The following is a 140746-nucleotide window of genomic DNA, read 5'->3' on the forward strand; positions in this document are numbered from 1 at the left end:
TGCGTACAGGGTCATGGATGAGATTCCCTCCACTCACCAGAATGCAGGTGCTATGCGGGCAGGGTCTGTTTTTGTTCACGTATATGCCCAGAACCTAGAACAGTGCCTGGCACATAGTAGGTACTCATTTGGTATTCATTGAATGAAGGAATGAACGAATGAATGAGCCTTAGTCCACAGGTTCTAAAGACCCCAGACAGGTGCTGGACATGTGCCCTGTGGCAGCAAGGCAACTTGGGTTTCTGTCGAGCTGCAGGGGCCGGGAGGGCCGCGGCCGCCCTGGGTAGATGGCCTGGTGACTGGGTGCCACAGGGACATTAGCACACACACCCCACTGCTCTTCGGCCTGGAACCCCGGGGTGGGGGCTAGAGGAGGAGGGGGCTCTGCAGGAGCCAGCAGCCAGGGTGCTCGGCCAGAGCAGGCCGGGGATAGCCAGGCTGAAGGGCATTTGGGCTTTCCTGCCCGCTACCGGCCACCCGAATGTTTCCATATTGGTTGGTGGAAATGCCCCCAGCCCTGCTCCGAGGAGCCTCTGCTCGCCCCCCACAGCAAAGGCTGATGACTGCAGAGGGACACTATTCCCAGCCAAGCCTGGTTTCTCTTCTCTTCGGTCAGTACCTGTGCCAGTCAATCCCCCAAAAGCCCACCTTTCTGGACACTTCCCGGGCACTTGCCAAGGGTAGCCAGAGGGCGAGCTCGTGTCCGCCTCTGCTTCCTGCATGGTCCCAGCAAGCTGTGAGTGGGTGCTCCCGAGGGGCACCCTTGCCACCTCCTGGCCCCTGGCTCAGCAGCCAGCCCGCCACGGGGCCCAAGGAACAGCATGTCCCTTGGCCTGGACCTTGGCCTGGAGAGACAGCAGCCCGGGCGGCCCCCTACCAAGCAGCTCAGGGAGGAAGGCAGGAAGGGATGGAGGCCCCAGGCGGGCTCACGGGATGGGTGGCTGGTACAGGGCTCATTCCAGGAATTGGAGAAATCAGTCTCTGTTCCTTCCCATGTGGAATTTCACAGGCCTTAGGGGTGCAGCTGGGAGCTGGGTCCTCCCCAGAAGGTAGGAAAGAGTGTCCCAGTTGGCTGTTTACTGCAACAATATTTCACAAAAATTAGGGCTGTAGTCTGAAAATCCAGCATCACCCTGGGGTTGCCCCAGAAAATCTGGGGTGATGGGAGGCAGCGGAGTCCAGAGGCCGGCCCTTGAGCCAGGGACATGAGACTCGACTCCTGCTCCAGCACTCCCCAGCTGTGAGGCCGGGGCAGGCTGGGCATGCAGAGGCAGCCGGCTGGGATTTAGCCTACATCCTTAACAACTTCTGGAATTTTCTTAAGTGTCTCTAAAGTGTTTTGCAAACACAGCTTTGAGCCCACCCCCATCCTGTCTGGCCTGGGGTCCCACGGGAAGGAGTTGGAGCTGGGTTCAAGCCCTGGTGCCCTGGCTCCCGAGGACAAGGCATTTATTAGGAGACATCCGAGCAGCTGGCACCCTCCCTAAGGGTGGATGCTGGGGGGGTGCCCACCAGGAATGCCCAGGCCATGAGGATGGGCCAGGTGGGACCCCTGAGCCCCAGCCCCACTGAGAGAGAGAGGCCAAGGCCCCAGAGGGGACCCTCAGGGGCCCCACTGCTGACACCCCTGCAGCTGGCCCTTGAGGCTCCCACTTAGGCTGGAGCTCTGCAGGCAGAGGGGGCAGGGGTCACCTCAGGTCTCTCGGCTTCCCACTCCCTCAAAACTCCCAGCCCAGGCCCCAGGGTCAGCCCTGGGCACCTGGGCCTAACTGACACAGACCCTAATCCACCAGCTGGCATTTGCTGTTCTTCAGGGGAGCTCTCGGCTCCCTGGCACACATCCCTTCTTCCAGGGATGTGCCTGGGCTAAGGGCTCCCCGGGTTCTCTGCGCTCATCCAGTGTCTGGCAGAGGTCTCCACTCATGCCTGCCCCCCCACTGTGCTCCTCAGCCCCCACCTCCCACAGACACCTTTACCGTGTGCGCCCCCCCCTCCACTCCCACGTCAGCCACCGTAAAGACATCTGCTCAGCGGGCAGCACCTGGGAGGCGAGGCTGGGGGTTCCTGGGGGTGCAGGCCGCCTCAAGGCAGCAAGAGAATGCACCGGGGCTGAGCTGTTATTCGGGGCTAGGCACCCTGCTGAGGCCTTGACGTTGGGTCACACAGAGCCTCGCACGACCCCATCGACGCCCCCAGTGTTCAGGTGTGAGGAAGGTGGGGCTCCACCGAGCAAAGAGGGGTGCTGTGGTCTCCTGGCTATGAAGTCCTAGCGCTCCGGCTCCAGCTCGGGGCTGCCGGACTCAGGAGCCTGAGCCCTTCCCGGGGCAAGGGCACCGACAGCAATGGCCCTTTCTGAGCCTAAGGTCCCCAAGTTGCTGGGGGGTCCCCAGTCTTCTAAGTGGAATCAGACCCAGTCCTGGCCCCAGATAGCAGAGTCCGGCTGGAGCCCCGATTCTCCTTATCTGACCAGGACCCCTGGCGCCCCACCAGACCCCAAGCCTTGTCTCGACGTAGCTGGAGCCTCCTCCTCCCACCCCCAGCTGCCTTCCCCTCAGCAAGGCCCTCCCCGGGGCGGGCACAGCACGTGGGACTCCTGGGGTGCACGGCAGGGTGACGTGGCCACCTGCCCCGCAGAATTCCTGCAGCCGGCGGCCCGGGGTCAGCAGCGACCGCGCCCCGGGACCCCGGCACAGACTCCTGCTCCTCTCGGCCAAAGCAGAGCCTGAGAAACGTGTCTCGGTGGTGCTCCAGTGCCCTCGTCTGACACGGCTGCTCAGAGGGGCCCCTCCCAGCCTGTGGGCGACTGAGGAAGCCTGGCAGGGGACGAGGGCTGCCCGAGCACCGACTGCACCCGGCACCCTGCCACCTCCCGGGCACCCGCGGGGGCTTCCCAGCGTCTCCTGGGCAGACGGCACAGCTTCTGTCCCCACGGCCAGGCCCCGGGACGCACGGCGCTGACCCTCCCAGGTCGTGAAGGGCTGTCAAGGTTGGTTGGCTTGGGGAGGTCCGTATTTCTAGAATTCACCCAGCCACCTTCTCTGTAGAAGCTGAGGAGCAGGAAGTGTCACTTTTCCCAGCAACCTCGGCAAACGAGGGCTAAGTCAGTGATGAAGGGGTTCTCTTTTATTTTTTTTCGTTTTGACCTGCAGGAAGCTCAGAGGCAAAATCATATGTGGTTCACCTAACAACTATCACTCAAGGATGGCAACTGCTTTCATTCTGCATTCCAGTTAGATTGACCGTGTTGAGCTGAGCGTTCTGAGGCTGCAGCTAGTGACGTCAGGGTGCGTCCGTGTGAAGAAAATGAGAACTGCGATCAATTAGTGATGTCTGCTGTGAGCACCGCCACGGAGAGCACCCTGCAAGCCGGCGTGCTTTTGCCACTGCCAGGCAAATAACCTCACAGGAAACCAACTGTGTTCATTTCGCCCAGGTCAATCCTTCCTCGTAAAGTTGCACTTTCCCTGTTATATTTTATTTCTATTTTATTATATGTACTGCCTTTGTGGAATGAGGTGGGTTATAAATAAGATCATCTGGAACGGTGTCCTTGGGAGCCACCGCCCTCAGAGCAGGCCCAGCCGCTGCAGGGAGAGCCCCTGAGGGCAGAGAGGACAAGGCCAGCCCTGCAGGAGCACAGGGTTTAGTCAGCCCCTAGGGCTGGGCCCACAGACCTGGCTGGGGTACCCCACAGTTCAGCCAGAGGAAATCTCTTGCAAGAAACTCATCAGGTTCAGAACAGGAGTGAGATGGCCCCTCACATGGGCCACCTCCTAGCTACGGACAAGGCTCTCCACCCTCACGTGGGCCACCTCCTAGCTAAGGACGAGGCTCTCCACCCTCACGTGGGCCACCTCCTTGCTAAGGTCCAGGCTCTCCACCCTCACGTGGGCCACCTCCTAGCTAAGGTCGAGGCTCTCCACCCTCACGTGGGCCACCTCCTTGCTAAGGTCCAGGCTCTCCACCCTCACGTGGGCCACCTCCTAGCTAAGGTTGAGGCTCTCCACCCTCACGTGGGCCACCTCCTTGCTAAGGTCCAGGCTCTCCACCCTCACGTGGGCCACCTCCTTGCTAAGGTCCAGGCTCTCCACCCTCACGTGGGCCACCTCCTTGCTAAGGTCCACGCTCTCCACCCTCACGTGGGCCACCTCCTAGCTAAGGTCGAGGCTCTCCACCCTCACGTGGGCCACCTCCTAGCTAAGGTCGAGGCTCTCCACCCTCACGTGGGCCACCTCCTTGCTAAGGTCCAGGCTCTCCACCCTCACGTGGGCCACCTCCTTGCTAAGGTCCAGGCTCTCCACCCTCACGTGGGCCACCTCCTTGCTAAGGTCCACGCTCTCCACCCTCACGTGGGCCACCTCCTAGCTAAGGTCGAGGCTCTCCACCCTCACGTGGGCCACCTCCTAGCTAAGGTCGAGGCTCTCCAACCTCACGTGGGCCACCTCCTAGCTAAGGTCGAGGCTCTCCACCCTCACGTGGGCCACCTCCTTGCTAAGGTCCAGGCTCTCCACCCTCACGTGGGCCACCTCCTAGCTAAGGTCGAGGCTCTCCACCCTCACGTGGGCCACCTCCTTGCTAAGGTCCAGGCTCTCCACCCTCACGTGGGCCACCTCCTTGCTAAGGTCCAGGCTCTCCACCCTCACGTGGGCCACCTCCTTGCTAAGGTCCACGCTCTCCACCCTCACGTGGGCCACCTCCTAGCTAAGGTCGAGGCTCTCCACCCTCACGTGGGCCACCTCCTAGCTAAGGTCGAGGCTCTCCAACCTCACGTGGGCCACCTCCTAGCTAAGGTCGAGGCTCTCCACCCTCACGTGGGCCACCTCCTTGCTAAGGTCCAGGCTCTCCACCCTCACGTGGGCCACCTCCTAGCTAAGGTCGAGGCTCTCCACCCTCACGTGGGCCACCTCCTACCTAAGGACGAGGCTCTCCACCCTCAGGTGGGCCACCTCCTTGCTAAGGTCCAGGCTCTCCACCCTCACGTGGGCCACCTCCTAGCTAAGGTCGAGGCTCTCCACCCACAGGTGGGCCACCTCCTTGCTAAGGACGAGGCTCTCCGGCCCTCACGTGGGCCACCTCCTTGCTAAGGTCCAGGCTCTCCACCCTCACGTGGGCCACCTCCTAGCTAAGGTCGAGGCTCTCCACCCTCAGGTGGGCCACCTCCTTGCTAAGGACGAGGCTCTCCGGCCCTCAGGTGGGCCACCTCCTAGCTAAGGTCGAGGCTCTCCACCCTCACGTGGGCCACCTCCTAGCTAAGGACGAGGCTCTCCACCCTCAGGTGGACCACCTCCTTGCTAAGGTCCAGGCTCTCCACCCTCACGTGGGCCACCTCCTAGCTAAGGTCGAGGCTCTCCACCCTCAGGTGGGCCACCTCCTAGCTAAGGTCGAGGCTCTCCGGCCCTCACGTGGGCCACCTCCTAGCTAAGGTCGAGGCTCTCCACCCTCACGTGGGCCACCTCCTAGCTAAGGTCGAGGCTCTCCACCCTAGGTGGGCCACCTCCTTGCTAAGGACGAGGCTCTCTGGCCCTCAGGTGGGCCACCTCCTTGCTAAGGTCCAGGCTCTCCACCCTCACGTGGGCCACCTCCTAGCTAAGGACGAGGCTCTCTGGCCCTCACGTGGGCCACCTCCTTGCTAAGGACGAGGCTCTCCACCCTCAGGTGGGCCACCTCCTTGCTAAGGTCCAGGCTCTCCGGCCCTCAGGTGGGCCACCTCCTTGCTAAGGTCCAGGCTCTCCACCCTCAGGTGGGCCACCTCCTTGCTAAGGTCCAGGCTCTCCACCCTCACGTGGGCCACCTCCTAGCTAAGGTCGAGGCTCTCCACCCTCAGGTGGGCCACCTCCTAGCTAAGGTCCAGGCTCTCCACCCTCACGTGGGCCACCTCCTAGCTAAGGTCGAGGCTCTCCACCCTCAGGTGGGCCACCTCCTAGCTAAGGTCGAGGATCTCCACCCTCAGGTGGGCCACCTCCATGCTAAGGACGAGGCTCTCTGGCCCTCAGGTGGGCCACCTCCTTGCTAAGGTCCAGGCTCTCCACCCTCACGTGGGCCACCTCCTAGCTAAGGACGAGGCTCTCTGGCCCTCACGTGGGCCACCTCCTTGCTAAGGACGAGGCTCTCCACCCTCACGTGGGCCACCTCCTAGCTAAGGACGAGGCTCTCCGGCCCTCAGGTGGGCCACCTCCTAGCTAAGGTCGAGGCTCTCCACCCTCAGGTGGGCCACCTCCTTGCTAAGGTCCAGGCTCTCCACCCTCACGTGGGCCACCTCCTAGCTAAGGTCGAGGCTCTCCACCCTCAGGTGGGCCACCTCCTAGCTAAGGTCGAGGCTCTCCACCCTCACGTGGGCCACCTCCTAGCTAAGGTCGAGGCTCTCCACCCTCAGGTGGGCTACCTCCTTCCTAAGGACGAGGCTCTCCACCCTCAGGTGGGCCACCTCCTTGCTAAGGTCCAGGCTCTCCACCCTCACGTGGGCCACCTCCTAGCTAAGGTCGAGGCTCTCCACCCTCAGGTGGGCCACCTCCTAGCTAAGGTCGAGGCTCTCCACCCTCACGTGGGCCACCTCCTAGCTAAGGTCGAGGCTCTCCACCCTCAGGTGGGCCACCTCCTTGCTAAGGACGAGGCTCTCCGGCCCTCAGGTGGGCCACCTCCTAGTTAAGGTCGAGGCTCTCCACCCTCACGTGGGCCACCTCCTAGCTAAGGTCGAGGCTCTCCACCCTCAGGTGGGCCACCTCCTAGCTAAGGTCGAGGCTCTCCACCCTCAGGTGGGCCACCTCCTTGCTAAGGTCCAGGCTCTCCACCCTCACGTGGGCCACCTCCTAGCTAAGGTCGAGGCTCTCCACCCTCAGGTGGGCCACCTCCTAGCTAAGGTCGAGGCTCTCCACCCTCAGGTGGGCTACCTCCTTGCTAAGGACGAGGCTCTCCGGCCCTCAGGTGGGCCACCTCCTTGCTAAGGTCCAGGCTCTCCACCCTCACGTGGGCCACCTCCTAGCTAAGGTCGAGGCTCTCCACCCTCAGGTGGGCCACCTCCTAGCTAAGGTCGAGGCTCTCCACCCTCACGTGGGCCACCTCCTAGCTAAGGTCGAGGCTCTCCACCCTCACGTGGGCCACCTCCTAGCTAAGGTCGAGGCTCTCCACCCTCAGGCGGGCCACCTCCTTGCTAAGGACGAGGCTCTCCGGCCCTCAGGTGGGCCACCTCCTTGCTAAGGTCCAGGCTCTCCACCCTCACGTGGGCCACCTCCTAGCTAAGGACGAGGCTCTCCGGCCCTCACGTGGGCCACCTCCTTGCTAAGGACGAGGCTCTCCACCCTCACGTGGGCCACCTCCTAGCTAAGGACGAGGCTCTCCGGCCCTCAGGTGGGCCACCTCCTTGCTAAGGTCCAGGCTCTCCACCCTCACGTGGGTCACCTCCTTGCTAAGGACGAGGCTCTCCGGCCCTCACGTGGGCCACCTCCTTGCTAAGGTCCAGGCTCTCCACCCTCACGTGGGCCACCTCCTAGCTAAGGTCGAGGCTCTCCACCCTCAGGTGGGCCACCTCCTTGCTAAGGACGAGGCTCTCCGGCCCTCAGGTGGGCCACCTCCTAGCTAAGGTCGAGGCTTTCCACCCTCACGTGGGCCACCTCCTAGCTAAGGACGAGGCTCTCCGGCCCTCAGGTGGGCCACCTCCTTGCTAAGGTCCAGGCTCTCCACCCTCACGTGGGCCACCTCCTTGCTAAGGACGAGGCTCTCCACCCTCACGTGGGCCACCTCCTTGCTAAGGTCCAGGCTCTCCACCCTCAGGTGGGCCACCTCCTAGCTAAAGTCGAGGCTCTCCGGCCCTCACGTGAGCCACCTCCTAGCTAAGGTCGAGGCTCTCCACCCTCACGTGGGCCACCTCCTAGCTAAGGTCGAGGGTCTCCACCCTCAGGTGGGCCACCTCCTTGCTAAGGACGAGGCTCTCCGGCCCTCAGGTGGGCCACCTCCTTTCTAAGGTCCAGGCTCTCCACCCTCACGTGGGCCACCTCCTAGCTAAGGACGAGGCTCTCTGGCCCTCACGTGGGCCACCTCCTTGCTAAGGACGAGGCTCTCCACCCTCACGTGGGCCACCTCCTAGCTAAGGACGAGGCTCTCCGGCCCTCAGGTGGGCCACCTCCTAGCTAAGGTCGAGGCTCTCCACCCTCAGGTGGGCCACCTCCTTGCTAAGGTCCAGGCTCTCCACCCTCACGTGGGCCACCTCCTAGCTAAGGTCGAGGCTCTCCACCCTCAGGTGGGCCACCTCCTAGCTAAGGTCGAGGCTCTCCACCCTCACGTGGGCCACCTCCTAGCTAAGGTCGAGGCTCTCCACCCTCAGGTGGGCCACCTCCTTGCTAAGGACGAGGCTCTCCACCCTCACGTGGGCCACCTCCTTGCTAAGGTCCAGGCTCTCCACCCTCAGGTGGGCCACCTCCTAGCTAAAGTCGAGGCTCTCCGGCCCTCACGTGGGCCACCTCCTAGCTAAGGTCGAGGCTCTCCACCCTCACGTGGGCCACCTCCTAGCTAAGGTCGAGGGTCTCCACCCTCAGGTGGGCCACCTCCTTGCTAAGGACGAGGCTCTCCACCCTCAGGTGGGCCACCTCCTTGCTAAGGTCCAGGCTCTCCACCCTTACGTGGGCCACCTCCTAGCTAAGGTCGAGGCTCTCCGGCCCTCAGGTGGGCCACCTCCTAGCTAAGGTCGAGGCTCTCCACCCTCACGTGGGCCACCTCCTAGCTAAGGTCGAGGCTCTCCACCCTCACGTGGGCCACCTCCTTGCTAAGGACGAGGCTCTCCGGCCCTCAGGTGGGCCACCTCCTAGTTAAGGTCGAGGCTCTCCACCCTCACGTGGGCCACCTCCTAGCTAAGGTCGAGGCTCTCCACCCTCAGGTGGGCCACCTCCTAGCTAAGGTCGAGGCTCTCCACCCTCAGGTGGGCTACCTCCTTGCTAAGGTCCAGGCTCTCCACCCTCACGTGGGCCATTTCCTAGCTAAGGTCGAGGCTCTCCACCCTCAGGTGGGCCACCTCCTAGCTAAGGTCGAGGCTCTCCACCCTCAGGTGGGCTACCTCCTTGCTAAGGACGAGGCTCTCCGGCCCTCAGGTGGGCCACCTCCTAGCTAAGGTCGAGGCTCTCCACCCTCACGTGGGCCACCTCCTAGCTAAGGTCGAGGCTCTCCACCCTCAGGTGGGCCACCTCCTTGCTAAGGACGAGGCTCTCCGGCCCTCAGGTGGGCCACCTCCTAGTTAAGGTCGAGGCTCTCCACCCTCACGTGGGCCACCTCCTGCTAAGGTCGAGGCTCTCCACCCTCAGGTGGGCCACCTCCTAGCTAAGGTCGAGGCTCTCCACCCTCAGGTGGGCCACCTCCTTGCTAAGGTCCAGGCTCTCCACCCTCACGTGGGCCACCTCCTAGCTAAGGTCGAGGCTCTCCACCCTCAGGTGGGCCACCTCCTAGCTAAGGTCGAGGCTCTCCACCCTCAGGTGGGCTACCTCCTTGCTAAGGACGAGGCTCTCCGGCCCTCAGGTGGGCCACCTCCTTGCTAAGGTCCAGGCTCTCCACCCTCACGTGGGCCACCTCCTAGCTAAGGTCGAGGCTCTCCACCCTCACGTGGGCCACCTCCTAGCTAAGGTCGAGGCTCTCCACCCTCACGTGGGCCACCTCCTAGCTAAGGTCGAGGCTCTCCACCCTCACGTGGGCCACCTCCTAGCTAAGGTCGAGGCTCTCCACCCTCAGGTGGGCCACCTCCTTGCTAAGGACGAGGCTCTCCGGCCCTCAGGTGGGCCACCTCCTTGCTAAGGTCCAGGCTCTCCACCCTCACGTGGGCCACCTCCTAGCTAAGGACGAGGCTCTCCGGCCCTCAGGTGGGCCACCTCCTTGCTAAGGACGAGGCTCTCCACCCTCACGTGGGCCACCTCCTAGCTAAGGACGAGGCTCTCCGGCCCTCAGGTGGGCCACCTCCTTGCTAAGGTCCAGGCTCTCCACCCTCACGTGGGTCACCTCCTTGCTAAGGACGAGGCTCTCCGGCCCTCACGTGGGCCACCTCCTTGCTAAGGTCCAGGCTCTCCACCCTCACGTGGGCCACCTCCTAGCTAAGGTCGAGGCTCTCCACCCTCAGGTGGGCTACCTCCTTGCTAAGGACGAGGCTCTCCGGCCCTCAGGTGGGCCACCTCCTAGCTAAGGTCGAGGCTCTCCACCCTCACGTGGGCCACCTCCTAGCTAAGGACGAGGCTCTCCACCCTCAGGTGGGCCACCTCCTTGCTAAGGTCCAGGCTCTCCACCCTCACGTGGGCCACCTCCTTGCTAAGGACGAGGCTCTCCACCCTCACGTGGGCCACCTCCTTGCTAAGGTCCAGGCTCTCCACCCTCAGGTGGACCACCTCCTAGCTAAAGTCGAGGCTCTCCGGCCCTCACGTGGGCCACCTCCTAGCTAAGGTCGAGGCTCTCCACCCTCACGTGGGCCACCTCCTAGCTAAGGTCGAGGGTCTCCACCCTCAGGTGGGCCACCTCCTTGCTAAGGACGAGGCTCTCCGGCCCTCAGGTGGGTCACCTCCTAGCTAAGGTCGAGGCTCTCCACCCTCAGGTGGGCCACCTCCTTGCTAAGGACGAGGCTCTCCACCCTCAGGTGGGCCACCTCCTTGCTAAGGACGAGGCTCTCCACCCTCACGTGGGCCACCTCCTTGCTAAGGACGAGGCTCTCCACCCTCACGTGGGCCACCTCCTAGCTAAGGACGAGGCTCTCCACCCTCAGGTGGGCCACCTCCTTGCTGAGGTCCAGGCTCTCCACCCTCACGTGGGCCACCTCCTAGCTAAGGTCGAGGCTCTCCACCCTCAGGTGGGCCACCTCCTTGCTAAGGACGAGGCTCTCCACCCTCAGGTGGGCCACCTCCTTGCTAAGGTCCAGGCTCTCCACCCTCACGTGGGCCACCTCCTAGCTAAGGTCGAGGCTCTCCACCCTCAGGTGGGCCACCTCCTAGCTAAGTTCGAGGCTCTCCACCCTCACGTGGGCCACCTCCTAGCTAAGGTCGAGGCTCTCCACCCTCAGGTGGGCCACCTCCTTGCTGAGGTCCAGGCTCTCCACCCTCACGTGGGCCACCTCCTAGCTAAGGTCGAGGCTCTCCACCCTCAGGTGGGCCACCTCCTTGCTAAGGTCCAGGCTCTCCACCCTCACGTGGGCCACCTCCTAGCTAAGGTCGAGGCTCTCCGGCCCTCACGTGGGCCACCTCCTTGCTAAGGTCCAGGCTCTCCACCCTCACGTGGGCCACCTCCTAGCTAAGGTCGAGGCTCTCCACCCTCAGGTGGCCACCTCCTTGCTAAGGACGAGGCTCTCCGGCCCTCAGGTGGGCCACCTCCTTGCTATGGTCCAGGCTCTCCACCCTCAGGTGGGCCACCTCCTAGCTAAGGACGAGGCTCTCCACCCTCAGGTGGGCCACCTCCTTGCTAAGGTCCAGGCTCTCCACCCTCAGGTGGGCCACCTCCTTGCTAAGGACGAGGCTCTCCGGCCCTCAGGTGGGCCACCTCCTTGCTAAGGTCCAGGCTCTCCACCCTCAGGTGGGCCACCTCCTAGCTAAAGTCGAGGCTCTCCGGCCCTCACGTGGGCCACTCCTAGCTAAGGTCGAGGCTCTCCACCCTCACGTGGGCCACCTCCTAGCTAAGGTCGAGGGTCTCCACCCTCAGGTGGGCCACCTCCTTGCTAAGGACGAGGCTCTCCGGCCCTCAGGTGGGCCACCTCCTTGCTGAGGTCCAGGCTCTCCACCCTCACGTGGGCCACCTCCTAGCTAAGGACGAGGCTCTCCGGCCCTCACGTGGGCCACCTCCTAGCTAAGGTCGAGGCTCTCCACCCTCACGTGGGCCACCTCCTAGCTAAGGTCGAGGGTCTCCACCCTCAGGTGGGCCACCTCCTTGCTAAGGACGAGGCTCTCCGGCCCTCAGGTGGGCCACCTCCTTGCTAAGGTCCAGGCTCTCCACCCTCACGTGGGCCACCTCCTAGCTAAGGACGAGGCTCTCGGCCCTCACGTGGGCCACCTCCTTGCTAAGGACGAGGCTCTCCGCCCTCACGTGGGCCACCTCCTAGCTAAGGACGAGGCTCTCCGGCCCTCAGGTGGGCCACCTCCTAGCTAAGGTCGAGGCTCTCCACCCTCAGGTGGGCCACCTCCTTGCTAAGGTCCAGGCTCTCCACCCTCACGTGGGCCACCTCCTAGCTAAGGTCGAGGCTCTCCACCCTCAGGTGGGCCACCTCCTAGCTAAGGTCGAGGCTCTCCACCCTCACGTGGGCCACCTCCTAGCTAAGGTCGAGGCTCTCCACCCTCAGGTGGGCCACCTCCTTGCTAAGGACGAGGCTCTCCACCCTCAGGTGGGCCACCTCCTTGCTAAGGTCCAGGCTCTCCACCCTCACGTGGGCCACCTCCTTGCTAAGGACGAGGCTCTCCACCCTCACGTGGGCCACCTCCTAGCTAAGGACGAGGCTCTCCACCCTCAGGTGGGCCACCTCCTTGCTAAGGTCCAGGCTCTCCACCCTCACGTGGGCCACCTCCTACCTAAGGTCGAGGCTCTCCACCCTCAGGTGGGCCACCTCCTTGCTAAGGACGAGGCTCTCCACCCTCAGGTGGGCCACCTCCTTGCTAAGGTCCAGGCTCTCCACCCTCATGTGGGCCACCTCCTAGCTAAGGTCGAGGCTCTCCACCCTCAGGTGGGCCACCTCCTAGCTAAGTTCGAGGCTCTCCACCCTCACGTGGTCCACCTCCTAGCTAAGGTCGAGGCTCTCCACCCTCACGTGGGCCACCTCCTAGCTAAGGTCGAGGCTCTCCACCCTCACGTGGGCCACCTCCTTGCTAAGGACGAGGCTCTCCGGCCCTCAGGTGGGCCACCTCCTTGCTAAGGTCCAGGCTCTCCACCCTCACGTGGGCCACCTCCTTGCTAAGGACGAGGCTCTCCACCCTCACGTGGGCCACCTCCTAGCTAAGGACGAGGCTCTCCGGCCCTCAGGTGGGCCACCTCCTTGCTAAGGTCCAGGCTCTCCACCCTCACGTGGGCCACCTCCTTGCTAAGGACGAGGCTCTCCACCCTCACGTGGGCCACCTCCTAGCTAAGGACGAGGCTCTCCACCCTCAGGTGGGCCACCTCCTAGCTAAGGTCGAGGCTCTCCACCCTCACGTGGGCCACCTCCTAGCTAAGGTCGAGGCTCTCCACCCTCACGTGGGCCACCTCCTAGCTAAGGTCGAGGCTCTCCACCCTCAGGTGGGCCACCTCCTTGCTAAGGACGAGGCTCTTCGGCCCTCAGGTGGGCCACCTCCTTGCTAAGGTCCAGGCTCTCCACCCTCACGTGGGCCACCTCCTAGCTAAGGACGAGGCTCTCCGGCCCTCAGGTGGGCCACCTCCTTGCTAAGGACGAGGCTCTCCACCCTCACGTGGGCCACCTCCTAGCTAAGGACGAGGCTCTCCGGCCCTCAGGTGGGCCACCTCCTTGCTAAGGTCCAGGCTCTCCACCCTCACGTGGGTCACCTCCTTGCTAAGGACGAGGCTCTCCGGCCCTCACGTGGGCCACCTCCTTGCTAAGGTCCAGGCTCTCCACCCTCACGTGGGCCACCTCCTAGCTAAGGTCGAGGCTCTCCACCCTCAGGTGGGCTACCTCCTTGCTAAGGACGAGGCTCTCCGGCCCTCAGGTGGGCCACCTCCTAGCTAAGGTCGAGGCTCTCCACCCTCACGTGGGCCACCTCCTAGCTAAGGACGAGGCTCTCCACCGTCAGGTGGGCCACCTCCTTGCTAAGGTCCAGGCTCTCCACCCTCACGTGGGCCACCTCCTTGCTAAGGACGAGGCTCTCCACCCTCACGTGGGCCACCTCCTTGCTAAGGTCCAGGCTCTCCACCCTCAGGTGGGCCACCTCCTAGCTAAAGTCGAGGCTCTCCGGCCCTCACGTGGGCCACCTCCTAGCTAAGGTCGAGGCTCTCCACCCTCACGTGGGCCACCTCCTAGCTAAGGTCGAGGGTCTCCACCCTCAGGTGGGCCACCTTGCTAAGGACGAGGCTCTCCGGCCCTCAGGTGGGTCACCTCCTAGCTAAGGTCGAGGCTCTCCACCCTCAGGTGGGCCACCTCCTTGCTAAGGACGAGGCTCTCCACCCTCAGGTGGGCCACCTCCTTGCTAAGGACGAGGCTCTCCACCCTCACGTGGGCCACCTCCTTGCTAAGGACGAGGCTCTCCACCCTCACGTGGGCCACCTCCTAGCTAAGGACGAGGCTCTCCACCCTCAGGTGGGCCACCTCCTTGCTGAGGTCCAGGCTCTCCACCCTCACGTGGGCCACCTCCTAGCTAAGGTCGAGGCTCTCCACCCTCAGGTGGGCCACCTCCTTGCTAAGGACGAGGCTCTCCACCCTCAGGTGGGCCACCTCCTTGCTAAGGTCCAGGCTCTCCACCCTCACGTGGGCCACCTCCTAGCTAAGGTCGAGGCTCTCCACCCTCAGGTGGGCCACCTCCTAGCTAAGTTCGAGGCTCTCCACCCTCACGTGGGCCACCTCCTAGCTAAGGTCGAGGCTCTCCACCCTCAGGTGGGCCACCTCCTTGCTGAGGTCCAGGCTCTCCACCCTCACGTGGGCCACCTCCTAGCTAAGGTCGAGGCTCTCCACCCTCAGGTGGGCCACCTCCTTGCTAAGGTCCAGGCTCTCCACCCTCACGTGGGCCACCTCCTAGCTAAGGTCGAGGCTCTCCGGCCCTCACGTGGGCCACCTCCTTGCTAAGGTCCAGGCTCTCCACCCTCAGGTGGGCCACCTCCTAGCTAAGGTCGAGGCTCTCCACCCTCAGGTGGCCACCTCCTTGCTAAGGACGAGGCTCTCCGGCCCTCAGGTGGGCCACCTCCTTGCTAAGGTCCAGGCTCTCCACCCTCAGGTGGGCCACCTCCTAGCTAAGGACGAGGCTCTCCACCCTCAGGTGGGCCACCTCCTTGCTAAGGTCCAGGCTCTCCACCCTCAGGTGGGCCACCTCCTTGCTAAGGACGAGGCTCTCCGGCCCTCAGGTGGGCCACCTCCTTGCTAAGGTCCAGGCTCTCCACCCTCAGGTGGGCCACCTCCTAGCTAAAGTCGAGGCTCTCCGGCCCTCACGTGGGCCACTCCTAGCTAAGGTCGAGGCTCTCCACCCTCACGTGGGCCACCTCCTAGCTAAGGTCGAGGGTCTCCACCCTCAGGTGGGCCACCTCCTTGCTAAGGACGAGGCTCTCCGGCCCTCAGGGGGGCCACCTCCTTGCTGAGGTCCAGGCTCTCCACCCTCACGTGGGCCACCTCCTAGCTAAGGACGAGGCTCTCCGGCCCTCACGTGGGCCACCTCCTAGCTAAGGTCGAGGCTCTCCGCCCTCACGTGGGCCACCTCCTAGCTAAGGTCGAGGGTCTCCACCCTCAGGTGGGCCACCTCCTTGCTAAGGACGAGGCTCTCCGGCCCTCAGGTGGGCCACCTCCTTGCTAAGGTCCAGGCTCTCCACCCTCACGTGGGCCACCTCCTAGCTAAGGACGAGGCTCTCGGCCCTCACGTGGGCCACCTCCTTGCTAAGGACGAGGCTCTCCGCCCTCACGTGGGCCACCTCCTAGCTAAGGACGAGGCTCTCCGGCCCTCAGGTGGGCCACCTCCTAGCTAAGGTCGAGGCTCTCCACCCTCAGGTGGGCCACCTCCTTGCTAAGGTCCAGGCTCTCCACCCTCACGTGGGCCACCTCCTAGCTAAGGTCGAGGCTCTCCACCCTCAGGTGGGCCACCTCCTAGCTAAGGTCGAGGCTCTCCACCCTCACGTGGGCCACCTCCTAGCTAAGGTCGAGGCTCTCCACCCTCAGGTGGGCCACCTCCTTGCTAAGGACGAGGCTCTCCACCCTCAGGTGGGCCACCTCCTTGCTAAGGTCCAGGCTCTCCACCCTCACGTGGGCCACCTCCTTGCTAAGGACGAGGCTCTCCACCCTCACGTGGGCCACCTCCTAGCTAAGGACGAGGCTCTCCGGCCCTCAGGTGGGCCACCTCCTAGCTAAGGTCGAGGCTCTCCACCCTCAGGTGGGCCACCTCCTTGCTAAGGTCCAGGCTCTCCACCCTCACGTGGGCCACCTCCTAGCTAAGGTCGAGGCTCTCCACCCTCAGGTGGGCCACCTCCTAGCTAAGGTCGAGGCTCTCCACCCTCACGTGGGCCACCTCCTAGCTAAGGTCGAGGCTCTCCACCCTCAGGTGGGCCACCTCCTTGCTAAGGACGAGGCTCTCCACCCTCAGGTGGGCCACCTCCTTGCTAAGGTCCAGGCTCTCCACCCTCACGTGGGCCACCTCCTTGCTAAGGACGAGGCTCTCCACCCTCACGTGGGCCACCTCCTAGCTAAGGACGAGGCTCTCCACCCTCAGGTGGGCCACCTCCTTGCTAAGGTCCAGGCTCTCCACCCTCACGTGGGCCACCTCCTAGCTAAGGTCGAGGCTCTCCACCCTCAGGTGGGCCACCTCCTTGTTAAGGACGAGGCTCTCCACCCTCAGGTGGGCCACCTCCTTGCTAAGGTCCAGGCTCTCCACCCTCATGTGGGCCACCTCCTAGCTAAGGTCGAGGCTCTCCACCCTCAGGTGGGCCACCTCCTAGCTAAGTTCGAGGCTCTCCACCCTCACGTGGTCCACCTCCTAGCTAAGGTCGAGGCTCTTCACCCTCACGTGGGCCACCTCCTAGCTAAGGTCGAGGCTCTCCACCCTCAGGTGGGCCACCTCCTTGCTAAGGACGAGGCTCTCCGGCCCTCAGGTGGGCCACCTCCTTGCTAAGGTCCAGGCTCTCCACCCTCACGTGGGCCACCTCCTAGCTAAGGACGAGGCTCTCCGGCCCTCACGTGGGCCACCTCCTTGCTAAGGACGAGGCTCTCCACCCTCACGTGGGCCACCTCCTAGCTAAGGACGAGGCTCTCCGGCCCTCAGGTGGGCCACCTCCTTGCTAAGGTCCAGGCTCTCCACCCTCACGTGGGCCACCTCCTAGCTAAGGACGAGGCTCTCCACCCTCACGTGGGCCACCTCCTAGCTAAGGACGAGGCTCTCCACCCTCAGGTGGGCCACCTCCTTGCTAAGGTCCAGGCTCTCCACCCTCACGTGGGCCACCTCCTAGCTAAGGTCGAGGCTCTCCACCCTCAGGTGGGCTACCTCCTTGCTAAGGACGAGGCTCTCCACCCTCAGGTGGGCCACCTCCTTGCTAAGGTCCAGGCTCTCCACCCTCACGTGGGCCACCTCCTAGCTAAGGTCGAGGCTCTCCACCCTCAGGTGGGCCACCTCCTAGCTAAGGTCGAGGCTCTCCGGCCCTCACGTGGGCCACCTCCTAGCTAAGGTCGAGGCTCTCCACCCTCACGTGGGCCACCTCCTAGCTAAGGTCGAGGCTCTCCACCCTCAGGTGGGCCACCTCCTTGCTAAGGACGAGGCTCTCCGGCCCTCAGGTGGGCCACCTCCTTGCTAAGGTCCAGGCTTTCCACCCTCACGTGGGCCACCTCCTAGCGAAGGACGAGGCTCTCCACCCTCAGGTGGGCCACCTCCTTGCTAAGGTCCAGGCTCTCCACCCTCACGTGGGCCACCTCCTTGCTAAGGACGAGGCTCTCTACCCTCACGTGGGCCACCTCCTTGCTAAGGTCCAGGCTCTCCACCCTCAGGTGGGCCACCTCCTAGCTAAAGTCGAGGCTCTCCGGCCCTCACGTGGGCCACCTCCTAGCTAAGGTCGAGGCTCTCCACCCTCACGTGGGCCACCTCCTAGCTAAGGTCGAGGGTCTCCACCCTCAGGTGGGCCACCTCCTTGCTAAGGACGAGGCTCTCCGGCCCTCAGGTGGGCCACCTCCTAGCTAAGGTCGAGGCTCTCCACCCTCACGTGGGCCACCTCCTAGCTAAGGACGAGGCTCTCCACCCTCAGTTGGGCCACCTCCTAGCTAAGGTCGAGGCTCTCCACCCTCACGTGGGCCACCTCCTAGCTAAGGTCCAGGCGCTCCGGCCCTCACGTGGGCCACCTCCTTGCTAAGGACGAGGCTCTCCACCCTCAGGTGGGCCACCTCCTTGCTAAGGTCCAGGCTCTCCACCCTCACGTGGGCCACCTCCTAGCTAAGGTCGAGGCTCTCCACCCTCAGGTGGGCCACCTCCTAGCTAAGGTCGAGGCTCTCCACCCTCAGGTGGGCCACCTCCTTGCTAAGGTCCAGGCTCTCCACCCTCAGGTGGGCCACCTCCTTGCTAAGGACGAGGCTTTCCCGCCCCAGAGCCACACCAGCCTCTTTCATGGAGGAGCCGGTCTGTAGTTGCACCCCACCAGGGTCCAAGAATCTAAAGCAAAATGAATCAGCAGTCATCTCAGAGGTCTGCTGAAAAAGGCAGATTCCTTGTCCTCACACCTGGTCTGCTGCGCCACAATTCCTGAGGCCTGGAACCTGCATTTTCACGGGTGCTCCTGCCAGAGTGAGAGGCCCATGGGGCCGGGGCTGGGGCCGGGGCTGCGGAGGAGCCTGGAGGAGCCAGGGGACCAGTCGAGGCTGCCCCGGGCTCCCAGGCTGGGGCAGCAGCGCCACCTAGTGGGCGTGCTGTAGCACCGCCCTCCACCTGCCAGGCCCCACTGCAGGGAGGCAAGGCGGGTGTGGGCCTCCCCACCCACCGCCTCCTCCAGGGACAGGGAAAAGTGGAAATGGGTGGGGGGGACAAGCTCCCTCCTAGGTCTCCTTGTCCCCAACCTTCCTCACCCCCGTACCCTGAAGGGGGGACTTGCCTTGCCTTTGGCATTAAGCAGCCGCAGAGCTTGAGCCTCAACTCCTCTGGGCTCCCGGTGGGGGGCAGGTGCACTGGGCTCAGCCGCAGCAGCCGTGCTCGGGCAGGAGCTTCCTTCAGAGTCCCATATTTCAGCTTTAAAAGTCCCCTGAGTTCTGCACATCTTAGTCCATCATATTTCTTTAATAGGAAAATGTTTCCTTCCACAAATCTTCACCAAAAACCAGACGCTCTAAAAAGATGGGCCAAGTTTGCGCCGGGCTTCACAGAGCCCCTCGCCAGCCCACTTTTGTGCATCTTCTGGAGGGAGGAGCCGAGGCCTGCATCCGTCTCAGCACACAGATCAAACTCCAGCCCGCCTGGCTGCCAGGCAAGGAGCTCAGAGCCCGGCCAATCACCACCCACAGGCGCCCGGCTGAGTGGGGGCCGGCGATGCCACCAAAGGGCCCACTCCTGGGGGACAGCAGCGAGGCACCGCCCCTCTTCCAGCAGACCCGGCCGCTGCCTCCTGACGCCTCTCCCTGGCACCTCTGGCCTCCCCAACACCCAGGGAAGCAGCATCCCCACTGGGGCAGGCGAGGTTGTTACAAATCCTCTTTAATAGTCAGTCTTTCTCTCTCGAGTATGTGTAATACATCTGTGCACGCAGAGCCCACCCCCTGTTTCCCCTACAAGGCACAGCCTCACCCACCCTCACTCCCCAGGGCACACAGGACTCCTGCTGCACAACGGCCGGCCCTGCTTCTCCCAGAAGAAAGCGTGTCATTCCCCCCCGCCCCGTCCCCGGACAGCTCGGGGTCCTGGGGAGGCAGGGCCGGCTCAGCGCCAGGCCCTAGGGGCTCACCTTCTGGTTCCATGAGGGGCCAGGCTGAGTCCTGACCCCCTCGCCCCGGTGAGCCCCGAGGCCCTGCCCCGATGGCCTGGGCCGGCCTGATGGGAGCTGCCTGGACGGGGCGGGTCAGGCCCGGGAGCAGCTGCTGCCCCTGTGGTCAGGCAAAGCCCACCCTCCCCCAATTCCTTTAAGAAAAATGTGGAAACCAAAACCACAAGCATCTTAGTGGGAAAACAGTTCACCCACGCAGTGGGCAGACCCTGACAGTCCAGCACGCCTTGCTCAACCCCACCCACCCACCCACTTTTTTCACCTCCATGGCCATACAGTATACCTGGCCTTGAACAGGTAGAAACACAGCCCGCCAGATGGGGCAGGGACACTGCAGGCAGCATTTTCTCTGAGTTACTACGAGTGCCCTGGTGGGCAGAGGGTGGAGGGGCTGCAGAACACCCAGGGCTCAGGGCTGGCAGGAGCAAGGCGGGCAGAGGGGTCCGGGCCCTAGAAAGCCCCACTTGCAGCCAGCACGGGAAGAGTAGGGTGAGGTGGGGGGCAGGCCTGGAGGAGGGAGCCAGGGGGGCTCCTAGGAGCCCTGAAGCTGGGGCTGGGCAGGAGGAAGGGACGGTGGCTGCCTTAGTACTTGGGGACTTTGCTGTAGTCCTCGGAATGGATGTGCCGGCACAAGCAGATGGACAGGAGCATCCCCAGAAGCTGTGGAGGGAGAGGAGGAGAGTCAGGCGGGGGCAGGACCGCCCGGCAGCAGAGCAGCAGCCTGCCGGCCGGGGCGGCACGCAGGTCGTGAGCCGGATTGCACGGCCACCCCGCGATGAGGCAGCAGGCGGAGGCCAGCGAGGGCCAGCGCCTCGCCCGAGGCCACGGGGCTGCACGGCGCTCAGGGCCTCTAAAGTCCCACGGGCTTCCCCGTTGACCTCAGCAGAGCGGGACGATCAGGGAGGATGGGGCACAGGGGGGCAGCGGGGAGGGGCCAGACCTCGACAACAGCGATGCCCACGCACACGCCGAGGATGATGCCCACGTTCTCCTGCAGCCACGCCTGCACCTTCTCCATGCAGCCCTGCGGGGGGAGAATGCAGTCACGTCACGCCACGCGTCACCCAGAGCGGCCCCCACCCACCCATGGGGTCTGCGGGTTCCGTGAATGAAGAGACGGACAAATAAGTAGACAGAGGTAAAAATGACAGAGTCGGTCAAGGTGGGGGACTCCCAAATGAAGAAGGCAGGACTGAGCAGTGGCCCTGAGGAGCCTGGGCATGGGAGTATCTGAGCCTGTGGGCATCCCGAGCCCCCCAGCCCGGCCCCGGCCCCCCAAACACCTCCTGGTACACAGGCCAGTCCTCGGGGCTCTCGCCGCTCTGAGTCGCGTTGCCGGGGGCAGTGCAGAAGCCCTTGTTGGGGGAGTCGCTGCCTTCCTCCTTTCCCGGGTCCTTGCAGGAGCAGGGGTAGGCAGTGTGGTTGCGGTTCATGAGCTCGGTGTTGTTCGCCCAGCTGTGGAAGCTGACCCAGCCGCAGCACTTCACCTGGGCAAAGAGAGGACCGGGCTGCTCGGACCCGCTGCCCACCGCAGGCCACCAGCCCCCTGGCAGAGGTGGGGTCTCCCCAGGACAGAGGCTCGGACTGGCCACCTCCAGGCCCCCTGTGACCCCAGTCAAACCTCCAAGCTCAGAGTTTAGGTTTCACTTCGGCTTCTGTGAGCCCCAAGGGACACAAAGAAGCTTCCAGGAAACATGCCCCAGACTATTAATACAACAGAGAGTAAAAGTGTAAAGCAGAGCAGGAGGGAAGCTCAAGTTGAAAGACGGAACCTCGCTGTGCAGGGCGCAAGAAGGGCAGGCAGCCGTGGTTGAGGTGTGGGATCGCCAGTCGGGGTGCTGGGTTCTAATGCCCGGCGCTGCCACCTGCCCACTGAGTGGCCTCGGCCAAGGCATCGACCTCAGTTTCTCATCTTCATAATGGGGATAACGAAGGTTCCTAACTCGTGGGGGTGTCAGGAGGCCTAAATGGGATGAGGCAGGCAAAGCATCCAGCACAGGTCCAGAAAGCAGAGTACAAGCTCAGTAAACGCCAGGTTCCACTTTCAGTCCCTGAGCACATGCTGGAATTGAAAATTTGGCCCTGAGCTTCCTGGTTGCCAAAGTGAAACAGGAGACATGGGCAATTCTGCCTTTTCAGAGGGGAAAATCCTTTCGTTTTGGGGTGGGGGGCCTTCCTGGGCTCCGTGTGCTACCAGGAGTTTCCTGGGGCAGGGCTCAGGGCTCAGGGGCTGAGCTGGTGCTGGAAATGCCCCGGAAGGCGCGTGGTCCCAGCTGTTTCAAATCCTGGCCCTGCCTTGTGCAGGCAAGCTGCAGCACTTCTTTGAGCCTCAATTTCCTCATCTGGAGAGTGGGATAATAGCAACTATTATTTATGCTCCAGTCCCTGGGAGGATTTGATGGGACCGCTGTGACCAGGACTCCCACCCAGCCCGAGGTCAGTTTTCCCCCGGCTGCCTCCCCTTGGGCCGGCGAGTCTAGAGGAGCAGCCCAGTGGCCAGCAGGAGGCGTCCCGAGCACACACAGGCGGGCTCGGGCTCCAGGCAAAGTTTCTAACCCAGGTTTCATTTTTCACCCTGGCTGCCCTCGATCTGGCAGAAAAGGCTGGCACCTCTGAGGACACGCAGGTCTGCGGGGCCAGGTGAAGTGGGGCAGCGGGCAGAGCCCTCCCCTCCAGGGCCGCTGCCCCGCCCCTGCTGACGCCCGTGCCGAGGTCGGCCCTCCGCAGCACATGCCGGGGTCCACCCGGGTTCTCTGAGATTGCGCACGTGGTTTAAAGCAGCACCACCAGCGGGCCACGTACGAGGGCGCCCCCTGCACCCCGGGCTCTACGCGCGCGAGCTCACACGAGCCAGGATCAGCAGCTCCATTTCACAAAGGAGAGCTTAGCTAGGAAGGGGCGTCAGCCCTCCAGCCCCAGGGAGCCTGGCTCAGTCTCGTTCTTCACCACCAGTCCTGGCAGACGTCGGAATCATCTGGAGGCCCTGTCTGTGGCAGGAACCGCCCCGCTGCCCCCAAGCAGTCCCTCCCAGGGGACCGCGCTCTCCCCCAGACTCCTCCGAGCGTGATGCTTGTTCATCTTAGCAAAGGGTCTCGGTAATTAAGGACCAAACTACAGGTGTGACAAAAACCTCTCCAGTGGGTACCATATCAATGCTAAAGGTAAAAACAAAAAATAAAAATACTGGATATAATGAGATGTGACTACGGCCAAGTTTTCATTTTTTCCATTTTCTTCATTATCAAGGAGACCTTGGTCATGTCATTTAATTAATCTGTGATCACGTATTCATCTTATGGAACACTAGAGAAACAACGGCGTTTGTTTTTAATATTAAATGAGATAGGTGTGCCTGGACAGGATTTTTTGAAGGGATGCTTCTATAATTTGCTGAGCTACCTTTTGTCTGTTGTTTTGTTTTTTGAAATTAAGTTAAAAAAAAACAAAAAACAAAAAGCGCCTCTGCAGCAGGCACGAGCCCTCCCGTGGATGCGGCCCCGTCTGCACCCCAGCCCTGAGCCTCACCCAACAGCGGGTGGGGCTCCCAGGAGGAACGCGCCCGCCTCTGCTCACTGCTCAGGAGTGGGTGGCCGGGCGCCTGGCCCAGGGCCCTCTCCAAGCTCCAGACTACCCGGACCCCGGGGTCAGGCTTTCCCCCCTGCCCACCGCCCACCTCCCCGCCACAGGTTGGCGCCAGCATGTGTGACGTGGCCGCCGTGCCCAGGGCCCTCGCGGGGGCCAGGAGGAGGCTGCAGGGTGGAGGGCGGGCCCTGCCGAGGGACCCCGACACGGGGGGCCCGGACACGTTTCGTCAGGGATGATTTGTGCGTGAGGAGACTGGTCCACCAAGACAGGCCGGGAACCCAGTCCGTCAGTCAGCCTGCCCGTCTGTCAGCCTGCCCATCAGTCCGTCTGTCTGTATGCATCCACTAAAAAGTGCAGCTTGACGGATTCTTACAAACCTATACGTGGGCGTAGCCACCATCCAGAGCAAGACTGGCTAGAATGTTCCTGGCACCCAGAAGGCTGCCGCAGGCGCCTCCCCGCCGGTGCCCGCCCCCGGGTGGCCTGCACCCAGGCTTCCAGCAGCGGACCCACCTTGGCACATGGTTTCTTCCCAGCCGGGGCGGGGCTCCCCACACGCCCTGGGGTGAGCGGTCAAGAGCTGCCCTGTCGCTCCGGCCCCAGACGGGATCACGGCAAGCCAGGAGCTGCCTCCAAGGCCCTGCACCCCGGAGCAAGGAACGGGGGTTGGGGGATGCAGGGAGGGGGGCTGCTCAGGGACACACCTACCGACATGTTCACAGACAGTCTCTGTCAGGCATGGACAGGCCCTGTGGCCCCTCGGACCCACCCAGCCACAGAGCCCGGCGTGGCCCTGGCCCTCCCGCCCCTTACCTGGGCCTGCACGTAATCCCAGGCTTCCTGCAGGCTGTCCACAGAGCTGGCGTTGTAGTTCCTAATAAGATCGGTCACAATGCCTCCCATCTCCTTCTTCAACTGCAGAGCGGAAGGTAAGGATCAGGGTCGGAATCCCCGAAACTCAGGCCACAGCTAATTAACCGCCCCCCGCCCCCCCAGCCCCAACAACCCTGGGGAGCTGGTTGGAGAGAGACTCACTTTATCCACTCTCCAGCTCCCTCCTGGGTGCCAGCCCCATGCAGCCAGAGACAGCCACTCCCATTCCGCACTGGGCGGCTGTGTGGCCCTTGAAGCATGAACCATCCCATGTCACTGCCCCAGCCGCCTCCCACTGCTCTCAGGGAAAACACCCAAGTCCTCTCAGCCGCTGGAGCGCCCTACCTGCTCTGGCTCCTGCTCTTCCCAGACGCAGTCTCCCTATTCTTGTTTACTTCGCTTCAGTTTCACTGCTGTTGTCTCCATGCTAGGCACGTGCTGGCCTCAGGGCCTTTGCACTTGCTCTCCCCTCTGCCTGGGTGCTCTCTCCCCAGCTATTACCGCGGCTCACTCCTGTGCTTCCTTCAGGGCCCGGCTCAGATACCACCTCCTGGGAAAGACATTCCCAGACCACACCAGGAAACACCAGCCTGCTCCAATCCTAGGCACCCACCCATCCAGGCCTTCCCTGCCCTTCTAGGGCACCCCTGCTGTGTTTTTGTAATAGCTCTTTTGTTTCCAGGGTAGTTTTTGTCTGGTTTGGTTTGGTTTGGGTCTCTCTCCTTCACTAGAATGGCTGCTCTTTGGGGGCCGGGGGCCCACCTGGTGTCCTCACTGCAGAGTCCTCAGGTGCTGGAGCAGGTGCCCGTCCCTATCTGCTGAGCACGTGTGTAGCCAGGCTCCGGGCGCAGTGCTCGCGCTGCTCAGTTAACCCCACCAGGTCAGGGGCTGCCACTGCCCTGCCTCATGGCGGGGGAGACCAGGCAGGGGAGGGCGGGGGGCGAGCAGGGCTCAGCTGCTTCCTCCGCGCAGCAGGGCGCGGCCCCTCGGAACACCCTGGGGGACCCCGGAGCCCCCCTGTCCCACAGCCCTCCGCCCCTCCCCTCCCCTTCCCCGCGGGCCTCCACGACCTCCCTCAGGAGCAGCGAGTGTGGGGAGGCGGCGGGTTTAGAACCTCTCCAGGACCTGGCCCCTGACCGGGCGCTCTCAAGCCCACACCCCACCACGCTGGCCGCCCACCCGGGGGCGCTCAGCACCGTGGAGCCCTGGCGGGCGCAGGAAAAAACCCACTTTTAACTCACTCCACGGAGAAAACGCTGATTTACAACAAGGCAGACGGGTTTATGGGTCAGAAGGATTCAGCCCCAGGGGCCTCCCGTTGGTGCTGAAAAGAAGGCCCCACTCGGAGCAGCTTTTCAGGAACAAGTCTGCTCTGCAAACGCACAATTAGCCTTGCACGCTAAGGCCAGCTGGGCCGAGGGCAGGTGGGCGTGGGTGCCGCCCGGCCTCTCCCTGGCCGGCCTCTCCCATGGACTTTGCCCAGAGGCCCTCCCAGGGCACAGGAGCGTGCAGAGGCTGGACATGGCCACCTGCTGCCGCCGCGGGAACCACAGACACGCCAACGCGCGCTAGCCCAGCCCCGAGCGGACGGCTGGACCCCTGCCCCTCGGTTGCCGAGAAAGGGGAATCGGGAATGGGACAGGTGCTTCCAGGCAGGGGGCTGCGAGCCCGGCTCAGGAAATCCTGCGAGCGGGGCTTCCTCCAGCTACCTGCCGGCAGCCCGAGCTCCCCCGCCTCTCCCAGAACCCACATCCTCCAGATAGACCCGCAGCCCCCGTTCCTGGCCCCACGCACACGGCGCTCGACCTCACGACAGTAAGACCAGCATCAGCTTTTCTCAAGGCTTTCTATGGTCGTTTTTGTTTTGTTTCGTTTTGTTTTTAGGTACTGGGGATTAGACCCGAGACCTCACACAGGGAAGCAGGTGCTCAGTCACTGTGCCATACCCACTCCCACTGTGCACTTTCACTGTAACCCTCACAGCAAACCTAGCCCAGGTGTTGGCTTGGTCCCCTCGTTTTAGAGCAGGGGTTCTTAACCTTTTTTGTTCCACGAACCCCTTTGCCAGTCAGGTGAAAACCACGGACCCCTTACTAGGGCTACACTATACCATGTATGGCTTAAATAGACCACACCTGTACCAACATGACCCCACAAGAATGTTCTTTTGAGTTTTCAATTCAAGCTCACAGACACCCTGAAATCTTTCCATGGACTCCTTGAGAATCCAGAGATCCCTGGTTAAGAACCTCTATTTTAAAGGTACAGAAAACAAGGCCGAGAGGTCTATTAACTTGTTCGAGGTCACACAGCCAACCAAGAAATACTGAAACGTGGAGCCAGGCATGTCTGATTCCAGAACCCACGTTTTTTCCCCTTTAAGCGCTATCAGTGTTTAAATTGCACAGCCCAACTTTGAAGAAGGCTGGCGTGGTTTTAACGGGGGCTCAGAGAAGGTCAGTGGTTTGCTCGTCACACGGCTGCGGCTGTCCACCTGCAGTTCTCCAATCCACCTCTGCCCCCAGGGAACGGAGGATCCCTGGGGCATAGAGAGGAGGGCGGTCCCCAGGGCCTCTGCGTGGAGGGCCGCCTCCCCAACATCCTCCCCACCCACCAGCCCCCTTCCTCCCGCTGCCCTCAGGCTCTATTTATACCCACAAGTCTCCACAGCAGCCCTGACTTCCCTATACACCCCCCCCCGGCCCCCGCCTGGGTCACTGAAATGAGAAGGTAACAGAGCCAGGTGGTTTCCACTGAGGCGGGTGTTTCCACGGAAACACGGCAGCATCCTGCATCCCGGGGTGTGGCTGAGGGCCACGGCAGGGCACAGGGACCGTGGCCACCCCAGGCTGGCTCTGCCTGAAGCCTAAGCCTTGGGATCTCAGCTCTCGGGAGGCTTCGCTGGGAGCGGAGGGTGGTCGCCTGGGCAACGGGGCAATTACTGAGACAAGGAGGAGGGAGGGAGAGCAAGGAGACGTCCGTGCACTCGCGTCACCCCTGCAGAGGCCTCTGCTGATTCTGCCTGCCCTGGACCCATTCTCCCCTCCTGAAACGGCAATTCCTTTCCGTGGGGGAACCACCCCGTCATCAGCCCACCGGGCTCGGGAAGCCCTGCCCCTTGCGTGAGCCCCAGGCTGGCCCAGGGAATGGGCAGGGCAGGAGGAGAGCCTGAGCTGCAGGGGCCACCACCATCTGCACCGGGGACAGCCAGCCTGAGCAGGAGAGCAGGGCCCAGGCAAGAGAGACGGGGCCTGGTGGTGCTTCTGGAAGCCTGGATCCAGCTGGGCCTCCAGCAAGCTCGGGCCAGTTTCTGTTGGGTTACTGTCACCCGCAGTGAAGGGTCCTGCCTAGGACAGGCTGCATAACCTAAGGGACCCCATGCAAAATGGACATGTAGGGGCTCCTTGTTTAAAAATTATCAAGAATTTCAGAACAGCAACAGCAGAGCAAACCGGTCACAGGACCCTTCAGGGCGGGACCCCGTGCAAGTGCACAGGTTGCGCACCTACGAAGCCAGCCCAGCTTCCGCCCAAGAGCATCTTCCCCACTGCCCAGAAAGGAAAGCAGAGGCTCAGAGAGTTGAAACGACTTGTCCCAGAACACACAGCTGGCAAGCAGCACAGCCACGACGCTAACCCTGATCTGTGCAGTTCCTGAGCCCTGCAGCCTCAACCGTGGCAAGCCACCCCCCTTCTCCCCTGGACCCAGGAGCCCACTGTCCTCTGGGCAATGCTACCTCTTCCCCACCCCAGCGCTGTGCTTCAATCTCTCCTTGCACTGTGACTTTTCAGAGTCAGAAGTAGAAGAGACCTTTAAGTCCAGCACCTCCTCCAAATATAACAGTCCTTCCCATGTTTTCCCAGGCACTGCTTACACGCTCCCAGCGACGGGGAACTCAGGCCTTACACAATAGCACATTCCAGGGTTCAGAGCCTCTCATCATGAAGCAATTCATTTTAAGTTGGGTTTACGTGACTTCTACCCATTTGTATTCATTTGCATCCTCCTTGCTAACCTCCAAACCACATCCCAGCTGGAACCACACAGCATAAATCAAATCCGTCTCTCCCAGGACAAGTACCCTTCATATGTTTGAGACCAGGTCAGGTCTCCACTTGCCACTCTCCTCTCCAGGGTAATTTCCCCAGCTCCTCTGACCACGGCTCGGAATGCAGCCCACACCTCTCTCCAAGCTCCTCTAGGGGTCATACTGTCCCTTCTCATGAGACACCCCGAATGCAGCGTGATGAGCCCCTCTTCCCGTCCTCTCGCCAGGGCCCCTGCAGAAGGTGATGCCGAGAGCTTTGCTGGAACGCAGATAGTGGGTCTGAGGCTTCCTCCTGGTGCCCTCGCCCATGAGCACCCTCTGCTTTCCTCAAAACCCCGCTGCCACCCATGTCATCAGCCCCCCGGGGCCACCAGGAGGCCTGAGTCACGGCCCTGCCCGGAAGCTTCCTGCGGGCAGGCCTGGGTCTGGAACTGCCCTCCACCCATGCGCAGCCCTGCAGAGCCGAGTGCCCAGAGCGTCCAGGGGCTGACTCGCTTTTCCCTCCATGGGGCGACCCCGCCCCAGAGGCAGCCTGGGTGCCCTCCCCCATCTCCCAAGAGGAAGAGAAGGTCACCTTTCCCCGTCCAGGGCAGTGCACCAGAGTGTCCACCGCAGCACCCAGGCGGCACACAGAGGGCCGCACTGTCCCCTGGAAACCCGTTTCGCCACCCCAGGGCGCGTGCACCAGGCGGGTGCCAGTGTCTTGGTGGAGGGGGCGGCACCCTGGTTCTGACCAGCCTCCCGCGGGCAGGCCCGGGCCGCCCCCAGCCCGCCCCAGCCCCCCACTCCAGCCAGCCAAGCGGGCCTCTTCCCCTCCCAGCTCTGTGCCCCTGGGCCTCCACTCCAGCCCCTCCACGGGCGTCCTGGGCACCCGGGCTCGCCTCCTGGGGCCTCGGCGCCCCCTCCCGCCCAGGCGGCCCGGCCCGTGTGACCGACCTCGGCCAGCGCCAAGCACGCCACAGGGAACCTTACGCTAAACCCACCGCCTTCTCTCTGCCCCCCAAAATCCCAGACCGTCAGAGACGGGCCTGGCCCAAGAGGTCTCCCGAGGCTCCAGGAGCCGGGCACCCTGTCCAAGGTCACTCGGCACCGGTGGCGGAGCCCACCCTAGGACCCAGGGCCCCGGGCCCCAGACCTGGGCTCTGCCCACCAAACAGAGGCTGGCTTGCACCCAGAGAAGGGACATGCCAGCAGGACCTTCTCTTACTCCCCGGTCCTGGCTCCCGGGCGCCCGCTAACACTGACACGGCTGATGGCAGGAGCAGCTGCCATGGACTGGGCCCTCAGCAGGCACCTGGACGAAGCCACCAAGGGTGGCAAAAGTAATAAACACGGCGCTGCCAGCTGACGTCTGCTCCAGCCGCCGCCCCTCGCACCTCCACCTGGGCCCGGTGGGGCCGCCACGGTGCTGGGAGGCAGCCCTGGGGCGGTGGGTGCCCCGGCAGCCCCTGCAACCATTCCCATGCCGATTTCCCAAGGGACTCGCTCAGTGGGGTAAACAGACTGCAGAGAGCTGCGCTTCCAAGCAGGTCCGATTTTGTCACCAAATGAGTTGCAAATGATATTTTTGGCTTTCAAAGGGCTATTATTATTGTTATTGCAGAATTGCAGCTAATGTACAGTGAGCTCTTATTGGCCTTTGCCTAATGAGGAAACTGAGGCACAGAGAGGCTCAGGAACTTGGCCAGGGCCTCAGAGCAGGGGTTCCAAAGGAGGCGGTCCGTTCTGGAGTCCAGGCCCTCGGCCACCACACTCTGCTTTACCAAAGGACCACAGCTTATGCTCCCTCCAACGCTGGGTGCGGCGGGGGCCCGGGGAGGCCTATGCCCAGTGTACGGAGGAGGCTCCAGAGGCTGTGTCCTGCCTGGAGGCAGTGGCTTCTGGGGCTGTGGGGCGGGCAGCACAGGGGGTGGCCCTGGAGGAGCCCAGGGGTGCTCCCAGCCTGTGCCCAGGTGGCCTAGAGAGCGGGGAGGGGACAGGCCCATTTCCTCTCAATAGGCCTTTATCCTTTGGGCACAAACAAGTCCCACAGCCCCCGGCTGGGCCTCCTCTGCAGGAATAAACACCACTACGGCTTGTTTATCCTTCTCCTGAGATTTACAACGTGTTGAGAAAAGAAAAACTAAATCGTTCATTCCGACATGGGCGATACAGTGGCGCCAGAACTTCCCTAGTAAAGCCAGGAAATTTGCCCCTGCCTTCCAGAAAAGGGTGGGCCAAGGGGAGGTGGGCAGGGAGCAGGGAGGGGGAGGCGTGGCACGGGGGGGCAGTGGCGGCACGGGGGGCAGAGGTGGCAGCGGGCAGGACTGGAGGGAGAGCCCCATCTCCAGACAAGCTCTGCTCCGGCCGTGGGACTCCTCGCGGCTCCTCGTCAAGCAGGGATTTCACAGCTCCTGAGAAGGCGGACGGAGGGCGTGGGCCTCGGGCCAGGAGAACTAGGGGAGAAATCTCGGCCAACTGACCACGGCCAAAAAAGCCACTTCACTTTTTTTGGGCCTCAGTTTCTTAAACTTCAGAGTGGTTGCAAAACTGAAATGTGTTTAAAATTCAGCTCCTGGCACATGGTCAGCACCCAAAGGATGGGTGCCTTTATTACCAACAGATGGTAAAACACCCAAAGGTGAGAGGCTGCACTGCCTGAGACCCATACAGAGACGGCCAGCTTCTGAGTCAGAGGAGCTAGTTCACCGGGGCCTGGTACTAACCCCCCTGATTATAATGTACCACTGACTGGGCCCCCAGAGAAGCCCCGGGTGCTGCCGGGCAGAAAGGAACACCTGACCCCACAAAGCCCTTTTGCTGAGAAAGGAACTTCCTCCCTTAACCACTTCCATCTGTGTAATCTACCATTTCCCCTTTTACTGTGGCTACCAGGAAGCTCAGGACTCAAGTTAGCCTTGAGGATCTATATCATCCCCTGGATTCAGGAACATTGGTCTTTTCTTTCAATATGAGTTCTGATCTTTCTTATTTTGGTAGCTGGCTCCAATTCTCCCAGGCAACAGAATGGACATGGAGTAGAAACAGGTAAAGCAGATTCAGGTAGGAACCACCACAATGAAGAGTTCACCCACAGGAACTCAGGTGCTAGGGTGCATGGGTTCAAATCCTGGCTCTGCCACGTCAGAGTGGTGTGACCTTGGGCAAGTTGCTCAGCCTGTGCCTCAGCTGCCACCATGGAAAGCAGGGGTAGTACTAGCTGGGCGGTCGCGAGGACCAAGCAAAGGCAGTGTGGGAGAAGCACGTGGCGCTGGGCACGGTCTAAGTGCCAGTCAGCCTGACTTGCTGATGTTGTGGGAATGTTTTCTCAGCCTTCTTCCGAGGGGGATCTGGGACAACTTGGTCTCCAAGTGGCGAGACACAGCAAGTTTCAGGATAGAAGCCTTTATGTCCCTACCTGCCCAGAGCCCACCTGGCCGCCGCCACCCTCCTCTGCAGACGAGCGCGCGGAGCACTGGAGGGAGGCGGGGCCCCCGCTCTGCTGGGCCGCAGGCCAGGGTCTGGGGTGGGAGGGCGGGCGCGGGCCGTGGAGTCAGGGGCCTGGGATTTCACCCTGGCCCGGCCACTGGCCAGCTCTGCCCTCACCCACCCCATCTTCCACTCCCCTGCCAGGGCTCGGTGAGGACCAGGGAAAGAAGCGACGCGAAGTGGCCAACGCGGCCGTGGAACCCCTGCGGCGGGTGTGGGGGCGACGGCCACTGCTGTTGCCGCCGCTGCGTTACTCATCTCTCTGAGCAGCTGCTACCCGTTATCACTCGAACACTCACCCCGCGGAGCCCTTGTGAGGATGAGATAATGTGGGTACGCCTTCTAGAAAACACCATGTGCACACAGAAGGTGCTCCATAAATGGTAACTTGACGGTCCCAGTTGACTGGCTCACCCAGCATCGCTGCTGGCTCCCTCTGCTGTCTGCAGAGTCCCTTGAAGTCAAGGTTACCAGTTTGGGGAAGTCTGTTGAAGGGCTTGCTTTTCTGACCGAAGGCATGGCCATGCCCAGCCTGGTAGTGTCCCGCTCCCCTTCTGACCACAATAGCACAGAGGCTGTGCTTGGTGCTATGGCAGCCATCTTGTGCCCATGAGGTGGGTGGCATGATACAGAAAAGCTGTCACAGCAAGGCTGCTGAACAGTCAGTCAGAACCTGGGTCTCTAAGCTTCCAAATCAGACTTCTCGCTAAGTCAACAAAAAAACCCTTAGTGCTTAAGCCACAGAAACCCTGACTCTCTACCCTCTTATTCTAGACTAACGTTTATCCGTTTCCTCATCTGTGGATGAGCAGCAGCATGGATTTAATGCTTGTGAAAGTCTCTGAGCAACACGAACAACTAACATCTATCCAGCTCTTACTATGCAACATAATCTGCTACGTGTTTTACCAAGATAATCTCAATGAATCCTTTCAACAATCCCAAGAGTTAAGTTCCATTATTGCCCCCATTTTACAGGTGGTGACACTGAGGCACGGAGAGGCAAGCAGCATGTCCAAGGCCTCACAGCTAGAAAGTGGTGGGACAGAGCTGAGAGTCAGGCCCCAGCAGCGACTCCACCCATACGCTCTGCCTTCTCCAACATTCCACCATTTGGTCACAAGCATCAGGAGGTCTGGCCAGCTGTGTTTGTCTGTGACAACCGAGGCGCCTTGTGTCCGTCCCCCAGCCCCAGGGCCCGTCCCCCGCACGGCCCTCCCAGCCCGAGGCTCGGCGCGTGTGCGCACACGTGTGCTTACCTCGTCCATCTGGAAGTAGAGGAGGGCGCCGGCAGCCACCTGGGCAATGAGAATCAGCAGGAGGAAGGCGAAGTACTGGGGAGGCAGAGCAGGCCGTCAGCTGCGGAGACCCCGGCAGGGAGCCCACCCGTCGGGCAGGGCGGGGCGGGGCTCAGCCGGGCGGGCGGGGCGGGGCGGGGCGGGCGGGGCGGGGCTCAGCCGGGCGGGGCGGGGCTCAGCCGCAGCGGGCGGGGCGGGGCGGGGCCGGGCGGGGCTCAGCCGCAGCGGGCGGGGCGGGGCTCAGCCGGGCGGGGCTCAGCCGGGTGGGGCGGGGCGGGGCGGGGCTCAGCCGGGCGGGCGGGGCGGGCGGGGCGGGGCGGGGCGGGGCGGGGCTCAGCCGGGCGGGCGGGGCGGGGCGGGGCTCAGCCGGGCGGGCGGGGCGGGGCGGGGCGGGGCGGGGCGGGGCTCAGCCGGGCGGGCGGGGCGGGGCGGGGCTCAGCCGGGCGGGCGGGGCGGGGCGGGGCGGGGCTCAGCCGGGCGGGCGGGGCGGGGCGGGGCGGGGCGGGGCGGGGCTCAGCCGGGCGGGCGGGGCGGGGCGGGGCTCAGCCGGGCGGGCGGGGCGGGGCTCAGCCGGGCGGGGCGGGGCTCAGCTGGGCGGGGCGGGGCGGGGCTCAGCTGGGCGGGGCGGGGCGGGGCGGGGCGGGGCTCAGCCGCAGCGGGCGCCGCCGCGGGGCCGCACTCACCAGCCCCAGCAGGCAGCGGACCTCGTTGACGGCGCCGAGGCAGCCCAGGAAGCCCATGAGCATGGTGACCGTCCCCACGCCCGTGAAGACGAAGGCCGCCACCGTGAGCGAGCTGGACGAGGTCTCTGCGGGGCAGCAGGGCGCAGGGGTGTGGGCTCCAGCCCGGCCCGCCCCCCTCACGGAACAGACCCCGGGGAGGGCCCCGTGCCCCAGGGCTGCCTCCCGCCCCTCCGCGCAGTCGGGGGTGGGGGCTCAGCCACCTGGCCCCGCTGGCCGCCCCCCCAACAAGGAAGCTGCCCCTCACCCCCTTGGGAATGCAGATGCCGGGGTCCGTCAGGGCTGGACGGGCTCTCCCGGGAGAACGCCTGGACTCTGCGTTCTCCCCAACAAGCAGGGCTCGGCCGGCGGGGATAGCACAGGCCGCTGGCCACGCCTCGGGGGCCCTGCGGCAGGCTCGGGTCCCCGTTCCGGCCACTACTTAGGGGCGTCCTTAATGATGATAACTACAAACACAGAGGAGGGCAGGTGACCCAGCTCTACTTCCTGGTCACAGAAAGAACGTTCTGGAGCTCAGGAGAGCCCTGGCCTACACACCCCACTCTCAGGATGCTGGGAGAGGGCGGACCCTGCCCAGCTCTCAGGGACCACCAGGGACAGAGTCCCGCTGGGGCGAGGGCAGAGCCTCCCGGCACCAGCGGCGCCTTTTCATTCCCAGGCGCCCCAGCCCACCACGCTCTCAGCCGCGACAAGGGCAGGGAGAGGCGGTCATCCTGAGCTCCCTGGGTTTCTGTCCCAACAGCTCCTCCCAGAAAAAGGAACGGGCATTGCATAGAAATGCCGGAGTGCCAGCCCCACACGGGCCTTCTGTCCACATTATCCTGGTTACTTTTCACAAGAGCCCTAGGAGGACGCAGTCCACATCCTGGTTTGTCCGTGAGGATCGTGAGGTTCTGAGAGGCCCAGAGACCACCAAGGAGCCCTGCAGGCAAGATCGGGGCTGAGCCCCGACTCCGCCGACCCCGGGAGGCAGCCAGCGGCCGCCTCGGCTGCCAGGGGCATTTCGTTGATGCCGGCCCGTCCCCACCCAGGGCCTCAGGCCTCCCCAAATCCAGGCAATCTGACCTAGGAGGGGGCAAGTGTCCATCCTGGCGAGGCCCATTGACTGCAAATTGCAGAAAAACCCCTTTGCTCTCGCTGCACCTCGCAAGGCCCAGCTGGTGGAGAGGAAGTGGCCAGAATGCAAAGGACTGGAGCCAAGAGAAGGGGGCTCTGATCCCAGCTCCGCCGCCGACACGGTCGCACCCCGGCGGGCCATTTTCCAGGCCTCTCTTCCTCTGTAAAATGTGACTAGGAAGTTCCACTTCTTAAAGCTATTAAAAGGATTACATTGTACACCACTTACTATTGGATACCATATGGGGTTTTCTGTTCACTAAGAGCTAGTCTAAACTCCTTTCAGACTCGGTTTCTCACCACCCCCTCGGTGAGGTGTGTTCTACTATCATCCCTGTTACACGGAGGAGAAAGCTATGGTAGAGAGGTGCAAGTCACTTGCCCAAGGTCACACAGCTCACCCAAGGTCACACAGCCCCTAGGGAGCAGCGAGGATTCAGACCCCTGGCCCCAGAGTCTGTCTCTTCGCCACTGGTACCTCTGCTCATCCGGGCAAGGCAGACAAGCAGCAGAGCCCAGGGGCTCAGGGCGTGAGCTCGGGCCCCCACTGCCTGGGTCCACTCCCAGCCCCCCCACCTTTCCACTGGGTGCCCTTGAGCAGGTTCCTTCACCTCCCCGGGCCAGGACTTGCCTCTCTGTAAACGGGGGATGCTAGTGCAAGGCCTGTGGACACCTGGACATTCAGTTAGGTCACACGGGCCCAGCACACCGTAGGTCAGGAGCCCTGGGTTCCTGGTTCTGACCCTCACTTGCTGTGTGACTCTAAGCAAGTCCCTCTGCTCTCTCTAAGCCTCAGTTTACCCGACTAGGAGATGAGAGTTTCTGAACGCTGGCTGCTTGGAGAATCTCTGGGGAATTAAAAAAATACATACGGATGCCCACCAGAGGAGTCGGCGGGGGAGCAGGGCCCCGGTATTTGTAAAAGCACCCACACACAGGTGCACCTGGGCGGCGCTGCAAGCTGGCCAGGCCCGCACAGGGGGGGCGCTGGAGAACCGGCCAGAAGTTGCCCTCCCGCTGCCCTGGGTGGGCACAGGGGGCAGAAAGGCGGTGGGCTGGGCCGCCGGCCTCTGCCCTGTGGCCCGGGGAGGCTGGGCTTAGCCAGGCCCAGAGGGCGCCTCCCGTGTTGGAGGCTGAGCACCAGGCAGAGGCAGGAAGCCAGGTCGCTAAGGGGCTTCAGTCCACAGCCCCGCCCCCCGACCCTCGCAGTGGGAGGCAGGACAAACAGTCCCTGGATGCACTGGCTGTAGCTGCAGAATGGATCATCTCGGCTTCCAGCCACATCCAGGCGAGGCTCGGCCCCCGGGCCATGGTGACAGGTGTGGCCCCTCCACGGCATGCCCAGCGTGGTTCCGTTTTACGCAAATCAAGCAGCTGTCGGGGGCCTGAGTCCAAACCTGCTGCCCTGGGCAGCTGCTGGAAGGGGGAAGGGACCCAAGAGGGTGGGGCCACTGTGCTCCTTGGGGCCCTCTGCTGTGCCTCCCCCACCTCAGGGAGACTGTGAGTGGTCAGTGCAACAAGCCTGGCAGGCTTCCTGGGGGAGACTTTGTAGACCCAGATGGGCTCCTATCATCCTGACAGGACTGCCTGGGGCTTCTTGCCAAGCGGTTCTACCCTGTGGCTCACCCTGTGCAGAATTTGGGACCCACCCAAGCCTGTGGGGTTCAAGTCCCTCATCTATCACTCGGTTGCTGTGTGGACTTGAGCACGTGACTTAACCACTCTGAACCTCTGTTTCTTCATCTGCAAGGCAGGAATATAACAGTACCTACCATGCAGGGCCATCGTGAGGTTAGGACAACTTATATATGCAGAATACTTGGCACTATGCTTGGCACATGGCACAGGAGATAAACGGAAGCTGCTCTTGGCACTTTCCTCATCTGTGCCCAAGACCGGCCCACCACACTGGTACCTGCCTGTAGTGGGGACTCAACACCTGATAAACCGTCTTTCCTGATTCCTTCCTCCACCTCTCTGAAACGGGAGAGAAGGGGAGCTTTGCCCACACTTTGCTGAACCGGCAAACAGAGACAGAATGTGAAAGGCTTCCTCAAGGTCAGAGCCAAGGGAGGGGGCCAGGCTGGGAAAACCAGCCTCCCTCATGCCCCAGGGTCTCTAGAGGACAGCAGCTCTGTCTGGGGAGGGAGAGCATCCCTCCTGGAAACCCCTGGTGTGGTGGTCAGCAGCGGGACCGGCAAGGCCCCGGGTCAGCTGGGAAGCCGATGGGCCCCGAGGCTGAAGTGCTCGTGGGGCGCCTTGCCTGCCGCCCGGGCCCCCCCCCAAGAGCAGGCCGGGGGCAGGGGAGGCGGGGGTCCTTACGCAGCACAGAGATGAAGCTGCTCTTGTCCGCCAGGATCCACACGCCGAAGCCCAGGATCACGGCGCCCAGGATCTGGAAGGAGACGGGCCGTTAACGGGGAGGGCCCCTCCTGGTGGGCTGGGCCTGGGCAGGGGAGCCTGGCGGCCTCCAGCTCCAGCTTCCCCAGCCCAAGCCGGCCGGTCCAGATGGCCTCGGGCCCCAAACCCCAGGTCCCTGGCAGACCCCAACAGCCCCGGCAGCAGGGCCGAGCGCGAGCGCCCCAGCTGCGCTCTGCTCCCCCGCGGTCTGACTCACCAGCCCCGAGGGCCCGGCCTCCTGCCCAGGGTGCCCTCCCACCTCCTGGTCCCCCAGCCCAGGTCGGGGCCTGGGAGCTTCGCAAACCTGCCAGCTCCGGTGCAGACCCCCTGCGGACTTGAACATCCAAGCTCCCCTCGGCCTTAGGATTGCAGCCCCAGCTACCTCCCCCCCCCCCCCCCCCCGCCGAGGAGCTGGCCCTGACTCCCCAGGAGGACTGAGGGGCCCCTGTTCCACAGCACCCACTGTCCAGCCCTTCTTATTAGCCACTCCCAGGGGTCCTACTCTCTGCGAGGTGCTTATTTCCCTGGCTGGACCGTGAGCCCCGAGGCCAGGGCTGGATGCAGCTCCGTATCCGTGGCCCTACAGAGCTGGGTGTGGGGTGAGCGAGCCCGTGAATGAGCTCACCACCCAAGCTGTGTCAGTGTGGCATCAGGAAGGTCGACGGAGGAGGACGGCTGGCGAGGGGCCCAGGCCAGGGTCTCTCCGCCTCCTCTTCCCCCGGGGTGGCGCCCACAATCTGAGTTCATCTCCCCGGTGGGATCCCGGCCCTGAGCCACCATCCCATGAAGCCGTCCGAGGCTGGGTCGAGCCCGAGGCTGGCCTCTACCTGGGGCCTGGCCTGGGCCCACCTGGGAGATCAGCCACCTGGAGGGCCCCAGCCCTCCCAGGACGCCAGCGCCCACCTCCACCACCAACTGTGGGCTCCTCCTCGGCCATCCTCCCATGGTCAGGTGCAGGCCAGCACCCGCCAATAAGCCCTCGACCTGGGGCGCGCGCCCAGCCCCACCGTCTCCATCCACCTCGCTCTACTGTTATTAAAGAACTGGACCAGGACTAGGGTCAGGCAGGTGAGGCACTTCACTCGAGTGCAAACTGTAAGGGGGTGCCAAAAAACTCAATAATCAAAATAATCATTTCAAGCAAAAAAATTTTTTTTAAAGTATCGAAATGAGTGGTGGGGAGGGTGGGGGGCCCTTAGCCTGCAGAGTTTGCTGGGAGGAGCTGGGAGTTTGGTTCCCAAAGAACCCCTCCCCACTGCAGCGCCCCCTCTCATAGCACAGCTGGGCAGGGAACAGTCCTCAGGCCCAGGGGCCGGCCCTGTGTGCCCCAGACCCGCGTGGGCAGAGCCCACCACCCCGCCCACTCCCACCCTCGGGGAGGCACAGAACGACAGTCCCTCCAAAATCCCCCTGGGGCAACTTTCCAGGGAGATCCAAATCCCAGACTGCCCAGCTAAGCTCTGCGGCTTGCCAAGAGGAACCAGAGAGGGAAATTCCAGCACTGCCTGCTCAGTTCCTCTGCAGGGGGTACTGGCCAGCACAGATGGCCTGACGGGGTGTGACTGGACCGTGGGATAGCCAGGAAGGAGGCTGGGCCAGGTAGCTCTGCAGAGGGGGCGAGGCTCACGGCAGCTCCTTTCCTGAGAGCCAGCACTGGGGCGTGTGCCACGCCCCCCATTAACCAGCCTCAGTCCTGCCGGAGTCGCCCCAGGAGCTCAGCGAGGAGCCGGTGCAGTGAGCACCCCTCCCCTGTTGAACACCCTTCCCTGGGGAGCACCTTCCCTGGGGAGCACCCTTCCCTGGGGAGCACTCTTCCCCTGGACACATGGCCCCAGAAGTCTCTGGATGTCTTTGGTTCTGACGAAAGCTGATGGGGCAATTTTCTCGGGAGTGTGGGCCCAGGAGGGCGTGCAGGCAAGCACGTGAGTGCACATGCGCATACATACATGTGCACGTACCTGACAGCCAGGGCGAGTTTTCCAAATCGCTAATCTCATCAGGTAATCTGTTTCAATGTGCATGAAACAAAACCCAAATTCCTTCCTGGGCACAGCCCGTGCCTGGAGAGGCCCCTCCGCCCCACGCCCCCCACAGGCCTGCTGCCCCTGCTGCCCACGGCCCCCTCCCCGTCCGCGCACGCTAACTCCAGGAAGCCTCTGCCGCCTTCCTGATGAGGCCCAGTGCCTTCGCATCTGCTCCCCCGGCGGCCTCCTCCATCCCTGGCTCTCGCCACTCGAATGTCTGACACAAGCCCGTGGGCCCCAGCATGTCAGCCCTGCAAGGGCAGGAGCCACGGTTCTGCCGCCTGGAACCGTCCACCCAGCGCCCAGGAAGGGGTCTGCATTCCAGGAACGGCAAGCGCCAACTGCGGAATGCGTGCGGAGCGAGGTGGAGTAAAGGCGTCTAATGCGGTCGCCTGGGCCCTGCTCCTTCCCTGGCTCGCCCTCCCAACCCCACACCGCACACATCCCGACCGCACATGCACACATCCCGACCGTTCCTCCTGGGCCCCAGCACACAGGGAGTTAACACCTGACTCCCGCCAGGCCCCAGCCGGCAGGAGGCCAAGCCCAGGCCGGGCCCCAGACCAGCTCCCCAAGTGCTGGCCTGAGAGGTGCTTTTCCAGTCTCTGGCTCCATAAGGCAGCCCAGGAGAGGGACAGAAAGGGTCACCCCGGCCAAAACCACTGACCTCCCTCCACTATGACCCCTCTCTACCGCCCAGGGGAAGGGGAGTATCTGAGACTCTGAGCCCCAAGCCCATGCCTCTGCTTCCTAGGCCATAGCCAGGACTCCTCTCTTTGACCCTAGAGCCCCCAGGGATAGGGCCATGGGGCGCCCTCCCCACCCCCGCCCCCTGCGTCCTGGCCAGCTGGCCCTTTAAGTCGGTCCTTCCAGGGAAGGCTTGGCTCCCGCTGCAGGGGCAGCTGCTTCCCAGCAACCCGGGCTGGCCTGGAGGGGCCTGACCGCCCAGTGGGGGAAGCCCGGGTGCCCTGGCCTGCCCGGGGTGGGTTCCAGGCCTGGCTCTGAGCCACAGACGGCCAGAGTTACAGTGAGCCTCACTGTGGCCAGCAAGGAGGGAGCTGGGGGCTGGAACCAGGGCTGTGTCTGTCTGTGTGTGCGTGCACGTGTGTGTCAATGTGTGTGTGCACATGTGCGTGTCGGTGTGTGCGCACATATCTCGGTGTGTGCATACAAGTGTGTTGGTGTGTGCGCACACACGTGTGTTGGTGTGTGCGCACACGTGGGTGTCGGTATGTGTGTGCACATGTGCGTGTTGGTATGTGTGTACACGTGCGTGTCTGTGTGTATGTGCCTCTGCCCAGGAACACTTGTAAGTATGTGTGTGTCAGGTTAAAGTGACAAAGGGGAGATTTAGGATAATACTTTTATTTTCCAAACTTTCTATAATCTTCTTATATAACTGGTATTGTAAAATGTTTCCCCCCAAGTAATTCATGTCTATCATAGAAAATGCGGAAAACATAGGGAAGCAAAAAATAAAACAAAAATTCCCAGGAATCCCAATAGTAATCTAAGGTCTTTCCTTCTCTCAAAAATATGTGTGTGTATGGTTTTTAAAAATAAAATTGGCCTGTGATAAACATACTACTGTACAGCCTCGTTTTTCTAACAGTACAGGATGAGCAACACATCGATGCTCGGGGCGTGGGGTAGGTGAGGGGGTCATCACCGCCAGGCCCTTCCCACCCAGGCCCTCAGCCCCCGAACACACTCACTCACACATACTCACACTCACTCACACTCTCACACACACACACACACACACACACACACCGCCATCCTGGCAGCTCCAAGGCAGGAGGAGTCAGCGCCAGGCCAGGCAGGAAAGTCCAAGCCCCAGAAAAATCAGCTCCAGATGTGCCACGGAGCTCACATTGGGCGGCCTTGGGAGTCCTGCCAGGGTGGGCCTGGGGAAGGGAGAACGGGTCTCCCTAAGAGCTTCTGAACCGGCTGGCCCACCCGTCACTGTCCAGGGGGACCGTCCCAGTGGGTGGAGGTGGTGTGGGGGCAGCGGGGACCCAGAGCTTGGGCAGGTAAGTTCTTCAGAGGTGCGGAGGAGGGCGGGGCACCGGGCGGGATCAGAGGGATTCCAGGGGATCTCCAGGAGGTCCCTCCCCCAAACTGCCCAATGACGAGTTAGGGGGACACCCCAGGGGCTCCCTAGGCCCCCTCCAGCCCTGCCCAGCCCAGGCCTCGGTGCTCCAGGAAGGAGAGGCTGGGAGAGGAATCCAGCCGTTGCCAAGGAGCCACCTGGGACCATGGGGAACCTGCCACCCTCGCCGACTCCACTCAGAACGGCCTGTCCTCGGCCCCCACCCACAGCCCACGCCCCGTGCCCACGGCCCGGACGTCCCAGAGCGCCAGGCGGCGCTGCCCCTGGGAGGGGAGTCTGTACTTACGAAGAAGAGCAAGTTGAAGAGGAAGAGGAAGTACTTGGTGACTTTGACACAGGCGGACCCCATCCTGCCGGGCCTGGAGCTCCCTGGGAGGAGAGAGGAGGCGGGCGGGTGGGCCTGGGGGGCCTGGGCCACGCCCGTGGGAGGAGAGGGAACCAGGCCGACAGCCCTGCGGGGCGGGCTTTAGGTTTTGCGGGACCCTGAGGCCCAGAGACGTGAGACGACTGTACCGAAGTCCCCCAGCCAGAAAGTGGGGTCCACCAAGTGGGCGTCCAGCCAGTGGGCAGTCCCAGCACTTGCTGCCCGGCTGGGCGGGAGGGAAGAACTCAGGGAGACCCTCCCCTCTGCAGCCCCCACGGCTCCACAACTCCCCCGGTGGACTGCGGTCAAAGTCAGGAGGCAAGGAAGTTAGTGAGCGGCGGCCAGCCCCGAAGGCAGAGCCGGGGGCTCGTTCCACGGTCCTGCAGGGTCCCTCCGGGCTGGAGGGCTGGGGGTTGGGGGGCTGGGGGAGTTCCCTTCTCTGCAGAAAACGGAATCAGTGCCCCACCACCTTATTTCAAAAGAAATAAATGTGCACTGTCTAGCACCCAACAAATATAGGAAAACACAAACAAAACAAAAATTGCCCATCATTTCTCCTCCGAGACACACTTCTTATATGTATGTGTGTAACAAAATTGGCTCATAATGTCTAGACTGTTTGGTGGCCTGCTTTTTTCATTCTGTAATATATTGGGGAAGACTTTGTATGTTGATAAAAGGCTCCACAACATAATTTTACATATCGCAGAGGATTCCACCTTACTGATGAATGCTTATTAACATTTTGGGGACCACAATTCCCCGAAGAAAATTTAGAGACAGTATTTTGCAAATACTTTCCGGAGTTCACGGACCCCATGGAGGAACCCCAAGGAGCACACTTAAATTCCCAGCCACAGTTCTGCCATAAAGTCTTTAACCAATACTCTAAGAGGACACACAGGTTATTTCTACTTGTTCCGTCACCTTGGGTGATGTAACTTCTGCTGAAATGACACAAACCATGCTTAGCACTCAGGGCCCATCAAACAAAGGATCCCAGGAGAGGGGGACTCAGGAAGTGGAAGGCTGGAAGCTGGCTGCCCTTCGCCCCTTCATGAAACCAGACAACCAAGGAATGACACCTGCCAGCCCGCAGGCCCTGCCGGGCAAGGGGCGCCAGGGTCAGGCAGCTGGGGTCCGACAGCTGGCGGGACAGCTGCACGGGCAGTGCTGGGCTCAGTGCCCTCCCCACTGCCCTGTGGCGTGGGGAGAGGGGCAGCCACAGAGGGCGGATGGCTCCAACGAGGAGCCTCAGCCCTCCCTCCTCGGCCAGGGGTGAAAGGCAGCCTGAAGCCTGGTAAAGCTCTCCTGCACGGGGGGACCCCCACCCTTCTCTGGACCAACAAGAAAGCAGGGCTGGACGAGACCTCGAAGATCACCTCCTGCCAGCCCTCGCCAAGTGGGAGCCATTTTACACACCTCCCATGATGGAGGGCTCACTACCTCGTAAGAGGCCCACAGTTGACTGACAGTTTCCTTTAGCAGCCGTTTTGTGGGTCACGCGTGTCACCTCGCCTTTCTTGTTGGGTACTTCGGAAGAGGGATCCGGTGCTCCTGTCTCAGGCTCTGGCCCCTCAATCCTTAACAATCAGGGCCACAAGTGGCCTGGGCTGGAGCCAGGGTGCAGGCTCCTTTTTTTCCCCCCAAAGATTTATTTTATTTATCCCCCTCCCTCTTTGTTTTTGTGCTTGCTGTCTGCATGCAGTCTCCTTTTTATGTTTGGAGGCAGAGAAAAGAGGACTTTTTAATTTATTTCAGATGACTGTTTTATGGAAAATTTGTTGTAATATGAATAAAAGGGTAATCTCTAAAATAAAATTTTAATTTGGGTTTGGGTTTAGGATGAAGCAAATTTGTCCACAGAAGGAAATGGCTACATGGGTGATGGCGAGCTCCCCTTACAAGGAGAATAAATACTTCTGCTGGGCTCAAGGGCCATATGGGGGGATGTAACTTAACGTCCCTTTCAGTCTACCAGGGCCCAAGACCCGGGTCTGAGAACGGCAGGGACGGCCGGCACTCAGGAGCCAGGGAAGCCCAGCTCCAGCAACTCCTCCTAGGAACTCCCCCAGACCTGGGGAAGGGAGAACAAGGAATCTCCCGTGTCAGGGGAATCAGTGACCAAGATCCTTAACCCCGGGCCTGGCCTGTGGTTTGTGCCACAGAAATGAGAGCTGTGCCCCGCCCCCGCCGCACTGTGCCTGACACTGCACAGGCACTTGATAAACATGCTCGGAACAAAAGTAGGAAGCAAAGATTCTCTCCAGAGCGAGGTGTGTTTATCCTCCTCCCGGGGTCCTGCTTTGTGTCAGCCTGGCTGCGTGTCCTCCCAGGAAGGGGCGTCCCAGCCTCCACCCCAAGCAGCCTGCAGATAAATCACTGCCTCGCCAGGAGCCCTTCGCAGGGAGGCGGTTGTGACCAGCCAAGGAGCCTTCTGCGTTCTCTGCGAAATTGGAGAAGTGTGGCAACAGGCCTGTGGCAATTCTGCGTCACCCCACTCCATTGCACCGTCCTGGAGAGTTCGGGAAGGGGATTTCTACACCTTCCAGCTCATACGTCCTCAGATCAGGCTGCTCTCAGGCCAGCCTGGCAGTGGGGAGCGACGTTCAGAGCAGGGCGGCTTTGAGGAAAAGGAAACACCAGGTTGCTGAGGGAGGCGTGGCCAAGGGAGAAGGGCACCTACTATATACATGATCTCCTCGGACCCTCGCAACTAGCCCAGGAGGCCGTACTCCTAGCTGTAACCACAGAGAGGTTAAGCCACTAGCCCAGGGTTACGCAGCTGGTAAGTGGTGGGTTCCAGAGCCCCAGAGGAGCCCAAGTTCTGGGGTAGCAGCCAAGGCTTCACAAAGGGGTTGCTGGGGATGACTGGGATTCCTTTGTCTGATTAAGTGGGGAGTCTCCAGGTGACCGCTCAAAGGTGTTCTGGTTTGGCGGGCAGTAGGGAGGTGGGAAACCCCATTGCCAAGGCTCCAGCCTCGACAGCACCAAACCCATGCCCGAGGCAGAGCTGATGGGCTAGGGGACCCTCCGGACCCTGGGCAGCCTGGCTGGTCTTCTGGTCACCCGTGCAAATCGAACCAGGCACAGGGCCCAGCCCTGTCACGATCCTGAGCCAACTGAGGCACAGGGGGTGGCGGGTGGGGAGTAAGGTAGCCAGTAAGTGGAGCCCTAGCCCTTAGACCAGCCTCTGTCCTGTCCTCTCCATCCCACCCAAGAGGCAGGTAGGTGGGTTCGGATGCTGCAACAGGAGCCAGCACCCCGTGACTGGCAGGCAGCTCAGCCAATCGGCCAGTCGGCTCCTGGGCACCCCTGGCCCCGGCCCAGGATGTGGGCGACTTCCTTGTCCGCCAGGGTGGACATTTCTGCCTTCCTCCCATAGACGGGGAGTAGAGGTAGGTCCACGAGGGCAGGAGGGCCACACCCTGGTGGCCCCAAAGCAGGGTGCAGCGCCAACTGCCAGGAGCCCACCACCACCCCCAGGCTCTGAGGAGACCCCCGAGTTGGATTTGGAGTCTGTTAGAGTCCAGCTCTGCCCTTGCCACATTGAGGGGCCAGAGCCTCAGCCTGCTTGACCTTGGGATGGGAACAAGGATTCGTGTAGGGCAGGGCTTGGCAAACCACGGCCTGCGGGCCAAACCCGGCCACCGCCTGTTTTGTTGTACAGCCTGTGAACTAAGAACCAGTGTTGGTTTTAAATCGTTGACTAAAAAATAAAAGGAAGCATATTTTGTAACACAGGAAAATTACATGAAATTCCAATTTCGGCGTCCATCAATCAAGCGGTCTTGGAGGCAGTCAGGACCACAGGTTTAAGTGCTGTCCGCGGCTGCCGCGGTGCTCCGCGGGCAGGGGTGACTCGGCACAAGAGCCCGCACGGCCCACAAAGCCTAAGGCTATCTGGTCAAAAAACGCTGGGGGGGCGGGGGGGGGGCACAGCTGGGGGAGATTGTGGCAGTCTGAGGCTTTTAAGGGCCCCAGAAAAGACCATGTCCTTAGAGCGACTCCATTCCCGTGGGTGTGAACCTGCTGTAGGTGGGACCTTTCTTTTGATTAGATTTCAGTAGGGCGTGACCCAGGGTGGGTTTTAACCCTCGTCCTGGAGTCCTTCATAAACAGGATGAATATGGAGAGAGGGGGTGACAGAGAGATACACCCAGAAGCTGAGAGGGAAAGTCCTGGAAGCCAAAAGCAGGGAAAAAGCCATGAAGCAGGAAGCTGTGGGCAACAGTGCCCGGAGAAGGCAGGGACGGGCAGATGCCACCACGTATCTTGCCATGTGACAGGAGTCCAGGATCACCAGTGGGCAGTCTTCGGGGAGAAGAGCATTGCCTGATGAATTGATTTGGACCCTTTCATGGCCTCAGAACTGTAAGCTTATAAGTTAATAAACCCCCATTGTAAAAGTCAACCCGCTTCTGGTATATTGCCCTGGCAGCCGTAAAAAACTACAATAGGGATCTAATGGGGGTACACCCAAGTATCTGTAGGAGACCTTAAGCTGGGAGCCTGGGGGAGAACAGAACTAGTGAGCTGGGTGGCAGGAACTGAAGCCATTTACTCAGGAGAGAGAAGACAGGCTCCTGCACACAAGCTCAAACCTTGGCTCTGCCACCCCATGGTCATGGGCAGAGACTTACTGCCTCATTAGACTCCTAATTGCACCCGCTCATTGGTCTGTTATGAAGAGGAAGTGAGGTCACAATGGCTCAGCAGCTGGCGCAGTCAGGGGGTCAGGGTTCAGTGATCGGGAGCTGGTGTTAGTGCCTTTATCATCATCATCATCAATTGCCCCTCTATATTTGCGGGAGGAATGTACGGTGAATTTGTGATTTGCAGAAGAAATTAAGCAAAACGAATGCCTGTCTGTGGTGGTTTGAAGCTGTATGTACCCCAGAAAAACATGTCCTTAAATCTAATCCATTCCTGTGCGTGTAAACCCATTGTAAGCAGGACCTTTTGATGAGGTTATTTCAGGTAGAGTGTGATTCATTTCAGTCAGGATGGGCCTGAAACCTGGAGTCCTTTATAAGAGAATGAAATTCAGACAAAGAGAGAAAGCAAGAAGCTGAAATCAACGAAACGCAGAAGGGAAGGGAGAGAGCAGCAGTCTTCAAGAAAGTGTTGCTTGCATGATGGCTTAATCTGGACATTTTCTTAGTCTCTAACCATGAACGAATAAATCTCCATTGTTTAAGCTGAAGCATTTCATAGTATTTTCTTGGAGTAGCCTAGGAAACTAAAACCCTGTCCACATTAAACTCTCTCATATTCATTTTCTGCAAACTTGGAGGGTCTGCCTGTGCTTTCCTGCTGAGTGTCCTGATGGACAACAAAACGAGGGAACCAACTGCAAGCATATTTTATTGGAAAATTTGAACAGTCACCGACAGCTGTGAGCAGTGTCACCGACAGCTGTGTGAGCAGTGGAAACAGAGGTGCTGATTTCATATTATTCTTTATAGCAGGTAAGTTGGCCATTTCTAAGCAACTACAGCTTAAATTGACCAAATATATAATTTTATGTCAAATCAGTTTGTACAATGAAATTATTACACTAATATTTTACTTCTAGTCATCTTCCAATACTCAGCTCAGATAAAACCTCCTCCAGGAAACCTCCTCCCCCAGTGAGCCTTGCCCTGCTGCCACCGCCACTCCCTACATATGCCAGTTAGCAGCCCTTTCTTTCTGTTTCCTTCTAATAGCACCAAATATAGTAGCTCCCAGGCTCTGGCATCACAAGGCCTGGGTTTGAGTCCAGCTCCAACACCTCCTACCTGTGTGACCTTGAACAAGCAACTTAACCTCTCTGAGACTCACTTTCCTCATCTGTGAAATGAGGGAAATAAAACCCATTTGTACATTTGTCCAGGGATTAAATACTATGTGTAAAATGCCTGGTACATAGTAGGCTTTCAATAAACGATGGCTGCTCTTACCACGTTGTTGAGTAATTTTCACTTACTCGTCCGTCTCCCCTGTGCACTGTGATGCCTTGAGGAGAGAGAGCCCATGTTTATGAGAACAGAGTAGGCTCCAACAAAATGCTGCCAAATGAAAGAATGGATAGAAGGGTGGAGGGGGGGAAGGACAGAGGGACAAGGGGTCAATGGGCTTCCACGAAGAACACCGGGACCCTGGAGAGCTCGCCTGCTTGAAGAGCGTCTGGGCCCAGGGCCGAGCCGGCGGAGGCCTGTTCTCAGGCCCTAGTGTCCCCGGTCAAGGGCTGTGAGGCAGACGTGCGGGGCGAGCGCCCCGGGCCAGCTCTGAACGCCGGCACCCACCGCCAAGCCTCCCCTGGCTGCCCCACAAGCCCCTGGGAGCGGGACGTGGGTCTGGAGACGGTGCCTCTTGATAGAATCCCTCCTCTGGGCCGGGCCCTGTGGGCTCCGCCTCTGGAGGAGGAGACTTCGCCGTCCTTCACCTGGGGGTGGGCGTGGAGCCCCCGCCTGACGGCAGGACCCCCTGGGGAAACCCCGTGGCCTGCGGCCCAGGCCCTGCTCGCCCAGGACGCGGGGCCCAGGGGCCTGCCCTCCCGGGGCTGCCTCCTCACCTGTCACACGTCGGGTCTGGACCAGAGCAGCGTTCTCCCCAGCGGCTCCTCAGCCCTGGAAGGCGCACTGCGAAGAACAGAAGGCTCGGTCAGCAGCTCCGCGGCGCCCCAGCGGCCCGCCCCTGGGAGGTCACCGGATGTCACACTGTTGATGTCTCTGAGATTCCAAACTGATTTGACGCCATTTTCCCCTCAATAGCTCTTACCGCCACGTGAAAACCATCTTCGTGGCTCCTGAAGATCCCCCGTGGCCGGCACTCCAGGATTCCCAGTGCCGTGGATTCAGAGCAGGGAGTAGACGGCCCCTCCACCCAGGCCGGCACTCCAGGATTCCCAGTGCCGTGGATTCAGAGCAGGGAGTAGACGGCCCCTCCACCCACCACTGGCTCAAGCCACACACCTAAGTGCCGAGCTCCTGTCTCCTCTTCCTCACCCCCACAGCCAGAATGTGTCTCCAGGGCGCCCCCAGCCTGAGGCTATCAACTCCCGCCAGGAGAGCAGCTTCCCAGCCAAGTCGGGCTCTCCCACTGGTTGTCCACAGAGCAGGGAGGACTTGCTCAAAAAATGTAAATGGATCTTGTCAGTCGCCTACCTGCAGGCCTTCCGGGGGGCAGGGGGCTCTGCTTCCATGTCTCCCCACTGGAATTACCTGGGGGTTCTAAAGAATTCTGATGCCTGGGTCCCACCCTGATTTAAGTGGTCTGGGGTGCAGCCCGGGCATGAGGCTTTTTAAAGCTCCCCAGGGGGTTTGCGTGTGTAGCTGGGTTGAGACCCTGCCTTGGGCCCCATCCACAGCGCTGCCCAGGCCCTCTGCTCCCACGTAGGGTACACCCAAGTCTGGGCTTCCTGGTGCAGCAGGGCCTGGCCTGGGAGGATGTGCCTGGCACTCCAGTGTCTGGACAACAGTGACACATGACACCCCCACTCCTGTCTCTTCCTGGAAGCTCCTTTCTCCTGGGTCACTTATCCCAGAGTGTTATCTCTCTGCAGGAGAACTCTGGTGTCACGGCATTTTCAAAGGGACCCAAGAGCAAGAGATTTGCCGTAGGTGGCACGGCAAACTCCGGGCGCCGCACGCGGGCAGGGCTTGCCGATTCCTAGTCCCGGGCGGTTCTCTCCCCACCCACTGCCCCAGCCCTGCTCTCCAGGACCTCTGTGTGTGGAGCACTGGACTTAGAGTCACTAGTTGCCCTGAGTGCCCATCCCTGGCTCTGCCACGTGTCAGCCACGTGCATTTGGGAGACTCTGCAGAGCTGCTTCTCTATTGGTGGAGCGGGAGAGTAGCTCTTCCAGTCCACACAGGTGTAAAGTGAATCAGGCCGGGACATAGCACGGCTCAATCCATACTGCCCCCCTGGCTGGCCCATTCCTCCCGCTCTCCCGCCTGAAGATGTCAAATTTGCTACATCTTCCCTGCTCTGTGGCTCTGGGCCATCACTCCACAACCAGCCTCAGCATTCCCACCTGTAAAATGGACTTAATAATGGGTTGTAGTGAGATAGTATCTGTAAAGTATCTGGGACACAGCAAGCATCAAATAAATGTTGTCATTTATGATGATGATGATGGTCGCCTGGAAGGTGTTGATTGCTTGGCCAACAGTCTGAAGACCTTTGGGGGTTCGATCCAGCCTCCAGGTGTGTGCCTGGCCCGGAGGCCACATCAGCGGGCGACCACTGCTCTTCCCGGGCAAGGGAAGCAGGTGTGACGCAGGGTCAGGCCTGCCTGGGCAGCCAAGGAGGGCCCCTGCCTTCTGCCTGGGCAGCCTCTGCCCCTGGGCCTCTGGGCTGAGCCACTGTCCAGCCAGTTTAGCGACCCTGTGGGAGATCGGTCTGCCCCTCTGGCTGGCTGTGGGGGGAGAAAGCCCGGCCGGCTGTCTGGCTCTGGACGCAGCCCGTCCGCATGCTGATGCGTGGCCACCCTGCTCTCCAGGTCTCTGGACTTTGTCCTGCTGGCCCGGGAAAAAAGGCTGGGCGCATGTGGCTGTGTTTGCTTCCACGTCTGATAGGTGGTGTACTTCTGAAACCCTGACGGACACCAGCGGCTGGCTTTTGACCTCCCTACTTTCTTGTTTTTCAATCACTAGCCTTACTTTTTTTTGTTTTGTTTTTTGTAGTTGTTATTAAAAAAAAAAAAAAAGCTGTTACTTTGGGCAACAAGAAAATTGTGAGGCCATAAAGCACAATTAAGATCTCAAGTTTCCTTTAAGCCCTGGGTCCCAGCTCGGCTTCTTCCTAGCTGAGCAGGTGAGTTTCTGAACCACTCTGAGCCCCACAGTGTCTTCACCTCTAAGATGAGATACTAGCAGGACCCACCTGTTGTAGGACTGTTGGAGAACTGAGCTGACACATGTAAAGAGCTTTAGGGGCAAAGTCAACTGCCCAAAACATGAGTGAGCAGCTCCCGCCACCATCACGGACTGGCAGAAACACATCTCACACCCTCCAGGAAGCAGAGGACTTTAGAGCCCATAGGGTCTCCTGTTTACCAGGGGTGGACCCCAAGTCCCGTGAGGATCAGCCCCTGTCACGTGACCCTGTGAGCCCGAGTGGCAGGCTCCCACTCTCCCGGGGACCTAAACGCCTTGGAGCCAGGCGGGAATGGGGGGTGCTGACTGCTGGCATTTGGGAGGGGTAAAGAGGCATGCAGGCCAGCAGCCTCCCCCTGCCAGAACGTGGCAGAGGAGTGACTGCACTTCACAGTTCCTATCATGCATTCCCCACTGTACCTCACTGAATCTCTACAGTAACCCCCAGAGATATTATTATCCCCATTTAACAGACAAAGAAACTGAGTCTCGGAGGTTCAGTGACTTGCCCATGGTCATATGGGCAGCTAGGCCAGGATTAAAATTCACTTCTGACTTGAGACCAGAGCCTCCTCACCTGCCACCTGCGTGAGGTATAGACTGTGGTGCTCCCCCACCCCGCCCTTCCACACCTCTCCCTGACTGCCCACCTTCCCTCCTCCTCCAGCTCCCCGAAGGCCTGACTCTCAGCTTCCTGTTAGGAAGGAAAAGCTCAGTTCCACCAATCTTGGCCAGGATATTCCTTTGCTTGGCTGGTGAGGTCTAGAAATGTGGTCCTTCCCAGCAAGTCCTGCTGTGAAACCGAAGTGATGAGGATTGGAGGGCCTTCAGAACCAAAAAGGGGCCCCTCTGACGGGAGGATGCAGAGTGGGGAAGGGCAGACACCTGGAGCCTCCAGCCTCCCCACCTGGCCCACATGCAGCCAAAGATACCTGCTGAGGCTGAACCATAGTCTTTAACCTCTGCCTCTCCATGTTTCCTTTTCTTGACTGCTTTTGGCCATCTTAGCAGGCTGCTTGGGCCCCATGCAGCCTCTGCTCCCTCCTGATGCTGCATTCCAGCACTCACATGCTCAGAATCACAGAGCCAGAAAGGCCTTGGACATTATCTAGTTCAGTCCCCATTTCTCACACGAAGAGACTGAGGGCCAGAGAATCCCCACCCTTTCAGGGAATGTGTGTGTTCGGTAAGCATGTTGGAGAGTCGGCAGGGGGGAGGGGAATTGGTTCAAGCCAGTGCTTCCCAACTGGTTCTACCTCATGACACAGAGAGGATGGGTATTTTGTCCAGCACACTGGGGTGGACAGAATGTGCCTGGCCCGAGGTGATTGACCCAGGACTCTGTCCCTGAGCGCTGAGATGACCATCTCAGCACACCTCTAACCTGCCTGAGCACATACACTGATTGGGAAACTCCAAGTTAGCCCTCACAGGACCAGGGCTTCGCTAATCTTCTCTCCTTGACCCCGCCACCACCCTGCAAGGTAGGGAGCATGGCTTTATCACCCCATTGTGCAGATGGGGTCACCAGGGCTCAGAAAGGTGGCGGCACATGCCCTGGTCACACAGCAGGGCAGCGGCCCAGCTGAGCTTTACATCCGGGTCCCTCTGACTGGAGTCCCGTGTCCTCCCTACCTGGTGACCCTGCTTCCCAGCACCCCAGTGCTCTCACGGTGGGATCACTGAGCACAGGTGTCAAGGGCACTTCTTGACATCAGGGGCAGGGCCGGGCACCTGCGGGTTTACCAACACACAAGTGTCTCAGGACTATTGCCCTAACTAGCCAGCTGTGACACAGGAGGGCGCAGAGGGCCCAGGTGGCAGGGCCAGGATGTGGACCCGGGCCTCTCAGGGGCACCCTCGAAGGGGACATCACCTAGTTCAGTCCCCATTTCTCAGATGAAAAGACTGAGGGCCTGAGAATCCCCACCCTCTCAGGGATATGTGGGTTCAATGAGCACGTTGGATAGGTGGGGGAGACTGGTTTGAGCCAGAGGGGGCCCCAAGTAGCCACACTCTGCTCAGAGTTTCCACCCACTGCAGTTTACCACAGCCCCACCCCGGCCCTGAGATACGACCCAGACACGGCAGTGAGCAACGATTAGGTCGCACACGCCTCATGGTGAGGCAGCATGGTTTCCAGCGCTCCCTGAGGGTCAAGGGGGACTCTTCAGAGCGTGGTTTCCAGCATTTAATAATAAGAGCTAACGTTTTCATAGTTACTGTTTGCAGGGAATATGCTAAGCCCTCACATGCCTCAGCTTATCCTTTCAACCACTCTGAGGTGGACACTGTTTTTCAACCCCATTTTGCAGTTGGAGAAACTGAGGCAAGGGGCAGTAAAGGGACCCGCCAAAGGTCACGTGGGTAGTAGAGCTGGGAGTTGTATGCCAACGGCCTGGCCCTGTGCTCGACTTTACTGTCGCGTTCCACTGCTGGCAGAAATGGAAGCAATAAATGAGAGGGGGTTAAAATGGTCCGGCTAAGGTCCAGCTTGGGTTGGTTGGGTTTGCTGGCCCAGACTCTCAATTCAAGCAATTGAAGACACTCGGGCTGCACGGGGCACTAAGGACCCGCTCACATGCCCACCCAAGAGCCCGGCTAGCTGGGGGCAGGTGGCTAACAAAGGGTTAAGCTCTGGGCCAGGGTCAAGGTTCCTAAGAGACCAAGGCTAGGCCTGGGCCCTCAGCAGTGGACTGCGGGGGGTCGGGGGGGGACTCTGCACAGGGACACCACAAGGCAGCAGGCAACAGCCGACCCTCCCCAGGCGGGGCTCAGGAGGGAGGACAAGGGGCAGCTGAAACGCTCCTGCGCAGATCCTCGTGAACCATTACCTGGTGGCCCCGATTTTCTCATCTTGAGTATTTAGGATTGAACATCGAATAGACATGGATCCAAACCGTGGCTGTGCTTACCCCTTCCCATCACTTAACCTTTCTGAGCCTTGGTTTTCTCATCTGTAAAATGGGCAAATACTTCCTGCTTCCCTAGACCTGGGAGCTGTTCTGACTTAAGGACATCTGATGGAGAGACAGACAGACAGAAAGAATAGGGAGACGGAGACGCAGTGAAAGCACAGTGCGGCACGCACAGGAACAGGGGCTCCCTCACCACGGATCCTTGGGTAAAAACACGGAGAAGATGGAGGTGGGGGCAGGTCTCTAGCCCAGGAAGCCCCGGGCTGAGGCCCAGCTAGCGGCAGCTCCACCCGGGTGGGACCAGAGGGTAACTCCCGGGGCCTCAGCCCCTCCCGTCCTCCCTCGCCTGCCCCTTCCCTGTGTGTCCACACCTCCGCCTGTGGCTGCCTGGGCCTTCTCTGCCCGCTCCTTCCCATCTCTAGTGGCACCCAGTTTCTGAACGCCTTCTCCCTTTCACATCCTGAGAGCCTCTGGGCAGTACCTGGGCAAGCTCTCCCAGTACCCGGATCCTGGACTTCAGCGGGGAGCGGCCCAGAGAAGTCCACCTCTGCAGCCACGAGCAGCACGTCGGGCCCTCCAGGGCTGTGCTGACCCGTCGCACAGAGCTCCAGCCATGGCTTCCGGGCGAGGCGGTGGCCATTTAACCAGCCTGGCAGTCCTGGCAGGAAACGGGCACGGTGCCCCCTTGGCCTCCCTCCCCAGGGCTCCCTGGGTCTCAGGCGCCCCTGGGGTTGCTAAGGATCCCTGGCCAGGCAACCCCCCACCCTCAGGCTGCGCTCAGCCAGGGGGGCCCCAGCCCCCAGCCCCCCCCTCCCCAGGGCATCCAGAGATGCTCAGGGTTCAGGAGAGCTCAGAGAGTGGTAGGGGGGTGGGGGGAAGAGGAAGAAGTGAGAGGGAAAGAGGGAGATGGGGGGGGGGCAGGGGAGAGGCAGAGGGTGACCCACCGTGACACAGAACGACACTGAGGTGAGGCCAGGGCTGGGCCTGGAGCCCTGGCTCTTCCCCTCCCCCTGGCTCTCCTTGCCCCGGGCAGAGGGTGCCCTCTGAGGGGCTGGGAGCCTCTCCCACATCCAGGGCTCCGGCCTGCAGCCCTGAGATTCCTTCTGGTCTCCACAGGGAAGCCCGGGAGGGCCCCACGCGATATCCACCACCCCCAGAGCCTGCCCTGCCTGCTCCCGCCACACCTGCTCCGTAAACAGGAGCCCTTGAGGGACCTGCCTGGCCTCCCCGCACTGGCCGTCAACGTGGCCCGTCCCCTCCACGGCCCATTCTTCCCAGCCTGGGCCTCCTCCAGATTCGCCCTGGACACCCTGCCTCCCCCGGGGTTCCTGAGCCCACTGCCGGCTGGGTCTTTATCACCTGAAGGGCGCCAGGGTGCTCCGTGCCAAGCCGCTCCCAGGAAGACAGCACAGCGAGGGGACGCGAGCGCGGCTAGGAGTGGTTACGTCAGAGTGAACGAGTGAACGGTGGCGCCCACGGGGCTCCTGCGAGGAGGGCAGGGAAGGAGCCCGCCAGCTCCTGCCTGTGGCCCCTCCGTCCTCAGGCTCCACTTCCCCACCTGTGCGGTGGGAATGGGTCCCTCTGTCTGCCCCTAAGGCAGAATGGAAACCGAGGACCGTCCACCCAGACCCATCCTTAGGGGCTCGCATCTGGGAGCGCCACAATACTTCTCCCCTCAGGCGCCAACGCACTTCCACGAGTCTAGGAACTAGGAACGGCCTCCAGAAGGCAGAATTGAACCAAGAATTGCATACCTGGAAGGGTGGGAGCAAGGGTGAGCAGGTGGGGTGGTGCAGCCCAGCTGTGCGCCTTCACCTCTCTTACTCCCGTCTTACAGGCACCCGGTGTGAGGATCAGGAACACAAACAAACACAAAGCTCTTTACACAATAAAGGGAAGTTGCTGATTATTATCTCCGAGGGAAGGTTTCAGTCCTAGGGGGAGGGGGTAGCTGGGGGGTGGGGGGAGAGAAGAGAGGCTGGACCTACAGGAAAGGTGCCTGGGGCTGTGGTGAGGGCTCTGTGCACACACTGGGCCCCAGGGGCCAGGCTTGGGATTCCAAGACAGAAGTGTGTGCTTGCCCGTGACCACCACCGCATCTCAGGCCCAGCCCCTCTCCACCCCGGGCTCCATTCCCACCCCCAGGAAGAAAGGAGCTCAGAGACACAGGCTTCCCCTGGGGCCAGCCAGCACGGCAGGCCCAGAGCCCAGGGCACACCTGCTCCCACAGTCTGGTAAGACCCAGGGTCCAGAAAATGAGCAGCGAGGGGCCTGGCTCCAGGCTCCCGGCAAGAAGAGCCCTGGGCTCCCTCACCTGCGCTTGCACCCCCTCCTCAGCCTCCCAGGAAGCCTCCTGTTTGCTGACGGCTGTGAGTCCCAGGACACGGTGATAGGGGTATCTCCCTTCCGCAGACAAGCTGAGGTCTGGGAGGTCAGCGCAGCACCCATGGATTAGCGACCTCTGCATTTGGGGCTGGCTCCTTCTCTCCGCCCCATCCTTCCCTCATATCAGCCAAGTACACCCCTTGCGCAGAGCAGATATGTTATATACACCCTTAGCCCAAGCTCAACCAGTGGCCTCACACAGGGGGACTGGGGTGGGTGGAGGCAGAGGTGGTTCCCCGGAGGGGTGGGGGCTAAAGGGGTGGGGGTCGTCCTGAACGCCTGGGCGCACCAGACGGCAAGGCGAGGCTACGCACACATGCTTTCTTAACGCCTCACAAGTCAGGTCAGTGGGGAGAGTAACTTCTTACATTTAAGGAAGCCAGGATTTGGAAAAGGTGACCTGCCCAAGGTCCCAAAGCAGAAGAGTCCCAGGTGGGTCTGTGTCCCCAGCACACACTGAGCTGCCGCCTGAGCCCTGAGCGTGGCAAACCCTGAGGGGCTTGGACCCACGGCGGCCGCGGTCCCTGCCCTCATGGCCCAGCTGGGGCGTCAAATAACCGGGTTAGGCAGTTCACCGCTGGACAGAAGCCGAGGCGGCTGAGCAAGCTGTCTTGGCCAGAGGACCAGGAGGGAAGGCCTCCCTGAGGGAAGGAGGCGGCTGGAGCCAGGCCGGCAGAGCGAGGAACGCTTGCGTCAGGAAACAGGGGAGTTGGCGAGGGTATTCCAAGTGCAGCCGCAGTGTCCAGGCACTGAGGTGTGAGTCTGGAAAATTCTGCATGGTATGTTCGGAGGACAGGCACAATCCTGAGGGGAAGCCAGGGGCTGAACTGGGAGGGGGTTCTGGGTCATGTTCCTCCCCGTTCCCTGGCAAGGGTCTCAAAGGCCAGGACCTGGGCAGGGGCTAGAAGCAGGGACAGGCTGAGTCACCGCATGGCAGGGCCTTTCCTTCCACAGCTGCCTGGCTCAGACCAAGGACCCAGGCCAGCCTTTCTGGAGTTCTGGGTCCCTTGCACTCAGAACCCAGCAGCCCAACTAAGAGGTCGCATCTTTAATCCTAAGGCTGAGGATGGGGGGTCCCGAGCTCCCCCTCCTTATTTGGGAGGCAGCTTGGGATGATACACAACACTGGTTCAAGCCCCAGCCCTGGCACCTCCTTAGCTGCAGCACCCTGAGCAATTCGCTCCCTGCCTTGGTCATCACCTGTGAAAATGGACTCAGTAATAACACCCCCTCTGCCTCGTTCCCAAAGTGCTGGGAGGCTCAGGGTGTAAGTGCATGAGAAAATGTCCACTGCCGAAAGCTGCTCAGCCAAAGGTATCATTATGGCGGATGAGGACTTGCACGCCCAAGAAGGGGAGTGATTTCCCTAAGGTCACACAGCCAGACACCAACAGAGCCGGGTTTGAACTGTGTCTCTTGAAGGCAAGGCCAGGGACCTCCCCACTGCAAGACCCTGAATCCTGAGAGAGCTCTGCCCCTCTCTGCATGGATGGTGGGTGGAGCACAGGCCACCTCCCAGCTCCCCTTCCAGCTCCCCTCTATCCAGGATGCACTGCCGCCCCAGGCCAGGGGCCTCAGCCTTGGAGTTTGGGGTAGAAACCTCTGTGGCCTTGGGCCAGTTGTTTTAGGTCCTGGAACCTCAGTTTCCTCATCTGTAAAACGGGGGGCTGATGATACCTGGGGGTGCTGGTGGGAGGAGGACCTGACATCTTGGCTGCAGAGTGCCCGGTGCAGGGCTGGTTCTAAACCGATGGGAGTTCTCTCACCTCCCTCTGCTGTGTCTGCTGGGCAGTGCCCAGGAGAAACTGGAAAGCTCAGCAGGAGAAAGTTTCCAGCCTCCCGGAAAATCCGCCCAGAACAATAACTGGGAACATAAACTGGCTGGAGAACACTAAACCTTGGAAGGAGATCACATTACTGAATAGTTAGTGGAGGGATAATACGTGGAATGTCTGAGGCCTTGGCTCAGAGACAATGTGGGGGGGTGGGGAACGACCTGCCTCCCCAGCCTCACTTGGGGTCCCCTGGGGTCAGCTCGGGGAAGGTACCTGTGTCCCTGCACCAGACTTGCATGGAAGGAATCCAGAATGGGGGCTGGCAGGGCAGGGTCCTGGCCCGAGAGTTCCTGCTGGCTCTCAGGGCTTCCTTAGCCCTATCAGGGCACCTGCCGGAGCTTCAGGTTTCCCTTCTGCAAAATGGAGATGGTGATAATTTTCTGGTCCTTTTGCCCATAAAGCTCCCAATCTATCATTAACACGTGGGAGAAGGGGTGGGGGAGAGGGAGTGGAGAGGGGGGAAGTGGAGGCCCTGGCCTTTGTTAACTAGGGCAAGGTTCCCACTGCCAGCAGCACCAGGAGCTGAAATTCACCACCCAGCCTCCCGGGCCTATTCTACTGGTTTCAGGCAGCAACAGCTCACAAGAATGAGGAACACGTCAAAAATGCACGTTCACAGACCTCACCCCAGGTGAATGACATCAGAAACTCCAGGGGTGGGGCCCAGTGAGCTATGCTTTAACAAACCCTCCGGGTACCTGCTGCTGGTCGAGTTTGGGAACCACTGCACCACTTCATGACCCACCTCCTGCTCTGGAGAAGCTTCCTCCCACCAATTCATCTTCCCATTCCCTGGGTTCCCGAAGGCTGGTGGGGAGGGAGGAGCCAACATGGAAAAGGTCATTAAATAGTAAAGAGACTCCCTATTAGCTAATGATACAGCAAGTCCGGAGAGGAGAGAGGAAGAGGGTCAAAAGTCAGACTACAATTGAAGAGAAAGCACTTCCCACACCACTCTGCCCGTCCCTCCCTCTTTCTGACTTCTCTTTCTTTCTAGGACCTGCCTCCTTCCTTCTGTGGGTTTTCTAACTAGCAAAGATGGGCAGTGTCCTCCCCTCAGTGGGACTGGAGCTAAATTTGGGGGTACAGCCTGGCGGGTACTGGGCAAAGGGCTTTCGCCTGAGAATGTGGTTCTCAGACCTTGAGTTTAAAAACCACATGACTGAAAATCCACTTGTAGGAATTCACTCTGGTAGGAATCATTAGCTTGGCGCACAGAATATAGGTATGGACAAGGCGTTCACTGCAGCAACGTGGACACTAATGAAAAATTCAAAACGGTCTCACAGTGCCACAGCCCGGGAAGGCTGAATCAGGTCAAGGCAGGTCCAAGCAGGGCGATGCTATGGAGCCGAGACACACGCTATGGAGACTATCCGGTGACATGGAAAAATCCTCCCTATATGATGCTAAGCAAAAAGCAGCAGCACAGGAAGTGGTTCATATGGTATGAAACCAATCTTCTGTTTAAAAGGGGGGAGGCAGAAATACCAAACTGTTCACAGTGGTTATCTCTGAGTAGTTATTTCCTTCTTTGCGTCTGTTCTTTATCCTCCAAATTTTTCCACAAAAACTATTACTACGATCATCAGAAAACTGTATTTAAACGGTCCATTTGCTTCGGACTGAGAGGAAAAGTTGACAGAGATGTCTTTCCTATGTCAGAACCAAGGGGGACTCCTGCTGCACAGGAGACCTGGCTCCCCTGAGGGCTGTCCACAATCCGTGTGGCCCCCACAGTCCACGTGGTCCCAAAGAGCATGATCAGACCAAAAAGTGGAGGCTAAAAGAGTTGGGTCAAGTAGATTCATTCAAGTTCTTCGTATTTTCAGAGTCAGATCTGCCCAGAGATATAAGGTAGTGAGCTGCCCAAAGTATGAAAAGTGCAAGCAAAGGCTGGATGTTGTCAAGGGGAGCAGACTGGGTAGGTTGGTTGACTTGAAGAACCAGACAGCTGCCCACACCCCCACGACCCCATGAGTCTAGACAGGAGCCCCCAACTGCGCCCTCCACTCTACGCCAAAAGCACCCATTTCCAGGCTGGGCTCGGGCGGCCCGCACGAGGACCAAGACCACAGAGGGAAGCCCAAGGCCCCTCCTAGCTCCCTGAGCCCCAAGCAGCCAGGAAAGTTCCTTCCCTCCAGATGAGGGACCTCAGTCTTGGAGAGGAGGGCTCCTTGCCAAGTTCCCAGAGGAGGGGCAGGAGGGGCCTTCACCACCACAGCCTTATCAGCCACCGGCCTTTACTGAGGGCACACTCCGTGCCAGGTGCACCAGAAAGCATCTCACCCACATTAGCTCACTTAATCCTCAAGCACCCATTAAAAAAGGTACTGCTACCTTTCCCCATTTCACAGACAAGGAACCCCGGGTTCTGAGAAGTTGCGAGAACTTGCCCCAAGGTGAGCAGCCAGCGCAAGAGGTAGAGCTAGCCCAGGTCTGGCGACCTCAGGGTCTGAGGGTCTGGAGGGTGCCCCAGCTGGGAGCCCAGCCCCAGGGGTCCCTAACCTACTGCTTGCTCCCCGGGGATTTCTGACACGCCTGAGGTTTGAGGACCATGGAACTGCCACCATGGCGCTGTCTCCTGGCAAAAGAGGAGCTGGCTGCCCCGCCACGACACGAGAAGGTGTGGGGCAGGAAGGAAGGGATGAGAGGCATCTTTCAGAGGGACCCTAACTGCCTGGTTCCAGAGTAGATGACACACCCTCCCTCACCCTGTGTTCAGAGAGGGGTCAGGCAAGTGGGCTACCTACACGACCCAGGGCCTGGCCACCCACGCGCTTGCCGCACGACCTCAGACAAATCACTGCCCACCACACCGAGTTCCTATTTCCTCTATAAACAATGGCGCCTCATCAGGTCCCAGAGCAACATTTTAATATTCCACCTCCCAGAGAAATGCTGACAAGCCACTACAACAGTGAGTGGGAGAGTGATTTTCCACCTGTAGTATAGTAATAATAATTGTTATTATTATTACTAGCAACAACAACAAATCAACATTTACTGAATGCTTACAGAGTACCGGGCACTATTCAAAGCTCCTTATGCATGTAAGGCGGGGGTGGGTGGGAACACTTGTTTTCCTGTTGAGGGACCTCTACGGGGAGGAACACCTCTGCCCCGTCTTCCCAGCAGTCCTCACGCCCAAGAGCGGCTTCTTGGGACCAGTTTGTCCGGGCGACACACTGGCACACTCAGCAGGACTGTGTCTGGCACAGCCTGGCTGCCTGCAGGCAGCCGTCCACCGGGGCTGTTCTCTGGTCTGACCACCTGCTCCTACCGGGAGGCTGGCCCTCTGCACCCCGGTCCTAACGTCATGCTTTGAGTGCCATCTTTGCCACCTTTCCTTCTCGCTGTATTCCAAATTCAGAAGCAGGGTTCCCTCTAAACGCTCAACAACGCACGCTGAGTCCACTTAACCCTCACGGCCACCCGCTGAGGTGGTTTTATTAGTCTCCCTATTCTACAGAGGAGGAACTGAAGCACAAAGAAAGCCCTCTGGTCTCCCCGAGTGCTAAGGAGTTTTCTAAGCACCCTGTGCATTCAGTACGTCCACGATGCAGAAGCTGATGACACAGCGGGACCCTCTCCCAGGCGGAGGCTTGTGGACCAGACATGTCTCCACAGACGCCTCCCTGGGGGCCCTGAGGCCGGACAAATCAGGTTTACTTCAGACCACCCTCCCCAACCCCCCTTGAAAAAATGATTTATTAACAACCAGACAACTATAACAACAACTTCACTCGGATCCCAAGTTCAAACAACACATTTTTGTTTAAGTATGTATAGCAAGTTTTCTAGAGCATTAGTGTGTGTTCTTTTTTCAGGCTCACTGACAAAAATTCAGCAAACAGGGAAAAGTAAAAAGATAATAAAGGCCTTCTGTAATCAGATCTATGTAATCCCATTGTAATGTGTAGCTTTATTTATTCATCTACTTTCTGGCCTTCTGGAGCACAGGCACAGTGGGAGGGTGGGGAGCAGCTCTGCCCCTGTGTTTACCAGGCCTCCGCCCCAGGGCCCACCCACAGCCCCCCTGCTGTGGGTTTAGTGCAGCAGAATCCGCCAGGAGTCCTTCCCCTGAAGAAATCCCTGGGCTGTCCGCTGCGGAACCGTGTGTGCCTCCCGTAAGACGTGTGCTGCAAAGGCAGGATGACAGAGTTTCGCTGTCCAGGCACAGCTAGAAGGGACCCATCCTAACTCCTCTTGTCAGATAAGGAAACTGAAGTCCAGAGAAGGCCACAGAAATAAGCTGGGACGGGAACCCAGCTGTCCTAGCCCTCAGACTCAAGCTATTCACCAAGCTCCGTGCCTCCAAAGACTTAAGAAAAACACTAACAAAAACAGGTGACAGCTCTGTAGAGCCTCCTACGTGCCAGGCAGTGTCCTAAATGCTTCACATACATAACTAATATAACTCTCAAACAAACCCTTTGAGACAAGTACTATTATCATCTCCACTTTACAGATGCTGAAGCTGATACGCAGAGGGTGAGACAGCTGCCCAAGGCCACACTCAGCGGGTAAGGAGCAGAGGCAGGAACCATCGTCACGCAGTTTGATTCCAGGTCCCAGCTCTTAGCCACACAGGACCCTGCCCAGAGTGCCCCCCCCCCCCGCCCCAACTCTCCCAGGCCCAGCAGGGCCCCAGACGGGCTTCTGGAGCACTGCTCCCTGGACAGTAAGAAAACCAGCCCAGACGGCCACCTGGAGCTTCAGGGCAGAACACCCAGGGCCTGTCCACTTCCTGGCGTTGGCTCTGTGAGCCGAGGTCCAGAATTCCGAACAGCTCTCACCCCAGCTCACCCCTCAACACAGCAGCGCAGGGGAAGAAGAGGGGGAGAGCGAGGTGCAGGGCACCTTCCCGGGCCCCAGGCTCGTCAGGCACCTTCTGACATAACTGCTGACTGAAGGCTCCTTTTCTGGCCGAGCCAGGGTTCACTACAGGCCAGAGCAGCCTGTCACCAGGCCGGGGCTGGAGGAAGTCGGGTTGTTCCCCTCTCAGGAGGGGAAAGGCCGGACCTCGTGAGGAATGCCCAGACCCCAGCTGAGGCAATCCCGGGCTGGCCCGGCTTCTCCCGCCTGCCTGGATCCAGGCTCCAAGACGGGGACGGCAGGCCTCAATCAGGGGTGGCACCTCTGCCAAGGAGTCCCCAGAGCCTGGCACTGAGCCGGGTCCTGCTGGGAGCCCCCAGGAGCATCACTGTCTCCTCCAGCCATCGTTTCCCAAGTGCCCGCCAGGTGCCAGGCCCGTGCCAGGGGTCAGGGAGCCAGCGACGGGGTGGGCTCGGCTGAGGGCCTGGGATGAGCGCGTGTGTTCCCGCATGCTCTGCTGTACAAAGGACGGATCCCAGGCTGCCAGTGAAGGAGTAGGCCACGGTCAGAGCAGGGAAGGGATGCCCAGTAAGGAGAAGGAACTTGTCGAAAGCCACATAGAAGTAAAGAGCCGAGCTGGGAACTAATCTCAAGAACCAGAATACAGGCTCTTTCCTCCCCTCAGCTGCTTCTCGATGTCAGCTGAGAGGGAACCAGCTGCTGACAGGAAAACAACGGCGTGGGGGGATCCCCGGGGGTGAGTCAGGAACAAGGCAGCAGAGAGACAACTGGGCCCGTCACCAAGGCCAGCTCCAGGGCCGGCGTTGGTGGCCTCTCTGCCGGCTGAGGGAGGAGGGGAGCAACGCGTACCACTCGCCCTTGCTGACCCCCGGGCTTCCTCTCCCGGCTCCTCAGACCCAGAGCTGGTGGACAGGGCGGTCCCTGCTGAAGCTAAACCAGCCCCCACCCCTGCCCACCCTGCCCCACAGAGGGGCCGGGCTGACAGGCCAAGCAGCTGGGGTGCTCCTGTCCTTCCCGCCTCTCAGAGCCAGCTCCTGACCATTTGACCCTCACCTGATCCTCTCAACTAAATCAGAACTCCCCTCTGAGCTTCCCCTGGGGCAGAGGAAATGGGTCTAACGGATTGAGACAAGCCGTCAAGGCCAAGCCAAAACCAGGGCAGGAGTCTCCAAAGTGTGAGGCCTCAAAGAGATGGGGCTGCCCCTGCACTGTGGAAATTCAGAGGCGCCCACGGGAAACAACCGGGAAACCCCCTCCCCACCACTGCGTGTAGGAAACCGGCGTCCTGGATGGCAGCGCCCGGGTAACCTCTCACCCGACCCGCCCTGGGCCCCGGCTGGCCCTTCTTCCCACCTCATTCCAAACTGCTGGCCGACTTGACCCCCTACCCCCAACCCCCCAGGTGCCTCCCCTTCATGGGCCTTCTGGGACGGCCCCTTCCCATTGCTCTCAGCATTTCCCCCTCCCCAGCACCACCCCACCTCACCCCAGTCCAGCCACCTTCCCTGCTCTGTGCCAGGGTCGAGGCTGGGTGAGGAAATAGGGAGAAGCACAGGGCATGTGCTGCCGACTCCCCTGCCACCCCTCTGACTGTGCCTTTTCCATTCCCAAGGCTGGTGTCTCTTCCTCCAGCCCCAGCGGCAAACATTCTAAAGCTACTCAGACCTCTTCCTCCACCTACACCATCTCCAAAGGCACTGGTTCCTTCTCCACAGACCACTAGATCCTCCACCCCGGCTCGTCTAGGACAGACTGACTTTCCTAAAGTGCTCCTCTGATTATGTCACTGCCTGCTCCAAGGCCTTCAATAGTTCCCAAATGTCGATGAATCAACTCCCACACCTCACGTGGCATTCGAGGCCCTCCACAAGTTGATCCAACCTACCATCCCTCTTTCCATGCCCTGCACAGTCCCAACTCTTCATCCAGACTGATCAGCCGAGGAGTTCCATGAAAATTCCCTGGACATTTTGACTCCCTCCTTTTGTGCAGGCATTTTCCTCTGCCCAAAATACCACCTTTGCTCTGAATGCTGAAACTTTCCCAGTCCTTCAGACCCATCCGGAATTCTACCTCCTTCAAGAAGCTTTCCAGATCCCTGCAATCCTTTTGTCATTTACCCTGTATCAGAGTCACTGGTATCCTTGTCTAAGCCCCTTCCCAGGTGGTAAGCAATTTAGAGCAGGGGGACAGTGTGTCATCACTTGTCATGCCCCATGCAGAGCCGGAGGAGGCGGCTCTCCATTCGATGTTTAATAAGCACTGCTTGAAAGGAACGTCTTCTGCCACCTGCTGAGCCCTCTCCCTCCCTACTAGGCGAAACTCTAATCTTATGTGGCTCAGTGGTTCAGAGAGGGAAGTCACCATCCCCAAGTTGACCTAAGCTCAGCCAGGACTTGAAAGTCAGACTCAAGTCTCACTGACTCTAGGAACCCATTCCCCACCCCCACCCCTTGGCCTGGCTTCTCCAGTATCTCGCCTCTTCTGAACTTCCCACACACACCCTACACACCCCACATACTGTCTCCTCTACTCAGTGCAGCCTTTAGACTCTGCCCCATTGTATTGCCTGGCTGGTTCTAAAGTGGATGGCTCATCTCAGCCGGAGACACAGGGATCAGACTTGCAGCACCCTCAGGCACCTCCTGCTCAAGGCGGACAACAGGTGCCCCCACTGTCCCCACGCCCACATCTCTACCCTGAGACAGGCCTGCCAAGGAATAGTTGGGATTCTAGCCACAGGGCAGTACAGATCTGCGAAATCCCTTCTGGTCCTGAGCCCTGGGTGTGAGCTACCTCTCCTGCAGGGGAAGGTGGGGAGGGGGGCAGGGCTGGGGAAGCTCTTACTGACAGCAATTAGCCAGGTCTGGCTAATTCACTTCTATATCCCCCATCTGAGTCTGATATATAGGAGGTACTCTGTAAACATTTGTGGTTTATTTAGTCGAATACCCACCAGGCTCAAGTACGATTATAAAAAACAGCCACTCTTAGTTCAGGTGACACACTCACCAACCCCCCCCACACACAAAACAGCCAGATTGATGCTGGTGGGAGGTGGCAATTTCTGGCTGTCCCTCCAAAAACTGGGCTCATCCCAGGCAGGAAGCCAGCCCATCACCTGCCCATGCACATCAGGGAGACGGTCATGTAGCGAGACCTCCTCGCTGTGTGCCACCTTGCTAACTAAGCACTGTGCACACATTGTTTTATTTAGTCCTTGCTGCCACGGTTGGGTACTGTCATTATTCAGTCTTTCAGATAAGGAAACTGATGGGTGGTGGGGAGAGGGAGCCCAAGCCCCTGACTACTGGTCTGACCCCCCAGCTATGATACACTACCCTCCACACACACACACACACACACACACACACACACACACACAGAGCAGGCACAAAGCTAATCCTGGCCGTGTGGCAAGAGCCCACAGGGCCCAGCAATCAGCCAGGGTTCTCCCCACTCACCAGGATAAGAACTTGTCCGCCCCCCCTTCCCACTTCTCACCCCCATTTCCGCCCTAGGCCTGCCAGGCCAGCTCACCTAGAAAAGCCCCGGAAGGTGGCCGAAAGTCCCACAGAGTTTCCGACCTTAAGTCTTAGGGGGCCGGACTCAGCTCAGCTCTCAGAGATGGGGGGAAGGAAGGGGGGGGGTTTTCGGTGCACCGAAACCTCCTCGATTCGGGCTTTACTTTCCCAGGGCGCGGGGGCCCAAGCCCCATGGAGGAACTACGGTAACCTTTAAGGCAATTCGCTTCACGCCCCGTTCTGCAGGGAAAGAAACAGCTGTCGGGCAGCACCATCTGCCTCGAATACCTGTGGCTGAGCTGCAGCCTGTCCCACCTGCCAGCCCTCACCTTGTGCGGTTAGTGAGAAAGGGCAACGGGAGCCTGGGGCTCACCTGGTTCAACCACCGTTTACTGGAAAAAGCAGGGGCCCGTTCCAGAGCCCGCCGGGGACGGCCCGGGGTCAAGCCGCCGGTGCACGGCGGAGCGCGAGAACCGAGGGATGAGCACTCGGGGGCCAACGCTCCTTCTCACCTACCAGCTGCTCCGGGCCCGACCTGTCACTGATTGCGAGAAAGCAGCGCGGGCCAGCTCTGGGAGGCAGGAACAAAAACTAACTCTGCTTCCGGTTGCCCGGGCGGCCTCCCCCTGCTCCCTTCTCACCTGCTGCCTATGCGTCTGGCTCCGCTCTGCAAGCCCCGCGTCGCCAGTTCGCGTCCCAGCCAGAGTCGGACTGCGCAGCGCTGGGCTCGGGCGCTCCACCGCCTTGCTCCCAGCGGCCGCCGTCGGGGAACGCACCGGGCCCCGCCCCGCCCCCTGGGCCCCGCCCCGGGCCCGCCCCCGGGCCCTCCCCCGGGCGTCCCTACCCCTGTGGCCGCCGGGGCCCGCGGCGAGCCCCGCCCCGCTACCGCCGCCCCAGTCAATCCCGGCCAGCCCCGCCTCCAGGTCACGCGGACGAGGAGGCCCGCTCCTGGCCCTGTCTCCAAGCCCCCGACTGTGGCCCCCGCAGCGCGGTCTCCGGCTGCGTGGTGCGAGCCCCCTCTCACCCCCTCGCCTAACGGCCCCGCCCCGCCTGGGCCCCCCTTCATCCTCCCCCACTCGTCGTGCCCAGGACAGGCGAGCGGAGGTCTCCCCGCCCAGCCGAGCCACGGCCACGCCCACAGCCACGCCAACCACGCCCACAGCCGCGCAGGCCACGCCCACGGCCACGCCCCCTCCGCCGTCCTCTCCGCGACGTGCCCCTGCCCGCTCCCTACCCGGGAGCGGCCCCGCCCCAGGCACGCCCCTTTCCCGCCTCGGCCTCTCCCCAGCGCCCTCCTAATCCTCTCCCGCCCGACCCACCCCAGTCCCCGCGGGACGGCCCGGGGCCCCGAGCCCCCACGCTGGCATTCCAGGGCGGGTGCATCCGGGTGCAGCCGGGGAACGGCGTGGGAGCGGTTGCTTTCCAAGCCCGGGCCTTTATCCGGAGGCGGCCCGGGCCTGGGCGGTTCTTCAGAATACCAACAGCCACCCTTTCTTGAACCCTCGCCCGGAGCCAGGCTCTACGCCAAGCGCCGTGAAGCGTCTTGGCCCTTGAGTTCCCACAACTCTAGGCAGGTGGCGCCCACTTTACTCATGAGCAATCAGGCTTGTAAAGGGAAGTCGCGGGCCCTGCGTCTCACGCTGGGTGGTGAGCGGGCTGCAGCCCCGGGCCCTGAATCACAGGCGTGGTGCTGCCCCGGCTCGCCTGGACTGGCCCCTGGAGACGCTGCCCAGGCCAGCGGGCGGTTGGGGCAGTGCCCAGCAGGCTGCCTGCGGCCAGGGAGGAGGGCTGGGTCTCTGGGTGGGGTGACGGGAGGGGCTGCTGGCCTGAACCCTGGGGAGCTGGCTTTCCCTCTTGAGACGCGACCCAGTATTTAGGTGGGCAGCCCACGACCTCCAGGAGATTGTCATGCTCCCACTTCGCCTCCCATGGCTTTGCAGTCCTGGACCCCAGGGGACCAGCTTCGGCAGGTTACCGGGCTGATGACCAGGGACCTGTGCAGCTGACAAAGCTCTTTAATCCCATTATCTCATTGGCATCTCGCAGCAAGGCCATTGTGGAGAGGATATGATTATGCTTGTTGTGCCTGGGTGAGGTAGGGTGGGGAGCTGGATCCCAGCCCAACACAGTGGTTCTCAAAGCCCGGTCCTGGGACCTGGGCATTTATTAGGAATGTGTGTTTGGGGGCCCCATCCCTGACCTGCTGAATCCGAAACTGGGGCAGGAGCCTGGCAGCCTGTTTTAGCAAAGCCCCCGGGGGATCAGAGGCAGGCTCCAGTTGGAGAAGCAGCGTTTAGTATACTGGCAGAGAAGTCTGGGCGGTCTGGGAATTGCACGGTCCTAGGTACTTCCTGGAAGCTTTGTGGCCCAGCACAAGGTGCTTAACCTGTCTGGGATGAACCCTTGGAAGGGAAATAATAATAACCCCAATCTTGAGAGTGGTCCTGAAGGATTACAGGCGATAATGCTGGTGAAATGCCTGGGTGCTCTGCATGCTCAATAGATGTTCTCTTTCCAGTAAAGTCGTCTTCACACTATCTCTGCACCAAGTTGGGGGAGCCAGGCTAGGGATCCTGTAAGTTCAGCAGGCCCCACCCCACTGTCCTTCCTGCAAGAGGCCAAGATCCTAACAAGTCCCCAGATGCTGCTGATACTACTGATTCCAGGAATCACACTTTGAGAACCACTGTGCTCCACTGTCCTGGGCTGGGTTCCAGCGCCCCAGCCTACCCAAGCCTTGCAAAATGGGCCTAACAATACCCTCCTCCCATCCTGCTCTACCCGCCCCCCAGGCGGGGGTGTCTGGCAGCTGGCACAACAACTGGAGCTCAACAGCTACCCCTCCCCCCAAGAAAGACAATCCCTCCCCTTAGTCCCATCTGCCACCCTCTTTCCTGTCTCTGCCACTCTGGATTAGAGGTGGAGGCAGCTGTGACAACATGGACGGCCATCTGCAGGTAGCATCTGGAATCCCTACCATGCTCCCCCACCATCCTCTGCAGCCCTGTTTTAGTTTCCAGGGCTGCTCAAAATGGATTGGGTTAAACAATGGGAATTTAATCACTCACTGTTTGAGACGGGAAAAAGTCCAAATGAAGGCATCATCAAGGTGATGCGTTTTTCCCAAAGGCAGTGGCATTCTGCGGCTGACAACCCTTGGTTTGTCACATAGCAAGGCACATGGCAGTATCTCCTGGCCACTCCCTTCTCTTCCAGGTCCTGTGGATATCCAGTTTCTGGCTGCTCCCTCTGGCTTCCTCTGTGCCTGAATTTCATTCCACTTGTTGCGGCCTCCAGTGACAGGATTAAGACCGGTCCTGATCGAGGGGGCGGCACCTTAGCTGAAGTAGCCTCTTCTCAAGGTCCTACATACCATGGCTTCACACCCACCGGCAAGGATTGGACCTAAGGACATGTCTTTCTGGGGTACACACAGCTTCAGACTGTCACACGCCCACGGACAGGGGTCTTCCTGCAGGAGTTTGGAGCCTGGAGTCTGGTCCTGTTCCACAGATCTACCCTAACATGTGAAAAGGCAAGAGCACAAGCCAAGGTCCACGTAACTTACGTCTAAATACTTACCAAGGTGGTTAAAATAAAATGTTTATCCTCTGACCTTGACAGATATTCTTTGTAATGTTCGAAGACAGAATTCGTGGACTCCTTGGAGTTCTAGGCAGGAACATGGCAGGGGTCTGAGTCAGTCTCTGACGCAGCCCTCAGCCCACCCACACATCTCCTCCTAACCCGCTCAGTCCTCAGTCACAAACACCTAGGGTCAGGCAGGTCAACACCCAGCACACCGGCCCAAACTCTGCCCACACACCCTGCCTACAGCCGCCTCTCGAGGGGTGCATACACCAGGGTGGGGTGCACTCTCAGGAGGATGGCTCTGGGGAGGCAGCTTGTGTAAGCCCTAAAACTGGACTCAGACGATTTAGCCAAAGAATTCCAGGTTCTTAGGTGCCCGAAGCACGATTTGGGAGGAGGGTGGGGAGTGGGCTCCTGATGGACAAAGGGCCCAGGGCTGATGTCCCCCTTGCTTAGGCCTGTGGGTAGCACTGCTGTTGGGCTGGCCTTCTCTTCCCATCACCTAGCACAGGCCGGGCACATCCTGGGAGATCCATGCACAGTTGCTGAGTGGATGTGTGACTGGCTCATCTACTGAAATATCAAATTGGATTGGTTCTCCCAGCATTTTCCTCTTCCCTCTCTCTTCAAGCAGGAGCCAGCTTTTGTCATGCCTAACCTTGGGCATCTCACCAGGCAGAGAGCAGAGATGCCTCTGGTGAAAGACACCTTCCATCTTCTGTGAGATTCTTCAGTCCATTCCAGAGGTGAAGGCAGGAGATTTGGAGATGAGAAAAGGGGTGAGAAGAACTGCTCTAGAAAACCTTGGAAAAGGTCTTAAATAGCCAACTTGGAGGTGGGGAGATGGTGGTATGGCAGGACCTGCGAAGGGCACGGCCACGGGGTTCCCAGACTTTCAAAAGATCCCACCACCCCACAGGTGACACAGCAGCAGTGGACCAGCAGACCTGGGATTGCTTATGGGCAAAAACAGGGTGTCAGGGTCTTGTTGGTGATTGCTGACCAGACGGCATCTCCGTTGGCTGGGCCTAGGTAAGACCCCAAGGTCTTTGTACAACTCTGGGTTGTGCAACTAACCACTCCACCCATTTAGTTAACCCGTGCATCTGTAGTTTGGGGTGGGCTCAGGTGGAAAACTCATCTCTGCTGTTTGTAGTGTCTGCTGGGCCATTCATTTGGGGGTTGGAGGATCCATTTCCAAGATGGCGCCCTCACAAGGCTAGCAAGTTGGTGCTCACTGTCAGCTGAGCTTAGCCACTGGGGGCTTCTGCTCCTCTCCATATAGGCCCCTCCCCAGGCTGCTTGGCTTCCTCGAAGCAAAGTGGTTGGGTTTCAAAAACCAACAGAGAGCAAGGGAGAAGTGCAGGGCATTTTTATGGCCTAGCCTTAGAGGCCTTAGAGCATCAGTGCCTCTGTATGCTCAAGGCAGTCACCCCGGCCCCTGGTTCAAGCGGAGGGGACATCGTCTGCCTCTTTTGATGGGGAGTGGCAGAGTTCTAGAAGAGGTTGAGATAGAGCACGAGGGGATACTGCCACAGCCATCTTTGGAAAATACAATCTGCCCCAAGCGGGACCTCAGAATGACTGGAACAGAATTTCCCCTCATGGGAGCTGAGAGTCATTTTTCTCACGCAACTATTTGTGTACAAATGAATTAGTCCAGCAGCAGGCAGGCAGGCAGTCTTGAGTGCCTGGGTACTTTAGGATCTTCCTTCTTCAGGGAGACTTCAGAACAGAGCCAGCACCTCCCTCCCCTCAACCTGCACTTTTCCTCAGTGTGATAAACTTACATAGTTACACAGCACGGATTATAGTTTATATTGTAGTTCACACTCTCCCCCAGTCCATTCAGGGGGTTATGGCAGGATAGACAATGTCCTGCATCTGTCCCTGCAATGTCATTCAGGACAATGCCAAGTCCCGAAAATGCCCCCATATCACTCCTCTTTTTCCTCTTTCCCTGCCTTCAGCAACTCCCATGGCCATTGTTTCCACATCAATGATATAATGTCTTCTATTGCTAGAGTCACAATAGTTCTATAGTAGAATACCAGTAAGTCCACTCTAATTCATATTTTATTCCTCCATCCTGAGGACCCTGGGATGGCGATGTCCACTCCACCTCTTAATCGAGAGGGGGCTTAGATCCCACATGGCTGGTGGATAGAATTCTGCTTGCAGCTGTAGACTCTCTCAGTTCCCTGGTGTGATGGTTGACCATCCTCACCTCCCTGTTAGCTGACCTGGGTAAGCTACAACATAAACTATAATCCATGCTGTGTAGCAGTGCTCCAAAATGTACTCATCAAATGCAATGAATATACCACACTATGGGAAGCGGACTTGGCCCAGTGGTTAGGGCGTCTGTCTACCACATGGGAGGTCCGCGGTTCAAACCCCGGGCCTCCTTGACCCGTGTGCAGCTGGCTCATGCACAGTGCTGATGCATGCAAGGAGTGCTGTGCCACGCAGGGTGTCCCCGCATAGGGGAGCCCCATGTGCAAGGAGTGCGCCCCTTAAGGAGAGCTGCCCAGCGTGAAAGAAAGTTCAGCCTGCCCAGGAATGGCGCTGCACACACGGAGAGCTGACACAACAAAATGACGCAGCAAAAAGAAACCCAGATTCCCGTGCCGCTGACAACAACAGAAGCGGACAAAAAGAAGAACACGCAGACACAGAGAACAGACAACTGGGGTGGGGAGGGGAGAAGGGGAGAAAAATAAATAAACTAAATCTTTAAGAAAAAAAAATGTACCACACTAATGAAAGAAGTTGTCAATGTAGGAGGAGTGGGGGTGGGGAGTGGGGTGTATGGAAACCTCTTATATTTTTTATTGTAATAAATTTTGTGTGATTTATGTATCTTTAAAAAAATCATAAATAATAATAATAAAAGAGACAAATCTTCAAGGAAAAGAAAAAAAAAAAAAAAAGACCTGGAGGCCTCCCACTGGGGACAGAATACAATTTTCTTATTGTACAATTCATTTCATGCCCAGCTGAGGGATTAAATTCATTCCTTTCTGAAAAAAAAGAACTTACATAGCGCTCATTTCATCCTCATGACAGCCCTCTAGGAAACGGAGGCAGTGAGAGTTGCTTGCCCAAAGTCACACAGCTAATAAGTGGTGGAGCAAAGAGAAGCGACAGTTTCAGCCAACTCAATTTTCAGGTGCAGAAACTAAGCCCCGGGCGAAGGTCCCAAGGTGGGCAGAAGGATCCCGGTACCCAAATTTCTGATTCTGAGCACCCAGCACTGACCGGCACGGTCGCCCCTATCGGCCCACGCTGGGTCAAAGGCTTCCCTCGGGCTCCTGAACGGACCTTGTCACTGTTGGGCTGCAGAAAGAACGCTCGCCCCGAGCTCTGCACAGCTCAGTCTTCCTGCTTCCTGTCGGTCTGGGGAGGTGGGTCAGAGCAGTTTCTCAACCTCTTTTCCTAAGTCCAGCAATTCCTGCGTTTGAATGGGCGCAGCAGGGCCACCGACCTTTCCTGTCTTCTCTGAAGGGAACATCACCGGGATCTGAACCTTAGGCCCATAGTAGCTGACGCCCAGGCCCAAGTTCCCACAGACATTGAACGGTCCTGTCTCCACCGCTTACCCCACATCAGGTAAGCCCCTGGTCTGGTCCCGCCCTGGCACCGGCCACCTCTGAGGGCTCAGGACTCAAGCCCGCTCAGCCCCGGTCTCAGGGGGCTCTCAGCGCAGTGGGGAAGGCCCATAAGTCAATGCACATTGTGCACTGCAATGGTACAACAGCAACGACAATAATAATAGCAGCCATCGTTTATTAAATAAGCTCTAGCCGTAGGCCAGGCATTTTTTAAAAAATGACTTTAAGTGCTTTTAACTAGTTCCATAACTAGCATTTGTGTAGTGCTTTGCATATCACAAAGCTCTTCTCTGTAATTTTGGCACCTGGTGGAAACTATTCAAAAATGCCTCCTCCCACCTCCACAACTCCTTGTTAAACCTCTCCTTTTCCCTTTCAGCCATCACCTCAACCCTGTGATGGGATAGGGGCACCCCAGTCATGAGCCCACACCCAACATATGTTAGTTTATTTCTAATTGATACCTATGCACTATTTTACTAGCCACGTTGCATAATATAACTCAGATACAAAAAACGGACTTTAAAAGATGAAATTAAAATAATTATTAAAACTGTTCAATGTATACAGAAGTATAAATAAAGAAAAAGAAAAGTTCGCATCATCTTCTCTCTGAACACCAGTCTAACCTCTTGGAGACCACCTCCACGGCCTCCATACCCACAGGGAGGAGTTGCGGAGCAGAAAAGCAGAAGACAGAGAAGGCTCCCTTAGGCAGTGTCTCCTAAGATAAACATGAGTGTCTTCGGTGTCTCCAGATAAACATGAGCCCCCGGATGGTGAGTTACCGCATACATGGGGAACAGAGAGGGGGCACACAACTGCCATCAGGCGGAGCTGAGCAAAACCAGTGTGAGATGCTTCCCTGAATCAGTCCTGACGTTAAAAAACAACAGCACTCCTGTGGCCCAATAAGCCAGTGGTGGAGACAGCCTTCATACTCATGTGTGATTGAGACCGCCAAGGCTCAGAGTGTTAAGCTGAAAAAAAATAAAAAATCAGGAATAGCCACACTAACATTTATGTTCATACTTTCTGTTGAAAAAATAGGAAAATCTGAAAACCCTGACTGCATTCCAACAGGACAACTGAGTTGCAGACATCCCCCTCCTGCAGTTGCTACATACACTATCCAGCCGATCACAGTCACCACCACTCCCTATTGCCTCACCCAGCCTGCATCCTTCATTTCTGTGAGGCTGCCTGGTTCCTGGATACAAGGAGTTTGCCATCTTGAGCTCAGTAGATACTGGCTGAACACCTACTCTCCAGTTCATTGGACTCACCCAGGACGTATAACAAAGAGGTGAGAATGGACAACGACCACCCCAAGGAACCAAGAGAGTCTGCAGCTGCAAGCAAGATAGTCCCATCCATCTGCCCTATGGGAGCTAAGTCCCCTCTCAATTAGATGTGGAGTGGGCATCACCATCGCAGAATCCTCAGGATTGGAGAATGAACAAAGAACTAGAGTAGACTTACTGGTATTCTACTATAGACATACTGTGATTCTAGCAATGGAAGAACTTGTATCATTGATGTGGAGGCGGTGGCCACCAGAGGTTCTGAGGGGAGGGAGACAAAAAAACAGGTGTAATATGGAGACATTTTGGGGACATTAGAATTGTCCTAAATGACATTGCAATGACACGTACAGGCCATTGTATATTTCACTATGACTTACAAAATTGTGCAGTGAAGAGTGTAAACTATAGTATAAACTGTAATCCACACTTAGTGGCAATGCTCCAAAATGTGTTCATCAATTGTAACACAGTTACCACACTAATGAAGGATGTCGTTGTTGTTGTTTTTTCAAATATTTATTTTTATTTATTTCTCTCCCCTTCCCCCCTCCTGCCCCAGTTGTCTGTTCTTTATGTCTATTTGCTCCGTCTTCTTTGTCCGCTTCTGTTGTTGTCAGCGGCACAGGAATCTGTGTTTCTTTTTGTTGCGTCATCTTGTTGTGTCAGCTCTCCGTGTGCGCGGCACCATTCCTGGGCAGGCTGCACTTTTTTTTGCGCTGGGCAGCTCTCCTTACGGGGCGCACTCCTTGCGCATGGGACTCCCCTATGCGGGAGACACCCCTGTGTGGCATGGCAATCCTTGCGCGCATCAGCACTGCACACGGGCCAGCTCCACACAGGTCAAGGAGGCCCAGGGTTTGAACCGCAGACCTCCCATGTGGTAGGTGGATGCCCTAACCACTGGGCCAAGTCTGCTTCCCTGAAGGATGTTGCTAATGTGGGAAAACGTGGGAGAGGGAGGGAGCAGGGCATATGGGAATCGCCTATATTTTTTATGTAACATTTATGTAATCTAAGTATCTTTTTAAAAAAATTAAGAAGTACATTTAAAAAATAGATACTGGCTGAATGATGTTCACACAAGAGTATTCTGAGCTGCGGCGGTGTCACTCAGGCCTCTGTGGGAAGACAGAGACACCACATCCTTTTCTTTCTTCCCTTTTCGCAGCAGCCCTCCCTATGAAAGCTGCAGTGTTCACACTGCCCTCCTCTTCGAGAGGAGAGACGCTTTAGGCTCAGGTTCCTGCTCTGCTCACTTTCTGGCCATGTGACCTTGGGCAGGCCATGTGACCTGCAAACTGTGAGCCATGCACCCACAGGCTATCTGCTACTTTAGGGCTCTAAGATGGACTAGTTCATTGTTTCCAGGTCATTTCTTTCACTAACAGATTATGCGTAGGGGGCAAGAAAATCTTTTGGCTCCATTCTTTCCAAAATAAGCGTTTATCGCCCCCTGGTGTCCATAACATGCAGTGCGGCCAACTAAGAAACCCTGGGAGTGAGACAGGGAGCAACAAGGAAAGCCTGGAGTCCCCACCCCCTCATGACCTCAGATCAGTCCAGGCCCTCAGGACAGAGACAGCAGCCAGGCAGCGTGGAGCCAGGCCCCAGCGCCAAGCGACAGCAGACGGGGAGTTAGGTTTCTGCAGCGGGTTCCAAGTGCTGACGCCTCACCCAGCTCGACAAAGAAACTCTAGGTGTGGGATTGACAAAGCTCGGCTAGCTGGCTGTCTGGCCTGCAGAGTTGGATGACTATTCATTTAATGATGGCAATTTTAATAATACTATGAACTATGGTACTAGTTATGAGCGTGGAGAGTGGACTCTGGTTATTTAAGCTGAAAAAAATATTGCTGTGAGCCAGCAGCCAGTAAGGCTGCTTCCACCTACCAGCAACACGCAGAAGCTCTTGGAAGAGCCTGTTTCCTCCCAGCGCTCTAGCCTGCCCTGGGAGTGCCTGGCGGAGGAGCCGAAGCCACTGGCCTGCAGGCTGGCTGCAGGGGTGCCTGGACAATAGTCCATCCACTGAGGCAGTACACACCTGAGGACACAGCAGGAAGCATCCCTGTGCTCTTGGGGCTTACTTTCCAGTGGAGGAGACAGGCTATAACCAAATTATATAGACACAGGCAGACATATATTTGCATATATGCATATGTATATATATATAAATATATTATGGTAGGTGGACTGGAAAATACTGAAGTGGGGTAAGAAATATAGAATTTCCACAGAGCTGGGAAGAAGGAACCTGTTTTGTATAAAAGGTGACCAGGGAAGCCTGCCTGTCTGAGGAGGTGGCTTGTGAGCCAAAACCTGAATGAAATGGGGGAGCGAGGCCCTGTAGATGTCTGGAGGAAGAACATCCCAGGCAAAGGAGACACATGTGCAAAGGTCCTGTGGCTGAAGCCTGCTTAGTGTGTGAGAAAATAAAGAACGACTATAAAAGCGTTGCTGGCTCTGGAAAGCATCATCCCACTTCCCGTGCATCACGTGGTGTTTTTGGAAAATCTAGAGAAATGGGTTGAATGGTGGACAGACAACCACCATTTGCCGAGGAACCACTGAGCACCTCGTCAACACTGCATGTGCACAGCGGACAAATGAACCAGCTAATGAGTCCATGAAGCATGCAATAATTAGGCAATTGATGTTTTAATTTTTTACTTAATGTTATTTATAGGCACTCCAGATCCACCAAGCATATACTTCCCCTTCTACCCTCTTCTATCTCCTGATAACCTTTAATCTAACTTCTGTCTCTGAAGATTTATATTTCTAGACTTCTCTTATAACTGTTATCACATATTTGTCCTTATATGTTTGGCTTATTTCACTGAGCCTAATGTTTTCAAGGTGCTTGCACGTTGCAGCATGTCTCAGAACTTCATTCTTTCTTACGGCCAAATGACATTCCTTTGTGTGTTGTGTACCACCTTTTGTTTTTCCGTTCATTAGCTGATGCATGCTTGTGCTGTCCCCACCTGTCGGCTATCTTGAGTAACACTGCTGGGAACGCTGGTGTACAAGTATCTGCTGGAGACCCTGTTTTCATTTGCTTTGGGTGTATACCTAAAAATGGAATTGCCAGGTCCTATGGTAACTTTATATTTAACTTTTCAAGGAACTGCCATGTTGTTTCCACATTGGCTGCACCAATTTACATTCCCACCAACAGTGCACTAGGGTTCCAAATTTTCCACATCTACTCCAATAATTGTTATTTTCTGTTTTTTCATTTTTAAAAAAATAATAGCTGTTTTTGTGGGTGTGGAATGGTATCTCATTGTGATTTTGATTTCCATATCCCTAATGGCTAATAATGGTGAGACAATTGGTGTTTTAGATGCTTTATATTATGCATAATCCTTGGTGTTTTGTTATATTTGTTTACATGATATTTGAGGAAATTGGTTGGGATTTCCAGATGGGTTAGGAAGGCATTGTTTTTCCTACTTAAAGTAAAAAATTTATATTGTGTCCCTCACAGCATAATTTGCCAGCCAATACTTTAGGTGTGGGTAGATTTTTTTGTGTGTATGTGAGGAATGCCTGTATACATAAAATTAAAGATCCAGACATAATGATAGCCAATATTCAAGAATACTTCTCATGTCCTGGGCACAATGCTAAGCCTTTCATATGTCATAATTTATTTGATGTTTAAAAGAAGCCTACAGGTTAGGTAGGTTTATTATAATCAATCCCAGTTCAGAAATGAGGTGAGTTGCTGGCCCAAGGTCCTAATGCTCGGCTTGGGCTAAGGGTGCACAGGAACTTGTCTCTAACTTTGCCAATAAAGTGGACATACACTTTTTCTTTTTCTTTTTTTTTAAAGATTTATTTATTTATTTATTTAACCCCCCCCTTCCCCCGGTTGTCTGTTCTCTGTGTCTATTTGCTGCGTCTTGTTTCTTTGCCCGCTTCTGTTGTCGTCAGCTGCACGGGAAGTGTGGGCGGCGCCATTCCTGGGCAGGCTGCACTTTCTTTCACGCTGGGCAGCTCTCCTTACGGGGCACAATCCTTGCGCGTGGGGCTCCCTTACATGGGGACACCCCTGCGTGGCAGGGCACTCCTTGCGTGCATCAGCACTGCGCATGGCCAGCTCCACACGGGTTAGGGAGGCCCGGGGTTTGAACTGTGGACCTCCCATGTGGTAGACGGACGCCCTAACCACTGGGCCAAGTCCGTTTCCCAATACACTTTTTCATATACACTCGTGTGTGTTCTAAATTTCATCATAAGTAAAACTAAAAAGAAAAGTGAGAATCAGAGAATTGTCTCTGTCTGTAAAACAGTGAGTGCTAAAACCAAAATTAGAAAATGTGTCTTTAGGACTCCTTATCCCATTGTCTTATCCATCATCCCAAACAATAGATTAAATGTTGAAGTCGGTCCACGGGAACATGTGCTAAGAAGCAGAGGGACTCTCCCTATCGTTCTGCGAGAAGCTCCTGTATTCCTTATCAGGACCCCAGGACGTGGCATCAGTGCCAGATCCAGCCGGGGCCACCATCGCCAGTTCCGGAAGCAGGCGGCCTGTCTGAAGTCCAGGCATTTTGCTGCCCCTCCTGGAAGAAAGCCTCACCGCTCACCAGGAGAGACCACTTTCTTCTGGATCTGAGAGGAACTTGCTGGTAGACCTTTATATAGAGGGGCACTGGACCCTATCATAAACTTTATCCAGGAGAGCAATTTTTTTTTTAAATTTATTTCTCTCCCCTTCCCCTGCCCCCCCAAGTTGTCTGCTCTCTGTGTCCATTCGCTGTGTGTTCTTCTTTGTCCACTTCTCTTGTTGTCAGCAGCACGGGAATCTGTGTTTCTTTTTGTTGCGTCATCTTGTTGTGTCAGCTCTCCATGTGTGGGACACCATTCCTGGGCAGGCTGCACTTTCTTTAGCGCTGGGCGGCTCTCCTTATGGGGCGCGCTCCTTGCCCGTGGGGCTCCCCTACGCGGGGGACACCCCTGCGTGGCAGGGCACTCCTTGCGCGCATCAGCACTGCGCATGGGCCAGCTCCACACGGGTCAAGGAGGCCCGGTGTTTGAACCGCGGACCTCCCATGTGGTAGGTGGACGCCCTAACCACTGGGCCAAGTCTGCTTCCCGAGAGCAATATTTATTTATTTATTTGGTTTTTTCTTAAATAAATCTTTTTTTTTTAAGATATTATTTGTCTCTCTCCCCTTCACCCCCCAACTCCCCCCACCCCCCCTTCGCGTTGTCTGCTCGAGAGCAATATTTAAAAGAAGGTTCTGTCTCAGTTCCATTTCAAAATTCAGGTTATGCCCTCCAGAGGGCAGGAGATGCCCTTTTCCTGCCCCCCTTCCTGCTGGAATGGGAGAGCGATGATGGGAGCTGAAGAAGCTGTATTAGGCCCCAAAGTAGCAGTCCAGTGCTGAGGCGGGCGCGCAGCAGACACGGGAGGCAGGAGGGTTTCAGCACTGCTGACTCAGCTGGGCTCCCGGCACCTAAGACAGGAAGAGCCTCAGCAGGAGCAGCACTGCCACCCTCACCACCACCAGCGTCAGACCAACGCCGCCACCATGCCCAGCGTCTCCACTGCAGCCGGCACCACCACCGTCACCACCCTCAGCAGCAGCAGCACCGCTTCCGCCACTGTCATCGCTATCATCAGGCTCATCTTCACCGCCAGCATCGCCATCACCATTTCCATCCAGGAAATCCCCACAGTGGAGTGGGCTGTCCAGCCACAACCCCAAGAGAATCATCACCGCCACCATCATCATCACCACCGCCGCCACTGCCATCAGTGTCACTGTTAACACCACCAAGGCCACGACTGTCACCTCCACCCCCATTTCCATCTCTGAGATGGTTAAGTTCAGGTGTCGGTTTGGCTAGGGTATGTTGTGTCCGGTTGTTTGGTCAAGCAAGCACTGACCTGATTGTTATTGTGAGGATATTTTAAATCATTAGTCAGGGGGAGCGGATGTGGCTCAAGCAGTTGGGCACCTGCCTCCCACAGGGGAGGTCCTGAGTTTGGTTGCTGGTGCCTCCTAAAGTAGACAAGCATACAATGAGCAGGCACAATAAGCAGACAATGAACAGATACAATGAGCAAACAACAAGCAGACACTGAGCAGACAACTAGCAGATAGATGGGGGAGCCATCTCAGGGAGGGGAGAATCATTAGTCAGTTGATTGCATCTATGTGCATCTATGGCTGATTACAACTGTAATGAATAAAGAAGAGAGGTCTCATCCAATCAGTTGAAGGCCTTAAAGGGAGAACTAATGATTTCAGCTATCAAGAAGGATTTCTTGGGAAGCGGATGTGGCTCAAGTGATAGAGCTTCCCCTGCCATATGGAAAGACCTGGGTTCAATCCCTGGGGCCTCCTGGTGAAAAAGAAGAGAAAACACACCCACGTGGTGAGCCAGTGCCTGCGTGAGTGCCCACGTGGTGAGCCGGCGCCCGCACAAGTGAGTCACACAGCAAGATGATGATGCAACAAAAGAGAGATGAAGGGGAGAGTCAAGGTGAAGTGCTGCCGAGACCAGGAACTGAGGTGGCACAATTGACAGGGAACCTCTCTCCACATCAGAGGTCCCCAGGATCAAATCCTAGAGGAGAGAAAATGAGAAGACAACACAGACAGCAAAAACAGCTGGAGGAAAGGAAGGAGAGGAAATAAATTAATTAATTAATCTTTTTAAAAAAAGAATTTATTTCTCCACTTGAGCCAGCCACCTTCTCCTGGAGAATTCACCAAAACCTTCATCAGTGTTCCCAACTTGTGGCCTGCCCTACAGAATTTGGACTTGCCAATTCCCATGGTCCTGTGAGCCAATTCTTGTAGTCAATTTCATAATATTTATATATTCATATGCGTGTGTGATGGTTCTGTATCCTGGAGAACCCTAACTAATAGAATCTCATCTCCATCATCAACACCATCCTCTTCATCATCGTCACTATTCCTACCAGCATCATTATCACTGTCACCACCAGCGTTATATCACCTTTCCCACCCATGGAATAACTCAAGCAGAGTGAATCATCAGGCCAGAATCCTAAGATGAAGGACTTCCACTAAGAAATACTGTTGCTACTGTTCCTGCTCCAGTTATAAGAACACTGCTGTTGCTACGATGATCACTACCATTACTATCAAATCTTTTCTGAGAACTCATTGTGTGCCTGCCTCTATGCTTTTCATGGATTATCTCATCATTAATGTCTCCAAATTACAGATGAGAAAACTGAAGCACAGAGGGGTGTAGAGAGTCTAAGTCACTTGCCCGAGGTCAAACATCCAGGAAGTGGTAGAACTAGCATTTAAATATAAGCAATGGGACTCCAGTGTCCTCTTACCCTTGACTAGTGAGATCAGCTAATAGAAATGACTGCTGATGTCTGACCGTCGGCCACTCCCTCCCCCAGAGCGGAGTCTGTGGAGTGTGCAGAGTCTGTGAGTGGAGCCTGACAGCTCTCAGCAGGTGTCTTGGAGACAGTGGGTCTAACCTCTTTGAACAGCACTTTCCTCATATGTAAATGAAGGCAATTAAAAGAGCATCCTAAAAGTCTCACAAAATTAGAAATGGCATGTACTAATTTCTTGGTATAATACTTGGTTGCCCAATAAACATTAACTTCTTATACTAATTAGTAATGGCTGAGTCTGAATTGTCTTGATGGGCAAAGACCCTTCTCCTTGGTCAATGGGTGTGAGTAGAAGTTATGCACACAATTTCTGAGTCATATCCTTAAAGGAGAAGGAGAATGCTCTTCTCCTTTCTCCATCTCCACTGCCTGGAATATGGACATGGCAGTGTGAAGTGGAGCAGCTTTCTTGAAATGAATGAAAAATCCTTCCTGCACGTTTAGGATATTTGAGGAACGTGGTAGAAAGAATTGAGTCCTTACCACAGTTAAGTAGACATTTCAGCCCTGGTGCAAGAGAGAGAAATTTCCATCTGGTTTAAGTCACTGAATTTTGGGGTCTTTGTTAACAGCAGCCTAATTAATCTGTATCCTAACTAACATACTTGCTGTTTCTCTTGGAGGGATCATTTCAGTTTATATGGAGTCTGAGGGTGAACTTAACCCTAAACTCATCTCTAAATTCTAGGGACTCCTAACTCAAGTTCTCATTGCCTGATCAAAACAAACAAACAAACAACCACCTCTCATTCCATGGCTATTACTGAACAAGGGATAGTCCCTCTTTGAGCTCTTCTCCCTATCTGAACAGTAGGAAGAATGAGCCCAACCAGGCATGGATAGCACTGGGAAATAGTACAGATGAATGAAGTCACAAGGACTTTAGGCTATTTATAAGAAGATGAAGTTCAAGAACAGATAATGGTGATGATAGCAGTGAAGGAAATGGGAGTAACAATGGTTATAATGGTAGCAGTGATGGAGATGGAGGTTCTGCTGATACTGTTGGATTTGGAGATGGCAGTTGTGCTGCTGAAGGTGATAGAGATGAAGATTATGGTGATGCTGCTGCTGATATGGATGGCAATGGAGTTGAGAGATGGTGACAATAATAGAAATAGTTGTGATGATGATAATGGAGATGGAGATGGTGATGTGATGTGTGATGGTGATGGAGGTAATGATAAGTTTAGTGGCAATGAGGAGGATGGTGACATATTGGTAGTGTTAATAGTAATATTGATTATGATGGAGGTGGTGATGGTGATGTTGGTAATGATGATGATGGTGTTGGTGAAAGAGATGGTGATGGTGGTGGAGATAGTGATTATAATGATGTGATGGAGGTGGTTAGAGAGATGATGGTGATGGTAGCCGTGGTGATGATGGTGATGGTGATGGAGAAGGTGGTGATACGATGCTGCTGGTGGTGGTGATGATGGTAGGGGTGATGGAGATAGCGCTGGTGGTGGTAGTGATGATGATGCTTGCACTCGTGAAGGAGGCCGTGATGGTGATGGAGTTGGTTGTAGTGGTTATTGTGATGATGATGGTGATGGCAGTGTGATGATGGCATATTTGTGGCTGTGCCAGTGTGACGGTGGTGATGTGATCTCAGACGCTGCTGCTGGTGATGGTAATAGAGGCTAATGGTGGTGATGATGGTGCAGCATCTGTGACTTAGACCCAGTTCTCTCCTGCCATCTTGAAGACTTTACAACTTCAATTCTTTCTTCTCCTTTCAGTATCACTATTTTTTTTCCTGTTCTTCTAATTGGATCATTTCTATCACATATAGACATTCTGTATTTCCTATCTTTAAAAAAAAAATTCCCGTGCTCCACGTTACCCTCCAACTACTACCCTATCTCTTTCCTTTCCTTAACCACAGATCTTCTCGGAAGACTTGCCTACTGTCCCATTGACTCCTCATCACCTTCAGTCACGCGTAAGCCCCACCCAGCCTGGTGTTTCTCCCCACCACTCACCTGACTAGCTCTGGTCAAAGGCCCCAAGGGCAGGCACGTCCAAAGGTTAGATTTCGGTCCGGGTTTTACTCACCCTCAAGGCAGCATTTGATTCAGTTAATTGTCTCTTCTTAGAATCTTTAGAAAGCCACACTCAATCAGTTTAACTCTTCCCTCCCCCCAACTGTCCCTTTTCCTCTCCTTTCCCAGGTCCTCATCATTTGCTCAATTTCTAAATCTTAAAGTGCCCCAGAATTCAAACCTCTTTCCCATCTGTTCTCAGTCTTTGCCTCTCCACAGTCTCTCCTGACCGTGGCTTTAACACTATTTATAGGCAGATGACACCCCACTTTTTAAACCTTCTATCAAGGTGCAAATTATATATGGTAAAGTGCACAAATATTGAGTGTTCAGCTTAATGAATGTTTACATATATATGCCCATCTTCTCACCCATTACATCGAGAAACTTTCAGCTCTCCAGAAGGGTCCCTCATCAGCACTCCCCAAAGGTAGCCGCTATTGTGACATCCATCATCATTGATGAGCTTGCCTGTTTTTAAACTCTAAATAAATAACAAGATTTAGTATTACTGTTTTGTGTTGGTTTTCTTTGGCCCACAATACATCACAATATGTCTGTGTGCCTTGTCTGTATGGTAGCAGTAATCCATTCTTTTCTTTTGATGTGTAATAGTCATTGTGCAAATATAGCACGGTTTATTCCTTCTGATGATGGACATTTAGGTAGTTTCAAGTTAGGGGCTATTATGAATAGGCTTGTATATGTCTTTGATGGACATAAGCATTCATTTCTGAATGGTATTGCTGGGTGGTGTGGCATAAGTATGTTTACGTTTTGTAGATACTGTTGAACAGTTTTCCAAAGAGAATTCCAGCTTACCCTCTCCCCAGCAGTGAAGGAAATCCCCATCTTCTCCATATCCTTGTCAGCACTTAATTTTAACCATTCTTTTCATTAGATGCAGTCTTTTAAATTTTAGCCATTTAAGTGAGGTACACTACTATTTTATTGTGGGTTTAGTTTGCATTTCTCTAATGACTAATGAGGCTGGGCAAATTTTCAAGGTTTTTTTTTTTTTCATTTGATATTTTGTGAAGTGTCTGTTCAAGCCTGTTTCCCAGTTTTAAAAACTGCATGAACCTTTTTCTTATTGATTTGTACAATTTCTTCATATGTTCTGGACACAAAATTGTGAATATCCTCTCCTAGATTGTGGCTTGCCTTTTCTTAATGAGATGACACCCAAATGTCTGCTCTCAGATCTGATGTGTTCAGCAAATGCCTAGACTCACATATACTATGGCTTATGCCTCATCTCCCCTTGTATGAGCAAATGTGGAACTCTTGTTGCCCTTGGCCTCCTGCCCCACACCTGTTCTTCCTGCCTTCCTCATCTCAGCAAATCACAGCCCTGGCCAGTTGGGTCCAAACTCTGGGTAAAACCCCTAATTCTTGCCTTTCTCCTGCCTCCTCCAATTTCCAGTCCATTGGGAAGCCTGGCCAACTCTACCTCCAAGTACAGCTGAATCCTTCTACTTTTTTTTTTAATCTTTCCCACTTTCAACATCATCTCCTCCTGGATGAGTATAATCACCTCCTAAGCATCCCCTGCTTCCATTCTTGGTATCCTGTAATCTTTCTCCACACAGCAATTAGTATAGTTTTTTTTAAAAAATGCCAGACTCCTACCCCAAACTTTTCTCTGGCATCTTATTATACCAGACAAAAATCCAAGCTCTGCCTTGCATGTGACCTGACCACCGCCTACTTCTCTGAGTGCCTCCCTTCTCTAGCTTCAGGCACGCTTCTTGTTTCTCCCGTGTGCCAAGAATCTTCCCACCTCAGAGCCTTGGCACTTGCTGCTTCCTCTGCCAGAAACACTCTGTCACCAGATCCACAACATCAGTGGCCATGCACGAATTCAAGCCCATGTGGTCTGGCTCTGAAGTCTCCACAAACATCGCCCCTGAGCACACTGCCTTGCTTTCTCAGCCCTATAAGGTTTATAACCATCTCCATTTTTCCTCTTCACTTCTTAGATGGTTGTTGGCCTCCTCCCACTAGAGTGTAAGCTCTGTGAGCAGGACCTCACCTCCTTGTTTCTCACTGTATCCCCACCCCCTAGAACAAGAGGAGGTGTTCTATAAATAGGTATGAACAAACCAATGGGCTCATGAGACCAATTAGAAACAAATGTTGCCCTCCCCAAGTAGATGAAAAGGTAAGCATGGTCTCCACGGTGAAGACAGAGCACTCTCCATCTCTGCCCTGCTGCCCTCCAGTCCCGTGGCCCCTGCCCCATTTCAACCCCTCACCTCTGATCACAGCCTCCAGTCCCGAGCCCCTAGCTCCACTCTTGGGATAATCATTGCAACACCTAAATCTAATTGTTCCTCTTTTCTGCTTAAAACCTGTCACGGACTCCTGTGTCAGATCCGCCCTGGGGTCAGCAGCTTTGGGTGGCTCCTCAGGTGCCCAGCGGGAGGTGAGAGAGGCGGGGAGAAGCTTGGTGCCTTCCTTCTGCTAGAGAAGCTCCCCACCTCTCTTTCGTAGGAGGTACCAGGGATCAAACCCAGGACCTTGTACATGGGAAGCAGGCGCTCAGCCACCTGAGCTACAACCGCTCCCCAGCAGCCTCTCCTTTAGCAGCTGTACACGGAGGCAGGATAATATTGCAATGAAGGGCAAGGCCTCTGCAGCCAGTCTGCCCGGCTTCAGTTCCTGACTCTGCAGCTCCGAGTGGCGCAGCCCGGGCCAGGCTTCTCACTCTCCTTATCTGTAAAATGGAGCTGGTGACAGCGCCTGCCCCTAGGGCTGGGAGAGTTAACTCGTGTGAAGCCCTGCGGGCTGTGCTGCCACTCAGCAGATCCTCAGTGAGTGCTGCCTACTATTGTAAATTCCATTTCCTCTTAGGAATTCATTTACTCTGATTAAAGGGAACAAACGTGAAAACCAGTGCGATTACTGGCCTGTAGCCGGCCTTCAGTAACCGCAGGGAGGGAGGATGGGAGAGAAGGAAACTTCAGGACCTGGGTGAGCGCGAAGCCGAGCATGCCATACTCACAGACTTCCACTAGATGCCGCCCTTGTCTCCAAGGCGGCCCCTGCAGGCCGGTTCAGTGGGCCAGGCCCGTAGCCGGGTAGGGGGCACCGGACCCCAAGGCTGCTGCTGCCCCAGCAATGGGAGGTGGCCCGCACCCAAGAGGAGACACCGAGAGAGGTGCGGAGAGCCTCAGCAGCAGCTGGCTGCGTGGGTAGGACACCTCAAGGCCCCGGGTCTAGTCTCTGCCCTACCATTCTCCTCCAGCTGGGGAGAGTCCCTTTGTCTTTCTGAGCCTCCGTTTCCTCATCTGCCAAGCAGGGGCGATAAGGCTATGGCAGGTCACAGGTGCACTGTCAGGCCCAATCTGATAGTCGATGAAGGGTTGATTTCCTTGCTTATTATTATTATTATTATTTTGCTTGCTTTTAAGTGATCTCTCCCCTGCAGAATCAGAGAAGGCCCGGGCATTTGCAGACCTCCCACCTCACCCATTCTGGCGGTCAGAGTGGAAATGAAATGAAAATTCACCATCCTGGAATTCCTAAGAAGACTGGCTGGAGGGAAGGATGAATAAATGGGACTGTCTGTGAGCCCCCGAACCTCAGGAGCGCCAGGGCTCCAGGGGGACCTCATCCCCAAATGGCTCCTCTGTGCCTGTCTGAGCCCACCGGGGGCACAGGAAAGGTCTTTCTTGAGGGACAGACATGCTAGGGTTAAGTGGAGAAGGGACGGAAGGGATAGCTGTCGCCTCCTACGGCCCCGGCCTCGTGCCCGGAGCAAGCCCCTTCCCCGCTCGGTCCCTTCTCCCTGTGAAATGAGATGGGCCGGGGGCACGGATGTGCAAGCTGATCTTGAGGAACCGAAGCCGGTTTCACGCCACAGGGGGGCGGCACCTGGAAGTGGAAGCCGGTAAAGCGAACCTGTCGGGCCGAGGGGGGCGGGGCGCGGAGCTCCGCCCCGGGGACCGCCCCCCCCCGGGGCGCCCCGAGGGCTGCTTCTCCCCGGGCCGCGCTGAGTGGGCGCCGGGATGCTCTGCAGGGCCTCGCGTCCCTGGCTCAGCTCCCGCTGGCCTCCCACACCCCAGATACCAGCGCCATCCCCCGCTCCGGGGCCCCGCGCCTCCCTGACCGTGCCCCGCGCTCACAGAGCGCTCACAGACCCGGGAGATGCGAGGCTTGGAAGGGAGCCCCTGGGAAGGGGCGCGTGGCTTCGTCCCGGCGTTTGGTAGAAGGGGTAACTGGTCAGAGGCCAGCAGGGACGGCGCCAGATCACGCAGGGACTTGGTGGCTGAACTGGGTCTGGAAGCCAGGCCCCCGGCAGGTCCACCAACCGCTCCCACCCCCTACCGCTAACCACGGAGCCCCCCGCGCGTGGGAGAGCACGGGATGTCCCTGAGTCCAGGCCGGGCTCGCGGCCAGGGGCGGGTGGGTTCCTGTCTTCAGGACACCAGCCGGCACCCAAGGCGGCGGCCCTCTCGCTCTCCTCCCAGGGGCTAATCAACTCCAGGCCAGGCCGCCCCAGCTCCCAGGAGCTCCTGAGCTCGGACCTGGCCCTGGCTGGCCGGTCTCGCCAGAGCCGGGGAACTGCGACTCCGCGCCTGCTGGGGTCACGGCCCAGCCTGCCCGGCCCACTCGGCCCCTGCTTCTCCTCCAGGCCCATCTGTCACACCTTCGGACACCCTCTCCTTCAGCCCCCTGCCATTTCAACAAGGACAGGAAGGCCACAATCAAGGTCACACAGCCCTGCAGAGGCGATTCTCCACCCAGCACACCCACCCTTCCTGCCTGCAGCCCAGAGGGGTAGAAAGGCCCTTCCCTTGCTTCTGCTGCCTCCCAGCTGTGTGGCCTTGGGAAAACCACTTACCCTCTCTGAGCCTCAGTCTCTTCATCCATAACAGAGGTAATAACAGTTGTTGATAATTAGAGAGGTGTTTTGAATATTAGATGAGATATGTTAGCTCCTGACACATTATATACTATTGTGAAATCCTTTTATATTGTCGGCCAAGAAGGTCCCAGTGGGATAAGTGGAAACTCCTCTCCAAGGCATTTAAGGCTCTTTGTCCAGCCCCAGCCCTTCTTCCTAAACCTCTCCCGCCCTCGACTCCCTGCCTAACTCCTGTCCTTCAGGCCCCGGCCCCGTCCCCATCCCAGCAAATGCTCAGCTCTTCTTGGCTATAGGTAACACCTTGCCTCTTCCCCCTACCCCACCTCCAACGCCCCCGGTCCCTCCTCAGCCTGCCCCCTGCTCCAGGAGGCCTCCCCACCCAGCCCTTTCTGGTTCCCCTCCCCGTCTGCCACTCCTCCCTGCTGTGCGACATCCCTCTGCCTGAGTGTCCCCCATTTGGCCATGAAGCTTCTTTTCCTGGGCCTGGGGCTCCCCTGTCCTGTGTGTGCTGGGTCCAGCTGAGCGCCAGGCACACAGGAGCTGGCCACCTGCCCCGGTCCTTACACAGACCCGCTCCCTGCAAGGCTAGCCCTGCTCTTCCCCGCCATGTGTTGTCCTGCCTGAGACAAACTCCTTCCCAGGGCTCACTTGCCAAAGGAAGGCGTAATAATGGGAACAGCCTCTCTTATTTATTTATTTTTTCTACGTAGTCGCGTCATCGTCGTTTTTTTTTGAGGGGGGGGGTGCATCGCTTCGCTGCACAGGGGCCTGTCTAGGACGCCTCTTTTCTGTGGTTGTCGTTTTTTTTACCAGGAGGTCCCAGGGCTCGAACCTCGTTCCTCCCGGTGGTAAATGGGAGAGCAATTGCTTGCACCGCAGCTGCTTCCCCACATTTATTTATTTATTTATTTATTTCTCCCCCCTCCCTCCCCCCAGTTGTCTGCTCTCTGTGTCCATTCACTGTGTGTTCTTCTGTGACCGCTTCTATCCTTATCAGCGGCACGGGAATCTGTGTTCCTTTTTGTTGCGTCATCTTGCTGTGTCAGCTCTCCGTGTGTGTGGGGCCATTCCTGGGCAGGCTGCACTTTCTTTCACACTGGGCGGCTCTCCTTATGGGGCGCACTCCTTGCGCGTGGGGCTCCCCTAAGCGGGGACACCCCTTTGTGGCCATGCCCTCCTTGCACGCATCAGCACTGCACATGGGCCAGCTCCACCCAAGTCAGGAGGTGCTGGGTTTGAACCTTGGACCTCCCATGTGGTAGGCGGACGCCCTATCCATTGGGCCAAGTCTGCTTCCCCCCATGTTTATTTTTAAAGCTCACCTTTGTTGAGCACTGACAATGAGCCTGGCCCTATTTTTTTTTTTTTTTTTTTTTCGGACACGCAGCATTTATTACAAAGCCAAGAGATATCCGGGTGCCAGGGCAGGAGGACATAGCGCAGGACCTCAGACACAGGGCAAGGTGCAAACACAGACCCACTACCCGGCTCCACCCACACACAGGGTGCTGGGAAGAGCCAGCGTCACCCTCCTCTCCTCCTCCCAAGCTGCAAACGCTGGGAGGGGTCTGCCGGGGTCTGTTAATTCCCCGGGGTGGAGCTGGGCTTTGAGCTTACAGGTCTCTGCCTTCCTGTGCTCTGTCCCTCTGTCCTGACTCTACCTCAGCTGGGGGTGGGGAGGTGGAGGGGCTGGAGGGCTGTTTGCCTTGGGAAAATGTGGGGTCTGTGCTTCTGAGGTTAGCCCTGCCCCCACCACTGCAGGCCCCCGAGAGTCCTGGCCGCCAGCCTTGCTGGTGAGGGCAGGGGCGGCCCTATTCTAAGACTTTGTGCCCATTTGCTCATTTCATCTGCCCAGTGCACTATCATCGACCCCATTCTACAGATGGGGAAACCGAGGCTTGGAGGGATCCAGCAGCTAGTCTAGGGTCAGGCCTCAACCCCGGCCAGGCCAGCTCCAGTCTGGGCTCTTAGGAAGCTCTAGGCGGGCGTCCACAGTAGGCAGGCTCAGCCCCCTCTTGCTGGTTAACCCCACCCGGCAGACCAGAGCTCGGGACTCCAGGCCAGGCTGGGCACGGGAGGGGCGCCCCTGGGGTTGTGTCCCCCGCGGTCTAGCCCAGGTGGCCCCCTGCCCTGACAGGGGGTGTGACAGCGTCTCCTGTATTAGCTGGAGTTCTGCCCTCTTGTGGCCACTTCAGGAATTGTCCACGCTCTCATGACCTTGAAGGCTTTTTAGTTTCGCTCTACCCACGGCAGGCCTGGGCTCTGCAGGGGCCACAAGGCCCAGGAAGACCCAGCCCACCCTCGAGGCACTCAGCACCCCCAGGAGATCCACAGGAGCACAGGAAGGTGGACAGAGCCCTCCCTCCAAATTAGATGCCGCCTGTGCCCCTCTGGCCAGGCCATTTCTCCTGGGCCCCTGCAGTTGCCTCCCTGCTTCCTCTAATGCACCTTCCAGGCTGTTCTCAGCCAGTGACCTGAGCTGTCTTTTAAAGATGAGGATCCTCTCCTGCTGCACCTGCGGAGGTCTCGTCCTAACCCTGCCTGCCCTGCCCCAGCCTGCCTCGCCCTCCTCTCCCGCTCCTTCCGCCTTCTTCACCACATTCCAGCCACACTGCCCTTCTGTGTTGCTCACATGCACCGGATTTGTACCTGCCCCTGGACCTTTGCACTGGCTGTCCTCACTGCCTGGGCACACTGCCTCCAGAGCATCTCATTATCCAGGTGCCAGCTCAGTTGCCCCTTAAATGTCTTTAAGGACTCGAGGGAAGCCCTGCCCCTCCCCCAGGTTCATATCACAATGTTTTCCCCAGTCTGATCTAAAATCTTCCTGCTCTGCTTGCATTTGTCGGTTGATTGTCTTTCCCCGCCTCACTGGAGGGTGAATGAGCTCTTCCAAGGGCGAAGGGTCACGGCCCCTCCTTCCGCTGGCCGTGAACCTAGAGCAGTTCCTCGCCCTCAGGAGGTGCCCAGGAAATATGTTTTGACGGATTGCACGCGTGAATGAATGAATGAACAAATGAATAGCAGTTTTCTCCATTTTGGGGTACATAAACCCAAAGATAGGAAGAGCTGGAACACTCTAAATAGCTCACAGACCTGGCAGCTCATCAGACCTAAAATACAGACATCTGCCCCACCCTGAGATTCTGGTTCGGTAGGTTTGGAGTTCAGGACTCTTAAATCTGTAGGGATTCCTGCCCCAACCCCTGCAAGTGTCCCAGGTGGTTCTGCTGCTCTGGTTTAAACTGAGTTTAATCTGGTTTAGATTTCCACTTATACATATTGAGAAACTGAGGCCCAGAGAGGGGAGGGGCTGGCCCAAGGCAGCACAGAGAGTGAGAGGTGGAAATCAATATGTTAACATATCGGCTTGGCAAGACGGATGCTCTGCGAAGGAAAAAAAAGAAGAAAAAAAGAAAAATTTAAAAAAAGACTGATGCTCTGAAGTGTTCACCTGTGGGGAAGGGTGAGGGGCGAGTGGGGTTCCTTCTCCCCTGGGTGAAGCTGGAGAATGGGGCCTGTTCACAGTCTGGCCTCAGGAAACCGCTCACCCACGTTCCTCAAGCTTCTCTTCTCAGCCGGATCCTCTGTGGTTCCCTGATGGCTCTGCCACTTGGGCAAAGCGTGCAGAGTGGAGGGAAAGGGCAAGATTTGGGAGGCCCTCAGGCCTGGCTTGGGGTACCAGTGGCATCGCGACCTCCTCGCTGTGTGGTCCCACCTTGACTTCATGAGCCTCGGTTTCCTGCCCTGTAAAATGGGGGAGAATGATAGCACCGCCTGGGGTTGCGGCGAGGGTTAGCTGAGGCAGTGCGCGGCCCGGGCCTCGCTGGGCCAAGGGCAGCCCCGCGGGCGCAGGGGCCTGGCCACAGGTCTCCGGCACAGAGAGGCTTTCCAGACGCTCTGCTGGTCACTAGACAGACGCAAAGCCAGGTGTTCTGTCCAGAAAACAAGGGGCTAAAAGACGCAGATGTAAAAATACAAGATGGGCTGGGGCAAGGTAAGTGAGAGAGAAGCTTCCGGGGCCGGGCAGGTCGCTTTCTGGGCTGCCTGGACGCACCCGTGCCCAGCTTAGCATCATAAAAAGTCAACAACTGTGGAAGCAGAAAAGAAGCCCGAGAGCCCCGCGGTGCGCTCAGTGGCAGGCGTGGTTGTGTGCCGAGGCGGGCCGTTCCTGGAGTTCCACGGGATGCTTTTAAAGTGCTGAAAAGACCCAGCAGTAAATAGGACTGAGTCACAGAACCAGCGAGTTATTCCTTTGACTTCTTTTCCATCGTTCTGATTAAGCTAATGAGGAAGGCTGTTGGCTGCTCCTCGGTCTTTAACCTTCTCTCATCACCCCCGACTTGCCCTGGTAAGAGCAGCTGCCCTCCGCTCACTCCTGCTGCTGTTCCCCAACTCACTTCATTCTGGCCTTCTTGCTGATCCTTAGACATGCTGACCCATTCCTGCCCCAGGGCCTTTGCACTTGCTGCTCGCTTTGTCCCAAATGCTCTTTGCACAGATACCTGTATGGCTCGTGCCCTCGCTTCCTTCAGAGCTTTGCTCAGATTCACATTGAGGTTTTCCCAGACCATCTTGTATAAGGAAGCAACCATTCTCTCATTTATTTTTCATTATTTTTCTCCATAACTTGTGCCTTCTAACACACTGTATTCACTTTGCTTATTGCCCGTCTTCCCCCACTAGAGTATGAGCTCCCTGTGGACAAAGACTTTCTATTTCTTTCTTTATTTTGGGGGGGAAGTATTGAGGATTGCAAGGATCGAACCCAGGACCTCGTATATGGGAAGCAGGCGCTCAACCACTTGAGCTACATCTGCTCCCTCTGTTTCTTTTTAACTGCTCTAACTCTAACACCAAAACAGGACCTGGATCAATAAACATTTGTTAGATGCGGGAAGAGAAGAGAGACAGAGCCTTGGGCCCACGGCCTTTGCAGGGAAGAGCTTCCAGTGAGTGAGGTCAATAACATGACTTCTTTTCCACTGTATTTATTTTTCTGGGTACTTTCTACTTCTTGTGGCAAATGACACTAAGTTTTCATTTGTCAGCGTGATGGAAAGTTTCCTTTTAAAATAAATGTATTTAATGGGAAGAAGGCATTTATTTAAAGAATAATATTCAGTAGATAAGGTTACAGGTGGATGTACAAACACTGGCTGAAGCTGTGGTGGCTGGAGGCCAGGCCTGCCTCTGGCAGATGCGGAAGCTGCGGCCCAGAGAGCCAGCGGCTCGTTCAAGGTCACACGGCAAGCTAACGGCCAGGCGAGCACTTGTGCCGGTCTTCTGGTTCCAGAATCAGATTCAGGAGAGCAGGGCTTCCGAAACTGAGTAACAGGCTGAAACCAATTCCGCATAGGTCCTGAGCTTCACCCACCTGTCCCTGTATCCAAGGAGCTCAGGGATACAGACCAGAGTTTTCCTTCTCTGAAACATGTCAGGCAGTCAGCAGGGCTCTGGGCATTGTGTGGGCTTCAAGGAGGCAGAGGACAGCAAGACAGACTTAGGCCCCTCCCTCTGGAGATCAGGCTGCCCGGCAGGGGTGTTCACAGCAGACGTCAGTTGCCCCAACGTCATCAGCCCCGTAGGTTCGCAGAGTGTGAGCTCTGGAATCATCAGGCCTGGGTGCGAATCCTGCCTTTGCAAACCTTTAGCTGAGTGCCTTTGGCAAATCCCTGCATTCCCCTTCTCCGTGCATCCAAAATGGACACTGTCCATTCTTCATCATTGTCACCTTCCCCTCCGCAAAGGGCTGCTGTCAGGACTGAATGCGCTGAGCACGGCGTCTGAGCCCAGCATCTGCTCCACGGACAGAGCTTGGAAAATGCTAATGACTGGCATTCTAGGGGAGCGGTCGGGGTCAGGGAGGGCTTAAGGGAAGTCTGCTGAGCACACTTTTTGGTAGCAACTTTCTAAGTGGGTCCACTTCCATTTTTACCAGAAGAGTCAGTGATACTAAAAGGTGCTTCCCCTTCGGGGTTGTGGTTGAGGAGGTAGGAGGCTGGGAGGCCGCATCAGGGGGCTGGACGAGCTGGGGGAAGTGGGGGTAGAAGCAGAGCGTCAGAGGGGTCAGATCTGTTGCCATGACTACAAGATGGTGGGGGGCAGAAGTTCCCAGCTGCTTCTGGACTCGGGAATTAGAAACTCAGTTACATTTGCCAGGCCTTGAAGACATGGCAGCTCATCCTGGCATTAGTGTGAAGGTGGCCCTGAGTGACCTGGGAATGAACTGAAGCCTCAGCTTACCCGTCTGCAGAGTGGACAGAATGGTACTGCCCAGCCTGTCTCACTCAGCGCCCGAAAGTCAAACGACACCATTCCAGCTTCCCTTTATTCTTCTCCTTCCAATTATTCTGACTATTCTGATTTCTTGGCTGCCTCGCTCAGCCTCTGGAGGTCCAGGGACACCTGAGGACAGAGGTGGCACCCCTTCCTGGGGACTTGGGGAGCAGGGTCTCAGAAGCCGGCCCTCGGAGCTCAGCGGAAGCGTGGGGAGCTCCTTCCCAGGGCCTGCCTGAGAAGGATTTACGGTTTGGCTTGCAATGTGGTAAACGAACTATGCCGATTACCGGTACAAATCCGGGGGTGGCAGACAAAGCAGCCAGGGGGTGGGGTGTGCTGGGGATCTGGCCGCAGCGCCATGTGTGCGGGCGGGGCCTACTGCTCCAGATGGCGCGGCAGATGTGCCTTCCGAAGCAACCGGGAGGGGCTGCGGCGCAGCGGCCGGCCCACCCCCTTGCCCTCCGGGGCGCCTCCTGGCCGGGCCCCCTCCCCTGGAGCAGCCACTGAACCCCTTTCCACTCCAGCGCCTCTGAGCGTCGGGGACAATGGGGAGAGGCGGGAGGAACAGAGAGGGGGGTCGCTTTCATTGTTCAGGTGGGGAAACCAAGGCACAAAGACGGGGAGTTATGTACCCTGGGCCACGCAGCAACTGAGTGACCAGGTCTGAAACTGCAGGTGAGTGAACCGGGCAGGTGGGGTGAAAAGGGGTGACTCAGGCCATGGTTAGCTCACGTCACGCACGAGGGGTGGTCATCGTTGTCACGCCAATGAACGGCGCAGGTTCAGAAAGGCTGACACCCTTGTATGTGGAAGAGGCAGGATTTGAACTCAGGGCTGGCCATTGCCAATGAGACGCCTGTTACCTCCTCAAGGGAGCTGGGGAGAAAGGCCCCCCAGCGAGCGAGGGCCCCCTCCGGTGAACACGTGGGCACATGGGCAGAGACCAGTTTCTTAAGGTTAGCTGGACGCTTTTTGGGAAAAAGAGGGTGGGTTCCTTGAGGAAAGAGGAGCCAGATGCTGTCACATTGGGGGGAAAGGTTAGGAAAACGCAGCTCTCAGAGATCCTAAGGGCCCAAATAGGTGCACAGAGAAGGCTGACATCCCTCCCCTCTCCAGGCGGGAAAAGCCAGGTACAGAGGGGGTGGGAAGGGATTCGGGGAGCCCAGCAGTGGGCGGGCTCATAGCAAATGCCCTCAGTATCCTGGGCTCTTTCCCAGACTGCCTGGGCAGAAGGCAGGTGTGTGAGCGCTGAGTCCTCAGCCGCCCTCGCCCTTGCTAAATGCCCCTTGGGCTAAAGCCTCTCCCCTCTGCCCCAGCCCAGGCCCCTGCACTTGATGCCATGGCCATTCCCTGTGGCCAAGGCCACAGCCCAATCCGCCCCCTCCCAGCCCAGTCACCCCACCCCACCCCCCAGGATCCACACCCAAAGCACCCTGACGACCCTGCGGAGGGGGGCCAGGCAGCATGCTGCCTCTGGGCCTGGGACTCCCAAGAACCTGGCCTAACGGGGACCAAGATGGCGGCTGGGAAGCAGGACTGCGGAGCCCCAGAGTGGCGGGTGGCGAGGAGATAAGGGCAAGCAGATCCTAGAAATAAGAAGGGGAATTGGGGAGCACTGCGGCCCTGGGAAACAGACCCCATCTCGGACTGAACATCATGCTCCCCTGGGGAAAAAAAACGGCAGACTCGGTCACGGCCGTTAGGGGAGACAGCAGGCTCTCCCATCACAGGCGGGAGCAGCTGGGAAGGAGGGCAGCCAGGCCCAATCAGCAGGGGAGGGCCCCTGCCCCCCCACCCCCACCCCGGGCTCCTCCCACCCCACATTTGCAAGTGGCAGGGGCTGAAGGCTCTGTTTGCCGGGACATTCTGTCACAGCTGCTGTGGAGCCTGACATTCCACCCTTTGAGATTCAGTCCTTTGCCTGGAGGTATTCGAAGCATAAACTACGAGTCTGAGGATCTGGATATGAATTTGAGCCCTAGTCTCTTTTGTCAGCTGTGTGACCTTGGACAAGTAACTTATCCTCTCTGGGCCTGTAGAATCAGAGTCGCTCTATGTCTGGTAATTAAAAGGGCCACTCCCGAGAGGGAACACGTGCTGCCCAGCCCCACTCATTGCCCATATTCCATAGACTCATTCTCCCTCCAATTTACACCTTTCCAAGTGATAACAAGACTTCGGGAAGACCAACAAGTACTCGCGGGAGCCGCCTGGCCCTGTGCCCCCGTTTCCATCCCTGACTGCTTATCTTAGCAGCAGAACCGTATCCAGCGTTGTCTGCACAGGAACCTGAAGAACTTGCTCAAGGTCCCACAGCAACTGAGAGACCAAGGAGACTCAAGTCCAGACTCCTGCAACCCCACGCCTCGGTCTTTGCAACACAGCCTGCCCACTGCCTCTTGGAATGAATCACAGACACGTTCCCACTCCAGGGATAAGAGAGGCCCAGCTGGGGGCGGGGTGGGGGCCCACAGGGTAAGGCCCCAGCTGGTGGGCCTGGAGCAGTGGGAGGGGGCGCCAAGTGCGGAGTTTGTCTCCTCGGTTTTGCAGAGCCAGGTCTGCCCCGTGGTCCTGGGTGTGTCTCGGGAAGATGGGTGCTGTGCGGGCCAGGTGAGGACCCGAGACCGGGGCCCCCACCCGCCCAGCCCTCTGCCGCCGGAAGGGCAGGGGGTTCTCTCCCGGGAAAACCGGGCATGGAATGTTTGCCAGTGTCTTAAGTTATCAGCGGAATCTTCAGCCGCAGCTCCCAGCCTTAGAAAGTGTAAGTTCCCCAGCCCCCTCCCAGCCAGCCACCAAAGGCGGGCTTTCACCCCGGGACCCCCATGCCATTTTATTGAATTCAGCAGAACCTTTTATTTCTAATTCAGGAAGTGTCCTGCCAATAAAGACATCGTCGGTATTTACCTCACCTCTTCAAAATTTCAAGCACCTTCTGAGAAGAGATTTTCCAAATGGAAAACAACACTGCAATAAAGTGGAAAATGTGGTCGCAGCTGTCACGGCTTTTAGGATTGGGCTGTGAGCAGGGAGGGAGAAAATCCACCCAACCCGCCCGGAAGGGCAGACTCCCACCACCAAGGCGTCAGCTCCAGAATGGGCCTCCACGCCGGGGCCTTGCTTCCTTCACATCTGCCTCTGCAAAGAAATAACAATTTGTTCGACGAGTCCTTGGCCCTGCTTTTAGCATTATTGGCAACCCCAGCTCATTCTCTGACTCTCCAAAGGGTCCTGAAGCTCTTGTCTTGCCTACGGGGGGGGGGAGGGGGGGCTGTGCTAGGATTTATTCACCCGACATCCTTCGATTCAGGCCTCACGGCACCCTATGGGGAAGGGAGGGCTTCCCCTTTCACAGGTGAGGAAAGCAGAGGCTTGAAGAGGCGACTGTCGTGACCCACAGCTAGAAGGCAACAGTCGGGACCAGATCCCAAGTGCTCTGCCTCAAACTCCCTTGCTCAGAGGGAAGGGAGCCAAGGTTCTGGCTTTTGGGGGGCAGGCCATAGGTGCCTCCAGCCCGACACCCCCTTTCACCTTCAGAGTCAAAGTTGGACCAACTTCTTGGTGGGAACTCATGCACTCACTCACTCATTCATTTGTTCAACAGATACTTTGGAGAAATCTTCTAGAAGCAAGACTTTTCCAGGGTAATAGACAAAAAGAGCGAGGGTGGAAGGGGGGAAGGCAGGCTCCTGGCCTCACGGATTTTCTGCAGTCAGGCCCTGTTCCCTTGCCGGGGGCCACTGCCGCCCTTAATCGGCCTCACATTTCTTCTCCTCCCACCAGGAGCAGCGCCCCCCCATGGGTGGGACTGAATCCCGCTCAGGTGACCGTTCGCTGGCTTGCCCCACTCCCTCCCTCGCCCCGGCCCACCCCTGCCGGCCTCTGCCCCACATCCTTCTGGTTTCAGCTCGGCCTGGGACAGGCCAGGGGCGAGGGAGCCCCCAGGGAGCTTGGCTCAGCCGTGATGAGTGGGCGGGGGAGGAGAGCCGGGCCAGCAGAGGTGTGTTTTGAAATCTGCTTCCTTTTGGCCACGCTTGAACTTCCAAGCGGCTGGGTTAGATTGACAGGCGGGGAAAGGGAGCGCTGGTTCCCTGTGGAGCCCGGAGCAGAGGTGGAGGGGCTCCACGGGGGCTCGGGCTCAGGGGCCACATCCTCTGCCCTTCCTCCCCCTGCTCACAGCTGGGGAGGGCCCGGGGGCCTGGGTCGCGGGCTCTCAGGGGCCTGAGAAGGCCGGAGTGGGGCTGGGATCCTGGGGTCGGAGAAGGGAGAATCCCAGAATCCCGCAGATTGCAGCCCCCACAACAGGAACAGGCATCATGGTTGAGATCAATGAAAGCCTGTTGTTCGTTCATTAAATAATTGCTTATTAAATGAGTTCATCTTTTAAAGACCTTAGGCCCAGTACCTAGTGGGCGCTAAATAATCATTTGTAAATGAATAAATAGAGTCTGGGCCAGTCTGGCTGTTCGGGCTCAGATCTGTCCTGACCATTCCATTGCTCGGGCGCAAGGCTGATCCCTGCAAACTACATTTCCCAGGCTCCCTCGCCGACTGGCTTCCTGTTAGCCTTGGCCGACGGGAAGAGCTCATTGGAGGTGACCCGAAAAGGAAGGAAAGAGCAGGGTGCTTCTCTCCCTCTCTGCTTGGGGTGGCGTCTTGGGTAGGGGCTGGGCGTCCTCTGTGGCTCCAGGCAGAGGTGGACGGCCCCTTCCTCTGCTTCAGCTCCCATGAGCTTCCCCCTGATTCTGGGCCCCGGGCCCTGGCAGCGGCAGCTCCTCCCTCCGTCGCTGGGTTCCCTCCCCAGCCATTTGGCCTTTCAGCTTGTCCCTTGGGAACTAGCTCCCTCTATTCAATTCCCTCCGTTGAACTATCCGGCATGGGTTCTGGTTTCCTGACTGGATCTTAACTGATAGAATTACCTACTATGTGCCAGGTTCCTGATCTCTGCCTTCAAGGTGCTCATTATCTAGAGCGGAAGAGGGGCCTTCAGCACATCGCCGCATAAATATGTGTACGGCTGCAGACAGCGTCGGGGCTGGGAAGAGGGTACCCTGCAGGACAGGCCTTACCAGGGGGCTTGATCGCTCCCGAGGTCAGGGCATGGAAGTGATTTGCTAGGCCCTGCATTGGGTCCTCGGCCTTTGCCACTTCTCATCCTCGGGGCGGGCCTGCAAGGTGAAGGTCGCTGCCTCCGTTTTGCAGTGAGGCGCAGCCCTTTACCGCCAGCCCCACAGTCCCGAGGGTCCTGGGCCAGGCCTGGACCAGGCCCGCCTGCTCTCGGTGTGACTCCTTGGAAAGAAGCATTTAGCAGAGGAAGCAGCCAGTCTATGGAAGGGCAGCGCTTCCCCAAGGTCACTGCTAGGAGAAGCCGGGTCACCTCGTTCCGGTGTGGATCCCGGGGCCCCCTCTGACCCGAGAAATTTTTCATGTCACTGCTCAAGCCATAGGCTGGGTGCCCCCACTCCTCCTCCCACCCTTCCCAGCTCGCCTCCAGCCGGCAGGCTGAGGCGGCTTTGGAAAACCGCTAGCTCTGGGCACCCCGCCAGAGCCTGCCCCCTCGGCGACCCCCTTCCACGGTTCTGAGTTTCTGCTTTTCGCTCTGTCTCTGGGAGAAGATTTCTCCATTCTCCTGGGGCCTTGGGAAGTGGACTCTACTTACAGAGGCTGAGAGGCAAATAAGGTCCTCTCTAAATTAGGGCAGCCCCACCCTCAGCACCCTAAAATTAATTATTGCAAGTGTGGGCATGTCCGCCTGCTGCAGAGGGCCCAGATGGGTGGGGTTTAGGGAAAGCGGGGTGTTGGTGCTCAGGGGCTGGTCAGGGCCAAGTAGCCCCTGTGGCAGGAACCGGGGGCATGGGAGGAGAGGAAGGCTTTCTGCTGGGAACCTGTCAGGCAAGGGGAGGGAGCAGGCCCAGAAAGTGCAGGAGAGGCGAGACTCCAGGACATCTGGGTTGGGGGAAGGTACAAAATACTCATTCGTGCAGGAGGTGAAGGCCTGGCCGGGAAGTTCAAGCCCCAGGGGACAGGCTGCTTGGCTGGGGATGGGCTGGGGAGGCGGACCTCAGGCACGGAGAAGCTGGCTACTGCCTCCTTGCACAGATGGGGACACTGAGACAGACAGGCAGATCATTTGTTCGAGTGAGTGACTGAGTGAACTAATATTCCCAGTGCTTTGGACTTTCCAGCCCATCATTCCTAGAACAAAGCCTGCCAGGAATGGCTTCTTTAGAACCCCAAATCCCTAAGCCCAGTTTTCCATGGGAGGAGGAGTGGCAGCTCTGGGCTACAATAACCAGTATTTATTGAACTCTTACCATGGCTGTCCTCTGAAAAACTCACAGCTGTACCTCCACGTTTCTCATAGTAACCCCACAAGGTAGCTGCCAAACTTGTGTCCATTTTACAGATGAGGAAACTTGAGGCTACAGGAGCTCAAACAACTTGCCGAAGATCACTCATACAGGAGGTGACACATCAGGAATTTAATTCAAGGGTTTAGAGGCCCTCATGGTGCTGCCTCCCAAGAGAAGAACGAGCCAGAAGCTTGCTGGAAAAAGGCTTCCTCTCCATATGCCCTCAAGGTGACCACCTGTGACTGTCCTCTATGGCATCCAAGGAAAAGCTTGAGTCCCATACTCTAATCTCTCTCTCCCATCCCAGTTTTTCCATTGACCTTGAGCAACTGGCTTTTGCTTGGAAGCCTATTTCTACTCTGTAAATGCAGATAGAATATAGATGTTCCAAGGCTGAAGGGAGTCTATGAGATGATTCCAGACACTTTAAACAACGGCCTGCACTGAGGTCTTTAATAAGTACTCTCCTCACCTACTTGCTCTTTCTTTCTTTCTTTCTCTTCCCTTTCCCCTGTTGTCTGCTCTCTGTGTCCATTCGCTGTGTGTTCTTCTGTATCTGCTTGCATTGTCAGGAGGCACCAGGAAACTGCATCTCTTTTTGTTGCATCATCTTGCTGCATCAGCTCTCCGTGTGTGCGGCACCACTCCTGGGTGGGCTGTGCTTTTTTCATGAAGGGCGGCTCTCCTTGCAGGGCGCACTCTTTGCGTGTAGGGCTCCCCTATGCGGGGGCACCCCTGCGTGGCACGGTACCACCTTGCATGTGGCTGCACTGTGTGCGGGCCAGCTCACCACATGGGTCAGGAGGCCCTGGGTATTGAACCCTGGACCCTCCATATAGTAGGCGGACGCTCTATCAGTTGAACCCGGTCTGCTTCCCCCTGCTGGCTCTTTAACAACACCTTGTTCTGAATTTCTCTCTTCCCTCGCAAGACTGCACTTAAAGGAGGGTTCACCTGTTTTACGGCTGATGCATCTGCGTGGCTATACTTTACAAGGCAGTCCTCGTGGCCCCTCTCAGGGATGTGCATGCTGACTTGGCAAGGAAGGGATGGTGGAGGGAAGGGAAACTGAGGCTCAGGGTGGGAGCTGGCAAGAGGTAGAGTGGGCACGAGGATCCACGTCACCCATTCTAGGGCTGCAGTTATGTCACCGTGGGGCAGAGAGGGAGATGCCCACCAGAGCCCTGCACTGATGCAGACGAGCGCCACTGCCAGGTCCGCGCTCGTAGGCACTTGCCACCTGGGGCTGTTGGGCCCATGAAACGTGGCCGGTGCAGCTGATGAACTGAATTTTATTTCATTTTACTTCATTTACATTTAAATAGCCACAACATGATTAGTGGCTACCCAACTGGATAGGTTGGGTCTAGAGAGCAGCAGCGTCTTAGCTGAGGGGTCTTATGGGAGGCAGGGGCTGGGATTCTCATCATCGAGGACCTCCAAGCCCCTCCCCCACAAAACAAGGGGCCTGCGAACCACGAGGTCTGCACATATCCGTACCTCTGGAACCTCATGCAATAGAGCCCCACCAGCCTCCTTCACCTGGCCTCCTCGGGCCTGCCTCGACTAGCCCCATCTGCCACGCAGCCTCGCCTCCCTGTGCCCCCCAGCCCTCCTTAGCCGTACAGGACCCCCCGTGCGTGTCTTCTCCTACTCCGGGCTCTGCACACGCTGCTGTTCCCCTTCCTGAAATGCTCTTCCCCAGCTCCTTTCTGGGCACCTTCTGCCCGGCTTCAGGTCTCAGCTTAAACTCCTCAACTGCTTTGGGGGGGCCTCCCTTGGCCCCCGGGCCAGGCTGGGTTTAGCTGTCTTCTCTGAGCCCCTATTTTTCATCTTCATAGAATTTTTCCATTCATTCAGTTCTTGTCCAACAAGCGTTTATGGAGCATCTACTGCATGCCTGATGCTGGAAGAGGTGGAGCACAGAATTGTCACAATCCCTGCTTGCATGGTGATTAAATTCTAGTGGGAAACATAGAGTAAACAAACATATATATATAACTTAATACCAAATACTCAAAATGCTATGAAAATAAAAATAAAGCAGAAAGGGGGTAGAGACTGAGAGAGATTTTAGCCATGGGAGTCCGGGAAGGCCTCTCTGAGAAGGTGATGCTCAAGGAGAGATGTGTGATTCATCACAGCAGGAATTAATTGTTCTCTGATTATTTGCCTAATGTCTGTAACTTCGGGAAGGGAAAAGGTTTGCTGTCCTGTTCACGACCGTATGCCCATGCGTAGAACAGTGACCTACGTAGGAGGCCCTCATTAAGCAATGCCATGCACACGAGGATGAATGAATGAATGAATGAATGAATGACGGAGGCAGAAATCTTTGCAGGCTCAAGCTCTAACTGTAGTTCTGGCCCAGAGAGATTTCAGACCCATCAATTTCCTCCTTGCAGCCTCCCTTTCCCCCTAAACAGGGAATGAATGGGGAGCTGGACCGAAAGTCTTTGGGACAGATAATAGGATCCCAACTCACCGAACACTTGGACCCCAAATAGATGATGCGGTAAAGAGGGGAGCCAGCTTGCACTGCGCCAGCTCCCCACAGACAGCCTCGATGGACCATTGCCCACACCCTCTCTGAAGCAGAGCCACATCCTAAGAGCCGTGCAGACTCCAGAGCTGCAGGTCTGGACAGGAAGGCGAAACGTGGTGGGCGCCTGCAGCTCCAGCACGGAGGGACACAGGCATGCGCGGGTCAGGCGCATCCCAGGGTGGAAGAGCCCAGGCTGGCCGGCGGTCGGGAGTCTTATGCTGCAGGGAAGAATCCCTCCCTGGGAGGGGGTCGCAAGGGAAGTCTTGAAGCCCACCCAGGAGTTTCATGCCTGGAGACCCCTCTGCTCCCCCAGTGGGAAGGGCCACGAGGCCCCAGCATTTCCTGCAGCATCTCCTCCCGCCCTCCTTCCCCAAGGTCCACCCTCCTGAGCTGAGGTTGGTCTGAGATGCTCAGTGCTGGGGGTCAGCTCGGCCGCCCATGGGTGGTGACCCTGGCAGGACATGCCCCCTCTATGGGCCTCGGTGTTTTCAGTGTGTGAAATGGAGTCATCATAATAATGCTGACCTCACAGGGTTGTTATGGGGATCAAATGGGGGAAGAAATATGAGGCCAAATTACTGTGCAAATGCAAAGGGTGGGCATTTGGCGGCATACTCGGGCAAATAGCTGAGGACAAAGAGAAAATCTGTCTGATTTTTCACCCCCTAAGTTGATGCTTAGCTGAAAACCCAAGTACTCGTGTTTGGAATTCAGGCAGACCTGGATTTGAATTCTGACGAATGATTCTCGGAGCCTCAGTTTCCTTGCGTACATGGCCTGGCTGCTGAGTACAACACTTAGCACGGTCCTTGGTACACAGTAAGAGCTCAACAAATGGTGGTTTAATTAACACCACAGAGTAAAGGCTGGGGGTGTCAAGATAAAGAAAAACGGGCTCCCTGCTCTCAAGCCCAAGGTCTCACAGGGGCAAATACAAATGATCGTAGAAGAGGTTTAGTGAGGAGGCTTGTAGAAGAAGTGGGGCGCGGGGGCCCCTCCGCCTGGACGGAACAGGGTGCCCAAGGAAGCCCCCCAGCCGGTGGCACGGGCGCCCAGGCTGGGAGGATGGGCTGGGACCAGGGTGGGCCGGAAAGAGCCGGTGGAGCTGGAAGCCCCCAGGTCCTGTTGGCTGAGGGCGGGGCCAGCGGGGGGGGCCCCTGGATGTCACCAGGCCCCCTACCCCGACACCCGCAGTGGCAGCCCTGTCAGGCCAGGCCTGAAGGGCCCTCTGTGCCTGACCCCGCGTCGCACTGGCCTGTGCGGGCCGGCCCGGTCGCCCCTCCACCGCGCGGGGCGGTGGAAATCCAGCCGGGGCCGCGGGCGGGTGGACATCAACCCCTCCCGCTGCAGGCCTGGCCTCAGCCCCTCTCCAGGTCTCTAACGAAGCCATAAATCCCGGGCAGGGCGGCGGGAGGGGAGGGGGCCCTGCACATGGCCCAGCGGCCGGACGGAGGCCGGCATCTCTGGCTGGCGGGGCCTGAGCGCCCGGCACCCCATCACTCACCCCGCGCGCCCCGCCTCGGCGGCAGCCCATCCATCTCGGCCGGAGGCTTTCAAGTCCAGCCGCGGCCCCTCTGCTCAGTGTTAAGATGAGCCCGGGCTCACGCGGACTGTTCTTATTTATCTTCGGGGCCGTCCCCCCGCGGCCATCACTCTGCGAGGCGGCCCCGGCTCCCAGGACAGCACCCCCAGGGCGATCCTCCTCTGCCTGCCTTTCCCACCCCCACCCCCCCCGCAGCGCAGAGAAGACCTGCGGCCCAGGACGGGGTCACCTTAGCCACGGGCAGAGGCCGTGGGGCGGTTGGGCCGCTGCTGTCTCTGGGCAGCCTGGCAACGGCCCTTTGAAGCAAGCATGTCCATGTTTGATAATGACAGGATCAGAGGCACAGAGAGGGGCGGTGACTGGCCCAACGCCGCTCAGCTCAGGCCTCGCCCCAGCCGCCTGGCTCTAACACAGGTACCAGTGACCCACCCAGAGCTTGGGAAGCTTCCAGGGCTTACGGCCCTCCCCTCCCCCCCCCCACCTGAGGGTTGCCACTGGAGGGGATGGTCTAGAATCAGACCTGGCTAGCCACATCCCAGCTTGAGACCTCCCATGATCTGTCCACGTCACCGAGCCTCCGTTTCCTCATCTGCAGAAGGAGGGCAAGTAACAGAGCTGCCGCGGCGACGTCTAGAAACGGCCCAGCGCCAGGCAGGCACTGAGGGTGAGCTCGGCCAAGGCTGGCAGCTGCACTTGTTGCCACCGCCACCCTCGCGGGGGCCCTCGCTTGGGTACAACCCCGTCATTCCAACAGGTCAAGGCTCACCCGGACTCGACACATTTTGCCCGTGGCCGGGGGATCCTGGCCGACGAGGGTGTCCTGTCTTGGAAGAGCCTGGAATCCTGACAGCCCAGCGTGGAAATGCGGGCCATCTCCGAGGCCAGCTGGGCAGCTGCAGGCCTCTCTCAGGAATAAAAAGGGGGACATAAATGAATTATTACTCTAAAGCAAAGTTTACTTAAGAGATAGAAATCTTTCCAAACACAGCATAATAAAAGCCGCCTTCGTTGGGGAAAAGACTGGCAAGCTAATTTGGTCCAGCCCCGAGGCCCACGCCCCGCCCTCCGCTGGACGGAGTGGCCCCAGCTCTGTCCCCGGTGCCCGCACAGCACGTGCAGCTCTGGCCGGCCCTCCCACCGGCCCCGTGAAGGGAGCACCCTGCTGCAGGCCAGGTCGCGGGGCCCCGCTGAGGTCACCTAACCTGCTGCCTCCTCTCCGCAGAGGCAGAGGCCTGTGCGGGAGTCAGACAGACGTGGATTCCGGCCCGGCTCCACCACCTGCTGCTGGGGAGATTTCCAGCAGACCGCGTCTCCCTGTCTGGAAGGAGGATGTCAACCTGCCGCACTTGTCTAGGTGATGTGAACGTGTCTCAGAGGTGGAGCCTGGCGTTTCCTGACACCCAGGTTCTGGTGGCCCAGGTCCCCCATTTTCACACCCGCCGTCAGCAGCACCCAAACCTGCTGAACGCCGAGAACCGCGGACCTGCCTGCCGGGGTGGGGTGGAACTTTCCAGAGCAGGGTCCTTTGTCTTCTACAGCTGCCCAGATGTGGAGGTCACCGGGATGAAGACGCTTGTGTCTTTGATTCTCAGGTTAAGATCCCCCCTTGACCTTGAAGCAAGGAGGAGGAAGGGAAGGGAGGCGGAGGCGAGCTGGTGAGCTCATCGCGAGAGGGCAGGCGCGCAGGCCTGTTTGCTGGATGAATGAATGAAGTCAGGGAGAGACTCCGCTCCCCTGCCTTCCTCCCTTCTCTTCCTCCTCCTCTTTCCTTTGCTCCATACACACACGTGCCCTGCCCTGGTCCACCCCGGCCCTGACACCGGGGCCGCCCAGACGGGCTGACCACACCACTGTCCTCTGGTGGCCCGCAGTCAAGGGGTGCCCTGGACCCTGACCGGCTCCCCGGGGCCCTCGCCCTGGAGTACAGGCCTGGCTGCCTTCCCTCCCCACCCCCGCCGCGCCCGGAATGTGAAGGGGTGAAAGCGCTGCAGGGCGGGGCAGGCCCCCTCCCCCGCGGCTTCTGGGGGCTTGCTGTGTTTCTTTTCCTCTTCCTCCTCTCTGCCTTTTTATTTTTTTTTTCAGAAACACATGTCACTCGCCATAACTCATGTGCTTATTATAATCATGACCATATGCTTAATGGGATGTAATAAAACCACTGCTAACCTGGCCCCCGCTCGCAAATCTCTCCCCTCGCTCCTACCCGGCCTGCCTGCCTGCCCGCCCCGCCCTGAGCTACTTCAGCTTTTTTTTTTTTTCGTGGAAAGGACTGACCGGAGGAAAAGGGGATGGGGGAGAAGGGAGAAACTCAGTCATTTACTCCCTTGTTCATTCCTCCATTCATCCATTCGTCCTTGCTCCCTCCTCTTGCTGAGTGCCTACTAGGCAACAGGCTCTGAGGATGCAGCTGCGAATGACAGGGACAGATGCGACAGGGCCCTGCCCCGCAGAGCTGGCGGGAAAGGTAGATGTCTATAAACAGGTAAGGAACACAACTAGCTAGAGCTCGCTACGCAGGAGACTGAGTTACAGGGAGGCTGACCAAGGCTGGATTGCTGTCTCCAAGAGCACATGGGTGTCTGACGCATCAACTCACACTCAGGCCCTAGGAGGTCCTTTGTCAATATCTGTTCACTGAATGAATGAGTGAATGGGCTGCAGGTCAGAAAGGGCATTCCCGAAGAACTGAGGTAGAGTCCTAAAACAATGGGATCCTCAAGAGGCCCCAGGGGGTCCGTGAAGACGACAGCAGAACTTCCATTTATTTGAATTTGTCAAAATTAAAAATAAGAAACTAACATTTGTCCCCTGCTGCACCCCCAGTGGCCTCTAAAAATCCCTGCCGTTTTTAGGTGTTGCTTAGTCATTTCTTGGATGAATGAATGAACGCATTTTGCAACTTACTGAGCAAAGAGTCAGGCAAGATGCGATGAGAGAGGAAGCCAGGGCCAAAATCACGGGGGAGACCCCAGAGGAAGTTTGGGCTTTGTTCTGCTTGCAGTGGGATGCTATTGAAGAATTCAACAGGCTTGCATTTATGTTTTAAAAGATCTCTCTCCTTAGGCATGCCAGAGCAGAGTAAGAGGGGGGCATTTTTTGGACTCAGGAATGGGGAATTAGGGGTAATCTCATAGGATTAAGGGAAAACAAAACCTTCGACCTGGGTCTCCTTTTCCATCCTTCCCAACCCGCATCCCCCAAGACCTCTCTCAAATTTCTTTTGGTTTAAAAAACAAAAACAAAACAGGAATGAATATGGGATTGGAAGAGGCCGTGGGGGCGGTAAAATCACGCTCTGCGGCGTTCAGCCTTCCATGCATTTTATGTCTGTTCCCTGCGTGCCTTCCCCGTTCCCGGGTGTGCGAGAAGAGGGCCAGGCCCTGATTTATGCTGCTGACAGAAAATCTAATGAATTGAAGACATAAAAGCATAACCAGGATCCCCCCGGGATCAATCCATCCTGCATGGGGGCCTTTGGAGAGGGGCACGTGGCCGCGCTGACAGCTGGGTGTCCGTGATGGATGTGCTCTGGACGCCGAGCCCGGGGCACCTCAGGATCTTGCTGGGGGCGGGGGCAGTTGACACAGACTTAGGAGGCTCTAAAACACCCCCAACCTTGTAGCAAAAGGAGCTTAAGGCAAATCCAAAACGGAGACTTCAAGCACGTGTGGGGAAGTGTAGGCTGGTTCCAGATGAATGGGGGTGCCACGTGGGCCACGTGGGGGTGGGTGGTGGCGCCGAGTGAGGACCCGGAGACCTGGCTCCCAGCCTTGGCTCTGCCACTAACTGTGACCTTGGGCAAATCCTTAGCAGAGCATTTATTTCCCCATGTAAAATAAGGTTTCCAACAGATCAGAGACTGAAAATATCAATGCTTACAGGAGCCCGGGACAGATTTGGCGTAAATGTAGGAAGTGAGCCACATCGGGCTGAAGACAAGTGGAGAACATTTGTCTGCACGTGGCAGCCGCTCAACACCCACCAGTGGAATGAGCGTCGGAGCAGAGGTTAGATTCATTCCTACATGAAATCTCCTTTGGAAATGCTGGCAACTGGTTGAAATAACATTTAAAACTGTTGCTGCCTGAATCCAACCTGTAGGCTACCAATTTGAAAGCTCTGAACGGAAGACACTCAGTCTTACCATTTTTAGATTTATTTTGTTTCTTCCCTGCCTCTCCCCCCCTCCCCCGCCATTGTTCGCGCTCACTGTCTGCTCTCTGTGTCTGTTTATTGTGTGCTCATCTTCTTTTCAGGAGGCACCGGGAACGGAACCCAAGACCTCCCATGTGGGAGGGAAGTGCCCAATCACTTGAGCCACCTCCAGTCCCTACTTGTTGTGTCTCTCATTGTGTTTCCTCATTGTGTCTCCTTGTTGTTTCATCTTGTGGCATCATCACGTTGCATCAGCTCACCATGTTCGCTCACTGTCTTGTTTGTCTTCGTTAGGAGGCACTGGGAACTGAACCTGGGACTCCCCCGATGTGGTGCCCAGCTGCTTGAGCCACATCCGCTTCCCTCATTTAATTCTAATGAACTGAGCAACCATTTTTGGGAACTTACTAGGTGCCAAGATCCCTGCTGGCCACCATGGGTGAGGACAGGCCCAACACCGGGCCCAACAGTCAACAACTATTGGCTGGACAGGAGGGCCAGGAGAACTGAGGGTTGATGGCCTGTTTGGAGGATTGTCCAGAGGTGTCCAGGAGAGGGCATGCCTGGAGCCGAGGCCAGCTCTGAAGGGCCTGGAAGCCTGGTCCAGCAGGGGACCTCTGTCTTATAGGCCACTTGACGCTGCTGACACTTTGCTGCCGAGAGTGGAAGGGTCAGAGTTCCAGGTTAGACAGCGCCCTCTGGTGGCCGTGTGGACAATGGTTAGAGGTGCAACCATGGCCGCGGGAGGCTATGTGGGTGGTTGTCTTAATAATCCAGGAAGAGCGGATGAAGCGCTGAACTAGACAGAGGCAGAGGACAAAGAGAAGACCGTGCCTTCGAGGGACTGGTGGATTTCCCTCCAGATATGCTGGAGCATTTCCCTCCTGGCTGACACCAACTACCTATATTTCACAGAGCTTCGGGTGGCACGCAACAGAAACCAAGTGTGACTCATTTGACAGACCAGGCTGGAGAGCCAGGCTCGGGGGCTGTGCAGTGAGGAACAGTGCACCCACTCATGCTACTGAACTGGTCTTTTGGAGATGCCAGCACCACCACCACCCCGGCAGGCTTGCTGCTACACAGCCAACTCTGCTGCCAGGAGAGCAAGGATGCCCTTGCACATTGAGTCACCATGAAAGTGGGGATAATGGTTCTTGCTTCACTGGGATTGTTCTGAGGATCGAGGCAATAACATCCATAAAGTACCCAGCACAGCACCACAGTGCCTGGCACACAGTAATGATTAAGAAAATGGCAGCCGTGCCCAACATCATCATTATCACAAATGTTACTGTCTCATTATTTGCCACAGGACAAGCCAGTTAGACCATAAGTTTCCTGAAGGCAAGGCTGCTAAACCATATTCTTTTTGCCCCTACAACACTCTGTACATTTTAGGGGTTCTATACCCCAAGTCTCATCTAGTACCTGGCATCAAATGCCTGTTGAATAATGGAACAGATGGGTGGGTGAACTGTGAGAGTGATTGACAGGTGTAGTCAGTTAAATTTTTCAAACATTTTCTCTTCTGCTGAGAGACCAAGCTTCTTTTTCATTCACTTCAACCATCCTCATGACAAAGTTATACCAAGGATGTCCCAGAATTGGTGAGATAACATCTGTGGTCAGCTCCAGGTCTCCCCCAGGGAAAGTGGGATTCTAGATGCTTCTGAGAGCGCTGAATCCTGACCACTAGACTGCCAGGGAACCTCCTAGATGTTTCTGAGAAGCGGAGGAGCTGGATGCTCAGCTGATGGAGAGTGGGTCCGTGAAGAGTTTGGGGGTCCCTGCATCTCAGCTGAAACGTGAGTGTGAGCAGAGGAGAATGGATGAGATAAAGTCTGGTGTGGGGGCACACACCAGGTAGGCACTTGAAGTTTGTGTGCTGCAACAAATGCTCATAAGTGTAGATTTTTTTTTCACCCAGACATCACATCATAGAGTGTGTCAAACATTTTTGGAACTCACCAAATATCCCAAGTGCTCCCTCCTCCTCCCAGACTCTTTGTGCAGGTGGAGCTGTGTGGTAACTTCTGGCCAGTGGACAGTGAGTGGAAATTGTGGGTGTCGCTTGCACGTGGAGCAGTTAGAGCTGGTGTCCCTTCCTTGTCTCTCTCTCCCTTGCCTCAGGACCTTGCAGTCTCCATGCTCCAGACAATGCAGCTAACACGCTGCAGATGTTATGGGAGTGCTGCATACATCATTATTGTGCTAAGCCCATGATATGTCAGCGTTTGTCAGTTACTGCAGTATAGTCTAGCCTAGCCTGATTAATGCTTTGAATTTCACAGCTGAAGAGATCTACGTGTTTCAGAGTTAGGCAAGAGCTCAGAGTTTTCAAGGATCCTCAGAATCTTCTAGTTCAACCACCCCGTTTCACATTTGGAGAAACTGAGGCTAGCCCAGAGAGGGAAAGCAGTATGCCCAGTGTCAACGGTGCAAAAGGGACACAGGTGAGCGCACAGCTAAGGTCGCCTGGTCCATAGCCCTCATGCGCACACTGATCAAACATAAAGTCTCGGTGAAATCTACCCTAAAGATTCAAAAGACTCTCCCCTCTGCACAGGCCTGGAGAGGAGGTGCATTTGTGGGCCAGGCTTCTGGTCTCCCTGGCGCTGCCTGCCTCTGTGCAGTCCGCTGTAAACCACCCCTGGCTTCCTTCACCCCTGCCGAGACGCCCCCTCCCTCCTCCTCAGCTCCCCATTGCCGCCGCCTCTCTCGCCTCCGGGAGTTCCACCTGCTGAGTTCTTAAGCGAGGGTGAAGCTGCCGCTGAACCCCAGGGATGGGCTCTGCCGTGTGCGCATGTGCAGCCGAGAAACCCAGTGCTTCAGGAAACTGTTACAGCCTCTTCATGGAGCCCTAAGGTTTATGAAGCAATGGGCAGCCCATGCTGTTAACATGTCCAGTGTCTCAACTCTCAGGGTCTCCTCTCCCTCTCCAGGATCACGAGGCCTCAGCGCGGCCCAGGGCTGGGGGTGCAGGGATTGACGGAGAAGTTCAACGTGTTCACAGAGCCTACATTTCTTGGCACCTTCTTTGTGCCCAGGGCAGGGACCCTTGAGGGCACGAGACGCTCCCCGTCCCAGAGAGCTGATGTTCTGGCAGGAGAAGCAGACGTTTAGCAATTCATTGCAATTGCGATATATGCCATGCGTGAGACATCCAGGGCAGTGTGGGAGCAAACGGCCTAGTCGGGGGTAGAGGGGTGTATGGGTTTGCGAGAGTTGCTGTGACAAATACCACGCAATGGGTTGCTTAAACAGCAAAGATTTGTTGGCTCAGTTGGGAAGGCTGGAAATCCCAAGTCAAGGCATCAGCAGGGTGTTACTTTCTCTGCCTAGAGCACTCTGGGACCGGCTTGCCACCACCCTTGGTGTTCCTTGGCTCGCCTCTCTGCCTCCCCCATCACACTATCTCCTTGGTCTCCTCCAGGGCTTTCTCTGGCCTCTGGCTCCTATGTCTCCTGGCTTCTCCAGCTCTGAGTTTCCTCTTTTCATAAGGCCTTCAGCATACGGATTAAGACCCACTCTGATTCAGTTTGAGTATGCCTTAACTAATGATAACAACTTCAAAGGGCTCTATTTACAACATAGATTAATATTAAGAACAGGTCTTCTTTGGGGTATGGGATTCCATCCCCAACAGGGCGGTAGGTCTGAGAAGGCCCTCTGAAAGAGCATTCAATCAGGTGAGAGAGGAGGTGGGGAAGCATTCCTGGCCAAGTGAACTGCATGTGCAAAGCCCCTGCCATAAGGAGCTTACAGTGTTTAATGCCTTGAAAGAAGGCCAGAGTGGGAGGAGGGGAGAGAGGGAGAAAGGGACAGAAAGCAAGAGATGGAGAGCTAGAGACAGAGAGCACCGCCGAGAAACAGCAAGAGCCTGCTCTCTGCAGGGCCAGGTTGTGGATCTAGGACTTTGTTATTTTTACCCTATAGCCGTTGACAGAGCCTGTGACTTTTATGCCAGCGATGACGGCTGCTCTGTGGGGAACTAATGGGGAGACGGAGAAACCAGTTTGGAGGCTACTGTGGACAAGAGAAGAGATGGGCTAAGACGGTGATAGGAGAGAGGGAGGGAAGAGGGTGTAATTTGGAGGTCAAATGGACAGGCCCTGGTGCTATGCCCAGGGGATCATCAGGCTTCTGTATTAGGCATCTGGTTGGACAGTGAAACCAGTTTCTGAGAAGGGGAAGACTAGAAAAGTTCCAGGTTTCTAGGGTGAAGCGATTCGTTCACAATTAGATGCGGGTCTGCGTGGCGGAAGCAGCGGCGCCGGCTCCGGATGTCGGCTTCCCGCCGCGGGCTCCAGGTCAGTGGCAGAGTAGCCGATTGTCTGCTCCAATCCCTGCTCTCCCCTTTGTCCTAAGTAATAGAACTCCAATTCTTCTCCTTTTTCAAGAGGTACTAGAGATAGAACCCAGAACCTCATACATGGGAAGTAGGAGCTCAAACCACTGAGCTACCCCTGCTTCCACAGTACCCTATTTTTATTTTTTACTCCAGTGCTTTATCGGAATAAAATATACCTTTTCCCAGCCTTCCTTTCAGTTAGGTTTAACCATGTGACTAGCTTCTGGCCAATAATATGTAAACAAAAGTGCTGTCTTCAACTACTAAGCAATGTTCAAAGAGAGAGAGAGGCTGCCTTCCTATTTTATCCTTTCTCCTTCTGGATAACCAGAAAGTGGACTCAATGTCTGGAACCCAGGCAGCCATTGTGGACCATGAGGAGTAAGCTTACAAGCTGAGGATGTGGAACAGCAACATGGAAAGAGCTGGGGTCACAACTCTGTGGAGTGTTACCCCAGCACCAGACTACATACCTCTGGACTTGTTTCACATGTACCTTACCTGGACCTAATTAATATATGGAAGTCACACCTGACCCCTGGCTGTTGAACCCCTCTCTCCCTCCCTCACTCCATGCCTGCTTCGATGACCTTTCTGTTCCTCCAGTGCTCCAAGTTTGTTCCCAGCCTGGGGGCTGTGCACTTGCTATTCCTTCTGCCTGGAATGCTTTCCTCTCCACCTTCCCCTTTGCCTCAGCTCATACCTTCCCTCTTTTTTTTTTTTTTAAGATTTTTATTTATTTATTTATTTCTCTCCCCTTTCCCCCACCCCCACCCCCACCCCCGTGGTCTGCTCTCTGTGTTTATTTTGCTGCCTCTTCTTTGTCCACTTCTGTTGTTGACAGTGGCACGGGAATCTGTGTTTCTTTTTGTTGCATCATCTTGTTGTGTCAGCTCTCCGTGTGTGCAGCTCCATTCTTGGGCAGGCTGCACTTTCTTTCGCGCTGGGTGGCTCTCCTTACAGGGCACGCTCCTTGTGCGTGGGGCTCCCCTACACAAGGACACCCCTGCATGGCAGGGCACTCCTTGCACGCATCAGCACTGCACATGGGTCAGCTCCACATGGGTCAAGGAGGCCCGGGGTTTGAACCATGGACCTCCCATGTGGTAGGCGGACGCCCTAACCACTGGGCCAAGTCTGTCGCCACCTTCCCTCTTAAGAGAGCCCACCCCTGCCCACCCTCCTGAAAACAGCCCTTGCTCTAAGGCGTCCTCTGTCGCACTGTCCTGCTTCCCTCCTTCCCCAGCACGGATCACAATCTGTGGTCCTTGAGTGCTTGCTCGGGAGTGCCTACCTTTTCCCACTAGACCTCTGCAAGGGCCCAGCCCACTCCTCCGTCCACCCTGTATCTTCAAAGCCTGAAACAGTGGCGCCTCCGCTCCTGGCTTAATACATGAAGACTGGCGAAATAAACAAAAGGAACTAGAGCAGTCCTTCAGGCTCCGCCAAGACGGCTGAGGCCAGGAAGGGAAACTGACGTGCCAGGCCAGCCGCGCCCCCTCCCCCATCCCAGCAGGGACACCGGGCCTGGCCGAGCCACCACCAGCTCGCTTCTTCCTGCTCCCTCTGCGTGGTCTGCAGGCTCCCGTGACCCCGGAACCCAGCCTCTAGAGGCAGACCTAGGCTTTTCCGCGTGCCTCTCCTTCGCCGGGCCCAGCGTCATCCTGGGTCCTGTGCGTGGGAAGAGGGCAGGCAGAACACTCCTGCTGGGGATGGCCTTGGGCCACATCTGGAATTAAGAGCCGAACACTCAGCTTAGTGCTGAGAACGCTTTATTGACAGGAGATGAAAGTCCCCGTGGCAGAGACTCTCCACGCTCCAGTTCGCACAGCTTTACGAGGTGTGAGACAGTGCGGTACCTCCAGGATGACCTCCCTCCCCGCTCCCGTCCACCCCCTCCGCTCTCCCCGCCGGCCCCTCCCCATGGCTCTGCTGCTCCCAGGCTGCATGGGAGCTGCCGTGGGCTGGGGTGGGGGGGTGGAGGCGCAGCAGTCGATGCTGCTCGGCAAAGACCTCGGGGGCCCGGGATGGTCTGCGGGCCTCCGTCCCCAGAGGTCTCTCTCCCACCCTGCCCCATGGGAACTGGAATTGCGGAGGGGCCGTTGCTATGCCCCAGCCAGAAAACCATTCCAGAAGGGCCCCCCTCTGGGCTGGGGTCAGGGGCCCTGGAGGGGCCTGTGGTTGCCTTGGGGATGAGCGAGACGAGGGGAATGGCAGTGAGAGGGTGGAAATCCGTTCCCTAGCCGTTCCACCTTCTAGAGGCCGCCACACCCCTGGGCTCGCGGCCTCCTTGTCCAGCCTCAAATCTCCCTCTGACTCGAACTCCCTGCCTCCCTCTTTCGCTTCGGAGGACCCTGGGCTCACCTGGGTCACCCAGGATACTCTCTCCCTCGCACAGTCAGCGGATTAGCAGCCTTAATTCCATCTGCAGCCTAAGCCCCTGGCCACACAGCACGACCCAGGCACAGGTTCCAAGGGCTGGGGAGGGACGTCTTTGGGAGGTCGTCACTGCCTCCCAGAGGGTCAGGGAGAGGGACCCTCCTGAGCCTCAGAGTCTGTGTGTGGACAGTGTGACAGGGGCGTGGGGGGCGTGGAGCCTGCCGCGCCAGCAGGAGCCACCTTGTGTGCGGTGGAATGATAACGGCAGGTGTCTTTACCAGCCATAAACCAGTGTGCAAATAAGCATACCTTCTCTGCTTTTCTGCGACCAACCTTGACGGAGCCCTCATTCTGCAGATGCGATGAAACGGCGTCACATCCAGGCAGACACAGTGACTGCAGGGAGGCTCTCGAGCTTTTCCTGCACCCGAGCAGGGATTTCCTGCGTCCCCTCCTCCAGGGTGGGAGGCAGCACTGCCCGGTTGGGCCCCCCCGTGCTGCTTCTTTGAGGACGGCACCTGCCATCCTCAGCCGCCAGCTGCTCAGGCCGCTACCTGTGGAGGCAGCTCACTCCTCTCAGCCCTGGGCTCTCCTTACCTCCCGACTGGCCCCATTTAGGTGACTGTTTCTCTGTCCTTCAGGGAAGGTGAGTGCAACATATGTGGTGGCATGGTGTCCCTGCAGAACCAGAGGCTCTCAGCCGCACCCTGGGGCTGGCGGGGAGTGGGGGGGCCAACACAGTTGCCTCTGCCCGGCCGGCCCAGCTCGCGCCCGCTTGGGGCACGTGGCACAGGCCCGTCGCCCCGCTGTCATCCAGCCCTTGCACAGGCAGTGGTTTGCTCTCAAGGCTTTCCCGGACTTTCCTGGAAAGCAAGGCACCAATTCCCTCTGCTCTCTCATCTTCAAACTCCAAGGAGGCCTGTCATCCCCCTTCTCCAGATTTGACCCAGACACTTGGTGGAGCCCCCGCTGGGAGACAAAGTCTTCTGCTGCCTTTTCCACACTCAAGCGCTCTCTTTCCAAGCTCTTTAAACAAACCTCTTCCTAAATGGTTCCGTTTTTCACCTAAATAGTGGTGAATTGCAGTTGAATTTCAGAGCCTTTGTCCTCCGTTGCTTGTGATATAGTACCCTGGGGACAATAGCTAAGGCTGCTTTAAAGCTAGAGGTACATCTTTTGGGGATGTGGAGTGCCAAAGAGTTGACAAAGGTATAGGAAAATATATTAATTAAGATGGGAAGTGGACTTGGCCCAGTGGTTAGGGCGTCCGCCTACCACATGGGAGGTCCGCGGTTCAAACCCAGGGCCTCCTTGACCCGTGTGGTGAACTGGCCCATGCGCAGTGCTGATGCGTGCAAGGAGTGCCCAGCCACGCAGGGGTGTCCCCCGCATAGGGGAGCCCCACGTGCAAGGAGTGCACCCCGTAAGGAGAGCCGCCCAGCGTGAAAGAAAGTGCAGCCTGCCCAGGAATGGCGCCGCACAGATGGAGAGCTGACACAGCAAGATGACATAACAAAAAGAGACACAGATTCCCGGTGCCGCTGATAAGGATAGAAACAGTCACAGAAGAACACACAGCAAATGGACACAGAGAGCAGACAACTAGGGGAGGGGAGAGAAATAAATAAAAAATAAATCTAAAAAGAAAAAGATGTCAGCCTGTGGTTGATGGTGTGGGCGCTGCCCCACAGCCCTAAGCCAGAATCTCTAGCTCAGCCACTTACCGTGGACATGTGCATGGCTGCTGAAGCTCAGTTTCCTTCTCTGTAAAATCGGTTGGCATAGACCTTGGACGGTTGTTTCAGAGATAAAAGGGAGCACCCGTGTGAGGGTAGAAGCCAGGGGCCTGGTCCCCGAGAAAGGCTGGCTGCTGGTCAGTGGCTGGTATTCTGAGGTAACAGGGAAACTGTAACTTCCATGAAAAACATGCAACCTGCATTAGGAATCTTTCAAAGCAGTGGTGAAAACATTGCCCCAATCATATTTATTTTGTGATTCTGCTTTTCTCTTTCTAAAGATTTATTTTATTTATTTATTTCTCTCCTCCTTTGTTGTTTGCACTTGCTGTCGGCTCTCTGTGTCTGCTCGTCTCCTTTTTAGAAGGCACCAGGAACTGAACCTGGGAACTCCCATGTGCAAGGGAGGTACCCAATCACTCAAGCCACCTCTGCTCCCTGCTTGTTGGGTCTCTCATATTCCCTCTTTGCATCTCCTCGTTGCATCATCTTGTTGTGTCACCTTGTCGCGTCAGCTTGCCTTACCAGCCTGTCGCTCCAGCTCACTGTCATTGCTTGTCTTCTTTAGGAGGCAACCAGGAACCGAACCTAGGACTTCCCATGTGGTAGGTGGGCACCCTACCAGTTGAACCATGTCTGCTTTCTGTGGTGCTGCTTTTGAACTCATATGTGTGTGTGTGTGTGTGTGTGTTATGTATGTATATATATATATATATATTTTTTTTTTTCTCAGAGCTGGTACAAAGTTGAAAATAGGAGGTGATGCCCAAATAGGGCCATCTCTGCCATGGTGAGGTCTCAGAGGTTCCTAGCTGTTTCTTTGTCTCTCCCACAGCAATGGCCATTGGTTTGGGAAGAACCCACAAGGTGTCATTTGTGTGTGTTAGAAATTTCTCCCCAGTTTAGGTGACAGAGGAGAGGACAATAATGTGCTTGAAAGTGTTCCGTGCGTATATTATCCAGATTGTGTGTGTGAGTGTGTGGTGATTCTTCACCTCACAGGATACCACAAACCTTCCTTCTTGTTGGTATATCCAGATGGACATCACCTTTTAGAAAGACTGCCGAGAATTCAATTGTACGGGTGCACCCAAAGGCTTGTGCCACAGCTCCAAGAATGCTTGCCCATTTACAGATGTTGTAGTAGACGTAATCTTAATCTACGTCTCTGTGGTGTGGCCCCTCTAAAGAGGACCCTTGGGAGATGCTAGCATTAATTGGGGTGTGGACTCCTCTGTGAGTAGGAGCTTCAGTCAAAGAGCCTAGTTGGATGAGACCAGCTTGAACTATACAGCTGGAGGCCTTCTGAAGAGAGGAAATCCTGATGCAGTCCATCAGCAGAACCCAGAAACTGGCAGAAGCCAGAAGTTGTAGATGCCCAAAGTCAGGAAAGCCACAGGAAGAGACCAAGGGTATCGCCATGTGATGAAGGCAAAAGTGCCACCCAGCGCACCCCGAGGGCCGCGGCAGGCCAGCAACCAGGACGCGACAGGCTCCAGGGGAAGCGGGGCCTGTCGCGACTGTGATGTTGGACTTCTGGGCTCCTGAACCATGAGCCATAAACTCTTGTCGTTTCAGCCGACCCATTGTGCAGCGTTTGTCATAGCAGATCTGGCAAACAAAGACAGACATGCACAGTTACTGGCCCAGCTTCTCGGAGGCTGTAGCACAGTGGCCAAGAATGTGAATTCCAGAGCTAGAGAGACTCAAGTTCAAATCCCAGCTCTGCCATTTCTCATGCTGGGTGATCTTGGGCATAAAGTTACTTCATCTACCTCAGCCTCAGTTTCCTCCTCTAACGAACAGGAGCGACTAATAGCACCTATTGTTGGGACAGCATCTACCTTGCGCTGTTGTTGGAAGGATTCAATGAGGTCATGTCCCGTGTCTGGCCCATAATAACTGGCTCATTTTGTAGATGGGTAAACTGGGGTCCATGTCACTAAATCAGTGACTCATCTAAAGTTACACAAGTCCCTAGAGAAGATTTGGGATAAGGGTCTGCATCTTCACCCTAGAACCTGAAGAACACAGGCAGCTCTGAGCCTTCAGTCAATGTCTTTCCTGCCCCTCTCCATTCTCCATCCCCTTCCTTTTCCCCATCATAGTGGTGTCCCCTGGTGGTTCCATCCTGGCTCTTGAGATAAGGTGATCATGCAAAAACCTGGAAGAGAGGGAAGACATGGCATGTGCAAAGGCCCTTAGCTGGAAGGAGCTTGGTACACTCTAAATTAGGCCTGGAGGAATATAGTGGACTAGGAAGAAAGTAGGAAAGGAAGCCAGAGAATTCAGCAACGGCTAAGACTTTCAGTGCCCTGTGGGCCGAGGTAAGCTATTACATGATGCTAAGCAGGGGAATTACATGGCCCAAACTGGAATTTTAAAATATCAGTTTTCTGTGGAGTATAATGTGTGCAGAGAGAGGGGAGAGAGGCAAGAGAAGAAGCAGAGAATCCAGCTGAGAGTCTACTGCAATCGTCCAGGCAGGACACCGTGTTGCCTGGACTAAGACGTTGTCAGTAGGGATGCAGAGAAGCGGTTAGACCAAAGACATAATCTGGAGGCAGAGCGATGGGATTTGCCGGTGGACTGAATGTAGCAGGGGGCCATGGTGGTGGGGAAGGAGGGCCCATTCTGACTCTAGATTCTGGCTGGAAGCATCAGGGGGATGTTGGCGTGGTGGGGGGCTGGGAAGTGGGTTTGGGGGCGAGACGTCAAGAGCACGGCTCTGCAGCCAGCTGCGGCGGACACATATGGCGTTTGCCCTGGCTTACCTCGCGGGTCCACCTTGTCCAGGGCGGAGGAAGCGGGCCCTAATGAGAGGCAGCTGTGGCCGGGCGGCCAGCTCCCATTTGTTCTGCTTTCAGCATCAAAGGCCCGAGAAGAGGCTGTCCAGCCCTGAAGGCCATGGCCATTCATCTTGGAGGCTGCGCTGCCAAGACGCCCGGTCCCCACGGCCAGCCCCTGCTCACTCAGTGAGGAGGACCCCTCCCCCCTCCCAGCACAGCTCCCCGCGTAGCCATGGAAACTTCCTCTCCTCTCCCTGGGGCTGCAGCATCACCCACGGCCTCCGTCCTGCCCCAGGCCTGGGTCAGGCCTGCCTCAGGAGATGGACCAGGCACCCTAGGTAAAGAGGGGTGCTGCAAAGGCAGAAAGGGGGGTGCTCACGGGGACACGGCGGACCGTCCTCATGGAACCCCTAAACACGGCATTTATCGAGACAGCTCGAGGCATAGCTCTGGCATTCTCCTACCACAGATCCTACCGGATCTGTCTCTTCTTAGCTAGTCTGTAAAATAAAGCAGCTAATAAGGCCTATCTTATAAGGTAATTGTGAACCTAAATAAGATAGAATGCATGTAAAGTTCTTGATACTATGTGTTATATCTCATGCATTGATAAATGATTATTTATCAAAGTTCTTGATAAATGATTAGTATAATTAGTGTTGTTATTTGGAGGTAATAACCACTTTATATTAAAATTTCATAGGGAAGCAGATGTGGCTCAAGCAGTTGGGCACCTGCCTACCACATGGGAAGTCCCAGGTTCAGTTCCCAGTGCCTCCTAAAGAAGACGAGGAAGACAGCGAGCTGACGCAATGGATGTGGTGAGCTGACACAATGAGATGATGCAACAAGACGACACAACGAGGAAACACAATGAAAGATACAACATGCAGGGAGTGGAGGTGGCTCAAGCAATTGGGTGCCTCCTTCCCATGTAGGAGGTCCTGGGTTTGGTTCCCAGTGCCTCCTCAAAAAAGAAGCCAAGCAGACACAGACAGCACACAACAAACGGACACAGAGAGCAGGCAACTAATGCAAACAACGGGGGAGGGGGATAAATAAATTAAATAACCCCTTCTTTAAAAACTTATATTTAAAATGTTCACACTAACAAATCAACAAAGACCCAACCCGTTTATATTATTCTTCTATTTTAGTTGTAAATTTAACTCGTTAGGGTGTGATAGATCCTTAAAATTAGTAGTAGAAGTATTTAACACCAGGCCCTGTGCTAGGACGAAGGATCACCTACTGCAGTCAGCATGCCTGAAGTTCTCATCTCGGTTCTGCTGTTCACTAGCTGTGTGATCTTGGGTGAGTTACTTCACCTCTCTGAGGCTCTAAGTCAGGCACAGTATGAAAGCACTTGTGGGATTGCAGATCACGCATATAAAAGGCCTGGCTCAGGGCCTGGATCACTGTAAACACACAACATATGATAGCTACTTTGGTAGATCAGTGGTGTTGAGGGCCCTTCAAATTCTTCATCACCCTCTGTGATGTGCCCTGTTTCTCTGTGTCCTGTTTCTCTGACTGTGGCTGGGTCACGAGACTTGCTCGGAACAATGGGACATTGGCAGATGTGATGTAAGCACAGGCTCTAGACGCCCCTGCATGTTCCCACTTCCTCTGCCTTGCTCCTCTGCACTGGCCATGAGAATATGCCCAGGCGATCCTGCTGCAGGGCGAGAAACGTGCAGCAGAGCTGAGGGGGCCTCCGCAGCGCTGCCCAGAGCCAGGCGACTCCAGACCTGCCCGCCAGCCCAGCCCAGAGCGCCCGGACCAGCTGCGGGGGGTGCAGGGGCCACGCCCAGCCAGGTCCACCCAGCCCCGCCCACTCGAGCCAAATACATGCTTAATGTTGTACCCCCTGAGCTTTTGTGGCATTATCTTGGCAATAAATGATAGAAACATATATTCATATGCCATATTATCAATGCTTTTTTATGAAATACAGACTTTCAGACAGCTCTTGGGGGACCTGGGACCCCAAAATATCAACATTTGTAATGAGAGTTCATTCTTGTCCTAATCCCCAAAGATTATTTAACTGTGAACCCGTAAGTCTCCAAATCTAAAATACAGTAAATAAGATTTGTTGTTTTGCGGTAAAGAGCCAAGAATAGGAATGCTAAAAACTTTAATTCTGTTGGCTGGACAGAGAAAGAGGGAGGGGGGAAAAGCCCAGGTCACCCAAATCTTGTAGACTTCTTAGTCCCAGAATTATAAATTAGGCCCTTTTTCTTCTGAGAACTTTCTCTGCTGATCATATAAATCTGATTCTAAGGTATCCTAATACAATGGCTTTAGCTAAATCCTGGGTAATTTTTCATTGTTGATTCTAAAAATCTCCTTATGGTTCTGGTAATCGGCTCAGCTCCCACCAGCCTACAATGGAGGAGTCTAGAACTAGGGCTGGAAGCAGGGTGAGATGGCAGGTGCCCTGGCCGGGAGTCCCAGCCCCTCACCTGCCAGCTGTGCAACCTCAAGTAAATCACAGAACATCTCTGTGAGGTTTTTATAGATTCCTCCTCCATAAAGTGGGCATAAACCTGGTTCCTGCCTCTTAGGGTTCAGGGAGACAAAGCACTTAGGAAGCACTTAGTGATCTGTAGCTGTTTCACCACTAGGTCCACTTACCGCCAGGAAAACATTTAACCCGTACACCCCAAACTGTCCCTGGGGCCTGAGGACTAGAACTGACACATGGCCCCATCTTTTGTTGTCTTTGTTGAGATTTGCTGAGGCTCCTCTCTGAGCTTCGTGCCGGCATTAGCTCTTGAGCTGGGTTCTCAGGATTACCCCGTGCCTCAGTAATCACTGGCAACAGCATCAGGTAAGCTAAAGCTGCTGAGAGAACAGGCACAGTCGACCCAAGGACTTAGTGGTTTAACATCGTAAAAGCGTATTTCTCATTCGCACGGAGTCCGAAGGGCAGTTGGGTAAGGGAGCTGCTAGCTCTCCGCACTCAGGGCCCGGGGCTGATGGAGGTCCTGCGGTCTTCCACAGCCAACTCCAAGGTCACCTTGAGCGGTGAACTCAGCCAGCAGACACCCTGCTGCGGGAGGCGTGGAGGACGGCCAGTCAGTACTGTGGGTGCCGCCTGAGGTGGCTCATCCCTTCTGCCCGCATTCCATTCGCCATGACCACACCCAGCGGCAAGGGCGCCGGGAAATGCAGGCCCTGGCTGGGCTGCTGTTTGCCAGCAACGACCGTGCACCCTGGAAGGGAAGCGGGAGTCTTTGGTGGATGGGGGGCCACCTCTGCCTGGATGGCCAACACCCTCTGAGAACCTACCATGTGCCTGAGTGACGTCCTATCATCCACCATTCCCCGGATGCTCGTCGCACTCGATGAGGGCGGCACCCTTAGTCCCATTCCCCTCTTCCCACGAGGAAAGCGAGGCCCAGAAGCTCTGCAGCTCCGGCTCCCAGAAGTATCGGTTTCTCCTGCGTTCTGCTAAGGTGGCTGCAGTCTGTCCACTTGGAGGCCGGCTTTTGGGCCATTTTAACAACAACAGAGCCCCCTGTTGGTCCCTGCATTGTGTACTTTCTCCATCACCTGTCTGCAGAGACCCTGGGCCAGTCCTCCTGCCAGCTCTGTCACCATCGCCAACCCTCAGCCATTAGCCGTCCTACCACTCCAAGTTAGGCACGGCTTGGATCTGTGCTGTCTGAGGGCAGGCTGCCCAGCTCTCTAGATTCTAAATCTCAGTGTGTGAAAGAACTGTAGGTAGGGTTTCCAGCTTAGCTCTCACGATCACTGTGGCTGCAGGGGTTACCACTGGTGGGGCCACTTCCCCAACGATATCCACGTCCTAACACATGGGAACTTGTGAATACGTTACCTTACATGGCAAGAGGGACTTTGCAGGAGCAATTAAGTTAAAATCTCTGAGACGGCAAGACAGCCCTGGATTACCTGAGCGAGCCGGGTATACTTACAAGGGTCCTTCGGAGGAAGGGAAAGATGTCACAGTCAGAGAGGAGATGAGATAGCAAAGCAGAGGGCGGAGTGGTGCGCCTGGGAGGGGCGAGGCGGCGGCACTTCCGTTCTCTAAAACGGGGCTTGGTCCGGTGAAATGCTAGGTGGGCTCTTGCCCGGATAGATGAACGAGCCGGTAGACCTTGAATCGCGGTCTTGACTGAAGCCGCGTGGGCAGAAAAGGCAAGCGCACACCTTGAGCGGGAGCCAGCTCCCGGCAAGATAAGTGACTGGCTCCGGGGCGGAGGGAGTTGGGTGGTCACTGCCCCCGCTGGTCTTCTTGAGGAAAGAGGCCATGCCGGGGCCTCTGCGTTGTGAACCTAATCCTTGTTCTTGACCTCCTGGCTGGAGGGGAGGTCGGGGCGCATCTTAGGGGGGGCACGTGTGGCCTGGCCAAGCAGAGGCCTCTGCACCGTCTTCAGGCGAGGCGGGGGCACCTGCCTTAATGAAGGGGAGAGGACCCCTTCTTCAGTAACCCAGAGACTGACGTCCGTCCAGCGTGTCAGAGCCCCATCTCATGCCAGGGGCCTGCTCCTGCTCCAGAGCCCAGACCTCACCTAGAAACTCATTTCCCAGAGCTCTTCTCCTCTCCTAAGACTACCCCTTGGGTCTGGTGCTCAGCTTTTCTGCCTTCTGATTGCAGATCAAAGCCTATTCCGGGGCTGCCCAGGAGGTCCTCTGGCTTTCACACTTAGCCTTTAATTGCTGGTTCAACAGGCCTTCTGAGTCTAACTCCAAAGCCTCAATTGCCCCTAGCATCAGCCCTTCAATTACACTGGCCTCAAAATTACTGCTTGTTAAGCTCCTGTTACCCATTCTAGATAGGCTGGTCTTGCCAGCACTTTCCCTCCTGCTCACAAACCACCCCAGGTCCCCAGCCTTCAAAGGGCGTAGGCATAGGCGATGGCACACCAGCCCTGATCGGGCCTGCACCTGCCAGGAGCGGCGGGGGCCCCCCAGCCAGGCAGCGGGCAACCCAGCCCTTGAGCCCCATCTGAAATCTGCTGTCCTGGGCAGCTCCTGGCCCCGGGTGTCTGTCGCACAGACCAGGTTCCCTGGGAATTAGACTCTGAGACAAGAGATTTGCCTGCAGGAGGCTGACTGGGGAGTGACCCCGGCATCCGTGTCTGTGGGGGGGTGAAGGAAGCCTTGGCGGGGCACCGGGGAGTTGGGGCTGCAGTGCAGACGTGACAAAAGCCTCAGCCAACCCCACCAGGGCAGCTGGAGCTGGAATGGCGCTGCAGTGTTCCCCAGATGGGGGAAAGCAGGCTGGGTCTTCCAGCCCTGAGGCAGGCAGCACCCGTCAGTAGACCCTACCTTGGGCCAGGTTGTTGTCCTCGGCCCCGGGCAATCTCCGGGGCTGTGAGGTGGAGCCGGGCAGTTCTCAGCTCTCAGCAGCTGAGGGTGGGTCTGGGCGACACACTGCAGCATCCTGACCCCTCAGTTGTTGTCACATGAAAAGCCGGCAGAAGCTCAAAAAGGACAGAAATGTAGTCTCGACATACTTCACACTTACAATGTTGATTGATACTGCTGAATTTCTCCAAAAAGTTTGAAACAATTTATACTTCTACCAGCAAGGTATGAAAATGCCTATTTCCTAACCCCTTAACTTTGAGTACTCAATCTTTTAAAACTACGCCAACCTGCTGGGGGAAAATGCATTCCATTGTTCTCATTTTTATTTCTTTTATTTTTAGAGAGGTTAACCATCTTCTTGAGTATTGTTTGGTTTGTTCTTTTTCTTGCTCATTGATTTGTAGGAGCTCTTTATATCTTATGAATAGTGAACATCCCATTTGAAGCTTGTCTTTCAACTTTATTTATAATATATTTTACTATAAAATTTGTAAAACCCCAAACTGCCGATCTTTTCCATTATGGATTCTGGATCTCACTTTTGCTACTTCTAAAGGCTTTATCCCTTAAAAAATATTCTTCCAAAATTTCTTCTAATATTTTTATGGTTTTGGTTTCTAAATTAAAATTTTAACCCATCTGTAATTTATTTTGGTGAGAGCAGTCTGACCCCATCTTTATTTCTTTTCCAAATGGCTAGCCAGTTGTCCCAAATTATGTATTAAATAATATATTTCTCCCCTCCGATTCGAAGTATCTTTTCTACTATACTAAGTTCATATATTACTCTGGACTTTCTAGTCCAAATTAATCAATTTGGAATTCCATTGACCTGTCCATTTTCTATTTCATATCAACACATCCTTATTATTCTATCTTTATATTTCAATATCTGCTGGTGCAAGTTTTCTTTCTTTCCCATTTTTCCCCCAAATATTTACTCCCTCATATTTGTTCTTCCAGATAGAATTTAGGACTACATTATCAATTTCCAGAGATCACTGCACTGGCATTTTGATTAGGATTGGGTTGAGTTTTTCAGCACATTTGAGAAAGATTGACATTCGTATAATTTTAAATCTTTCTGGACAACTGTAGTTGACCGAACACAATACGCTTTTTGCTGATATCTTCTCCATTAATTCTTTCAATAGTCCTATGAAACAGAATCTTTTATTCCCATTTTCCAGCTGAGAAAAGCATTTTGGAGAAGGGAAATGACTTGTCCACATTCTTACAGCTCACGAAGGACAGACCTAGGATTCGAACCCGAGGCTGCCTGCTCTTAATTGTCAGGCTCAACAGAGCTCTACAATGAAACTTTAATAAATAACAGGATTTTGGAAAACCACTGTGGGTATATTTTTCAACAGCTTTTGACCACTTGGATAAATTATATAAACAGTTCTCAAAATAGCAAAAGGATGGCCAAATCTAAATAGAAGAAATAATTAGAAACCTGGATGTCAAAACCCTCCAGGTCAGAGGGACATTACGTAAGTGGCCTAATGGGCACTCAGACCCAGATGAAGACATTGGTTGACCAGTCAGTGGCTTGGACCCAGATCATTAGTGTCCCTTTCAAAGTCCTGCTTGATCCGCCTCCCCACTTCCTCCCTGGGAGTTTTGCAGCCCCTCTCCTCTGACCCTCCCCATTACTCTCCAGCTCTCCACAGAACTGAACTTCCTTCACTTCCTCCAAAACTCCCTGCTCCTCCAACCCAGTTATCCGCATTCTCCTCCCTTCCTATACGATGGAACACAGGTCAAACATCACCTCCTCCAGGAAGTCTTCCCTGAGCCCCACCAGGTTCTTTGTTTCGATCCTGCACAGAATCATGCTCCTCTGCTCTGCACTTCCCTCAGGTGGTTGTTCTCCGCCCATCCGTGCGACCAGGTGATTTTGCTCCACCCTCCCTATTAGGAGACTGCCCGGTTTTGCACACACAGTAGCCCCCATCTTAGCTCAGTGCTGGCACTGAGTAGGAACTCGGTGATGGGCAAGCGGATGAGCCCGTCGCTTTCAGCTGCTCTGCTGCGGGCCTGCGAGACCTCAGAGGAGACGCTTGGCTGGGACTCAGCCCACCTCCGCCCTACCTGGCCCTCCCCACCAGGATGGCCTCCAGCTGCCAGACCTTTACTTCCAGGGCAGCTGCTTTCCGTGCCTCAGGGGCCCCGTGAGGGCCGGGACGGCAGCCAGAGGCGGGGTGGGACAAGTCTGGGAGGAGAATTTGGGAAAGGCGGTGAAGGCCCTTTGGCTGAGGTGTCATGGTTGAGGGGACCCCGGCCTCTGTGTGGCAGGCTCTCAGCGAGCCCTGCCGGCTAGGCCACGTCGTCTGGACACACTGCCTGCCTTGGGGCTCCAGGCGACACAGCCCCCGTGAGCTGCGAGGCTGAGGCGGGAGGCAGTTTCCATTCGGGAAAATGCTGAATCTAATCGAGGCCTCGTGACCTGCAGTCCCGTCCCACTTCCTTTACAGGAAGGCTTCATTTCGAGGCACAGGCGGAGACCGAGTGGAGAAAGAAGCTCCACAGTCTAAATATTTGTAAACGGAGCTGTTTTCCCAGGCAAAGCAGAACCAGATGCCACCACCCTCCACGGCAGGGCAGGCCTTGGCACCGGGCGGCAGGCTGGAGGCTGGACTGCGGAGGGAGAGTCGAGAGGTGGAGGCTGACCAGGAGGGCGGCGCAGGGTCCTGGAAAGCTGCGCTTGTTAGGCAAGAAGGCTGGTGCCTGCCTGGCCCGGCTGTGAGCAGAGGCCAGGGCTGCGTCTTCCCCGTGTGTGCTTTCAGCACGTGCTGGGCCAGGTACGTCGTGGTGCTCAATCAACGTGTCAGAAAAGACCGAATGGCTAGTTCCTGGACCAGCTCTGTCCTGGCACCAGTCAGCTCTGGATTGGAGCCACACTTGCAGCTCTGACCAAGTAGCCCAATGGCTCTGCGCCTCGGTTGCCTGCCTGTGTAATGAGAAGGATCAAGTACCTGCCTTGCAGGTTCAAGCTGTTGACACATGTAAACCTCCCAGCTCAGCGCTCAGCGCTCGGCAAGGGCTCGCTCTTAGTCCAAGGAGACCTGCCCCAAACCCCAACGATGAGGGGCTGGCTAAGCAGCTGCGGGAAATCGGCATAACGGGAGATGTTGCCACGGGGTGGCCACGCGCTGGCTCTGTGTGGACATGGAAATAGGCGAAAGTACAAAAGGCTGAGCCCAAGTCAGCTGGTGACCAGTTACAGTAATACCTATGTGTGTTGCAGACTCAGCTCTGAATTTGGAGGGATGCAAAGAGTTGGAGTTTAATCATTGCTAGGTTCTTCTTTTCTGTAGAGTTTCTTAAAAAACAGAAGTGTGTGGATGGGGGACACTAGAGAAAGGCAGAATAACCAGGAGTTAGCTGTGGGGTCTGGGGACCAAAGACCAGGGTTCAAATCTCAGCTCTGCTGTGGTGCTGTTATCCTACCTCTCTGTGCCTTATTTTTCTCATCTGTTCAATGGGGGTATTAGAATCGCTGATGTCATAGCGCTTTTGTGGGGATTTAATGAGTTAATACCTGTAAATACCTAAAACGGTATTTATATGCCTTGTCCTTATAAATATTTTTTGTGTTGGTTTGAAGTAAGGCAGCATGGGATATGAAAAGTACCCGGGTCTGAGTTCAAATCCTCTTTCCTCTTTCCCAGCTGAGTAACCTTGGGTGGCTGACTTAGCTTCTCTGGACTTCCCGTACCTGCTCCGTAAGGTGGGAATGATGATGATGACATGAGGAGGGGGAGGATGTGAAGATTAAGGGACGACGCTCAGGAGGCGGCTGTTTCATGGGATTATCACGCACTGACATGCTCCCGAGGTGTAAGGTCTTACCTGCCAAGAAAACCTGCCCTCAAGACTGGCCCACCAGTCTTACTGATAATGAAAAGAATGTCAGTCCTCAGGGATGGAAAATGGGAGGGTTCTTTGAAACTGAGCTTAAGTTGGAAGTCGGTCCTTGGGAAGGAGAAGCTCAGAGGACGTGACCCAACCTGGGTCTGGCTACTCTGGAAACCACAGCAGATGCAGCAGCAGGCGGGAAAGCACCCCTGGGGACAACCACCAGGCGCTGGGGAGGGGGAGGGGGTGTCCATTCAGAGCCCAGACTGTCCTCCACACCTGAGGACCCACACTGGCTGAAGAGGAGCCCGGGGTCTGAGCCTGAGCTGCTGTCCAGCTGCCTCTTTTGTATAAGGAGGGGCAGGCTTCAGAACCTTCCAGGCACATGCCAGCAGGGCAGGGCCACGCTGAAGGAAAGCTCCTTGGCCAGTGTAGCTTGGGGGGAACTCATGGAGAAAAGCCATTTCAAGTCCCACTGGGTGGTGGTTGGGAAAGATGAGGATCTCTTCAGGATACAGGGGATTCCAGAAGACCCAGATTTTTTTTTTTCCTGTGGCATCAAATTTTTCTATTAAATTTTTCTTTAAAAACATTAAAAAATTTTTCAGGCCCCTTGTGCTCTAGCCACTTAATTTAATTTTTTGCATGTTGTCATGTAAAAATAACTTGGGGTGTTTGCTTTTTTCTGCTTAGAAAAAAATAATACATATTTATTGTAGAATGTTAAGGAAATTAGCCTAAGGGGGGAAAAAGAAACTCATCCATGTATTATTTAGGATGGGCTATCTGCTATTAATAAAAAGCCCCCAAATTTCAGTGGCTTCACACGATAGAACCTAATTTTGCTCATGCAAAAGTAAAATAAGGGAACATGGGCTTTCCCTTGATTTAGGCACCCGGCTTCCTCATATCTTGTGGCGCCATCATCCTCCAGAGCTCTGGGTGCTTTGTTTCCAGCCAGTGGGTGGGAAGAGAGAGAGTGAAAATTGTGCCTGAGGTTTTATTGGTTAGTCTGGAAGCCCAAAGCGGTGTCCAGCTCACATTCAGTTGCCTGAACTCAGTCACGCGGCCACACCTAGCTGCAAGGGAGCCCGAGAAATGCAGTCTAGCCCCAGAGAAGAGGATGGGTTCTGGTGAACGTTCCACAGTGCCTGCCGTAGCCTGAATTCTAGCTCCCCAAGAGAACGCTATTCCCATTTCAGGGTGACTGCTGCCAATCCTTTTTTGATGTAATAGACATACAGATAAAGATAGATTCACGTACATTCACTTACTGAAATACACAGTATTTACAAATATGGGATTGCACTATGAATCCTGTTTTATAAGATGCTATTTTCACTTGAATGTTGTTGCTGATACCTTTCCAAGGATTTGACCTAAATTCTAGGTTCCCTCAGTAACCCAGTCAGAATTCTAGGATTCTACTTGTTTTCCCAAGTTCGCGATGGATGGGATAGCCCTGCATCTTACCCTTGTCTGGTACTCAGTCCCATTACTGGCCTTTGGCTCTGACATCATCAAGAAGCACCTCTGGGGTGCAGATGTGATTCAGTGATTGAGCTCCCATCTACCACATGGGAAGTCCCATGTTCAGTTTCCAGTGCCTCCTAAAGAAGACGAGCAAGACAGCAAGCTGACACGGCGGGCAGGCACGGCAAGCTGACACAAGAAGATGACACAACAAGGGACTCAAGGAGGAAAACATAATGAGAGATGCAAGGAGCTGAGGTGGCTAAAGTGATTAGGCACCTCCCTCCCACATGAGAGGTCCTGGGTTCAGTTCCTGATGCCTCCTAAAAAGAAGACCAGCACACGACAAACACAGCAAGTGCAAACAACGAGGGGGGGGGAGAGAAATAAATAAAATAAATCTTTAAAAAAAGAAGCCCCTCTGAGGAGGACCTGGTTCACTTTAGCATGGGCAGAGAGACCCTGGCCCATGGCAGGCACTCCAGAGCCTGGGGAGGCAAACCAGGACCTGGAGAAGACCAGGCTCCAGCCCATTCGGGCTTCCAGACTTGGGCCAGGGCCAGAGAGCCAAGTGTCCGCCTGGAGGTTCCCAGCACGGAGTCCTGGCTTCCCCCAGGCTCCAGCCCTGGGCCCAATAACGTCCAGCTGCAGTTGCCAGGCCAGCCCCAGCTCTCTGCATGCCAGGTCCTCCGTCACTGCTTCTCCTAGACAGCGTGAATTCAGAGAGGGCAGGGGCTGGGGGCAGGCGGAGTGATACATAATGCCCCGCACTCTCACCACCACACACAGAGCCTGAAACCAACATCCTCTACACCAGTGACCCTCAAACGGTAGTGCCCATCAGAATCACTCGGGGAGTCTGTTTGCAAGGCCGATTCCCAGGCATCACCCTCCAGAGAGGCTCATCTATGAGCGCGGGAGTGAGGCACCAGAACCTGCAGTTATTATACGCTCTTGCAGGTGATTCTGATATAGGTGCTACTTTCTAGTCCAACTGCCTCCATTTTCTGAGGCTCAGAGAGAGCAGGTGACTTTCTAAGGTCACACAGCTAATAGGGGTCAGAACTTGGATGGCCATCCTGGCCCTCTGACCTAATTCAAGACAGGCCAGTGGGGGTTAGGCTGGCTAGATGCAGTGTATAGGACAAGGTGTACAGTCCCAGGAAGAAATCCACAGGCAAAGATCTGCCATCCTGTCTGAGATTCCACCATTAGACATAAATTCCTTTGGGGCTTGAGGATTTTGGATTGCCCAGAGTCCCTACTGAAAATGCTAACCTCCTGGGGTAGAACTTTAGTAAATTAATGCAATGAGTACACTGAAAACAATAGATGTCTTGGCACCTTCCAACAGGGATGGCAGCTGGGAAGAAGCACAGTCCACTTGCCAGGTATGGGGTGAGGCTCAATGAGGCAAACATCTCCAGAAAGGGGTGTGACTGCATCCAGAATCGGCTTCACCTGGCAGAGAAAGCGTGGTGTCTTAGAGTCAGCTGAACCTGGGTTTGAGTCCATTGCTCTGAGCCTCAGTTGCCTCATTTGTGAAACTGTGATAACACTAACACCTGTCTGGCTGGGCTGGGCTGTGCTGGTGCACAACTCGGGAACAATCCGAATCCTCAGTTCTGTGCCCTGACCTCCAGGATCTGCCAACCTTGGGGGTAACAGAGAGGCCGACAGTTCCCTAAGGTCCCCGGCCCTCCCCTGTGGGACCAGAATGAGTGGCAGCCCTGAGCAGTGGCCTTGTCTGCCAAGGTCCCCTGGCCCCCAGGCATCCACCGGGCCTGGGTACCCGGAGACCGAGCCTCACCATCCCAGCAGGGGTTCACATTCTTCCCCATTGTTGGCGCCTGGAAAACTCATCTCTGCCTTTTCTTCTTCTTAGAAAACAACCACAAAGCCAGACTCCCCCTGGGGGACAGCGCGGCCTCCGCCCTGCAGGAATGGCAGGGGGCGAGTTTTCCACCCCCGCCCCCTTTCCCCCCAAGCACCCCCACACCCCCGCCGCGCCAACCACAACGGGGCTGCCCCGCGTTCCCGCCCCCTTGCTCCCGCTGGCGGGGGCTCCTGGCAGGGTGGAGTTCCCTGGGAAATCTCCCGGAGCCCGAGCCGCTGAGGAGCCGGCAGACGGTGCCCGGGGGCTTGGCAGGCGCCTGCGCTCCGACGCCGCCTCCCGCGCTCTGCCGCGGGTGCTCTGACGTGAGGTCTGGTGCTCGGGGCTGCTTGGCAGGGGCCGCGCCGTGCAGGTGACACGCTGGCTGCTCCGAGGCTGGCCCAGCCCGGGACGGAAGGGGAGAGTGCAGGGTCCAGGGATGAGGATGGAGAGGAGGGGACGGCAGAGATGGCAGCGAGGGGACAAGGCTCCAGATGTGCGAGTAAACTGAGGCCCCGCCTGCGGTCCGGCTGTGCGCGCAGGAGGCTGCTGACCCTGCCTGTCCAGCCTCCAGCACCCCCTCGGACTCTTTCAGCTCTCTTATTACTCAAGAAATGCATTTTCATTGTAGAAAAGTTGAAATACAGAAAAGAAAAAAGAAAAAGAAATATCATCCCTCGCCCATCGCTTAGAGAAAACCGGTTGACATTTTATTGCTTTTCCTCCCAAATTTTTATATCAATATATAAGATATAAAAGAGGGCAGTTCAAAGTGTGGCCTGCAAACAGTTTCTTCCTGATACATGAAGAAATAAGGTGGAAAACAAGAATAAGCATTTAGAAGCTTTTATAGCAACCGGACATTGCCACAGCATTTTTTTTAAGATTCATTTTTTATTTATTTCTTCCCACCCCATTGTTTGCGCTTGCTGTCTGCTCTCTGTATCTGTTCATTGTGTGTTCATCTTCTTTTTTTAAGGAGGCCCTAGGAACCAAACCTGGGACACCCCATGTGAGAGGGAGGTGCCCAATCGCTTGAGCCACATCCGCTCCCTGTTTGTTGTACCTCTCATTGAGTCTCCTCGTTGTGTTATCTCATTGATTCATCTTGTTGGCTCACATGCCAATCTGTCACATCAGCTAGCTGTCTTGCTCATCTTCTTTAGGAGGCACTGGGAACCGAACCCAGGACTTCCCATGTAGTAGGCAGGCACGCAACTACTTGAGCCACATCTGTTTCCCTGCCATGGCATTTAGTTGTGTTTTGCAAAAGTATTGACCTGTAATGGATTAGAAAATTTTTAAATGGTCCTCCAGCAGAGTTGGTTTAAGAAGCACTAATACTGATGTTGTTTTAATAAAAATGAAATGGTGCTCCATGTTGTGTTTTGTAACGCACTCTCCACCCGTCTGTAGCCTGGGCCTCCCTTCCATGGTGCATGGAGGTTAATGGCCATTTGGTTCCTTGATGTGGATATTTCACAGTTTTGTTTACCAGGCTTCCATGTCGGAAATTAAGATTATTTCCAATTTTTCTGGATAATAAGCAATGCTTGCTGAATGTCCTTATTCGGACTCTGTATGGTATTTCCTTCTACTTTTGGAAATGGTATTCCTGGGGCAAAGGATGTGCATCTTTTTAAGCTTTTAGACACTTGTTGCTGAAATGACACATAGAAAGGCTAAATCAATGTACACTCCTACCAGTAAGTCATGGGAGCTCAGGTTTTTAATGTAGGCTTTGTTCTGTGGCCTATAGGACAAACAGCCACCTCTTCTGATGCCAGCCTTTCAGAGATTTGGAAACCATGGATTACGTGTCCTGTTTTCTAGCCTCTTTAAGGCCAGGCCACTTCTCATTTGGATCCGAGAACAGCAAGGAGATCTGCAGCCCAGGATTCCCAACTTGAGTTCCAAGGAACACTGGTTCTTCAGGGTGTTAATTGGTACTACTAGAAAAAAGGATTTTATGATGAAATTGTCTTGGGAATCAGTGAGTTAAATCCAAGATGTTTTCTACTGCAGGATGTCTAAGAATCTTTAATATGCAAATGTGCTTTACATATCTCTAAGCAGGGGCTGTAGTAAGCAAAGTTTCCCAAACTCTTTTAACCATGGAATCGTTCAATGATGGAGAGTTACAGAACCAATGGCCATGGCACCCTTCCCCAGCATGGTGGTTTACAGACCTTTAAAAAGTCACAGAACACTTTCTCAAATTATTTTTTTTATAGCAGACCACGATTTATGTGAAATAGATCAAAGCAGGGATGGGACATCACAGCGTCCTGATGACTCACTGCTCTTCCCAGGGGGTCCCTAAGGAAGGATCTCAGAACCCCTAGGGAACTATGTGGCATCTTTTGGAAAAGACAGCTCCCCTTTATAACTGTGCCCCCCCCCCCCAATAATTTGAAGGGTCAATGTTATGTGGATCCAGTAACATTTATGAGCACTTATGGGTCAGGACCACTGCCAGGTGCCCTATCTATAGAGATTACTGAGACACATTCCCTCGTCTCCAAGGAGCTCCCAGTCTGGTGTGAAATAGGTATGTAGATACATGCAGAGAGAATTACAAATGCAAAAAGGCAGGTAATAAGACAAGTGGCATAATGGACACTTGTCACTTTTTGTCTGCCACTCTTCCTTCCCTTGAGAAACTGCCCTTCCCTTACACCATTACTGGCAAGGTGCCGATCATAATGGGTCACATTTCTGGCCCGCCAGGTGATGACATGACTCTTGCATGGCTAATTCCCTTGGTCTCAGAGGTTAGTCTGGGATGACATATGACCCACCCAATCAGAATCTTTCCTTAGGACTGTAGGCAGATGCTCCCTCTCATATGGGGCCACTAAATCTGGATGGTGTGAGCCTCTGGTAGAAGGAAAGAGTGAGGGCAACCCACGTAGAGATGGAGGGTCAAAGGATGGAGGTGAGAGAGTCCTGATGTCTTCACTTCTGGAGCCTGCTCCTAGCCCCGACTTTCCAGTTACATGAGCCAAGTAACTCTCCTCTCAGTGCTCACACTAGCACGAGCTGCATTTCTGATGTTTGTTATAAAAATGTCATTGGCCAATGTAAGAAACAGGGGAGGCCAAGGAGGGAGCTGGAATGGTCAGAGAAGGTGTGTTGGAGCATGTTAAACTTGAACTTGACTTTGGAGGATAGACATTGTGTAGCCAGGAGGTGGTAGAGCATTGCAGGCATAGGGGATGACATAAGCAAAGACACAAGGGGGGAAAAGTATGTATAATATGTTTGGCAGAAGACAGAGGAGTCACCGAAAAGACAGGTTTGGGCCATTCTATGAATGAATACCAGGGCGAGGGATTTAAACGTTATTTGGTTGGCAACGGGGAGCTTTGGAGGGTGTTGAGCATAGATGATGAGAGCAGACTAGAGATGGGGTGGCCTGAATGGTGCTATGGGAAAACCACTGTGACAGCAGCTGCAGATGGGGCGTGGGGAAAGGAGAGGGAGGCTGCTTCACTAAACGACTGGGAGCAGAGCTGCCACCAGCAAGAGAGGGCAGTGAGGAGTTGTTGATTTGGGGGCAGGAGGATGGGTTGAATTTGTCCACATTGACATGGAAGCCCCAGTGGGCATCACATAGAGACATCCAGAAGGCGGGTGGAGACGTGCAAGTGAATCTGGGGGAATCCCTACTTCCCCACACTAGCCTGCCTCACCCCCCCATCAGGCTCGGACATTTGCATCAGGCCCTCTTGTTGGTGATGCAGACCTGCCAGGACCTGAGACCAGATGGCCAGGGATCAGGTGGGTGCCGGGAAGCCTGCCCCCCAGAAGGCAGCCTTGTGGAGGAGCACCCCGTTAGGGTCAGCCATGATGGCGTACCCCATTGCGAGGCTTGTGATCCTGGGCCTGGAAAAGGGGAAGCCCAAGTGGTGGCTGTGTGGACAAGTGTGGATGCAGACAAGGCCCAGACAGCCCCGGGCCTTCCCGGAGCCTCACAGCTGGAGGGGACCTGTGCCTGTTGGGGAGCCCGGTATTTGGTAGAAAACCAGGAGCTCTCTCAAGAAGTGTACGGGTGAACTATTGTAACCTGGGCAGTCGCCTCGAGCCCACGATTGGTTAAAAGGGGATTGTCATGGGAAAGCACGGGTGTGAAGTTGGGTTGGGTTCAAGCTCTACCACTATCGGACTTTAGACAAATGCTTAGGCCTACTGGGCCTCAGTTTCCTCATCTGTAAAATGGACAAGGAGGGTCTTGGTCTACTAGGAAGGACATGTGTGTTTGGAGTCACCATGTTTGTGTCCCAGCTCTGACCCTTACTAGCTGGGTGATCCCAGGCAAGTCACTGAGCCAAACTGAATCTCACTTTCCCCATCTACAAAATGAGAGGGTGGGCCCCAGCATGGATAAGCTACTACTCCCTAGCACCAACTTGTAGTTGTAGTTTGAGTGAGAAGAAGGCATGAAGCTCCTAAGAGCAGACAATGTTGAAGAAGAACACAGAGCAATTACAGAACTCTGGAGACACCCGTATGAGAGGATGGGAAAAAGAAGAGCTAAAAGAGACAAAAGAATAGTCATGGAAGTAGGAAGCGGACTGAGCTTTAACTTATAGTTCTGTTCCTGACGTGTATCTATGGCAGGTTGGCTACCATTTTGACATATTGGTTTCTGTCTTCTTTTTACAAAGAGAAAAATGACTGGACATGAAAAGGACCATTGTATTTCTTCTTTACTGTTGTGCTCTCAGTGCTTCAGACAGTGTCTGGCAAATGGTAGATGAATGACTATCTGAAGTCCCCGCTTGTTGATTTTTCCTAGCAGGGATTTTTTAGAATTAGCCAACACTTCTGCTGACTCTTATAACGTGGAACTTGGAGCCTATTTTTCCAGAAACATGTTGCAGATGGACGTTATCGCCCCAGGCTAGTCCATAGCCTATAGCCTTAACCTATCTGTATTAGTCAGCCAAAGGGGTGCTGATGCAAAACACCAGAAATTGGCTGGCTTTTATAAAGGGTATTTATTTGGGGTAGGAGCTTACAGATACCACGCCATAAGCATAAGTTACTTCCCTCACCAATATCTATTTTTACATGTTAGGGCAAGATGGCTGCTGACACCTGCAAAGGTTCAGGCTTCCTGGGTTCCTCTCTTCCCGGGGCTCCAGCTTAAGGTTTCAGCATCAAACTCCAACATCAAAACTCCAGCATCAAAAACCCTTAACTCTGTCCTCTGCCATGCCTTTTATCTGTGAGTCCTCCCTCACCAAAGGGTGGGGACTCAACGCCCTACTGGCACTAGGGGTTTACTTAATCAAGTAAACCTATGAATCCAATATAATCTAATATGCCCAGAGGAAAAGATCAGTTTACAAACATAATCCAACAGTTCTTTTTGGAATTCATCAATAATGTCAAACTACCATACCATCCGGTAGGTGAACGCCAGCACTACTGGCACAATCTGAGGTGCTAGGAATTTAGAAGACAGGAAGGAGGAGGAAGAGGTCCCTTCCACTTTCCTTGGCTCAGACAAGCTCGAGACCAAATTTTAGGAGCTGCTGTATCTAATTTGATCAGGAGGCTCCTATCTTCTTTTCCCTTGTGTCCAAGCCTACATCTTGTGCTTCAAACCATGTGTGTCTTTTTCCCCTAAGCAAACTCCCTCGGAGATCCCTGAGGCTTCCCCTCTGTTCCTGGGGTCAGAGTTCTGCCACTGAAAGCCAATCCCAATGGCTGGGTTTCTGCTGCCTTTTTCTAGGCTCTTCTGTCCACAGTTCTTCCCCTACTTCCAGGTCCCATCATGATCTGGTCACATGCCACCATGCAAGCCCAGATGATGTGCCCATTACTATCAAGTCCTAATCCCTAATACCCTGAACTCTAATGCTACCTTTGGATCTTCTGCTTTGTGCTACTCCATAGAGGACTTGCCTACTTCCCAAAGACCTCCTTCCCAGATGTACTCATTTCAGCAAGGTAGTTAGGAAGAAAGGAAGGTGATGGAACTAATTCATACTAAGGTGTAAATGACTGCTAGAGTCCGAGCATTCCAAGAGGTTTTTGTCTCTTGTAAAAGATGACTTACTCATACAAATGGGTTCCTGACTGTTGGAATTTTTGAGAATATAACAACAGAGTAATAGATGTCAGACTGATTGGAATCTGTTCAGACTTCTCTTCCCTAAATAGAACTTAGTATACTTCTCTTACTCTATTACTTTGCTTCAAAAAATCTGAACAGGATGTGATGAAACAGGAAGTAGCCAGCACCACCTACAAAGTATTATTGCCAAAAAAGTTGACTCTAAATCTGACAAGCTTTAATGGTTAACTTCTAGTTTACAGGAAATACAACAATAGAGGAACAAGTTTAATGACACCATGAGGAAGCAAATGGACAAATACAGGACAACTGACTTGGTTTCATCCACAAGTCAAGGGCATGTGAGAGAGAGAGAAAGAAAGAGAGTTTAAGATTAAAAGACTTAGAGACATAATATCCAAATATAATATATTGACCTTGTTAGAATTCTGATTCAAAAAACCACTTGTAACAGTATATTTTTAAATAATTGGGGAAATTTGAATATGAACTAGGTATTTGATGATACCAAAGAATTATTACTAATTTTGTAAGGTGTGATGATAGCATTATGGTTAAAAAGACCCATATTATTTAGAGATGTATAGGGAAATGTATAGAAGTGAAATGAAATAAAAATGTTCAGAATTTGCTTTAAAATTCTTCAGGGGGAAAAACAAAAGAAAAGAAAAGAAAAAGAAAAAAAGGTAGATGAGGCCAGTGTAGCAAAAGGATGATAAATGTTGAATGTGGGTGATGGATATTATTCATCCTGCTTTTGTGTTGGTTTGAAACTTCCCACAAAATTATTTTTTAAAGAAGATGAAAGTCCCCCAGAAGGGAGTAGGGGACCCTGCAGGTAGACCATGCTCAGAGGCATCCAGGGGGGCAGAGACACCCACAGCCTCATGCAAGAACATCTTCTGGAATGTTCCGTGGTGGTCAAATCTGGCTGCTTTGAAACCTTGAATCCGAGGGCTCACCTTGTTTATGGCACTGGCATAAACCCCATCATGTGAGCTGTGGAAGGCAATGAAGACAAGAGCATCTCTCTCTCGGTGCTGTATGTAGACTGTTGGTTCCTCCTCAGAACAATCCCTACATGACTGATGAGAAATGGAGACACAGACCAGCCCTCCTTTACAGACGAGTAAACGGAGGCCAAGACAGGTTAGACAGCTCACCCCAGCCA

The 140746-nt window shown here is 56.3% G+C and overlaps 1 protein-coding gene across 2 annotated transcripts; it reads right to left on the bottom strand.

Moving 5' to 3' along the window:
- Positions 1 to 19264: 19264 nt before the first annotated feature.
- On the bottom strand, positions 19265 to 66754 carry CD82 (CD82 molecule). Of its 2 annotated transcripts, none has more exons than XM_058305490.2 (10): positions 66605 to 66754; positions 48155 to 48221; positions 41518 to 41600; positions 37017 to 37089; positions 33522 to 33646; positions 32800 to 32874; positions 23965 to 24066; positions 20850 to 21053; positions 20507 to 20590; positions 19265 to 20226 (listed from the first exon to the last, which is right to left on the bottom strand). In XM_058305490.2, exons 3-10 carry the CDS (start codon positions 41578 to 41580, stop codon positions 20149 to 20151), a joined length of 804 nt encoding a protein of 267 aa, XP_058161473.1. In that variant the 5' UTR covers positions 41581 to 41600; positions 48155 to 48221; positions 66605 to 66754; the 3' UTR covers positions 19265 to 20148. The 2 variants fall into 2 exon arrangements, with proteins under 2 accessions (XP_058161473.1, XP_058161474.1); XM_058305491.2 differs by lacking the exon at positions 66605 to 66754 and adding an exon at positions 55135 to 55244.
- Positions 66755 to 140746: the final 73992 nt, after the last annotated feature.

Source organism: Dasypus novemcinctus, chromosome 10 (assembly GCF_030445035.2).
Source record: "Dasypus novemcinctus isolate mDasNov1 chromosome 10, mDasNov1.1.hap2, whole genome shotgun sequence".
NCBI classification, from domain to species: Eukaryota; Metazoa; Chordata; class Mammalia; order Cingulata; family Dasypodidae; genus Dasypus; species Dasypus novemcinctus.

Bases quoted from the DNA above. Each gene is read 5' to 3' on its own strand.
- CD82 (XM_058305490.2), bottom strand. From the start codon at position 41,580: ATGGGGTCCGCCTGTGTCAAAGTCACCAAGTACTTCCTCTTCCTCTTC. The intron at 37,090-41,517 runs GTAAGTACAGAC...GTCTCCTTCCAG, and splicing joins TCTTCAACTTGCTCTTCTTC to ATCCTGGGCGCCGTGATCCT. The intron at 20,227-20,506 runs GTCTGGCCCCTC...CTCCCTCCACAG, and splicing joins TGGGCATCGCTGTTGTCGAG to CTTCTGGGGATGCTCCTGTC.